Source organism: Pipra filicauda, unplaced genomic scaffold (genome assembly GCF_003945595.2).
Source record: "Pipra filicauda isolate LSUMZ 115617 unplaced genomic scaffold, ASM394559v2 scaffold572_size285001_pilon, whole genome shotgun sequence".
Taxonomy (NCBI): Eukaryota; Metazoa; Chordata; class Aves; order Passeriformes; family Pipridae; genus Pipra; species Pipra filicauda.
This window is the reverse complement of record NW_024104723.1, coordinates 75,853-220,031: the sequence shown is the minus strand read 5'-3', so window position 1 is coordinate 220,031 and position 144,179 is coordinate 75,853. Positions and strand designations below refer to the sequence as shown.

Sequence of the window (144,179 nt, the reverse complement as noted above, 5' to 3'; positions counted from 1 at the left end):
AGGAGGGACAGGCACTGATCTCTTCTCTGTGGTGACCAGTGACAGAACCCAAGGGAATGGCCTGAAGTTGTGTCAGGGGAAATTTAGGGTGGATATTAGAAAAAGGTTCTTCCCCCAGAATTTGGTTGGGCACTGGAACAGGCTTCCCAGGGAAGTGGTCACAGCACCAACCCTGACATAGTTCAAGAAGCATTTGGACACTGCTCTCAGGCCCATGGTGTGACTCCTGGGAATGGTCCTGTGCAGGGCTAAGAATTGGACTCAATGATCCTTTTGGGTCCCTTCGAACTCAGCATATTCTGTGGTTCTGTGAAATATATCTGAAACAATCCCCCAGAAGAATAGAAATGTACGAGGAGGAATAAAGTGTTATTGGCTCAAGAAGTCTTATCTGTGAGAAATGTGAAACTTGCTCTTAAAAAAAATACTATAAAATTTGCGATGCCTTTCTTTTGAGGAAACTAATGCTCAGAAAACTATTTCATGCTTTTAAGCGAAATTCACATGTTAGGCAATTCTTTTCAGCTTAGTGGACCAATAATCTTGATTTTAATTGGACTTCTTTATACTAGCTTCAAATAGTAAAAGACTCATCAGTTTTCCACTGTAAACTATTGATATTGGCTACATTAATATCACATGTACTATAGCTCTGTGTTGCCTTTGTGTAACATGTCAAATGTGCTTCCCAGCAGCACTGGATTTAGCAGAGAAGCAGAATAGGCAAGGGATGAAGTGGGCAGATACTGAAGTCTACCACTCTGTCGGTATTCAAAAGTCCCATCCACTTGCATAGGTGATGCTGTTGAGCTGCAATCCATTTTTAGAAACACATAGTTACTAGAATACAGCTTCTGGGTATTCAGCAGCAGAAATGTGGGAAATGCAGCAGGTATCAACATCACCTACAAGACTACCACCCTCAGTGGACCACAGCAAAGGAGTATGAAGAGCCCAGCAACCCCACTGAAGAAAGCCAGAGTAGCTTTCTTTTTGATATATTGCAGATCCCTCTGATTTCAGAAGAAATACTCCTAGTTGCTGGAGGGAAGTAGTCAGCCCTTCTTTCCTCATCTATGGCTCTGGAGGAAACAGCATGTGCATCTCCAGAACTCTCAAAAACTGGCAGAGGAACAGCTAGGAGAACAGCCTATGGCATGCTGAGCTGCAGCAGCTTCCTCTCATGCTCTCCATGATACTCTCTTACCAGTGTTTGGGGTTGCCACCTATATGGACCACAAACTAAGTAATAGAAATGTCACCTTTCTCATAGTCTCAGTGCATCCTGCTTGTGCTACTACAAAGACAGGAAGGAATACCATGGGCTCATTAATTCTTTTTACAGCTCTCAAACAAAAGAACAGTCACTAAGCAGAATGAACCAGCAACATACCTTCTTGATGCACAGAGCATATTGCTGATCCAGTGCTGTTGTTTCCTAGGAGCTGAGCAACCCTGTTGGTCTACCAGGATTTTCTAAGTGTCATTTTTTAATAGCTCCTGAATAACTCCTATCACAAACATTCACTCAACCAAGCTATTAGGATTTGAAACCAGAAAATTTGTATTTTATCTCTGTAATACTGGAGTTTATGTTGAGAGAAGGTTTTAAACAAGCATTTCTAATTTCACTGCAGCTAGAAATGTCTGCCATTGTGTTACGGCCAGTAATATGCTTTGACTAGTGTGCTTCGCTTGGAGCAACCTTAAGTTCACAATTAAAATAAAAAGCAGGGAAACAATAAATATTTGAAAGACTTTCCGGATTCCACATCAGCATTTCCATGTTTTCTCCAGTCACTGCTAAACAACCACTCCTCAGTTCTAAATGAAAGCTTGTGTCTTTTCATTGACACTGATCCCTCCTTTTTGGATTAAATGTGTTTCATCTATAACTCTGTCAATTTAGACATGACAGACAGACAGATTTAAGCAACCTAACTTCCAAACACCTCAAACCACTGTCTCCTGTATCCTACTGACCAGACAAGAAGAGTAAAACCGCAATCTCTGTGCAGAGGGACAGTATAGATATTTGGACTTTGTGAATTTGGAAAACCGTAAATAGGTAAGTTAATGACACACTTCTGCTGATTCTTCAGGGAGGATTTCTTCATTATTTAATATTATTGTTATCTCAATTATTCAAATGTTATTACTGCTAGCAATGGCTATGTATTGGGTTTCACTGAGTTGGAGTTCATTTCCCCATTAATAGCCCTCACAGTGCTGTGCTTTGCATTGGTAGCTAGAAGGATGTTGATAACACACCAGTGGTTTTGCTACAGCTGAGCACAGTATCAACACTGTAACATTCCTTCCTCAACTGAGGGCAAGATCCTGGGAGGGGACCCAAGTAGGCCAAAGCTGACCTACCACTCTCTGGGCTCAGCCTTCCCGCCAGTTCCTAACCCAGCACAGAGTGCCCCTGTCCAAGCTGTGGGCTGCCAGCTTTTTCAGGAGTATACTGTGGCAGACGGTGTCAAAGGCTTTGCTGAGGTCCAGGCAGACCACATCCACAGCCTTACCCTCATCCACAAGGCAGGTCACTTGATCACAAAAAGAGATCAGGTTGGTCAGACAGGACCTGCCCCTCCTAAACCTGTGCTATCTGGGTCTGATCCCTTGTCCATCCTGTAGCTGTTGTGTGATTGCACTGAGGATGATCTCCCCATAACCTTGCCAAGCACTGAGGTCAGACCTGTAGTTTCCTGGGTCCTCCTTCCAGCCCTTTTTGTGGATTGCATGACATTTGTCAGCTTCCAATCATCTGGGACCTCCCCAGTGAGCCAGGACTGCTGGTAAATGATGGAGAGCGGCTTGGTGAACTCTTCTACCAACTCCCTCATCACCCTAGGATGGATCCCATCTGGTCCCATAGACTTGTGGGGATCCAAGTGGCTCAGCAGGTCGCAAACTGTTTCCTCCTGGATTACAGGGGGGCTATTCGGCTTCTTATCTCTGTCTACGAGCTTCAGAAGCCACCCAGTCTAAGATGCTCAGCTAGGATTTTCCAAAGCCAGTGAAGTATATCTAAAATATATATATTGTGTGTGTGTGTGTGTATATATATATATAAAATCATATATACATATATATATATCTAAAATACATATTTTGTAATAATCATTTGCTCTGTGATGGTGTCTCTTTTTCTCCCCTTGTATGAAAGAAACTAAATTACTATCTAGTCTAGTTCCCCTGTGTGATCCTAATTTAGCTTTGACAGCTAGAGTTAGACAAGACAGATTCCATACTAAATTGCCTTTTAGTCTTACATTCAGTGACCTGTTATATAAGCTCTTACTAATTTTCTTCTAAAACTGTATATTCTAAGCCATGGGTTGCTGGGATAATTCATACCTCGGAATTGATCTTTCAGAGCTCTACCACTTTAGTGAAGCAATGCAGATGAAGAATAGTGTGTAAAGTCCAGAGGCAGATTCTGTGATTCTAAGACAGATACAGCAAAAATATGCATTAACCAACTTTGCATAGGAAGGCCAAGTGAAAATACAGAGCAAACACCTGTTCAGAAAACTTACTCCAAAGGTGGGACCACCATCAGCCTAGTTTCTCCATTCTTCTTCATTTAGCTCCTCTCACCAATAATGTGAATTCAGACTACAATTATGTAATAAAAGGTTTCATAGTATATTTATTTCCAGAGTCCCTTTACTACAAGATTTATTTTCTTTTGTCTAGTGCTTCCAGTTTCATCATTGAGTAGAACACAGAGTATTCGTAGCTGTACAGATAGCAAGTATCCCTGCTAGATCCTTCCTGTATTAACCCTTCAACATAAAAGGGATGAAGAGCTTAGCAAACCAGTCCAGCCCTAGTCTTCACTCCAGACAGCTAAGGGGAGAGGATCAACAGCAAGTCAAGCAACACACACAGGTGACCTGTGGACACAGCACATGTAACAGAAAGGTTGCAATACACTGCGTTCCTAAAAGCTATGACAATGATGTGGCACAAGAGGAAAGTGAGAAGAAGTGAGGTCATCACTGCTCCCTGTAACAGTACAAAGGCCTTCCATGTCAGGACAGTCTGGGTCATGTTGGGGGGGTCACCATCTCAGTGTAACCATGGTTCAGGACTGCTCTGTCTGGGGGACACTCCCAAGAAAAGCCATGCTAAGCCTACAGTCAGGCATCACCTTCAGCCTCCTATTCTGCCTCGTGAAAAGACCACTCACTGCACCAAATTTATTGTCCCTCCTGCCTGGAAATTGCCACCGCTCCCACATTCCCAGAGCACTTCATGTGAAGCACTTCTTATTCCAGGTATTTCTTAATCCATTTCTTTGGTCCGGGAGAGCTCTTTCAGACCAAGTCAAATCTCCCTTTAGAAATGCTGAAGCTCAGCGAAGCAGATCAGGGAACACCCATGAAAACTCCACTGCTGATAGGAATGAGAAGATCAGACATCTGCATCACCAAATGACACAGCTCTTCACTGATGGAATAGCCCGTCAGAAGCCCTGAGTGGTAAAAGGTAACATCCGGTAAGGTCTTCTGTTACTGAGAGCACTATTTCATGTTTGTTTTTCTGGAAATACTTGTTGAAAGAAAATGCATTGGAAAGCAGCTAATGCCTTCTGGTCTATTTAATCCTGCTCAGTGCTCTGTACCCTTTCTACCAAGCTAAGTGTTTGTGTACCTATGTGATTAAGATTTATGTATAATTGTGAAGATTAAGATCTATATGCATAATTGCAAACTGACTTCCATTTTAAGGTAGACAGAAATAAATAAAATATTTGGCTATATATTTTAATGTTATTATAATGGCATGTATAAAATAAACTGGAATGGTTGTATTGAATAACAGGAAGAAATAGACAAAAAATCAGACTCACATGGTTAATTAAAGAATATCACCAATAAAACAAGAAGGCAGAAAAACAGATTTGTATAAAATTTGTTTAAATGCCAGCCAGCAACACTGTGTAATAGACAAATTTAGCATTTTGCCAATGAGAATATTTTCAAAATTAGCTGTTGATTTATTCCTTGCTTGAGAGGTTGGAAGAAGTCTTTTTTTCTCTGAGGAATTTCTAACCTCCTCCATGCCCAGAGGTTGGGCAGAAGGCAGTTGAACTGGAGGTGATCTTTTGCCTTTCCCTCACAACAATCTCTCAGTGCCTCCATTGCTCTGTTCCTGCCCCAGCACCTTCAGCTACACGCACAGGAGTGGTGATGAGCAGCAGAGGAGGACCTCACCTGAAGGTCTCATCTAAATTTCATTCCATTGCCAGCCAGTGACAGAAGAGCCATTTGTCCTTGCAGTCCACACTCAGCAAACAAACACACAGCTACCACATGTGGCACATGAGTCAGCTGAACATGGATTTTAATTTCATTACACTAGATGGAAAACCGTGTTCTTTCTATGAGCCCTTCTCAGCAGCAGAGGCAGCCACCCCACATGCAATCACTACTAGATAATTTTTTTTATCGGTAAAGCCCTCAGAGGTAAACAACTTTTCTATTAGTGCAGTGCAATGAAAATAAAATCTGTGGCAGATGGTTACCAATGTGTCCTATTTAGACACTTCAGATAAACAGGGAATGGCAGAGAGACACAACAAACGTAAAACAGAAATTGGTGGAAATTAACAGTGTTATCCATTTGCCACTCTCTTAGAGACTTCTTTAACCATGGGAAAGTTGAGGTAGTTGGAGATTTATCCCTTTCCTCCACTCTAAAAATTTTGTTTAAATGTATTTTACATACAAAATAAAATCCTCGACTGAAGTAAAAAATGTGAATATAGAAGTCTAGAAACATTAAATAAAAATATAACATAAAATGCCTCCTGCACAGAAAATGAAATAGTAGAGAAAAGTTTATTATTATTGTTAGAGTTTATTGTGGAGTTGTGGAGTCATTGTAAATTATTTGTATTGTCATCTTAAACACTAAGGATGTGTTTTAGAGTTGTATTGTCCAATTATTTGGGCATATACTTTAAGCAAGAGGCCTGAAATTAGAGTAGAATGGAAAAATAACTATTTTTACAAGCATCTCACCCAAAGACAGGTTCCATTGAAGAGCAGCATCTTTTATTGATTTATTTTAGATTTAATTGAAAACAAAATCCACTTACCTCTGTTATAAGCAGATTATGAAAGATAAGAATATATGATTTAATATTCGTATGTGTGCCTCTGCACATTTAAATATTGATTTTATTTCAGAGTTTTACTATCAGCTCTCTCAGCTGTTCCAGCAAGTAACGGTCATCCAAGCCAAAAGCTGCCTGTGATAGAAATTGTGAGGAGTTCCAGTCTAACAGCATACTGTGTAACAACATATTTTCTTTTATGAGTTTTAAAATTAATTTTTTTTCAACTGCACAGTAAGTTGCCTTGTTCTTCTACTATAGAGATGAATAGAAGTGCTATTTTTGTATCATGTTATATAATTTTGTCAAATCTCTTCATTAAACTAGATCAGTCCTACTCTTTTCAGAATCTACTACCTTCATTTTCAGCTTTAATTGCATCTGTCAAATAAGTTTCTAGATATTGATCAAAGATTTCTTAGAGCAGCTTTTCTTCCTGTAACTCCAACTTCCAGCACTAAGGAAAGAAAAAGTGCATGAGAAAACTAGGAGTAGTGCTCCTTCATTTCCCTCTTCATCCCCCCTTCTAGCTTTGTGGGGAGGAAATCCCATCAAAATATCCTAGTTATTCCACTGACATATTTTTATGAGAACAGATCGAGACTTGGAGGGACCCTTCTTGCACCATGACTGTCTGATATCTGTGCAGTGCCATCCATAGAGGTGGCACCCTGTGGGGCTGCTATCAGCCTTAGGCTATAGCAGGGAACATCATAACCCACTTCTAGCTTCAGACCCCTGCCCACTGTGGAAAAGGATGGGGCAAGATGAGGATTTATGTCAAAAAGATTTATGGCAGAAATTTGTGGCAAATGGTATGATCATATGTTAATGATAAAAAAATTAATTATAATGATAAAACAATAAAGGAATGAGAATGCAAAGCCAATAATTAGGTGTACAAAAAAAAAGACAAGACCCATACTGTGAAAAGTAAGAAAAAAAATGTTCAGAGAACTGCTTATTTCTCACGAAGCACTGTGCATTCTTACCATCATTCTTTCATTAAAATTTTTTTGGGTAATATAAACTCCCAGACCAACTGCAAAGTACATTCTATTCCTTGCAGCTACCATTTGTTTTGAGGACTCAACTTGGAGAACATCAGAGCAGGGTCAATGCCACTGAAACACGGTCTCTCCTGGTTGAGTTTCTACTCTAGTCAAATAAAGATCACTAGTGCCTGCAAGTCTACGCTACACCATAAGGTACAAGTTCAATTCCCCAAACCAGAATGATGCACTAGATGGAGAAAAACTGATGAGACCAAAAATGTATATTTCAGGAAGCCTTTTCATTAAATTGTTTTTTGGGTGTGGTTTTTGGGTGTGGTTTTGCCTCCCAGCGAGACCCCAAATCCTGTAAAAGCTGGAAAGACGATGACTCTGTCCTTTTTTCTTCCACTGATGTGTTCCTTATGTCAGGGCATTTTCTTTTTTTATCTTCTTTTTTTACCATTACTAAAACAAATAAATCAAATTAAGCAAAACTTCAGGATAAAATTGTTAGGCACCTTATTAGGAAAAGTCAACAAACTACTCCTCTTTTTCCTTTAAAGAAAACAGGACTGTTTATGCTACAGTTCTATCAGTGAATCATTACTACTTCACATTTGATTATGTTACCTTCAAAATCAGTGCAACTGGTCTTCGTACCAAACACTTGATTACTAGCAGGGCTTTGTTATGAAACTTTATGTGCCTTTTCCCCTTCCCAATTATTAGTCTGAGTGTAGCCCCTTTTATTCTTTGTGATGATATGGAGTGCTACAAGCTAAGACGAGCTAAGGAAATAGTTTATTTTACTTTTTTAATTCACTAGCAACTCCTAAATGTAGTATTACCTGGCCAGATTGCAAACTGAATCTTTTGAAAATGTTGCAAAATCAAAGAGTTGAATTATTTCAAGCTGAACAGAGTTTATTTTTTTAATTACAGGAATATCATAAATCAACGTGCTTTCAGTGCTGTCTTTTTAATACAGTATAGCAATTTTGTGAAATCAAAGGAGAGAAGATAATTTCAGTTTGGAAAGTGAAGAATTTTACTTGAAAAATGTTGAAATTAATCATTGTGATAAATGGTTTTGATTATTGTTTCAAATCTGGAAAGTAACAAAAGCTCACAAAATATCTGTTTAATTTCACTTTTTTCCCCAAGCCATTTCTCTACAATTTTCACTCAAAACATGTCCTATAATTCTGTTTCTATATTCTTATTCATACAAATGCTTATTCTTCCAGACCTACTCTTTGCTGATCTCTTTTAGCTCCTGGCTGTTGAGGAAAGCAGAGAGTAGATATGAATCCCAAATAAAAAGCATGAGCTCAATAACATTATCAAAAAAGCTAATTAAGACAGTTTTCTAACCTTCACCCAGTACTGTTATTTGTAAGACAGTGATAAAGGAAATCAAAATTAAGCTGATGCAAGTTCCAAATATGGTTTCATCGGCTACTGCAAGTGAGGTGGCCATGGTTTGAAAAGCTTATGGTCTGTGACAGAATCTTTTGGGTTTTTTTTCTGTTCTAGGATAAACATTTTTACCCAATGTCTCATTTATCAAACTACTGAAAAATTATATTATGCTTTTTTTTTCTCAAGTTATAAATGTATTGAAATTCTGCCAGAAAGAACTTTAAACCCCATACAGCTGAAGTATAACTCAAATCCTTTACCTGTCTCAAATAATTTTCACTCTGTTGAACTATCAAATCTATTTATCTTTTGCATTCCTAGGTGATCTTGCACCTATATTGTCAGGTCTCATAACAGGGGGTCAAAGCAGACACTAAGTTCTACTTAAAACTTCGTCTTTCTGCCACACAGCTTGTACTGCTGTCGTACCCACAAACATCTACAGGTGCAGCCCATGTACTTCCTATACTGAGAAATTGAAACTCTGCAAACTGCCAAAGGGGTCTGGTCAATGCCCAGAAACAGTGTTTCCAAGGAGATTGGGAACAACACTGTAGCCTCCACAGAGAGGGCTTTGAAGGTGATTTCAAAGATCACAGCAAAGCACAGTGAAGGACACCAGAAACACGTCTGTAAAAGAAAAATGCCTGCATTAGAACATTTTATTTTCTAATTCCGCACCTCGTTACAACAGCGATATCCTATTAAAATCAATGGAGTTTAACAAAAGATTTAGACTACAGCATTTTGAGTAAAATAGTGCATGCTTCAGTAATATGTGAGAGGGATTGAAAGCATCAGTACATTTCTGAACATATAAATGTGCTCTCTACTTTTAACTGACTACATTTTGCATTTAAATTATTTTATCTACTTCGGTACTTTGGATCTGATTCCTCTTTTATCTATTTTTATTCAATGAGACCACTTGAATAAAAATACAGATTAGGTGATACTGAAAAGTATTGTCAATTTCTATTCATTTTGCAGAATTTTGATTTCAGAGTATACCTTAGGTTGCTTCTCAAGGTGTTTTCAAAGTGAAATGAATGAGAAAAAATCTTGCTGAGACTTTCATAAGAGCAGACCCTTGTTCTTTTTTACTCTCCACAGTAACAACTTTTTTTGTGATCACAAATTCTTACCATTTTTCTTGGTTTATTGTCTGTAGCCCTATTATCTTTATAGAATCTACAGACTTCATTAACTCAGCATATAAGACTTATCTCTTCTTATTTTTTTAAGCTGCCTCTGTGTAGATATTACTGTTCCGGGGGAAGTTTGAATTGCGTGTGTCAAATTTAGTGCATCCGTAACTCATTCAGCTTTGTATTTTAACAAATACAGAAGTAAAATCCATCTTTCAAGACTGGGAGGAGACGACATGGGGTGGTAGGGATCCTCCTCATACAATTTTTCCCCTACTCTCTTTTCTATTTTTCCCTGTATTGTCCATTTACTTTCTTCTACTATCATCAGTCAGCTCATGGTGGTTGAAGGCAAAGGTTCACCTGGTGCACTGAGGTAGCAAAGAAAATACCTCAAGTTCTTAGCTAGTGCAGTTCCTGCTCCATCAGGACTGAAAAGGGCATGACTTTGGGGCTTTACAGTGCTCCGTGCCCTCCGTTAACCTCATTGCATCCTCTGGGCAAGTGCATTTCAGCCATGGTGCAGGTGCTGATGCTGCCTCCAGGGAGGAGATCACCCATGAGCTCTAGCAAGACAGCTGAGTGCCTGGAGCAGGAGGCAGCTCTCCCTGTGCTCTCAGTTTTACTAAGGGAAAATGCCCTCAGTTGGCAACCTGCAGTGGAGTGCCATCCCAAAGCTCAGGTACTCCCTGACAAACCAGAGTGCCCAGAGACACCAGGGACTAGACATGCCACATCCATCTTCCCTCATGGAGAACACTGTTTCATTTACGTACACATAGTTTGACATAAACACTTCTTTTAGTCTTGATAAAACATTCCAAAAGCCTCTAAGTGGATTTACCAGATCATTTGCTTCAGTACATTCCACACATCACACAAGAGGCTGTTTTTAAGGGTCAGCCTCGTAGTTCATTTTGTAGCACTTAGACTAGGAGGAAAACACGCAGGCATGTTGCACTCTTTTGATTTAAAGTCCCCAGGGAATTTTTCCTATGTCTTTAGTGAGAAAAGGTTGACAGAATGGGAGAGTTTATTCAGCCTGGAGAAGAAAAGGCTGAGGAGGGAATGGCAGCAGTCTTGCAAAGTGAATAAACTCTGCCCAATGATCAATGTGTCAAGTCACATTAATGGAATTCTAGGGCCAGCAGTTGATGAAGTTTCACTTAGATATCAAGAAAGTCTTATAGTAGTAAGGATCGTTAATGACTGGAAAAGTTGTCAGTAATGATTTAGGCACATTTAACTTCACCCAGGGACAAAGAGACAGACTATGCAACCTCTGAAGATCCTGTTTTACTCTTAATTCATTTGAACTAGGCATTATGGCTTTTAATGTACAGGGCCTCAGACTGGATGTGTGTTCTGTCCATTCTGGTCTTTGGCTCTATTTCATTGTGGAAATGGTCTGTAATTCAGCATAAAGCCTTTTTCAGAAACTCATGCCTCCGTATGAACTACAGCAGCACTAACACTGCTAAGCCACAGCTTGTCCTGGCTCTTGTCAAAATACAGAAACAGTGGCAAAAGCACAGAAGAGCTGAGGCTTGAGATGGCTTAGTGCAACCTCCCTGCTCAAGCAGAGTCAGCTAGAGCCAGCTGCCCAGGATCATGTTCAGATGACTTTGAAATATCATAGAATTGCAGAATCAATTAGGTTGGAAAAGACCTCTGAGATCATCAAGTCCAACCTATGACCAAAGACAACCATGCCAAGTAGACCATGGCACTAAGTGAAAACCTCCAGGAACGGTGACTCTACCACCTCCCTGGGCAGCCCATTCCAACATCTAATCACCCTTTCTGTAAAGAAATTCTTTCTAATGTCCAACCTAAACCTCCCTTGGCACAGCTTTAGACTGTGTCCTCTTGTCCTGTCACTAGCTGCCAAGGAGAAGAAGCCAACCCCCACCTGGCTACAACCTCCTTTCAGGTAGTTGTAGAGAGTGATAAAGTCACCCCTGAGCCTCCTCTTCTTGAGGCTAGACAAAGAATGGACACTCCACAACCTTTCTGGGAAACCTGTGCCAGAATTCAATCACCCTCCACGTAGAAAGGTGTTTTCCTGTGTTGAGAGGGAATCTCCTCTGTTTCTGTTTGTGCCCACTGCCTCCAGTCCTGCCACTGGGAACTCCTGAGATTAGTCAGGTTCCCTCTTCTTTACCCTCCACCATCAGATATTTATATACATCGATAAGATTCCCCCCGAGCCATCTTATGTTTAGGCTTAACAATCTCAGCTCTCTCAGGCTCTCCTCCAGTATGAGATGCTCCCATCCCTTCATGCTCCTTTTCTGGACTTTGCTGGAAGATGTCCTTTTTCTCTTTTACTTGAGAGCCCAACACTGGACCCAGTACTTCAGATATGTCTCACCAGGGACAATGAGACAAATAATCAAAAGTAACATAAAGTAGATCTGAAGTTCAAGGAGAGAGTAATTTGTATGAGGCTGCCACAAATGTCTTGCTCATTGCATGAGATCAATCAGCAAGATTTAGCCGTGATGATATCATGTTTCTAAAGATACTTTTTGCCAGCTGCATATGTTATCATTCATTAGCCTGAAGGAGAGTGAGATAAACTTAACTACTATTTCAGAAAACATTCTTTTTTTCTGAGAATGAAATTATTTTCTTTGGTTTTGTTTTTTAATTAAACGGGCTTCCTATTTTTTTCATAAGCTTCCCACAGGCATTAATAAAATCAAAAACAAAACGACTCAACAGACAAACATTGCTTGAAAGGAATTCTTACTCCTCATCCAATATTTGAATGAACCATACAATCAACCACTGAACTGCAGTATCTTACCCAGAGATATTTTTTATTGTATATAATGTCTCACTACAAGAATAACTCCTCTACCCCATCCCATTAACACATTAGAGGTCCACAGAGATTTTTTTAGGCATTTGTAAACCACTTACAATCGAAATGACACTATGAATTCCTAAATGACAAGAGCTGATTGCAAAAGAATAAAGAACAATTCCTAATGAACAGGAAGAAGATCCCAAAAGCATATAGAGGCTTACAGCAAGTCCTTTAGACAATCCCTTTTTTAATTAGACAGGAATGTTTCATTTTCTCACAATGATAAAACATTCTTCATGCTGTCAACCCAACATATGAGCTATAAAAATAATATATATTCTATCATCCTATCTGGCTATGCCCCAAAACACAAGGGTTTTAAGATGAAAGGTACTTGTAACTAAGCCACATATTTGGTTTGTAACTTAGCCACATCCCTCAAAACCCAAAATATGCTTATGAAAGGAATTAAAATACTATAAAGAATTTTATAATTTCATTTATGCCCTCTTAAATAAAAAAAATAAATTCTAAATTATTGCTAATTTGAACCACTCCTTAACAGAAAGCTTTAGTATTTTGAGAATAGAACATTCACTTATAACACGAGTAAAACATCTGCAGTAGGAGACCAATCAAGAAAGCAGAGAGTGGATTAATCTGCTCCCTGAAGAATAATAGTGTATTTTAAATGATTTGTCAGAGCCCTCTTTCTCCATCCTTCCGTTGTATGTCACCCTCCTTGTGTGCCCTGTGTCCTATCTAAAGCAGCTGGACAAAGCACACTCTTCACTCCTGGAGAAATGCTGGCAGATGGGATTGAGAAAGGGCCCAGGAGGCAACCCATGAAGGTGCTTAGGACATGGAAGTGTGTTACCCTTGAGCTAAAGCCCTTTGGGCAGGCTTTCCTCAAGCAGCAGGTTGGCCATACCTCTCCACACAGTGCCTTGAGAGATCCCACAGCTGCATCTCCAAGGGACCTCTTTCAGAAAACTGAACTCCAGCTGATCGTTCCTGGGAGCTGCAGTGTCTCTCAAGCCCCTGTATATGTTTACACCTGTCTGCTGTGTATGGTTTTCTCTCCCCAGGTACTGCTACAGCTACATAATGCAGCACAGAGGTTGTGCTTGGTAATTTAGCACAAACGAATGTGAGATTTGCATGATGACACCAACAAGACAGGCGGGATTCATCTTGCCAAAACGTAGACATATATAATATACAACCCATGAAGTCACCTAGACTTCTTTTGTAATTAAAAGAGATGGATGAATACTTCTCAGATATGAGCTACATAAGATATTTTAGTCATCTACCATAAGACTAAGTTAATAATTTTTCTAGAGTTGCCTTTTTTTCCTTTACATGCTATAGAAGGAGTTCAGGTGAATAAGTCAGATTCTAAAAAATTATCTGAGATAAACCCTATTCCTATCTTGCTGGTGAGTTAACAAATCTTTGTATACAAGAAACATGGTGACTACTCATATACAAATTGATATCTTTTGTACCACTTCTAATAAGGAAAAGATTTGCTTAAAAGAACAGGAAATAATGTTCATTCTTTAGTATTATCCCTAATCACAATCACTAACCTGGCAGCCGTACATTTGTCTGAAATGTTAATTCTTATGCAAATGTCTAATTTGTTTCTGAAAAGGCGTAATTAACTCTAAGGGAAAACATATAGCTTATGCCCCATTTGTATCCACTGACAGTCCTCCAAAAGAGAGGAGAGTGTAAGCACAGTGCATTAAGTGAATAACAGAGGTCCCTCTGAACCTCTTACTCTGGGATGGAAGCTACCTTTTACTCTGGGATGGAAGGGCCACTGGTATGATGCAGGCCATTTTAAAGCAAATGCCAGTAGAGTCAGCCCATATTTCGGTATGTTTCCTTATATGTCACAGGCAAAGTATTTTAGGACGGTTTCTGGCAATTTTAGTATTTTATTATTAGAACCCATTTTGCCCTCTTTGGATTGTGGATTCAGCTGCTCTAACTATCATCCATCAAGTGATACAGTTTTCAGCAAAAGCCATAAAACTTCTTATGACAACATTGTATTTCAGTGTCCAACATTTCAGACTCTTCTAGGACAGAAGTATATGAATGGTTGGTCCCAAAGATATCTTCTCTCTTCATGTGATGCAGCTTTTGGTTTCAGTCCTGAAAGGGCTGCCAAAAATTTAACATCATTTTACAACTCTCTGTCTAAACCTCTCAGATCGAGACTATGGCATGTGAGGTGACAGGGAATGGGAATGGGAATGGGAAAAGCAAATGAGGAAGGGAACAAAACCGAAAAGATTTCTGGAGTTATTTTTAAACTTTGCATGTTTCTGAACACCTTGAAAGGTCTGGTTGTTACTCTGGATGGCAAGAAAATAGACTACAAGGAAGAGCTCTTCATCAGGATGATCAAAGGCATAGAAGTTCTCTGCTGAGACACATCCACAAATACAGAGCAGAGCAGCATGCCCACTCACCACATTCAACTCTAGAGGGAGGAAGAAACATTGTTCAAAAGGAGCCTTTTCTTGTTTACTAAAGAATTCACCCTGTCCATACCTGACACTCAATAGCAAGTGTAACCCAGCTACTTCACTCCTCCAGAGCCATAACACAAGCTATGGAAATAAGGCTTGAAGTGAGCCTATGGCTAACATATGGCAAATGTCTTCATAGGGAGTGAAATCAAAAGCCTCTTGTGCACTCTCAGGGCATCTACTACTTTTCGATCTGTCTCATAATATAGAAAATACACACAGGTGAAATTCAGATGCTGCTGAGATACCACCCCCACCAAACTCCAGAGAGCATGCAAGTCCTTAGGGGATGGAAGTCACTGGTGATGCTACCGTTCAAGGTATCCTCTTCCCCACATCCTTATTTTCTTGTGGTTGTGTTCGCTCTACACATTTTATTGGTAATAGCAAAACCAGAAAGCACAAGAATTCTGGAAAACACGTTCACTTTTGTATATAGTGTTTTCAAAAATGTCAAAGGTAATCTGTTAATGTGGACTTTGGGGCCCTCTAGTGGCTTCTGAGAGACGTTAGGGAAGAGTAATGGTATCTTTCCAAAACTCAGCCCTACCACCTTCAAACCAAAATACAAATTGTTGAGTTCCTCCACCACTTCCAGTAGAATTAAAAGTCTTCATGAACTCTGCTTTTCCATTCAACTTTGCTTCAGTGAACTAGGACTAAATAGAGTGTTGCCTTTTGCCATCATTTTTGTAGAGCCAAAGGTTGATTATGGTCACAACAGATATCCTAAACTGCTCTCATCAAGGGGAAAGGCATTCTCAGTTTGTCATGGATATGGCAAATCTATAAGTTTTATGATTTCTCAATTCCTGTGCAACAAGAGTGGGACACAAAATTGGCTTTCATCTTATTCTGCTTGTATGCAGTGAGTGACCTTTTTTACAGGGTACACAATAGTATGAGGGACATTACTGGAAAACTCTCCAGTCTAGTAAGGCCCTCTGACTTCTATCTGCTATTGGTTGCTCAAACTGGCAGTGACCAAATAACAAAGAGAAGTCTGAGGGCAATCAATAGAGACTTCAGGGCCCTGGGACAATGGGTTGAGGGATCAGGAGCACAGGTAGTGATTTCCTTCATTCTTCCAGTAACAAGGAAAAATGTTGATAGGAATAGGCAGATCCATCAGGTCAATGAGTGGGACTGAGATTGGTGTACTCAGAAAAATTTGGGGGTTTTTGCCCATGGGATGATCTAGTTGACACCTGGTCTACTGACACCTTTCAGGATACACCTGTCTCACGAGGGAAAAAGAGCTCTAGCACAGGAGCTGGCGGGCTTGTTGACGGAGCTCTAAACTAGCTTGGAAGAGGGAAAGGGACAAAAACAAGCTCACCAGTGATGAGCGATGGGATGGTGTGCCAAAACTTGAGAAAACCATCACTCATCCCTCAATCTGCCTCACAAAGTGTTGGCTACAATGCACCACACCTGAAATGTTTCTACACCAATGCACGCAGCATGAAGAACTAACAAAAGAAGCTCGAAGCTTTAGCCCAGTCCCAGAGATTTGACATCATTGGCATAACTGAAACCTTGTGGGATGAGTCTTGAGAGCAGACTTCAGGCTGCTCAGGGAATTAGTAAGTCAGGTCCCCTGGGAAAATGTTTTTGCAGGTGCTGGGGTCCACCAGTGCTGACCACTTTTCAAACATCACCTCCTAAGGGCACGGGAGCAGGCAATTCCCAAATGTCAGAAGTCGAGCAGGTGAGGCAGAAGGTCAGTTTGGCTAAGCACGGATTTTCTCTAGGAAATAAGGCAAAAAAGGAAGATGTATGCCCAGTGGAAGTAAGGTCAAGTGGCATGGCAAGAATTCAGAGATGCTGCTTGCCACTGTAGGAAGAAAATTTGTGTGGCCAAAGCTCAACTGGAGTTGAAGCTGGCCAGAAATATGGGGTATGATAAAAGGAGATTTTTCAAACACATTAATGGCAATAGGCAGAATAGAAATATTGGCCTGTTATAGGATGAGGATGGTCACCTCACAAACAGGGACAGAGACAAGGCAGAGGTGTTTAACGCTTTCTTTGCCTCTGTCTTCAACACAGATGATGGACTACGGGGGTCACGGTACCCTGAGTTGGAGTACCATGACTGCGAGAATGATCCGCTCCCAGTCGACCCTGAAATTGTGCGGGATCTGCTCCAGCTGGATCCCTACAAATATATGGGGTTTGATGGGATTCATCCCAGAATCCTCGAAGAGCTGGCTGATGTCATTGCAAAACCTCTCTTGATGATTTTTGAGTACTCTCGGGAATCTAAAGAGGTTCCAGTTGACAGGAAGCTGGCAAATGTTGTTCCAATTTACAAGAAGGACAAGTAAGAGGACCTCAGAAACTACTTACCTGTCAGTTTCACTTCAGTGCCTGTAAAGTTATGGAGAAGATTATTCTGGGAGATTTTGAAAAACACCTGAAAGACAATGCAGTCATTAGTGAGCCAGCATGGTTTCATAAGAGGAAAGTCCTGCTTATCAAACCTGATTTCCTTTCATGACAAGATAACCCACCTAGCTGATCAAGGGAAGCCAGCTGATGTAATCTTTTTTGATTTCAGTAAAGCTTTCCATACTGTCTCTCCCAGGATCCTTCTGGACAAAATGTCCAGCACACAGCTGGATAAACACATCACATGGTGGGTGAGCAATTGGCTCATGGGTCAAGCATAGAGGGTGATAGAGAATGGGGTGACATCAGACTACTGCCCTGTCACTAGTGGGGTTCTTCAGAGCTCCATCTTCAGCCCTATGCTTTTCAACATCTTCATAAATGACTTGGATACAGGACTGGAAGGGATACTAATCAAGTCTGCAGATGACACAAAACTGGGAGGAGCTGCTGACTCCCTCAAAGGCAGGGAGGTCCTGCAGAGAGACCTCAACAAATTGGAGGACTGGACAATCATCAACCGTATGAAGTTCAACAAGGGGAAGTGCCAGATTCTGCCCATTCTTCCCCCTGAGGGTGGTTGGGCACTGGAACAGGCTGCCCAGAGAAGTGGTCACAGCACTGAGCCTGACAGAGTTCAAGAAGAGTTTGGACAGTACTCTCAGGTACATGGTGTGAGTCTTGGGGATGGTCCTGTGCAGGGCCAGGAGTTATACTCGATGATCCTTATGGGTCACTTCCAACTGTGATTCTGTGATCTTATTCTATAACTCCAGAACCTGGGAAACAGGTCAGTGGGCACTTTGAAACTCTTACTGCCATGCATTAAGTTATCTCAGCATGTGAATTAAGCCATAAGGCTGTTCTACAGCCAGAGAATTAGCACTCTTTATTGCCTCAGCACTGGAGTGATGCTGCAGCATCTGTGTCCCCTTAAATATCACATGAAGTGAGGTCTGTCTCAGGCTTTGAAAAAAAAGCAGCAGTCAAAACACAACACCATATTCAGCAGTAAAGTGAGAGGTCGCTCCAGTGTTTTCTCTTAAAAGTGCTATGTTGTTTCGTGAGAAGCGAGTGGCTATATAGAAGACAGAGACTTCCTTTTAACAAAGAGTCACATGGAAAAGATGAGGGATAATGGATACAAGTTCATCCTGGGAAGATTCCAATTAGACAAAAGAGAAAAATTTTTCACAGCGAGAAAAATCAACCATTACAATAATGTCCCCAGGAAAATGGTGGATTTCCCAGTGTTGGACTCTTTTAAGAAGCAGCTGGACAGAATGCTGGGACACCTTGTCTAGAACATGGTTTTGCCAAGAAAGTTTGGGCCAAATGATCCCCGAGATCCCCTTCCAACCTGGATTCTCTGATTCTCTGATTCTAAGAAATTTGGACAGCCGACTCTTCATCCAAAGATTTTGGAAGCCAGATTAAAGATTTCTAAAATCTCTTCAAGCACCTGAAACTGTTGTAAAACAGTAAGAAGAAGAATTAAAAGTACTCAATGAGCTTGAAATAATTCCCATAGAGGTAATTTCAGTATTGTTAACCCAGAATATTTGAAATTTGGGGTAAATGTCTTCCACTGTATAATCATAAGATTTTTATTAAAATCTTGACAGTGTAGGAAAGGTAGTATGGATTTCCTTTTGCCTAACTTCTGGTCTTCAACCTTCTGTATGGCATTTTATGTATAAAATTTTCTTTAGATCCCAGACAGAAACCTATTTTTATGTAAAATTGGAGATTTCCACAAATCTCTTAGAGCCCCAGAAAAAAAGCGACTTCTAGGCAGGACTAACAATAAAATCACAATTGGCAGCAGAGCAAGTTACTGCTGCTGTTTTGCTTATAAACATCTACTGCAGATATTCTCAGATCTGATTTTAGTCAAGGCAAATTTCATGCCACATTGTTGCCCAGTTTCAGAAGATATTTTAGAGCATACGCAAGCTGAGAGATAAAAGAAATGTCATGTTTGTGCTGCAGCTTAGTTTATGGGTTGTACCTGGGCTGCTTTCAGCAAGCATAATAGGTGCTTGAGGAGCCCCCAAAAGCCCTCTTGCTGTCAGTGGAAAGGGGAAGAGTTAAGTATGAACATAGAAATATCTTCAGCACTCCAGTGCTGTGGCTGTCAGTTATCATTATAGACTCCTGAGACCCAAAATTTGGCAGACATGCCCCTGTTTAAAGCTGATTTCATGACTTGGTGATGCTGCAGAGAGGTTGTTGACTTTAGCAAGCTGCAGATGACAGCAGATGGTATGGCTATACAATACAACAGCATGTCAAGCAAAGGTACCTCAACCCTAGAAGCAGTCTAGCTGCCTGAACAGAGTGTTTTATTATGTTAAGTCATCAAGAGGAGGCCAATGCTGCAGTGGGACCTCAATGCTGCCTCAGATTAACACAAGCTGTTCTCTGCAGAGAACAGCATCATGCTGGTCCTCATATCTTAAGTGTGAATCAGCAGCTCAGATTTCCCACAGGAATAAAACAGCTGTTTCTTTAAATGTATCTATCTCCTATTCAAATCCTAGTTCATTTTTTGTCTTGTTTGTTAGGGGTTTTTTACTTCTTTTTGTTGATTTCATACCAATTATCACCTGTTTCCAGGTGCCCCAGATTCCTTTCTTGAATGAGAGATGCCTGGAAGAAAAAAAGAGCAGTGGTCAGACCACTGGAAATGCCTGAAATATTTGCTGGAGATCCCAGGGCTGTGCTTCCCTGGTGCCTTCAGTACCAATAGTGGTAGCTATTTTCCACCTCATACCACAGTCCTTTCATGAGAAAAACTGAACAAACCAGGAGATGTAACCTTACAGACCTTATATTTCGTCTGCAATCTGAATGCACTTTTCCTCCCACATGCTGTCATACTGAAATAACAGTTCATCTGTAAGTCCATTTTCCCTTGTATTCTGGTAGAACATTGCTTCTAAATGACCAAAATGGAATAAAATGTAGCATGAGGAGCTCAAAAGGATCAAATAAGTGGAGAACAGATCAAATTTGCAACATTTTCCATTTATCTGACACTCACAGGGGAAGAAATGAATCTGTGGGTGTCAGGAAATGTTGCACTAATTGATATTTCAACCTGACTGTGACATTTTCATTAGAAGTCACCCATTAAATCACAATTTAACTACATGTGCCTGCTCAGTACATGTAGTAATGTATTGTAACTGTCAGTGTTTCAAATACTTAATCCAGAGTATGCTATGAGTAAAATTGCTTCATCTGTTTATAATCTTATTCTGTATTGTTTCATAATTTTTTTCTAAGGCACTAATTTCCTTAGTGTCACATAAAAAAAGCTGCAGTAATTACTTTAATTGAGGACCTTCAAATGTCACAGTTTTGTTTTGCACTTCTGAAAGCTGATTGTGGCATTTCAAACTAAAACTATTCAAAAGCTAAATCAAAGCAAAGGGAAAGCTTAGTAAGGAGGAGAAATTATTATTAGGTATTTGGTATATTATTTAATAATGTCCCGTCTGTATTTGAATTTCTGGGAGAACCCATTGAAGTAAATGAAAATTCTCCCTTTGACTTTCCTTCTCTTCTTCAAGAATCCTTGTCCAAGCTGTCTAGTGATATCCCTTGGCAGTGAGAACACATCTGACAAATGGTCTGGTGTTTCTAAAGATTCTTTTGTTTCTAAAAGTCAAATAATTTGTATTCTGATAAGCTTCCTTAGATGAGATTTCCCAGTATCCAATCTTCAGCACATCTGCAATGCTCTGCTGCAAACCTTAGCCCAAAGTGCAGTCACAATGGAAATACAAGAATGTTATGGGAATGTAATAGAAAATAACTCTAAAATATATTTATGTGCCACTATGCATTCATTGGTCTAGCATATTTACAACACTGGGCAAGCATCTGTCAACCTCACCTCAGTAGGAAGTTACTGATTATACATGAAGTGTGAAAAAGAACTATAAAAAGAATCAAAGATGAAAAAGACCTCTGCAGGGGGGTAAAATGAAACAACTGTGAGAGCTTTCTTTAGAAAGAATTTAACAGAGGCATTAAAAATAAGCAGGAAAAAAAGTGAACCAAACTTTCCTGTTTGCACTTAATTAAAATATAAAGCCTCGGGGAAAGCATTCTACCACTAAATAACACATAAATAAATAAATAAATAAATAAATAAATAAATTTTTCTTTGTCTATTTTAAATTCTAGCATTCCACTGGAGTTTGTCAAAGGACCATAGTTAACTTAGCAATTTGGGGTGGGGTAGCACAGAAAGGATTTGTTAAAAGTTCTGATGGAGAACTTTCTAAGATATTTCTGAAAGACTGTTAATAAACATTGTTAATAAAGTGACAGGAGGGTTTATATCTAGGACATAAAGCAATTGCTAATTCATGTGGAAAGAACAACTATCTTAATGGGAAATTTTTCCTTTATTAACCCATGTCATGCTCCTTCCTATAAAGGATGTGTTAGGAGCTGGCCCCAGGGCCAGAATTCTGGTGGAGATGACTGCACTGGGATCTTATCACAGGTAGCCTTGATTCTTACACCATCAGGGACTGAGGTCCCCATACAGCTGCAAGATAATCTTGAGTGTGTGTATCTTCACATCACTTCTCTAAAATAAAGACATAGGAAGCTGAAGAACAAAGGCTGAGTGACTTGCCCAAAACCACCAAAATACCTTCTGCAGAGTGCTGAAAGGTGATCTTACAGCTCAGGTCCTCAAAGCCCAGCTATTGGATTCATTTGTCCATTCCACTGAACAGAGACAGTACCTGCAGCTAATTGGAATGTCAGTGTGCTTCACAGGAGCCCTCACACTCCCCTCTTCATCCAGATTGAGGACATCTGTATCACTTTTTTGTTCATGCATCTGTGTTTCCTTTCTCTGCCATCCGGTAAGCCCAGCAAACACACCTACACCTAGGATTTGGGAAGCCCAGTCACATCCCTTGAGAAAGAAGTCTCTATCTCTTGCAATATAGAGTTACTTACACACTTACAATACAGCTGACACTGGATTTACACTGGTAATTTGGAATGCTAGGGACGAGGACCTTCTAGCTTCCTTAAAGCAGTCCTGGAGCAGGAATCTCTCCTAGGTTTCTCAAGTGCTACATATATATCTCTGTCGTTGGAATAACTGTTTCTCACTGTTTCTTAAAAGGGTGGTTGTTCTCAACATGGAGATAGTTTCACCAAAATAAGCAAGGGGCAATAGAATCATTTAAGAACTCTGAAAAACTCTGTGTTTCTCCTGTGGCTAAATTTTCTTTACTCAGTAAAATACTTGTTTTCTTTCCCTCCATGTCTAATTAAATAATTTGGTTTACTGTTCCCTTATTCTGCACTGCTTCCACAAAAACACAACTGAGAGCCCACCTGGGATGTTATTTTTCAGCCTCTGGTCATCTGTCAATCACTCTAAGACTTCAGCTTGTCCTTCAAATCCTCATAAATAAGGCATCAGCATGGTAAAGGGAAAAGAAAATAACTTGTTCCATGTTTAAAAAGTATTTTCTAACATACCTTGCCATGTGGTGTTTCAGCTCAAGTTTCTCTGTCCTTTAATTTCTCCATCTTTGGTGTTTTCCTGAAAGCTCTCTAGGAACTATATGAGTCACAATTCAAGAATAGAAACTTTTAAAAATTTAAGAGAGATGGGAAATGTCTTATTAAAGACATATATTTTAAACTGTTTCTCCAGAGTTAAGAAAAGAATTCAAAATAAAGACACATGCACACACAAGCACAATTTAAAATTTTTGAATAACAAGCCTAATGTTTTGTGCCAGAAATGTAGACTGGAGCAGTGGGGTTACAAACTTGAATAAGTGACTAAAAATATACATACAGATGGGAGGGTCTTAGAATCCACATTGCTTATTTCAGAACAGATGGAGATATGCTGTATTACATTAACAGATAAAACCTCCATTCTGAATCGATGGTCTGAACACTTTCAGACTCTTTTCAGTACCAACCGTGTAGTCCAAGACTCAGCAATTCAGTCCATCACACAGCAACCAGTGAAATACGAATTGGATACCACCCCCACTTTAGGAGAAACCCTCAAGGCCATACAGCAGGTGAAAATTGGCAAGGCAGCTGGGGTTGATGGAATTCCACCTGAAGTCTGGAAACATGGGGGCCATGCACTCCATGCTAAATTTCACTAGTTTGTGGTGCGCTGTTGGGAACTCGGCGAGCTACCATCAGACCTTCGTGATGCAGTCATCATCACCTTGTATAAGAAGAAAGGAATTAAATCAGACTGCTCAAATTACCGTGGTATCACTCTGCTCTCCATTGCTGGCAAAATCCTGGCAAGAATACTCTTGAACAGACTAATACCTGCTATAGCAGAAGGAATTCTACCCGAAAGTCAATGTGGTTTCAGAGCCAACAGGAGTACCACAGACATGGTATTTGTTCTCAGACAACTGCAAGAGAAGTGTAGGGAACAGAACAAAGGTCTCTATGTAACCTTTGTTGACCTCACCAAGGCTTTTGATTACAACTAGTATTTTGGGAAAACACTAACCTGTGCAATTCCCAAACTTCAGTACAACAAAGCAGACAGTATTTTTTGTGTCAGTAATCAGATTGTTTTAGAGACAATATGTTTAAAAAAAATGCAGCTAAATCACATAAACAGTTCTGTTGCTTTCTCAGAGATGCTTAAATTTTGGCAAAACAAGGACCTTAATTTCCAGTTTACTCCTTGTAATTAATAAAACAGTCTAATCTACTTTTGCCTTTTAAAGCCTATTTTAAACCACTGTTCCCTGACTCAGGGCTTTCCTATTAGTACTGCAGGGTGATTTTAGGGCACTCAACCTAATATGATTACACTAAGACGGAAAAAATACCCACAAACAATTATTTGGCCGAATGTCAGGAAAAACTTCCTGGTAATAATGAGCTCTTTGTTGCTTATCAAATAATTCCTCATTGGAAGAAATGGGAGCATCATCTCTTGGGACTAGTTTGTTGTGAGACTAAGAAATAAATTATATAATAGGTTACTGCTCCGTCTAATTTCAGTTATAGAGCAGCAATTTGAAACTGATCTTTGGCGCAGAGTGCTGTAGAAGTATTTGGACTCTAAAGATTTTACAATGATCTCTGAAAGAAACTAAGCTACAGCAGAATGAAGAACACAGATTTGTTTTGACTTGAATCAATGTAGGAAAATGTTATAGGAGGTTGTAGTGGGGTGGGTGTTGGTCTCTCCTCCCAGGTAACAAGTTATAGGATGAAAAGAAATAGCCTCAAGTTGCACCAGCGGAGGTTTAGACAGGGTATTAGGAAAAATTTCTTCTCTGAAAAGATTGTCAAGCATTGGAACCGGCTACCCAGGGAAGTGATAGGGTCACCATCCTGGAGGTGTCTATGAGAGATGTAGATGCGGTGCTTAGGGACATGGCTTAGTGGTAAACACAGTGGTGCTAGGTTAATTAAAATTCTTTCGTATCCTAAACAATTCTATGATTCTATTGTCAGGACAGGAGAAATGGCTTTGACAGCAATCTTCATAAACAAGACAGAAGAGACATCGTAGTAGATTTATTCACCGGGGTTTACCATTAATTAGACCCCTTTTGAAAGCCAGTAAATGTTGCTCTGTAGAGGATCTACTCTTAAAGCTTTCTACTTTACAATTAGTTTTTAGTTAAAATAAATGTGCCTTGGTTATTAAACATGTTGTTATTAATATTATTTTTTAAAAATAATTTAAAAAAAGAAAACAAACTAAAAATTGTGCTTGAAAATAATGAATATACTTGCTTGGTAACTTTTTCAATATGATTGATTTTGAGGTGTCCATATTAATAGGTCAGCTTAGTCACATACCGGCAAACATCAATTATGTGCAACTAAACATACTATAATGTGGTCAGCCAAAGTTGTATCTACTTTGCCTGTATTACTATAAAAACAAAATTAAATTGTCAGAAATATTTCTGAAAGATTCTTGTCCCTCAGAATGGTTCAGATTTCTCAGAAATTAGCTCAGCTGTTAAAACTTGGTTCTAATAGGACCAAGGTCATGGGTTCAATCCCCTTTATGGGCCATTCACTTAGCAGTTGGACTTGATGATCCTTCCAACTCAGAATATTCTGTGATTCTGTGAAATGATCCTCCTTCTGCTGTTGACAGTGCACACTTGCTGTTCCACCCTGTCATACTAACATTTAATTGCCCCTTCCAAAAGCACACTAAAACTAGTGAGGCAATCAGTTTCACATAAAAATCTGCAAAATAAATGAGCTGCCCATATTAACCAAGTTTTCTAGAGAACTGAAATTTTCCCTATCACATTCCAGTGCCTCTTTTCCAAACTGTCTCTTCCAGCTTCTCTCTTTCCCATCCTGCTCCTTGGCAAGTAGATGATAGAAGTAGTTATGTACAACAGTATTTAGAATCCCTTTCCATTCACAGGATCAGTTCTACTATTTAGGAAGGCAGTCTTCTGCTCCAGTCACTGCTGCAATCAGAATGAGAAGATTAAGTTCTGCAGCTGATGGAAATGACTGATTGCTCTTTTGGATGCAAAGAGATAAAACAAGTGTTTCTCCTCAGTTTGCCTTTCCCTATGGAGTTTCACATCTGAGAATTTTCTGAAAGTCAAATTTTCCCAAATTGAGGTTCTTTTCTTTTTTCTTGTCATCTGTTCCTTCTTTATTTAAATCAGAAATGACCTGCTTATCAAAATTGCTTGAAGTCCTTAGTGGCCTATGTGGCTGAACATGCTGCCAGAGTAGCTATTGAAACTCTGAGAAGGCTAAATTAACTGACAACAAAGACTTCATACAGTGACTGGCTGACTGCACTGGGACTCTGCTCTCCATGCAATCACAGTTTGTCTCTTTCCAACAACCAATAAATAGTACCCAAGTGATTATTAATGTAGCAATAGTCTGTGCATCTATCAGGTATCAAGGAATGAAGGATGTGGGAGTTATTATAGAGAAGAAAAATATTCTTAGTTATACTCTTACGGTAGAGTGAAACACAATCTAGACACGATATATGAGTGTCACCCATGCCATGAAATGTTTTTTTACCACTTTGTCAACTCCTGTAGCTGCTGGTTATGCCCCAACCCAGTATTTCTCTCTAGATATTTTAACTTTTCTCAGACTGATCAGTTGAAGCCCTTGGTTGGGATGAGATTCCCACCCCACAGCAACCCAGTGGGAGTTGATGAGCTGTCCCTGAGCAGTGTATTTTCCCTTTGCAATGTTGCCTGCAGCAGTCTGTGGATCACTGCTCTAAAGGACAACTGTCACGACCCTGGCAGCTCATCTGTGCTGCCCAAAGAGCTTTGTGAAATCATGAGAACAGACTGAACAAACAACCTTTGGGAGCTCTTGAGTTCACACTGATCCTCTCTTGATGTGTGTGCTCACTGAAGACCCGTTGTCATACAGACAATGCTCTCCGAAGTGCCATTCAAGTTTCACTTTTTAAAATTCCCTGATACTTGTATAAAAATAGAGTTTTGTTCTCATAGCCTCTAAAAAGACCAGGGTAACAGTGAAAACAATGAGGCCTAAGGCAGTGAGCAGCAACTGCATCTATACAGCAATTCTCCTGTGGAGTCCAAAAACTGTCCAGACCCTGAGCCAACCTCTGCTTCTGGAGGACAAAGTGCAAAGTCCGGGAACTAAGGATCATTAGTAATGGACTGTCTTTGGCTGTTAGATTGTTAAAGCCAATTAGCAGAAAAAATTATCTTGTGTTTGTGTTCTGGAGGCATCTTTCCACTGAAATGATGAAATAGGATGTAAAATTAGCTTTGTGGTATACCACTAGATGGCAAACTGGCAGTGTGATACATACCAGACTGTCTATCACTGACATCTCTGATTAGGCATATTGTGAAAAATGCAGGCTACCTGTATACAAATAAACAGAGGCCTGATGATATAGAACAAAGAATATTTCAACCTCCATGCTATTTGTGGTGTTCTAAGCCTGGACAACACGGATCTTGTTGGAAACATGAGAGATTTCTAGGACAAAGAGTTCAGAAGGCCTTTGCTTTCCCTTTTCATATCCCAAAGCTAGATCTGAGCACAGCTGAGTGTCAGACAACACTGTAGTGACTTCATCTGGAAATAAGTCTGGAACAAGACTATCACAAGGCCCTTGAAGAGGGGCTGTACCACCAGACTGAGACCTGTGGACATGGTTCAGGAGTGCCATCAGGCTCTTTCCAGTGTATACATTTTGTAGAGGCATCAGAATAAGCACATAGATATTCTAGGAGCCAGCACAACACTCACTCAGAATAAAATTTCATTATTTAGATAACATTATACATGTACAAACATTTATTTCAAATCTAAAAAAAGCAGGAGCAGTTGCAAGGGAAAAACTATTATTTAACATTTCATTTCCTTCCCACCACACACCAGTGAGCACTTGTAATCAAAGCTGCTGGAGAGTCGTATAAATTGGCCTTTTTATCCCTGCAAAGGATTTTTTGCAATAAATCCAGTAAGATGCTTTCTCTGTACTTCTTGCCACAGGGCTGAAGGGGCCGCTGTCCCACTTGCCTTTGGGATCAGGGGCAGCTATGGGGACAACCATAGCAGGTTTGCCAGGCTTCTGTCATTGAAATTGATACTGCTACTCTGGATGCTTTTCTGCAGAGGTCTGTAGGGGCAGAGTAGTTAGAAAAAGTACATTAAAGAGAGTTGAAAGACACCAAAAATTCTCCCAAGAGCTCCCATTCATTTCTCCCATTGCTAAAATGAAGTCACCTAAGGGTGTAGTTGCTAACAGCTGGTTTTCCAGGTCAGAAAATCTCTTAAGTTACAGAACAAGCACTGGAAATGCAAAACATTCTGTAACCCTACTAAAATGTATGGAAAATTGGTGAGAGAGAATGTGTTCACTCAAGCCAAAGTGCAACCACATGATGATTCAAGGATCAAACACAAGTGTATGCTGAGAGAGAAGCAAGTCACTTGACTTGCTTGTATGTATTTAGTCCCTTGAATTTGGTTTACATAAGAAGATAATGATGGAATCAGGTATTTCCTTGGACACACATCAGGATCTACAGACTATGGACAGACAAGTTTTGCTTGTCTGTACACCAGAGAGTCAAAACTCAGAAAGTACTCCTCTTGTCACAGCTCCCAGCCTGATTTTTCCATAACCAGCAGACCTAAACACTTCCTGAGCTCCCTCATGGCCATAACTAGGAACAAATCCCTTTTAGGTTCCTGCCAGTTTACAGACACAGCAGTTAATCCTCAATTTTTATTCTAGTTACAAACTCCTGTAGGAACCCCAGTACCCACATATCTCAACATCTGTCCAGGTTTTTGTACAGTGCTGCTTTTAGGGACTGATTTACATTATTTCAGCTGTCATCAAACAGACATCAAATCAAGACCTCTTTTTGCACAACAAGGTTCAAGCAGTCTTCTGTTTGTCTTGGGCAGCATTCAGAAATTGCCCTATGGCTCTTTTTATAGCAGCAAAATTATGACATCATATTATTATCATTATTGATAAAATTATTATTAGTTTTTGAAGTGCTTCTTTCTATTTTCTTTTTATTCCCATCTGGAGAATCAAAAGAAAAACAATAGATATGTACACAGTTTTGGTTTTTGATCTATTGCAGTGTTTGAACTGAAAGAAAACTACTCAGAAGTCACAACACTTGCTTGTAATGCACTTTTTATGTTTAGCCTGTGCATTTAAGTCTTACTTCATTGAAACTAGGTCTTACACTATAGAATAAATGGTTTTTTTATGAACTAGGTCCTCTATTGTGTTTAATAAGTACCTAAAGAGTTCAATTAGGCAAGTACCAGAGGCTGTTGTAGGCACTTCCACTGCCTATTTTACGTAAGTTTGAGCTCTGGAAGGTGGAGGTTGCGAGGACTGGGGAGCACATGGGATATGGCACATGGGGCAATAGCCATAGGTTAGAGAAACAACGCCACAGTCCACCTCTGCCTCCAGCCAGCAGAAGCAGTGGCTGCAGTAATCTTTGCACTCTCCATTTCGCACCTGATCTCTGCCCTTTCTTTTTCTCCTGTCCCTTTCTTTTCAATAGCAGAAGCACCTTAGCCCTTTCCAGGCTCCTGTTCCTCACCTCTGGGAGAGTAAAATCATCATTTAACACACTTTTCAGAGAACACTTGAGCTGACTCAAATTGTCACATACACACAAATAGCAGACTGCATTAACTGAGCTCCAGCGGCAGTTCTGAAAGCAATGTGATTATAACAGCTTTAAAGGACAGGACAGTCTGTAATTAGCAGAGGGTTTTTCCTGGTAATTACATTAACCTTTAGTTGAACGTTACTCCACCCATCACGGTGCTATTTTGGTCCCCTACCAAAGTATGCCTCTGTAGGATTGTGAACCTGTCTTGATCAACGGAAAATTCCACATCCTTGAATAAATCCTACAAGAGCCTTGCTTTGGTCAAGTGCCACCCTGTGCTGTGACTGTAAGGTTTCACAAACAATGGGCTCGCTGGCTGGAGGGAATCCAGCCTGATAGTAGCATTTGCAGTCATTCTTTCCTTGTGCAGTGAATGAAGAATGAAGAATGAAAAATGCAGCTATTCACAGAAGCAGCTTTGTCTGATAGTAATGACCTGAGTATTAATCTAACCATTTGTCACACGATATGCTCTCTAAATTGTTATTTTCCATAGGGTTTGTTTGCCTCCATGTTTTCCAAGTACAGAACTGTGCATAGTGTTCAATAGAACTCTAGACATGTTCGGAGAAAAGAGGGACCATGACTATAGCAGAAAACAACTAAGCTGAATAAATATGCAAACGTTCCTCATAAAAATCCAATTAAGATATTAACTGCACAAATACACAAAAGTTCATGAGAGGTGGTCTGGCACTACAGATTTTTCCTTTGCTCATTTAATCTGATTAAGTTCATTCCACATTACTGTAGTCTGCGGGGCAATAAAAATACCACTGTAACTTAGCTTTGTTCAAGCACTAGTTAAAATTTTGTAAGTGCAGTTCTGAAAACAGAATAAGATCTCAGAACAAGCTGAGCAATCAAAGCATGAGAAAAGTTGTTTTTATTAAAAACAAAATTAGAAGAGATAAACCAAACCTTTGTACAGTTTTTCCTGGGTTTCTTTCAGGATTATCAAAATTATAATCCTGATGCAGATCTCTGAGTAAGTGCAAGGAATATCAGCTGAAATAGCCCTGTAAAAGCAGCCGTTGATGACTCAGACCACCACATTTTGGGGACATTCTCTGATTTATCTTGGCCTCAGTTCCCTACCAGCTAAGTGGGCATACATCTTCCTTTCCCCCAGCCTACTTTTGTGTTCAAACCAAATTGTTCCTGGGGCAATAGGTTAGTGTGGCCTCTGGGCTGGGTTCTCGGAACTTCCATGTGCCACCATAACCCTGTGATAGCTGTGTCAAAGTAAAAAGGGGGCTTCTCCATAATGTTCACACCAGCATCATTCAGTCACTGTTTTTCCTTTGTTTTACAAATGCTCGGTTTTAAATCTCTACACTAGGTGTTTAACAGGTGACCTGTTCCAGGCACCCAGAGCTGACTACAGAGGTTCAAATGCTGACGAGGGATGGGAAGATGGGCAACTGCACACCAAATTGGAGGTACCTCTGAAAATTAGGATGAAAGCGCTGTGCAAAGTGATGCATCTCGTCACTTACCTGCTTTATTTCTCAGCACAACCAAAGGACTTTTTCCACACAGTCACTTAGTTCATGAATAAAAACACCACTTTCTATGAATGGATTCCTTCTCTATTAACTTTTATTTCTCTACTGGTTCACTCTTTGGCATTCCATCTACTTTTTCTTCAACTAAATGGATACTTTAATTGTATTCCCCTCTTTCAGGAATATTCTTTATCTATTTTTCACCCTGTAACTTGAAGGCATCCTGGATATCTTCAAAATTGATGATAAATAATTCCTATTTTCTCCATTCCGTGCTTAGCATCTTTGAAAGTGACTGAAATATGGTAATTGAGGGAGTAGTATCTCTATCTCCCATAGCATACTAGGCTGAAGTTAAAAGAGAACACGATAATTTATGAATGCAAATTACATCACCTAATATCAGACCTTGAATTTAGGTGTCTAAATTCATGTTTTCTGGGGAGAACTGTGCACTTTTGGAGGATGAGTCAGCTCTGCAGTATTCAACGTCTACATTAAGATTAGATTAACTGCATCCTAGAAGTACTTATTCAGGTTTTAACGACTATAAAAGGAGTCTGGATGAGTATGTCACAGCCATCTTCATTCTGGGCATTCAGAGCTGACTAACATGAATGCCATGCTGAACATCCTAACTTCCAGGAATTTCAGGAACCCACCTATTCCTGGAATGTAGGAAGACTTAGAATCCAATACAAAAATCTCAGGTTATTCAGCAGCTTTTCCAAATATTTTTCTTATTAACAAGTCACAAACTCATAGTTTTCTACTTCAAATTTCTCGTGAGCTCAACACTTGAAAGCTGCAGTATGCCAGTACTCCTTCCTCCTGTGTAGTCAGACACTTTGAGATGGGAAGGACCTCATACTTATTTACTTTCTGAGACAAAAAATGCTGTTCTGTGCTATTATGATTACAGGGTACAGGACTGGAAAGCTGTGGGGGTTTCCCATGCCTGGGTCATGGGATGACAGCTTCCATTTGGAACACTTCTTATATCCTACCTTTTGCAAACTGACTGTTTTCTCCACCAGACTGGTTATGTACAAGGGTATTCACTGACGTTAATTTTAGCTCCAGAGGCAACTGAAGGACGGACACCGAGTCAGAACGTCTAAATTCCTGGGGCCCTCAAACTGGGCTTTCCCAGACTCTGGATGGAGGGTAAGGAGATTAGCTTCATGAGACTGAAGATGTTTTCTCACCTCTATGGAAGAAGGTCTTTGAATTAGGACTAGTCTATGTTCAATTTGTCAGCTCTGTGTCTTCCAAAGCAGGCCCCTGTAACCCTTATCTGTTGTTGTCTAGAACAAAAGAGCAAGAGTGAGCTGTCATCAACAGCTGTGAATAGAACCAGAAAGAGCAGTAATTTATCACCTAAATCTTCCATCACTGGATAAATGGTCTCCACTATGGTGAACCATATGGGATCTCTTCTCACATTTGCAGAAAACTGAAGCATTTTGGAAGGGTTTTGGTGAACATTGTGTATTTCTCACCACTGTACTGGATTAGATCATTTTTCAAACTTAAAAGACTTCAAATCAGCTGAAGATTAGATAAGATAGCTAGACAAAGTGCCTTAATTTCCCACAAATGCTTTCTCAGACAAACTTAAATCCAAAGCACTTAGATTAAAACCTGGAACTTTCCAAAGCAAATGCAAATTAGTCTGTGGTGCAGACAGGTCTTTTTCATCTCCTTATCCAGCTCCAAGGTCTCAGCCCTCAATTCAGTCTTGCAGTTCACTGCAGTTTCAGTGCCAAAGCTACCCGTCTGCCTTGGAGCACAGGGAAGCCAAAACCACAACTGTCTCTGTCTTCTCACATCAATGTAGATGTAGGGCAGGGCATCCAAAGAGAATTTCGTATGGAAAACATATCAAAAACTATCTGTAAAAAGCAAAATTTGAGTAATATTTCCCCCTCCCAGGATATTTCTTATTCAGTATTATTATTGGCAATGTTTACTAAAAAATAAAGATTAAATTTTGGTGTGATTAGTTAAATATTTATTGTTAGTGTCTTGCTCCATACCACAGATTTCTAGCAAAGGCAAAACTTACCACTGAAAATGCTAGTGAAACAAGATATACATATTCTTTAATTTCTTTTTTTTACAATTTTAAGAAAGAAAGAAAGAAAACTATTTTTTTAACAGAATGAATTCATAATTATGGTGATTTCCATTAAAGGAACAATGGCAACCCAGAAATCATAGCTAAAACCAAGTAGAGATCTACTTTGAAGGTCCTTAGATACCACTGACTAAGCAATTAGTTAAAGCATTAATTCTCCTCTTTCATATTGAAACTTATTTACTGCACAGCCCTTGCTAGGAAACACCAAAGTTTTGTCCACTTTTGCTCTGAATCACAAAGTTATGTGAGTGACCATAGTTGTCACACCATATGTTGCATATTGCAGACCTCCTGATGGACAACAGAAGTAGGAAGGAATGGTTGGGACCTCGAAGGCAGCAGGGCAAGAAATGTGACCATAGAAAGCAAGGCTGCAGAGCTTCTGTGTAGACTCGCAGTATTGGAAACACCACCAGCACAGCTGCCAAGTTGTAGGTGTCCACACAAGCATGTGTTAAATAGATCCTTGTCTCTCCATTCTATCACAAACAATTTTTTTTTTCCTCTTTATCTATATTTTTATCTCCACCCTAGGATTCATTCAGCTTTACAAAGAAAATCCTTGGTTAGGATTCAAATTCAAGCTTCTCTTTTTTTTTCCTTTTTTTTTTTTCTTGAGACAAAGCCTTCTTATAATTGTGCAGGCATTACACAAGAATCCTTTTTCTAAATTTTCACTGAAGTCAAATCTCTTTGTATTATATAATTAGGCAGCATCGGCACTTCAGGCAGCGTCTGAGAGTATAGCTTTCTAGCATCCAAAAATGAGAACAGGATGCTACCATTCCTTTTGGAGAAACAGACCACAATTATACCCTAGGTCTTGAATGCCTATGCCAGCTGAATTAGATAAATAGCTTTAGGTAAATAAACAATGTTGGCACATATCTACTGAGTAAATTGTACATTCTGAGAATAAAGAAGGTAAGCAGAGATTAACCATTTCTAGTTGGGCTAATACAAAGTTTGCATGCTTTGATTGCCCACCTCTGAATATATGGTGGGAAACTGAGTTCAGTCCATGATGTGTCATTGCATTCCTGGTTTGGAGTTGGTACAGAATGGACTAGTAAGCATCCACACTGAATTTACTCATCTTACTATATTTTCTCTTTCAAGGTGGAACTTCTCAGAAACCTATGGGTAGCAAGGAATACAAAAAGGCTGAAAATGCATCATTATAACAATTATGTATCCCAGTAATAGGCCCTTTCCCTGACCATGCAGTCACCTACTGCATGTTATTACTGCAGCAACAGCAAAGGAAATTATCAGAAGAGCCCAAAAACTACCTCTGTGTCCCCATGCTCAGCATGCAACATTGGCCTAAAAATCAATGTATCAGTGAATTACATCTCTCAGGAAATAAAGCTTTTGAAGCATCACGCTTTTTTTTTTTTTTTTTCAGACAGAAAACCATATATGGCTGTCTTGCTATCACATGAAAGACAGCAGTCTACTGCTTTTCTTTTGTTTTGTTTTTTTAATCAACGGGTTTTCTAATGACTTTGCACAAGTACAAACTAGGTTATTCACATACTTCTGAGAATATTCTTGTTGTTTTCCAAGTCACTTGATAATTAAATGCTGTAGGAATGTTTCAGAAGTATTGAAGTTCAAAAGCCACAGAAAGATTAGAAAAAGCAACAGTTCCTTAAACCAACTTTTCATTTAATGTAAATTCCTTTACAATAATTTTAGCAATTTAAAAGACATTCAAAATTGTTATTTTGAAAATATAACAATTCCTTTATTGTCAAGCTCCTCTTGATTCATTCTCCTCTTCATTCAGCTCCTCGAACTAGGTGATAGGATGTCTCTTGGTGTAGTTGTTAAATTAAGGTCACAGGGAAGAGCTGTATATTCAGAAAATAGCCACTTATCTCTGATAAAAGACATGCTTCCCAGAAAACTATCCAGTCATGGAGGTAGCAATACATGAGGAATCCTCCACTTCCTATGGGAGATATTTCCCAACAGTCATCAACAATATAAATGTCTCTGCCATTAAAGGTTCTTACTGGGTACAGAAAGCAACTTCTTCCCTTACGAGATCACAGCTTGGAGCAAGTTGCCTAGGGCAGTTGTGCTTTCTATCCATGCAGGGTTTTAAGACCTGACTAGGTAAAGCCCTCAGCAACCCAGTCTGAGCTCAGACGTCATGCTGGTTTGAATAGGAGGTTGGTGTAATGACCTTCTGAGGACCCTTCCAGTTTGAATTATCCTATGATCTTTTGACACTATAATCCCAACATTAATTTGCCTGTCCCCAGTTTCCAGGCACTGGTCTTAATTAGACCTTTGTCGGCTACCAGGCTTACCTCTGCTGAATTATATCTCATTGAAGTGTTCACCCTCTAGCCACCAAGGATTTTTTCACTCCTGGCTCTGCAGCAGATCTCCAGGCTCCCAAGCTGCCTATTGGTGAACCTTGGAAAAGCTTTCACCTGCATCTCAGATCAGACCAGAGCCACAGACCTTCTTGGCTCCCTGACAGGGAGACTAACAGATACTTTTTACTAAAAAAGCACACCATGTTATCCAGGCTACCCCTATGCTCAACTGCAAGAAGCTAATTGCAAAAAATATTTGATGATATTGTTTATTTATTAAAGAATACCAGATATCAAAGCTAATTCAGACACAGAATTAAGAATAAGGGACTCTTCAAGGCGTGATAGGCAATCATGCTAATACATGATGTGCTTTCATATTACAGTAGAAATGATGAATAAGTTTTGAAATTGAGATGGTAGCGTTGTGTATCACATGGAACAAAATAATATATATTTCAGGTCCTTTTGTTAAGAATTGCAACAGAATTCAAAATAAGGGACTTTTTTCAATTAAGAAGCTAGAAAATATCATAATAGAAGAACTGGAAAAAATATGAGAAAAGTTAATATGTTCTCTTTTATCTGTAACAAACATTCTTTAGTGTTTTAGAGACAGCAATTAGCCTAAGTACATTAAATCTAGTGTTTAATAGGATTTTTTAGAAGTTAGGAAGTCGGGAAAGATATAAATAAGTCTAGACAAAATATCCCTGTTTAATGTGGTAATTCATGCCACCTATGAAGGATGTGACTTGCAGTGACCAAGCTCTGTAGCGATTTCAGCATGATACAGAGCATCATTTGAATGAAAGAACTCAGTTGTTTGAACCTTGGGGTGTATAATAGTCCCTTTCATAGTGCTAGTATGTTTAATGCATTGAAATTACTTTGAAGAGAGAAATTGTCCCCATTCTCATTTTTTTCTGTAGATTCTTTTTAGACCTGGAGATTCTTCTAAGGTATTCAGGGAACTCCACTCAGGAAATGGTAGAAAAATCTGATTACACTTAAATGTATTAAAATACATATAGCAGTCAATGCATTGCACTATTTTGATAAGTAGTACATTAATATCTTCATTTTCTGGTAACAGTATGGTAGAGCATTCCATGCAGCTATTACAAGGCACAGATTTTCATTTTTACATTTCAGTCTTATATTTCAGTCATGGAGAAGCAAGAAGTAGAGCAACACCTAGGATGCGGAGAGCAGTGCCATAGAAAGATAAAACTGATATATATGTTTGCCAGAAGATAAGGATCAAAGTCTGTTCAGGAAAAATCCTGAAAATTAAGTAAATACGAATGAGAATTTTTTCATTTATTCCTTCCCACTCCATTTCAGTGTTGTGATCCATCATTTTAAAAGAAGCACAATCATTATTTTGGAAATTTTATGACCCCTCCATGGGATTTTAGGCTCAAGATCACAGTCCCGGATAACAACACAGTGTTTACCCGATTAGATCTTTCAAAAAGCTGTGAGTGTCTCCTAGGTCAGAATGACAATTCTTCTACCTGTTCTTCAATTGTAGCTTTACCATATGACCTAAAAAAAAAATGATCAGAGGGAGAGAGTTGGAACGTGGCTATCATATGGGGACAAGGTTCTGCTCTTAGGCTTCCATCATCTCTTTAAAAGCTTTGCAGGATACAGTAGGCAAATGGGATTTCCTATAGAAAATGCTGGTTCAAACCAGACAGAAAACACACCCTTTTTTTCTTTCAGCCAGTGAGTTACCATGGACATCCCTGAAGAGCTTTGTGCTTCTTACAGCACTACAATACCACTCTACTGACACCACAATGCAAATAGAAAAATGATAACAGAAGAAAGAGTAGATATTGTGGTCATGCCATGCAGACACCAAACCACATCCACCCCATCCCCCAACATTCCCAAACAACCCCAACATCAATATTTCACCCCTAAATGGTAAACTTAAAAGGTCATTGTCAAAAACAGGAAAATAATCTTCACTATGTAGTCAATCAGAGCATATTTCAACCACATGCTGATTCCTAATAAGTTGAACTTAAAAATAAAATATTATATATATATATTATTAAAATACATAATAAAATGTAAATCGTGAAAAGGTCATTATGACAGCAACAAGAATGGTATGTCTCATTTCTCTTCCTTTTGTATTTCTGATTGGCAACTTAAGCATTTCCTCATTTTCTAGAACTAAAAGCTACAACATCTTGAATTTTTTTCTGCTGACTTTCTCCTGGGACATGAATAATGCTTTTTCATTGCTTGACTTGCTTATCAAAGAGTTTTCACTGTGGTTGTTTAAAATCTTACTTCTTCGATCTCATCAGTATTCTCTACCTGTACTCAGCACTGGTGAGGCGGCATCTCAAATACTGTGTTCAGTCTTGGGCCTCTCCCTACAAGAAGGACATTGAAGTGCTGGATTGTGTCCACAGAAGGAAAACAGAACTTGTGAAGGATCTGAAGCACGAGGCTGAGGGAACTGGGGTAAACACTCTGGAAAAAAGAAGTCTCGGGGAAACATTACCAGTCTTTGTAACTACCTGACAGGAGGCTGTAGCAGGGTGGGGATCCGTCGCTTCTGCCAAGTAATAAGCAATAGACAAGAGGAAATGGACTCAAGTTGCATCAGGGGAGATTTAGATTGGATATTAGGAAAAATTTCTTCACCAAAACAGTTGTCAAGCATTGAAACAGGCTGCCTAGGGAAGTAGTATTTAAAAGATGCTTAGATGTGGCACTTTGGGATGTGGTTTAGTGGTGGACATGGCAGTTCTGGGTTAACGGCTGGGCATACTCATTACCTAGAATGACCCTTTACATTTCAAATACAAGAAAGCAACTGTCTCTGTGTCTTTAGCGGGTGCATTGTAACCCTCTTCTTGGACTGGAAAAGATGGGAAGTTTAGGTGTTAGTACTATATTTTTACACATGCTTCAATAATAAGTTCATTTTGGTCATGTAGGCTATAGCCATACTTGGAGTTAAGGTTGAGCTTACAGTGACCCCAAGCCTTCCACGTTTTAATCCCAGGACTTGTGCCCAAACACACATGTATCTTAACACTAAAACTTCCACTGAGCTCTCAAGAAAAAAGTGCCCTTCTGCAACTCAGCATTTTTTAAGGGATATCTTGAATTTACTTACTGAGTGTTCAATCTTAACAGAGAAATTAACCCAAAGTCTTTCATATTGTCAGTTTTAATTTTTCCACACCATTATTAGAAAGAAAATTCGTCATCATTCAGTTTTACTGGTAAAAAAATTTTAAATATTTGTCCAAATTTGTGCAAAATTTCATTCCTTTTACTAACATATTTTGGAAGTGTTTTCTATTTCCAGTTATAAAGCTTCTTCATTCCTTCCAGGCCTAATCAATTTCTCAAGATGTTTAGAATATTTGTTCAGTTAGGGAAATTTTGAAAGTGTTCAGCTTGCATCTATGGTTCTAAAAGTTCTCTACAATTTTAGTTCTACATTATTTTTTTTTCTCTGAACTTATCAAGAGAAAATCGAAGTCAAGATAGTCTTAACAGCTGGTACCAAATGGACTGTTAGAAGTGATAGCTGCTTGACCTCAGAATTTTGCACTTCTGCAGAAGTCTTGTGCAGTGACCTGGGCTGGTGAGTAATTCTGTTGTCTAATTTCACAAAAAGAAAGAGCTGGAGAGTCATGGTATCACAACATCACAAAAGTCTGTACTGTTACTCTGAAGCAAAATTTTCATCTGCATGATTCAATGTAAATAATCCTTTAGCAAAATATTCTGGCTAAATTTGTTTGGTGCATATCCATGCCAGCTGAAAGAAAGAAAACACTTCAACCAGTGTGTGAAATGATAACTTAGAACAAATATCTACATGCTCTGAATAATTGTAAATAAAATCTCTTATGCAACAGGTAAATCCTTAAACTTTTATTGTGTGTGTAGGACTAAAAGAAGGTCAGCCAATTAACTGCATATTGTTCAAAAGCTGTTTCCGTTGACCTAAAATCTTTCCTGTTATCATGCTAAAAGAAACTAGTATTTGTAATGAATGAGGAAACTAAAAATATTGGATTATCAGAACTAAAACTACAAAATACTAAGCATTTTTAAGAAAGATTTACAAATATTATCGATAGTGTTTAGTTCTGAAGAGATCAAACTCTGATGGCACCCCCAAAGGAAAAGGAGCCTGATTGTCTTGTTATTGTTGAGAAGACTAAAGGTGGAAAGAAACAAGGTCACAAGCCATGTCCACCAAAGAGGACAAAGAAAATCCATAGCACCAGTGTGATGACAAAGAGAGAAAGAAACCATAGACTGTGTCGAAATCACTGAAAAATCACTGTGAAAATTGCCTTTGGATCGTGTTATGTAACTTCTGTTCACCTCCTCACTGCCTATCAATACAAAAGTGTTCTGCTTCACATTCTTCATGTATCATCTTGATAAATAAATTCTTTTTTAAAGTAACCATTAAATAGCAATCCATCATGTTTGTATAACATTTCTTGAATTAATCTCTTGCTAATTTCTCCTTACAATTGCCATGACTTAGAAAAAGTTTGATTACTTGCTTCTAATAAATATTTTCTTCACAATTAGAAATTTGTCTCAGTGCAAAACTGAAGTGTGAAATGTAATATGACAATATGTCTCACCCTACCTTAAGTAACCATGAGAGACAGATAATTTGGTTTCTTAATTTAAAATGCTTCATAAATGTAGATATCCTTCGTCTGGAAACCATCATAACTGTGCAGATTAGGTTGGCAATGCTGCGTTATCAGGCAGATCTATCTTTCAGCTAAGGCGAAACCAAACTGCAGACTTAGGCTTAATTAAGAACTAGCTAAAAATTCGCTTGTATTTTTGAAAGTTTTGAAATTAGGCAAATTAAAAACTCAGCACTTGGTCAAATATTTCTATTCTATTTAAGACTTACTTATGAAAAACAGAAAGTAAAAAACTTTATTAAAAGTTTATAGAAAGGGGTTTTTTTCTGAAATTCAACTTGTTCCTTTCAGATACCAATTCTCTAATTTTAGGGATCTTTTGAAGCACTCCAATAAGAAAGAAATTAACCCAGTTAATTTCTTAGTTTTAAAAGTAGTAAGGTTAAAAACAAAGAAACAAATTCAGATTAATTTTCTGCTATCAGAAATTTTGATATTCCCTAACTCCAGAGGAGAAATTATTTCTCAGAAAAATATGTATTTTAAAGGGATAGAGTGAACAGAATAGAAACACAAATTAAAAACCATTCTGCAGTCCTAAATAATTCTTGCAGAGAATGAAGTAATTAATTTCTTCGTCATACTGGCTTGTTGGAACACAAAGTCAGTAGGTCTTCTTCAGAGAGTAACTTGCCCTTTACATAGCAAAACTTGATGGTTAAACTGTATGTTAAAAAACATCTCCCCAAGGAAAACAATCAGGTTTGTCAGCATTCCAGTGGGAATTTTAAACGGACAGGTTCATGAACTGATGGAACAGCAGAAAAAAAAGTCAAAAACATAGATACACCAAAGAAGACCTATCATAAGTAAACATAAACCAACCTATTGTTTCTCTGCCCAGTTTGGAACAGTCATAAAGCAATTTCAGAGAAAACCTGTGATGATAGCCACTCTTTTATTATGGAATGTTGTGTAGAAAATCATCAGTGCGCCATATCTCATTTGGATAAACCCAGCGATTTTGACCTCTCCTCACAGCCTGACTTGCTTTACCTTCTCCCCAGCTGTTCCACAAGAACACTAATCTTACCTACATTCTAATATTACGTCATATTTAATTCAGGAATAGAAAATGCATTCAACATTATAGTGCACTTTATAACTGTTTCTAGGTGGAAGTGTTTCAAAGTTTGAGTTAATATAAAATTAATATAAAGTTAATATCTAGCTTCAGGAAAAAGAAAGTGTCCATACTGTTTAAAAATTATTTTCTGAAGAAGTGATTGAGGTGCAAACAGACCTTTAGTAAGCTTTGCTTCAACATTTGATGGTCTTGAAAATCTTGAATTAGCCATTTTGCATGCAGAATTTGAACAACCATTCCTCATTCACTCTTTCTTTGGTTGGGTTTCTTAACCTTTGTAGTCTCCTCCTTGTCTAACAAGGGCGTTGGAATAGGAGCAGCTATACTCCTTCACTCCTGCCATGCATGAAGTCAGATAAGAAAATTTTTAAACCTAAGAGCCCTAGAAACAGTGTCCTTCTCTGTAATATTCTCTTATATATTTCTTAATTTGCAAAATTTGTTGCCTACTGTCAGTAGACACCAAACCACAATTTGAAACTCAAGCTTGTGTACCCTTGGTTTTCCTCTGCTTCTTTGTCACTTTTGCCTCTGAGTAGATTTCTAGGAAGAACAAGACGTGACTGACAATTTAATAGCTGTCTTTCACTACAAAATTTCCAGGGGAAACCAAGAGAAATTATAGTTACTGGTACACACTAATAAGGACCAGAACATAAATCAGCTGTTTTATGTCTTCAGCTAGGGAAACTGAGAAAATACAGGTTTTATTCTAACATGATTGGCAACAAGAGATCAACTTTTCTATAACACTGTCTAGAAATAGGGTCGGACTTTCTCCAGCCAAATCCTTAAACTGAAGTGCAAGAACTCATATAGATAGTGGGACAATTTCTCTCCTAAGGCAAATGGCACACATTAACCTCAATGAGATTTTGCACAGCTGGGCCAACAGAGAGGAAGGTGCAAGTTGTCTTACTAAATTTTTAATAACTGTGGCACAGATGATGCACACACTCTTTAGAAGCCTGTGGCCTCCACAGTTTTTTTATAATTTAATCTTCCTCATTTCAAGTCGTGCCCAACCCCTGATTTGGTAAACATTCATAAAAATTAATGTGGAGGGCTAAAGTGTAGCCTCCAGGATTTTCAGGACTCCTTGATAGCAAAAAACATGTTTACCCTGCTTAAGGAAGTATCTGCCTTTTTTACTTTAATCTTTCTTCTCCTTTACAGGAGATGAAGCAAAATTTTCCTTCATTCTGATTTCTTTGTTGTATAGTTTGTAATTAAACAAACAAATTGCAACAGCCATGGTATTTAAGGAATCTCCTCAGGACTTTGAAATTTCTGCAATGTATTGATTTTTATGAATGACTATCCTCAAATCATCTCCCTCCAGATTCTTAACTACTCAGAAAATGAGAAAGACTGAACAAGGTGATTTAAGGAAATGTTTAAGGTCCACTGCACTTCATAACAATCTTGGAAAAGCAGTCCAGTGACACAGCTCTGTAAATCTTTATTGTGATTAAATTTCATTTTTCCCTCTCCACCATATTTTGTGTTTATTATAATTATTATTGAATATCTTTACCAAAAATGTAAGTATTATTGCTTCAAATTTTTACACTGTGTTGCACATGCCTTCAGTCATGCTGAAGGTATTCTCAATACCTTCCTGAGCAACCATAAGCAGAATTGTACCATGTTGGTTTATGATGTGATCAACAATGCATGGCTATTTCAGGTGATACAGAGGAACAAAAGACTTAAAGAAAATAAGAAAGTTCTGCTCCCCCCCCACTTTCTTTAACTTTTTGCTCTGGGAGATAGTGAAACTCATCAAATATAAAGTCTCTAAAAGCTTCTTAACATGTTCTACATTTTTTCTCTGTGATTATTTTCTTAAAGTAAGAGGAGAACACAGTGAAACTGTTGCCGCTGTCCAAAATCATTAGTGTGGTAATTTGCCTTGGCCCAGCTACAAAAAACATTTATAGGCAGAACAGAAGTGAAAAAGTGGAGGAGGCCATGTTGCATCAGCACCAGTAGCCCAGGCACACTGGGAGGAGGGACTGGGTGTGGGAGGTGAGGAAGAGCCCCTGCCATGAATCCACACAGTGCCAGGAGGCTGTGGACAGTGGTGAAGAGGTGGCCCTGCTATGCTATGTGGGAATGCAGTGTCAGAGGGCAGCAGAAGAAGCTGCACGTTCCACAAAAGAACAAATCATTTATTTATGTAAAGCTCAAACAGAAACTGAAAACGCAGTTTGAGGATACTCCAAGATGAAAGTGCCGCCTTTACCATTTGGAAGAGGAATAAATCCCAACCATAAAACCCTCAGACTCTGAGCAAGCAATGTCTGAATTTCAGAAATTTCTTATTTGACGTCCAAGAGAAAAAAAATAGGCATAAGGCAAAAAAAAAAAAGGGGCAGGGGGAAATCTCAATCTCAAAATCACAATCCACAAGAGCAGATGTTCTTCAATAAACTCTGCAAGTCAAGACAAAGAGATATCGGAAGATGATGCAAGAATTGGAATGAATTATCAGGTTTGTAAAAGTTTACAGATACCATTTCAACCTGCATAACATGAAAAAGAAGATGGAAACAATAAGAATGTTGAAGTCTTCCTAAGATTGGAGCTCAACAAACAAGAGCTGAAAGCAGAAATAGCAGAGGAATGTTTCAATGCTGTGAAATCAAATGAACCATGTTTTTATATAACATGCCAAGGCAGCATAGCACAAGGTCTAGTCATTTTAACAGTGAAAGAACATGAAACATTCAAATCTTAAGAAGTATGGTTCAGTGGAATGCCACAGAAAGCAACAGCACCCTGTAATTGGCTTAGAGTGGATATGAAGGTCTCGTTTCCTCTGAAGGCAAAAGGAGGGGACTATCCAAACTAAGAGATTTTAATGTCTTGTACATGGTAGCAAGGCTTTCACTAGATCTGGAAAAGACTGTCTATGTCTCCAAGAAATTGTGCGTCACCCTGAGGCTACAAAACAAGCTGCAGAGATTCTTCCTTTCGGATATCACAGAGTGGAGAAAAAGATGAGGAAGATTTATACCATCTTAGGGGAATTGACATCCAAAGACAACTCCTTCTCTGACCAAATAAAGAACATAAGGATCCTGCTTCATAGCTAAGGAAATTGCCTCAGGTGGTCCAAAAATATGAATGCTCCCCATCTTCCATGGACATCCAGCCTATTAAATAGCATGGCAAAGTAAGCTCCATCATCATTTTAAGAGAAGGCATCTACAGCTTCATGGAACATTGAGTCCATTCTTAGCAATTTCTTTTGATACATTTTGAGTATCTCAACAGGACTGAGCATGTCAAAAACAGGCAGACGGGTGCCTACTTTCTGGCTTCTGACCGAGCTTAGATGCCAGATTGCTCAGACCATTCAGGAAGATGATTCAGAAATGAACAAATGTATTATTCTGCTCTGTCCAGGAAATGTGAGATGCTCTTGGAAATTACTCACCCCAAGAAGTCAGGCAGCAGCTGAGTAGCAGCATCACACATTTTGGACAAAATCACCTAAATTCTGCATAGTCAATCACTGGATTTAGGCCTGACCAAATACACAAAAAGAAAACATCTTCAGCTTTCAAATTAGATGGAAATGCCAGTACAGATTACCAATGTCTACAGTTTTAACACACCTGATGCATCAGCATGGGTCTAATGGGTGAGTTGAGAAGTTATAGATCATACTTGGTTTTATTCAGCACTTAGTTTGGGAGGTACTGTCTGCATCTCAAAAACCAGCTGCAGTCTGTGGAAAATCTTGAGGCCTTCATCTATTTTCCTGATGTTAAGGCCTGTGAGAAACCAAGATATGGAAGACGGTGAGGAAAATTTTAACTTTCCCAACTTCAATTTGATATAAGAACAAAACTGGAAAGTGCATCCAGACCAAAGGGCTTTACAAAGATGTCCCATACCAAGCTGTTTCAACATAACCACTGTTTGCGTCTCAGACCATGTTGGTTCAGCTCTAGGTGTTTCACCCAAACCATAAGATTTCTCTGTCTTTATATTTTAAACAACTCACTCGATGTGCTAAAGTTTACATAGATGACATTTTGACATGATTTTTTATTTATATAGTAAAAAGCATGACAGATGGCTCAGAACAACTTGGGGAAAAGCCGAGCCTAATGGATTAATGCTAAATAAACAGGGCAAGAATGTAAGTTTAGACAGATGAAATAGGGGAAGAAAAGGTCATACAGGAAGATATGCAAAGAGAGGTTACTTGTCTCAGGAGTCCTGGAACAAAAAATGTTTCCTTGGAATGGTAAAGTACCCCAGGAAAATACATCTAATTAGGCTGCCTCAGTCAACAACTTGTAAGCACTTCAGAACAAAAAAGAACAGAGGATGGAAGTGATGGTCAAATGCCTGAGACACAGTACAGACAGTAGCAAGAGCTGAGCATCAATGTACTCACACAGAAATGAAGGGCCTGCTTGTGTATTTATTATGGGAAGCATAGTCACAAGGCAGGCTCAGGATGACAATAACAAGCCATAGTGCTCTTAGACTGGAGCTGGCTCATGTCCTGCTGGTCCAGAACTTGAGCACACTGTGTTGGCAGCATCCTGCAGTGCAGCACTTGGATATTGCAGGCAATGCCAGTGTTTCTTTTCAAGCAGAACACGCCTAAAGTGTAGAACAGTATGACATCAGTAAAATATTATCCTCATTTTAAACATGGACTTAAACAGTAGATGTCACTGTGCTATAGGAAAACATGCATTAGCAGTGATTATCTAATGTACTAATATTAGGACAGCAGTTTACACAGTCTGTCCATCTGAATTTCCCAACTGGATTTTCAAGGCTAGGTTGCAGAAGAGGTCTCTCTGTTCCTGCTGTGGAAACCAGGCCACTGCCCAGCTGAGACTGCAAAAGCAGGGAAGACAGCAGGAGAGTGAACCAGACGGATGCTGACTTCAGACATGCTGTGGAGGCTGGAAGACCAGTCTCCCCTTTGGTAGCTGGTTAGGGATGTTGCTGTGTAATATCTAAAGCTCTCAACTAAACCAGATTACTGATGGGTACTTAATGAGCTGATACATGATAAAGACTGTACTATTCTCTGTGCTTCAAAGAATTCAGTGTCCAAGCAGCCTGATTTCTCCTGACTCTGACACCAAAAAGACCAGGAAATAAAAGAAGCATTTGAGATCTGGAGCACAGGCAGATTCAGGGTAAGCCTCCTTTGCAGTCTGACTGATATATGACTGCAGCACAAACAGACCTTTTCATCCATTTTGGTGCCAGTAGCAATGACATTCCTAGCTAGTCTTCTGGTGTGGAAATCCCACAAGGTATCCATTCTGACCTGGAGTTTATAATCCAACATTGCAATTGCTTGCAGGAGCAGCAAAATAAAAGGTGTCAGAGGTCTGCTTACAGGCCCTGCAATCACAAGCTTTCCATGGAGACAGTCCTGCTGACTCATTAGTTGAGAGCTTTAGATAGCAAACAGCAGCATACCTAAACACTTGCATACTGTGTCTTATTTAGGATATTTGACATAGGCAGGTCTGAGCAACAGAAAGGCAGCATATTCAGCAGCATGCTTTCTACCAGCCGTGACTGCCTATCTGTACCAAGAACTACTAATTTTAACCCCACTCTGTCTTCCCAAAGCTTCCCGTAACAGGTAATTTTCTTGACTGAAATGCATTTCCCTGGTAATATTAGAATCATAGAATCAGCTGGGTTGGAAAAGACCTTCGAGATCATTGAGTCCAACCCTTGATCCATGACCGCCATGGTTACTAGACCATGGCACTAAGTGCCACATCCAGTCTCATCTTAAAAACCTTCAGAGACGGAGAATCCACCACTTCCCTGGGCAGACCATTCTGATGCCTGATTACCCTCTCTGTAAAGAACTTCTTCCTAATATCCAACCTAAACTTCCCCTGGCAGAGCTTAAGACCATGGCCTCTTGTTTTACTGATAGTTGCCTGGGAGAAGAGACTGACCCCCACCTGGCTACAACCTCCTTTCAGGGAGTTGTAGGCAGTGATGAGGTCTCCCCTGAGCCTCCCCTTCTTCAGGCAGAACAACCCCAGCTCCCTCAGCCTCTCCTCATAGGACTTGTGTTCAAGTCCCTTCACCAGCCTTGTTGCTCTTCTCTGGACCTGCTCCAGCACCTCAATATCCTTCCTGAGCTGAGGGGCCCAGAACTGGACACAGTACTGCAGATGTGGCCTCACCAGCGCTGAGTACAGGGGAAGAATCACTTCCCTGGACCTGTTGGCCACACTGTTCCTGATCCAGGCCAGGATGCCATTGGCCTTCTTGGCATATGGGCACAGCACCGCTGTTGGGTGACTTATCCAACTAACCAATGGAAATTGTCCTGGTAGAAACCTCATGCAACAAGGCAGCCAACTAATGATGCAACAAGAAATATGGTGCACTGTGAACTGCAGTAACAAGGCAACATCCAGATTTGCACTGTCACGGAGAGGTAGCATTTCTTCAATCCAGAAACACTGTGATACCCATGTGAAATAGCTCTAGTGTCACTAGCTGCTGTGGGACAGTTTGTGGTGTCTTGAAACCCGTATTCACCACTGACACATGCTGTTGCTATATTGCTGACTTCAATGAAATACTTGGAAAAAGAGAGGATGCTGGACTTGATTTCCACTGGAAACTGGCTTATCTGTCTGTTGAACTCTTTTTTAAGAGCATAGTGATGAGACGTGGACTGTGAGTCCAATTCTTCCCTCGTGGATGCTAATTTAGAAATATATATCTTCATTTTCTTTTGTACCAGTGTGACAAGACAATGAGCCTTAGGGACTAGAAACTCACTTGCTGTAAATCAGCACTGCTGATACATCAATTTTGACCCACATTGGCTTTACCTACCTAACTTCTGGTCATGATGCCAGCCCAAGAGCAGAAATTCATCCTAACACCACAACATAGGCTGACTAAAGATAGTCTGCCAACCTGCCACTGCTACTCAGTCTGGTTCAAACTAACATTATACCCATATATTCCAGGATACCGTAGTCATTCCTGTGGTTGCTGTTTAGATGTAATGGCACTGCAATCTAAAGGCATCATTACAATAAGCTTGGTGTCAACCTCTTTTTATACTGATTGGAGTTGGAGTTAAATATGGAGATATGTAGACATTTGTAGCACAGACTTTGTCCATGATGTGGGGAAAAGGGGTAAAAATAGGACATTTTATGGAAATAGAGCATTCGAAATATTTTTCACACAATTCTAAATCCTTTTATAACAACGCTGTGGTAATCTTGGATCATTCATTAACCAGAGTCTTCTGTCCTGCTATTGACCTGCTGGATTGTAATTGCAGCAGTGCATGTGTGGTCTCCAGAGGGTCCCTCTGTGGGGAAAAAAAATCAGAGAAGTGACTCCCATCCATCTGGATTGTAATTGTAAGCAGAAGGCTGTGCGAAGTCACACAGGCTGAATTTGTTTCGACTGACTCATGGCTGCCTCTGGGAACTCTGAGCAAATGCAGCTGCTGAGCAGTCTTTTAAGCTGCTTGGTTGCAGGTTGATCATAATTAGTATCACAGAGCCAAGAGATGTAGTGCTTTTATGAGGAGTTAATATACAATATGTTTTGTAGCCCAAGGGGGAAGATTTATGCCCAGTGATTTTCTCTGCACATCTGCTCACTTACCTCCTTTTTTGCATACTTATTTCTATTACTAAGTACTATTTCTCCTGAAAACAAAGAAATGAGGGAATATGAGCAATGCCACAGAACGAAATCACTCTTTGATGCTATGTCATTCCAGGTAGGAGGAGAATCAAAACTGTAATTTCCCTCTTTGTTTGTTTACTTGCTTAGTTGAACCTGTAAGAATCAAAGGCGGAATGATTGCTCATCCCAGATTCAGTAGTGCTTTGAAATCAGATAGCACTACACTGACAACTTTTTAGATGAGTTAGTGCTATTTTGAAGCCTCGCATGATGTCAGGCAGGCACTACTCTATCCTTCTGGAATAGAACACAGAACTAAGGGGTCATACCTCTCATGCAATTTCTGCAACTTTGCCATTGGTAAGACATATGCTGTGAAAACACCAAAGTAAACCAAAGTAGAAAGGCATGTCAAGAGGGAGAACCCCTGACAATGTCACTTTTGTTTTCTATATTATTACAGATGTCATTCACTTTCTTTAATTTTTACTAATTCTGTATGAAACATTATGGATATAGAAGATCACCTTCTCCGGTGCAGCTTGAGGCTATGTCTTCTTGTCCTGTCACTAGTTGCCTGGGAGAAGAGAAGGATCCCCGCCTTGCTACAACCTCCTTTCAGGTAGTTGTAGAGAGTGATAGGATCTCCCTTGAGCCTCATTTTCTCCGGGCTAAACAATACCAACTCCCTCAGCCACTGCTCATATGATTATCTCTAGACTCGTCACCAGCTTTGTTGGTCTTCTCTGGGCTTGCTGCAGCACCTCATTGATTTTCTTGTAGTGAAGGACCCAGAACTAGACACAGCACTTGAGGTGCAGCTTCACCATGCTGAGTACAGAGGGTTCATCACTTCTGCAGTCCTGATGGCCACACTACTTCTAATACAAGCCAGGATGCCACTGGCTTTCTTGGCCACCTGGGCACACTACTGGCTTGTGTTCAGTCAGCTATTGATCAGGACTGGCCCCAATAAAGAGTCTTGGGGAACCCAACTAGTGACCAGCTGCCCACTGGATTTAACTCCATTCACCATCACTCTCTGAGCCCAGGCATCCAGCCAATTTTTGACCCAGCAAAGAGTGCACCTGTCCAAGCCATGGGCTTCCAGCTTCTGCATAAGAATGCTATGGGAGACAGTATTGAAGACTTTACTGAAGTCCAGGTAGACAATATCCACAGCCTTTCCTTCATCCACTAGGCAGGTCACCTGGTCATAAAAGGAGATAAGATTGGACATGCATGACCTGCCTTTCCTAAACCCATGCTAGCTGGGCCTGATCCTGTTAGGTTGTCCTGTAAGTGCTGCATGATGGCAGTCAAAATAATCTGCTCCATGCCCTTCCTCAGCACAGAGGTAAGGCTGAAAGGCCTGTAGTTCCCCCCAGCCTTCACAACTTATTATCAGCTGGATATTCAGCAGATAACCACTGAATAACTCAATTAATCAGATATAGTGTCTGTCTTCACTATATTAAAGAAGCATGACAATGGAGACAGTGGACAGAGTAATTCCCTCCATTGCCTAAGCCAGTGTAAATGCACAATGGGCTGAGGTGAGCACATCTCATCTCTGAAGATTCCTCTACTTGTGCAAGGTCATCTTTTCCTCAAAGGGCAAGTGCTCCAGCTCTTAACCATCCCAGGATTGGATGGACTCTTCCACTTAAGTCCACAGCTACACTCCTCATTTAACTCACTCCAGTTTATTGAGGTCCTCCTTATGCTAGGTTAGAGCATGGTAGAACTGGATCTGACATTCTGAATGTCATCTGATAGGTCCCAACTCTCAGTCTGTGCCCCCATTTATGCAGCCCAGGAGGCCACTGGCCATCCCTGATGCCAGGGCTTAGCTGCCCACTGGGACTCCAGTGAGCTGCTCCCCAGTCAAGACAGCTGCAAGGGGGCTTCCTTCACAGGGCCAGGACTAGGTATTCCTCCTTTGGTATAGTGTCCATTGCAACTATCTGTCAGGTAAATGGTTGAACCACAGAACCATGAGTGACAGGCCCAGATTTGAGCAGCCTGTTCTTTTGGAATATATTTCTCCCCATGTGTGGGATCATTTTACATTGATATCCTTTTTCCTTTACATTATGAATTACAATATAAATCTGTTAAAATAATTCCAGATTTATTGGAAATAACTAGCAGAAATCTATTTCTATGTCTATAAATACTGATTAATTTCTCTTTACATGCATATACCATCATAACATCCTTCAATTGCTTTGAAGCAGCACATAAGCAGTACCGTTGTTGTGTGTCACCTTCACCTTTGTCATACCTAACAAATTTATCAGTGGCAGAAGAGCCCCCTGGCCTCCCAAATGTGGAACAGAAAAAGCTATTCTCTAGGACTGTCATTGCAGTCTTCTTTTCCGTGTAAGAGCATAGTACAGGTTTAGAGAAATTGAAGTATACTTTCCACTGTCTTCTATTAACCTGTGCAAGATATTCTCAAATCCCAGCTATGCTTTTCCAGAGGAAGGTGATGTGGTCTGTGTAGTTCTTCATAGCATAATAAGGTCTCAGACACCACTTTTTGCAGTGCAGTGATCCCTTTTTCCTGGACAAAAGAGAAAAAAAGCCAGTGACCAAACTTTTGAATGGTGTTAATCAAACTTAGTTCCCACAGACATCTCACAAAAATCCCTTTGAAAGCACGACAAAGGTTTCTGTTCAACAAATCCTGTTTGGTAACCCCTGGAAGAATATATGAACATGTGTGGCAATTATGTCTTATATGACAAGATCTCCACTTGGAAAGAGTGAAGTTATTATGTGAGAGGAAGGTCAAATATTTAAAATGCTACACACTCAGAATGAGGTTCCATCTAGTCTGGTATCAGAAATGTCAGCTTAAGAGCTAATTAATAGCAAAGTTATTACACATTGCTTCACAAGAACACCTCTCATTCTAGTAGTTGTGAGTTTAGGAACATGCTTAGGTGGAGTTTATATTTGGATCAGGGTACTTAACAGGCCCTGATGAGCCTCTTAGTCATGAATTTGTCATTATTAAGTCATTTTATTTGTGGTTTCTGTAACTTTCTATTGGAATGAATTTCACAATTTAACTGAGCTTTATGTATGTAAAAAATATTCACTCATAACATTAATACAGAACCTCAGTGTCCACAGTAAAATGAAAATAAAGCTTCTCCTTAAAAGAGAAGCATAATCTTATGCTGCAATAAGATTGCTAATATTTTCGTCCTTTTTATGATGCAAATAACTGTCTGTGGTTTATAGTGTCAAAAAATGAAAAAGAATGCAGTGAGCATTTCTATTGGATAGCTCTCTTTTATCTTTGATAAAGCATATTTTCACGTTTGTATCTTTCTAGTTGGAAAATACCTACTATAAGAGGTGTCCAGATAGATGAGGAGCTTGTAGTGAACTCACCAACAGCTGTGGGCATCCGAGGGCTGAACAGGGGAGAAACCTGCTCCAAAGGCAGTAAAGACCCTGTAGTGTCATTACCCCCTGCAGACCCAGCACCACGCTGAAGCTGCTGAATTACTCCTATAAATGCAGCAACACACAAAAGCACCTGACTTGTTTCCATATCTGGCTTAGATCTGGAAACAATTGGTTGCTTTATGTGCCACCCACTCAAATAAACATCATGTAGAAGTTCAGCTAGACCCCATCTTCCCAGCCCATGGACTTATCAGTGAACTCTCATCAGTTCCTCATCTTTATGCTCCAAACAGCTGATGTGCATCACAGGAATGTTCAGGACAGGGATGCCCCAGCCCCAGATGATTCAGCTTTGGGTGGGAATATCCATGTGATTCCATCCAGGTGGCTACCAGAACCCATGGCTGCCTGTGGCAGTGAACCCTTACAGCCCATGGTATGCAGTACTGCAGTCCAGTTCTGCCTGAGCTACTGCTGCTTGTTGCTGGGCAGTGTCCACCCAGTCCCATCTGCATGGGATCCTTGAAAACACTCAAGCATTGCTCTATGCACACACAGGCTGGATTTAAACATTTTCATTAAGCAGGAGATTCCCATTCCCCATACAGCAAGCGCTGGCCGTATATGCTTCCATCAGAAAAGTCATGCTCAAACATTTTAAAAAGAGTTGGAGACCGAAATTTTAATCTTAGTGCTTCAGCCTTCTTCCACTGACTTCTGAAATGGGTTTTGGCTTGTTCTGTGGACCTCAACTGAATCATAAGTGTAGCAGTGAATCTGATGAGAAACTTGTCTAAACATGTCTTAAAATGGCTCTTTGTGGTCCCTTTGCAAACACGTGTTTCTTCTTCCCAACACCCCCCCACAGCAACTGTTATCTCCCATGCAGGAATGTCCTGGGAAGGTGTCCTGAGGTGTCCCATTGGTCCTTTGTTTAATCCCTTCCTATTGGCTCTTGACCCTTTACCTGATGGTTTTTTCTGTGTGACCCTGAACTTGTGATTGGTTCCCCTTTGACCCTCCTAAAAGCCTTATAAACCCCTTCCCAACAATAAACTCTCTCTTGCCTCCTCTCCACGCCGGTGTGCTGTCTCTGTGCCTGCCATGGAGCCACGTGGGTGCTGGGGGGAGGGGAGGGCACCTCTCCCCTCCAGGCTCGGGGCCTGAAAAACCCTGTCGCTGGAGTCCCCTTTCCCCGTCCCTCAAGACGTCGGAAATGGTTCCTCAGACGGAGAAGGAACTAGAGCTGGGCTCCCCCACGTCGTGGGTGGGGAAAGGGATCCAGAATCAAGGTAAATTTGAAGAAAATACATTTCAGAAATGGGAAGGTTGTAAATTGGCCATTTCTGTCAATTTTGCATTGTGTTCTCAAGATTGTATGGTTTAACATATTTCTAAATTGTGACAGTGCATTGAAAGACCTATAATTTCCTTGTAGTAAGCAAAATACCAATGTATAAGACAAATTGATGGAACAGAACAGCCAATTTTTAGTTCAGGCACTGACTCAGATACAGTCTTTGAAGATTTCTCCATCTCACTCAGTCCAGATTGCAGACAGAACTTCTCCTACTGTGCTGAGCCCTATGCTTTTCTGCTTTTGCAATTTGCAAGGTATTGTTATTTCAAGTGTTTTTTGTTAAATACTGAGAATAATGAGACATAATTTCCTTCCCACTGGAATGTGATGCATAGTGGTTAAATCTGCTAGACAGGATAAGTACCTACTGTAAGAAACCCAGATAAGGCCAGTGACTGAAGCAGGGGTGAGCATGCAAAATACATACACAAAAAATTCATTAACAGTTTTGCTGATTAAATTATTCTACTAATTAGAATGAGAAGCTAGCTAAGAAGAACTGATCAGAAGCCCCAGTGGTTGGTTATCATTGTTATTTTCTAGAGTTCTTCTGTTAAACATTCACATGAAAAGAAAGTGATCATCAGTTCAACAACAGTTCTTGTATGAGACCACAAACTCACTTAAAGAAAACAAGTTGATTTTTCATAGAGATGGACGAAAAAAGCCAAGTGCACCAAGGGTCTGGGCATGTTCCAGTATTCATCAGTCTATGCACTTCTCATTGTCCTGATATTGACAGACTCCACAGGTAGCACAGGGCTGTGCCATGTGTGCAAAAGTGTTTAATTACATGGCACAGGTCTGGAAGGCAGCTCAGCACTTCATCTGGGGACTTAGAAGAGCCAGGAATAGGAGTTTTGGTACTCAAACCAGCTTGCTGTTAGGATCATAGGGTCTGGGCACATCCTGAAGTCTTGTGGTGTTTAACTGACAAAAGCTTCATAGCTTGTCCTTGACTTACATGGATACTACCACTCTTTCCAGAGACAAGGGATGGACTTTGGTCGTGAGGAAGCTGGTGGCTGAGATAAGATCAGAATAGGAATTCTCTGAGGAAGTGGTGCCTCTTTTCAGAAACTCTGAGCACAGTTCTGAGCTTGATATATCAAGCGATACTTTTTCCCTCATCACTTCGGTTTACTTCAGACTATTATTAAAACTGCAATGCCAGAAGGAAAATTTTAAGAATAATCTTCAGGATTTTCATCTTCTTTATGTCTTTAGAGAGGAAGAAAGATAATCATAATACCAGACACAGATGTATTATTCAGCAAAGTGGCTGCTACATCACAGAGACCCATGTCAGGGTTTGTGAACCACAAAGGAAATAAGGGAATATAGATTGACTTAAGCCATGTTTCCCCAGCATTCTTGGTCACCATTCCAGGCCATTACCATTCCACAGGACATAGCAATGATAGTTGTCTTACAAGTCTACCCATCTGTACATAATAGACGCTTATAGTTTTAAGGATTGCAGGACTGATCCAATGGAAGCCACAAGCCTATTTGATTTGTCTCATAAGAAGTGCCAGAGAGCAGGCAGGAACTGAGGACACCTTAGTAGAAAACAAGAAATCCAACTTATCTCTTCTGACCAAGTATAACTTATCTCTAGATGAGACAGTTTCCTCATGAGATCATTGGTAGCTTGTGCTAACTCTGGTAACAATAGCCTTTTTACAAAAGAGAAAGAAGGGCAGATACACCACTAGCTGCCTGGTGAAGTAATAATTTAATTTTTTTTTTTTGGTGGTGACATCAAATCTCAACGCTAGTTTTATCAATAAAATTCTTGTCTATCTTCAGTGCAGTGATTTATTGCAGACTTTTACAGCATAAGTCCCTTAGTCTTGGCTTATGTGTAGCATGTTTTTAAGAGTTTTTATATAAGTGTATCTGGATTTTTTCATTCATACGGTATTAAAAGCACTCGAGAATGTTTTCTATGTTCAACTTGTAATGGTCATGTCCCAGTCTAAAGAATTAAGTCTACTGATAGTTTTCAAATAGCTGATTGCCATGGTCACATGCTAGATCTTGAAAAGTCCACAAAAATCATATTACTTTCACACAAATGATCAGAAGGTTCTTTCCATCCCTATTCACGGTAACAGTATTTTTGGTGCAAACAAGTTCTCGGACAACACATAAGTACAAACTGTGCTTGTGTCTTTGCTCTGGACTCACGTCACTAGGACACTAGTAGCACAACAGTTTACAAACATTATACCTGCCAGTGTGACCAAAGCAATTCTGTTACAAGCTGTGCTGAGAATAGCAGCATCTTAGCAGTAGATAACCAGTTTATTTTTGGTTTCGTGATAATGATGAAAATTATAACTCATTTGGTGTTCCAGGCTGAGGAGACAAAGTGGTTACATGTTTTATTATCCAAATCAAAACTAAGAGATTTCCATTTAGCATGATTTACTTTTGAGATTTCAATGTGAAAAAGAATCAGCTTTCATTTCCAATATGTTTGGATGAATTTTGTTGCTCATTTTCTGTGTGCCATGTAGATTTGAATCTGTCACATCATAAATATACATGCTTAGTATCCTTTTATCATTTTTATAAGACTAATTATATCTTTAGGCTGTAACATAGTCAACCGTATCTTCATTGGTCTTTTTGCTTATATTTGTAATAATTTGTAATTGAATTGGCATAATAGAAACTAAGTGTTGTAAAAAACTTGGCAAAGTGCCCATTTTAGTATATTAATTCTGCCAAGTGAGTTGATAATAAGATTGAATGGGATTTGAAAGATTAGAGAGACTTGGCTTAGAAGGACATGAAGGTTAGTTTCATACAGCTTTTCAGCTGCTTAAAGGGAGACAGTATTTGAATTTTTGTCTGTACTTTTGTGATGAACTCTTTCTATCTTCTTCTGGGGGAAATATGGTGCCAAAATTAAAAAATTAAATAAAATAGCAAAGATTTTTTTTTCTATTAGATTTGGATGCTGAAATTGATCCACATAGTCGCAAAGCTTATTAACACATAATAAAAGGCTTATATGTCAGGGACTGCTGGATAACTGATCAGGTGACCTACATGCTGTGACAGCATACTCAGACTGCTCAATTTGATATGTTTTTTATTTTATGCTGCAGACTGCAGGCAGAGGAACATGGCAAAATTAAATCAAAGGGGTCAGTGGAAGATGACTTGTGGCTTCTTTCACTGATTTTGCAGAAATTGTTTCTCCCTGTTTCAAATGAGAGACAGACTGCACAAATGGTTGAAAATAGAAGTAATTGGCTACAGGAAGAAGTAGCTAGGAAAAGAAGGCAAACACAACCCTGATGAAATCAGCAGCCTTCTCAGACCATCAGGTTTGTCTGTTTGATGGATGATCAAGCCCTGTTTGCAGCTTCTAATGCCTGTTTCATATTTATCATTCATAAATCAAAGTCTTGGCAAATTCAAATGTATCTTCAATTCTGTTAAGACAGATGAAGAAAATAATTTTTTGTGTTTGTTTCTTTTCAACTACACTATTATAGGGCATTGAAGGAACCCTATTAAAAATGTCTTGCTATTATTGCATCATTGCAACTTTATATGCCTGCTGCTTTTCCCTGCTCTTGTGGCACCCAGGTTAAACATTCTATACTAAGCCCAAAGCAAAGAATTAGAGCTATCAGTCCAGTATATTCAGAAATACATCTGAGATGGTACAGACCTTTTCACTCAAAGACTCGGAGACAGAAATTTTGGAAACCCATTTAGGTTGCCCAGAAAAGTTTTAGATACTCCATCCCTGGAGGTATTCAACATCAGGTTGGATGGAGCTCAGAGAAACCTGGTATAGTGGTAGGTGTCCCTGCCCATGGCAGGGGGATTGGAACTAGATGATTTTTAAGGTCCCTTCCAGCAAGAACCATTCTATGATTATATGATATTTCCTGAGGTGAAGATTTTGTTTGTCTCTTCTAAAAACCTGAGCCAGTTTTAAAAAGCCTGGAAGTTCATGCTTGTTTGTGGGCCCTCTGAGGGTAGGTGGCTGGAAGAAGACCTCCAACAGGTGTTGGATGTTATTCCCTGAAAGTTTCATGCTCTCCACAGCGTGAAAGAAGACTGATAATTCCCCTTAACAATCAAAATCCTGTCAGGATGTCAAGAATCCACTGCGTCTTGATACCAGGATTAAGTTACTGTAATTGCTTCATAAGACTTTGTTATCTTGCAGGAAAAGGACTAGATTCTCTGCCTTTCACTTTCTCCTGGCCTTCTTTGGCTCTAATTAAAACAATACTTTAGGTAGGTATCACACAGAAGAAGTATCTCCTCCTGATGTGGCTGGCAATTTGGAAAATCTGGATGTCAAGGGTAGAGAAGAAAAGACAGGATTTCTGGACGCTCCTGGATAGTTGGTCTCTACCCCCTTTCATGTAGTGCATAATTCTCCTTCCCAATTCCCCTGCCAGAAAGATGATCCAGGTGTGCACGAGAATGAGAAGCAACCTGAACTGTGGCAATCAATAGCCTGATGTACAGAGGTGGGGAAAGGAGCCCAGGCAGCAGACGCATTTTCCCTCCAGCAGCCTTGGAGAGTCCAGGCCCTTTCTGCCAACCCCATGTCCTGGCACAACCCAGTTCAGAGCTTGCAGACTTCACACAGCCTGGTTTCCACCAAGGAAAGCAAGGCAAGTTTAGCACATTAGCTCTCATTTCTCTATTGGGCCGACTGGACCCAAAGTCAAGCAGACTGGAGGAAACAAATATCTGTACACCCTGGTGCGAGCTGGACTGGGGGACATGAATCAGGCATCCCCTTCTCACACCTTTGGCAAAGGTACTGTAAACTCTCAGGAGAGAAAACACAGGCAACAGTGCACTAACATTGTAAAACTCCTTTGCCACACCTGCCAGAGCTATCAATATTATTTTATGATTAGTTTTCTTCTCTCCAGAAAACATATTCGTAAGCAAGGGTTGTGGATATGTTCTAGCTCTATCCTTGGTCCCAGGTGTCAAATCTGCACAGCCCTCCTTGAGATTTCCTTAGATGAGGCATGTCTTCTTCCAGAGAGATGGTCTAAGTCTGTTCGTATAGCAGGGATGAAATTGTTCTTGTCTTGATATCAGAAACCTGTGGTTAAACCTACTGTGAGGTCTTCAAACATGGAAAACACCAAACTGACCAAGAGCCAGGTGAATTGAAGTGAATAATACTCTATCAGTAGTAATATTGTCAGGTAGCTGTGGACCATATCTTTGTGGTTAAAAATGGACAACAGGTCTGTTCCACCATGATTGTTTTCCTAGTTCATACATAACAATCTACATATTCTTTTTATGTTCAGTGGAAGGTTGCTGGATTTTGAGCCAGTCACAACAATGCCAGCCCAATAAGGCTGTTTGAGAAAATGAACTTGGACTTTTTTGCCATCTGAAAAAAAAAAAAATATTGCATTGCTTTTAATCTTTTTTTTATTTTTCTCCAGAATTTACTAATGGGTGGATCTTCATCTCCACTGTTCATATATAATTTTGGCAGAAATGTGTCTCTAATTTTATACTGATGTTGCACACAATATTCTGCACCCGGGACATAGCAACCCTGGTTGTGTGTATAGGCTGCAAAATGAGAGGCTGGAGAGTAGTACCATGGAAAGGGCCCCAGGGAGTCCTGGTCAATGGAAAGCTGGATAAGAGTCAGCAGTTGGCCAGGAGGGCCAACCACGTCCTGGGAGGCATCAGGTCAAAGGAGGTGATTGTCCCACTCTGCTCTGCACTGGTGTCGCCTCACCTTTAGTACCGTGTGCAGTTTTGGGCACCACTTCATAAAAAAGACTTTAAACTATTAGAGAACATCCAAAGGAGGCAATGAGGATGGTGAAGTGTCTTGAGACGGAAATCTTATGAGGAGCAGCTGAGGTTTGTTCAGCCTGGAGGAGACTGAAGGGAGATGTCATTGCAGTCTTCAACATCCTCATGAGGGGAAGCAGAAGGGCAGGTGCTGATCTATTCATTCTTATGACCAGGACTCAAGGAAATGGCATGAAGGTGAGTCAGGAGATGTTTAGGTTGGATATCAGTAAAAGGTTCTTCACCCAGAGGATGATCAAGCACTGGAACAGGCTCCCTGGGGAACCAGTCACAGCACAAAGCCTGTCTGAGTTCGAGATGCATTTGAATGACACTCTCAGACACATGGTGTAATTCTTGGGGTGTCCTGTGCAGGGTCAGGAGTTGGACTCAATGATCCTGATGGGTCCCTTCCTACTCAGCAAATTCTGTGACTCTAAACTCCTGGATGGGACACATCACTCAGCTACTATGGGGAAAGGACAGGACAAGGAATAAGGACAGTGCAAAAGATCTCTCTTTTTTCTCAGGGCTTCTAGTGCAGAGAAGGTACTAGGGGGTTGTATTTCAGCACCTTGCTCTGTCATGTACTGAATTTACAAAAGAAAGGCCACAAAAAGGTGATCTACAAATATAGCTTCATGGTCCACATTTAGGTCATAGAGTCATTTTGCGATCATAATAAATCTTAAAATAGATTAATATATCAGCTGTTCAAGATAGAGCAGAGTTGTAGAAAAAGTAAAAAATATTTTATTCATAAGTCTAGCAAGACTGGGCATTCATGTTTGACTGTGCTGACCCACTTTTCATGAATACCTGATCTCACACAGCTGCACTGCTTGTCTCAAAACAGGTTGTACAACAGGTGAACCTGCCCTTCTGACCACTTCAGAATAATGAGCTAAAGCATGACTTTTAGATCTGGTGTTTTTAGCTTCTTTGTGTTTAATTTGAATTCATTCTAGTGATAGAATGATTTTTCCTTTATTTTTAGCACCTACTTTTGGTCAGACTTGCTGGCTTAGTACTTGTCAAATGTAGAAAAACCTTCAACATGAAGCATTATAATAATGTTGCTTTCTTTCTTGCAGCCTGGAATTGTACCTAGAGTAGTATCACTGCAAAAAAGATACAAAATGCATATGCTTGTTCACTGTATTCTAAAACCACATCCCGTCTGTGATATACTCTTTCTGGGGTAGGATTCAATATCCCGAAGTGGAAATTTCCAGTCAATTGAGTCTTTTTAATATTAATTTATAGATACTCAAATTACCGTCACTTATTTGAAATCTCTTAAAAATGGACTTTGATATTCTACAGATCTTCTTATAAAAAATGAAAATGAATTTGGCACTCCTCTCAATTTTTCTTTTCCTTCTCCGAAGTAATAGTCTTTTTTGTATGTTTATTCCCCATGAAAAACAGCTCTCTCCCTTTCTTTTGTTATAAAGAGCAGCATGCTACATGTTACATGCACTAATGAATTGGTATTTGTAAAGCAGAATGTATACCGTATCTAAGACGACTACTGTGAAAATGCCTGAGTTGCTGCACTCTCTAAATAGAGCACGATTATGGCATACGGTTGGAGTGCTTTTATGTGTACTGCCACTGCTGGAAATTTAACTGTGTATGTGGCCTGAATATTTAGAGCTCAGTGGAAAATTCCATAAATGCAGTGTAGCTTCAGAGCACCTAACAGCTGTTACAAACATCATACCCATTATACACCATTGCCAAATGATACACATGAAGCCTCTCGCCCATTCTGGGTGTATTCTATCACTTGTATCACTGCAGTATTTTAAAAGACCCTTTGAAAAACGCAATGACTAGGTACTAAGTAGCATGCATAATAATTCAGTGGAAGTCTTTCCTGTCTGTATACTCCTACTCCTTCCTGGCTGGGCACAGTTAATGTTCAAACCTGAAAAGGTAGGAAGAAACTATATCATAGGTAGACCACATTTGATGTATGCTTTGTTTGCTTAGTTTGATATACATGCTAAAAGCCACTACTTAGCTGAGCAAACACAAAAGGAGAGAGAGCAGCTCTTCACACTGTTAGAATGTTTCTTATTATAGTGGGATGGAGCAGAGGTGTAATATATCCATGGAGGATCCCTTTTACTCTTGCTTACTGCAAGAATACACTGACACCCCAGAGAATCGTAGTAGGAACTGCAGAAACAACAAATGAGAGTTTATGAGAGCAAAAGAGAGAATTTGCAAAGCATTATGTTTAAAATAGCACAGTAGTTGAACTAAGATTACACAGGGTGCAGGCTGACTTCCTAACTAATGATTCTTCCTGCCTCCTATTTATATTTCAGTTCCTCCTGCTTTTATGCTGTTACAACATGTTAAAAGACTCTTTCCTGTAGAAAGGAGAAAAGTGGTAAATGTGGTGCACACAACAGCCATTGACAACTTGCTGCTTTAGCACTGCACTGGCTGCGTGAAGGGACAGGGTGAGTGAGGAATTGTTAGTTGGCATCCAACTGAGACTTTATGACTGCCAGGCTCAACCTCAGTAACACAGAGGTATCAAAGTTTGCATAGGAGTAATGGCAGTTTTTCTACCTGAAAGAAAGCCCTTTGCGGCAAAGTAATATCTACACAGGGAGGAGCCAGGAAGGCTACAAGTTTCAACCCTTTCTCTACCACTGAGCAGGACCAACACTGTCCATGTCAGTTCTGACAGATCTTGGCTTCATAGTCTTCCATAGGTGACACCATGTCTCAAGGCCATCTGTTCCAGCACTTCTCTGTCCTTGCCTTTATAAAGTGAGGGGTTTGTTCCTATTGTCTAACATGAATGTTTCTTGCTGCAATAGATACCCTAAAGGAGCAGACACAGAACAGATTGTTCCCTTCCTCACTGCAATAATGCCTCTGCACATTGCTCCTCACATCGACATCTCGTTAGTATTAGTAAGAATCATCTTCTCGATCTATGAAATGGCAGGAAGAGGAGATTGCATATGAGGCTCTGTCGGTAAAAATGGGAGACAGAGATAGAGAGAAGAACTAACCAGCTGTCTGAATTAGGGTAATGGCAATCTGCCCTAGACAAATCACACAGCAGCCGACATATTGGGATATGTAGAAGTAGAGCTAAAAATAACCCTTGCTCCATTGGGGATCTTGCAGCATTTCTGCAAGGAAGCAGTCCTTGAGCACTCCTCAGCATTGAGAATATAATTATAGGAGACCCTTCTGAGGCTCAGCCTTTTGGATGAATGAGCTCAGTTGGTTAGAGCATGGTGCTAATAACAGCAAGGTTGCGAGTTCGGGCCATTCACATAAGAGTTGGACTCAATGATCCTTTTGGGTTCCTTCCAGCTCAGAATATTCTGTGACTCTATGATCGATGCAGGTCAAACTAGTTAAAAGTACTGCAAGTCAACAATTTTAGAAATATCATTTTCAATCAAATCCTGTCAAACTCCTGGGATTTTAAGGCAAAATAATATTTAAAAGAGGTGATGAAAATTATTTTATTTATTTGTACACCATTTAGTACTGTGGTCACCTCACCCTTCAATATGATTGCATAGTCACACCATTCCCTATCCCTGGTTTCTTTTGAACAATGCAGAAGCATCAGAACAGGTTAATGTCATTGACTACCTCGGTTCCTGTAATACTTTGTGTCTTTTCCAGGTCTTCACCAAATTCTCTAACTGACCACAAATATTGTCTCATTTTGAAGATCAGAGTCACAGCAAAGGTAGAATTCAGAGAGCACTGTGCTCCACAGTCATGTCAAAATTACATAGTCACATCCAAGCTCCTTGCGGAGAACCAAATCCAACCAAAGATGAATTTTACCTCAAAAAATTTAATTGAAAATTAAAATTTTCTGAGTGTTAAATGAGAAAAATCTTTGATGATATGGCAGGGGATGCTTAACTAAAAGCATTTGGGGGAAAAAAAAGTCAATTTTTTTAATACAACAAAGACTCTCTAACACTGGACACTCAAAATATTCTTGGCCATCTAGGTATGATTTGTAATGCCCTCATGCTCTCAGTAGATTTTTCAGTTCTGTGAGGTGAGTTACACGATGCCATTAAAACTAAAGCAACTCACACAACTTGCTGAAGCTGCAATACAAATGCAGTGGAAATGCCTTCATGAAGAAACTTTCTTACAGACACTCTCCCTTTGGGAGACAACAGTACGTTGTACTGACAGACAGAAGCAACCACCTCCTATACAAAGGAAGTGTTGCTGGTGGAGCAGGGACTGAGAGCAAGGCAAGGATCTGTTTCTTTCCCTTACTCACACCACCGCTGAGATGACTTGGGCAAGGAGCCTGAGTGCACCATGGTCATATGCACCCAGAGAAACCTTCAGTCACATAAGCAAATTCCCCACATCACAGTGGATACGAGCCTCTCAAGGGGGCTCATGGGCAGCTGAAAGTATGTCCAACCCTCCCATGGTCTCAGGGTTGCAGAGAGCCTGGGCCAGAACCCATCATGTGCCTGGGAAGGAGGCACTGTGCCAGCCCCAGCTTTGGGTTAATGAAAACATCGGTGACTTCTGAGAGACTGTTTGTACTCACTAGGATTGTAATTTAAAGACTCAGATCTCATCCAGTCCAAAACAATTAGCATCACCTCTCACCTATTTATTTCTAATTTACAGTAGTAAAGAACCTCTCATAGGACCTAAGTGACTTTTCTAAATTTCTCTATTACTATTTCTGCATAATAATGCAAATTTTGAGACTGACTGTACTTGTTAATTTCATTCATATACAAAAACAAAGAAACAAACAAGCAAACAAACAAGATATTTTCAGTGCCAGGCATGTTATTGTCTTTTTATCACTTTTTATCACAGTTAATGGTTACACTCTTTTGAGAGTAAAAATCCTGGTCTTATAGTGCAAAGCATCTTAGAATGGCTTTCCTGGGATTAATATTTTGGCTTTATCTTGAATTTATGACCTAAAGTTCTTTTATGTTGTATCCTCCTTATATCCTTTCTCCTGAGGGAACCCTACTGACTTCAGCCAGAGTCACAGGAAGTTATTAAAGAATCATAGAATCATAGAATGGCTTGGGTTGGAAGGGACCTTTAAAGATCATCTAGTCTAATCCCCCTGCCATAGGCAGGTACATATTCCACTATACTGGGTTGCTCAAAGCCACATTCAACCTTACCTTGGGCACTTCCAGGGATGACACATTTACAGCATCTCGGGGCAACAGGTTCCAGCACCTCATCACTCTTATAGTAAAGAATTCCTTCCTTATATCTAATATAAATCTATTCTCTTTTAGTTTAAAACTGTTAGTAGGACCAACACCAGAGAATCCAGAAACCTGACCCTCAGCAATGGCATCATTAGTTAGCATTATCCTTCAGAAAAGCTGAAGCATTCTTTTGCCAGTTCTCGAAGTTTAATTGCAAATCTCTGAAAAACCTGGATCCTGGATTTGTGGGAAAGGAAAGGAAGTATTTTACACAAAAAAAAAATGTTTGGAAAAGGGAAACTATAATGGACTGAAATACCACAACACAGATAAAAATTGTTTAAACGTTATTTTAAAACCTTTCAGGTATTAAAACTAACCTGAAAATTTTGCATCTCTCTGACTCATGGTACTTAACACAGAGAACAAATCCTAAAACTGTAAATATTTGTGTACTTAATTCCAATGCCTTGTAAAGGGAATGCAGTTAACAGATGCCATGGCTGTATTTGGAGCAGTACATGTGGTCACTTTGTTTAAGTCAAGGATTTGCTTTCATTTGAGAGCAGAAACATAAAGTTTTATGTGTTGCATTGAGGTGATAAATCTGAGATTTCCACAGAACCTCCCATCCTTATCTTCTCCCTGATGTCTTTTATAAGGAGAAAATCTCATTACCTAAAACTGTTTTATTCCACACGTACGCTCTGGGTAATGTCGGAAGGGAGGATGACTGGCAAGAGCAGGAGGAGTTAAGGCTCCCTGGCAATACAAAGCACATAAAGTCCTGTTGATCCAGCCCAGCCCAGCTGGGCATGACTACATGGCTATGAAAGCCGTATGATAACCTATATGAAAGCAGCCGGTGTCACCCACTAGTTATTTCTTTCTTGCAGGTCTCAGTGACACTGAGTGGTGACACCTGCCCAGGTATCTTGGAGTGATACCCATGCTTGTGGCCAGGCTGGTAGCTGAAACTCCTTGGACTAGTGCTGCTGGGTCTGACTCAGAGCAGGCAAGCAGAATGAGGATACAGGGTTCTTGCACTGTTGTCATAACCCTTTCGCCCTGCAGTAGCAGCCAACTATGCTGGCTGTGGATTAGGACCCCAGCTCCTGTAAAAAGAGTAACAGAAAAGTGCTAGCAGAAATGGTAACAGAAAAGTGACCCCTGCACTAAGGACGTTCTATGCTAAATATCCGCACTGTACGTAGACACCTTCGTTCCTTAGGCCACCTTTCTCAAGCTCTTTCTCCACTTAAAAGCATCTTTAGTAATTTAAAAGGATAAAAATTTAGTTTCATCTTAGTTGTCAGGTCCTTATTTCACATCTCAAAATCCCATAGGAATAGTTATTGACCTATGGAGGTTCTACTGTACCTTGTGATTTCTATCAATGTTACCTTGTAAGAAATAAAACATGAAATTGAGTCAGCAAAAAGCACACAGGCAGCAATTCCCCACCTTGTGTTGCATGTATACAGCAAGAATAAACAGCAGATGTCAGCACTAATTCAGAATTTGAAATGTTAAATGGAATTTGATCAGACCCCACTTTACTGTCCTCGAAATGCATATGATCAGACTGTGAAGCAATTCATCAAAACCTCTGCTTGGAAACACAAATATGTTTAATGAACCTTAGTAAATTTCCAAGTGTACTTTTACATGAGTACACCTAGCTAGCAAGGGATCACGTCTATACACATAGGTTTTTGCTTCAACTATGTGTTAAAACATCACTATCTTCATGCGCTTCCATAAAAACAAAGATTATTTTTAATAAGTGGCTTCAGAGGACATAGTAGTTTGAAAAAGGGCAAGCACAAATGTTCAAGAGACACCTAAGGAGCACCAAGGATGCCTAAAGCTGAAGGACAGAGGAGAATCAGAAGCCTCTTGGTGCAGTTGGCAGGCAGGAGCTGCAACTCAGCCTTGCTTCGGGGTAGAACAGGATGGGACAAGTGAGTGAAATGGATGTAAGAACACAACACAATTTTCCTGGAAATAAAGCATAATTTAGCAGTGCAAGTACGCACGAACCATGTGCACCTGCATGCTGAACTACATGAAGATGTAGGAATAGGAGACCAGAATCCTCCCTGTTTGCTCACCACCCCTTTGAGGTCAATGGATGCTGGACTCCTTCTGGAGGACTTGCAACATACACTAACACACTGCCTCCCAATCCCTGGAAACTCTTTCACATCTTGGAAAGGAAGACCAAAAAGAAAATTGAAAATGTGTTACAGACTGCAAGGATATTTCCTGCTAGCAGGAAGCACAGTGAAACTCCTCAGGGTTTTGACCACTGTCATGGCTTCTAGAGATACAAGAACACATACAATACCTAAGACAGAGCCCAAGATTGCTCTTTCCAGTATTTGTGGTGGGATCCCTCAAATGCTGCTGCAGTCTCATCATCATCATGGCTGGGCTTCGCGAACGAAGATTTGGAAAGGCACTACCCACGCTTGTTGCAAGCGCGTTGGTGGCTAAAAAGGCCAATATGAGATAGACATGTCCGGTTGCAAAAGGCACAGCAGAAAGACTCCAGTAAACCACCCTTGATAAGACTGCTCCAAGAGAAATCTTCCAAAAATATGAAAAAAATACTACTCTAAAAACAGTAGCAATTTTCATACAATACTTATGAATGGGTTTATTTTACTGGGGGGTTTTTTTCTACCTTTCTGAGGCATTTTCCATTAAAAAAAAAATGGCAGGCTAAATGGTTTTATTATCTATAACTATAGCTTGGTCTCCAATGATTACATGTTCCTTAACTGACATTGAATGGAAGAAGACAAGAAATATACCCAGGATCAATTATAAAAGTAAAAATAGCTTGGCTATTTAAAATTGTACTACTTCTGGTTACAAAAGCAAATTGACAGCTGTTTACATTGTCAACTCAAAAACTCAGCTAGTTCCTCCAAAGCTGAGAGCTAAGTCTCAGTCTGAACAAACTGGCAAGATACCCAGCGCTACCCCTTTTTTTTTTAGCAACCACCACCATCATATTACATTCAACTGCCTTCCATATAATTCCTTGCTCCCTGAACTCCTTTGTTCTATGTTCTATTTGAAGGGGGGGGGGGAGGGAGAAAAAAAATTAGGCTATTTTTATTTACTAGTAAGACAATTACTTTGATTCATCTTCTCTGAGCAGAAGAACATAACAGGTCATCAATCTTAACTTCTCTGTCAGCATAGAGATGTCAAAGCAGAATTAAGTGGTGGAAAAATTGTTGAGGGAGAAAGTGGAAAAAACAAGACAAACAAAATCAAAGACAGTGAATCCCCTTTCTCAAAAGAGTGGGAGATTACTGCTGAGTCACCATGCTCCCACTAGCTGATGCTCTGTCAGGTTAGAAACTTCATTTTTCACACAGAATCAGAGAAACTATGTTGCTTGGGAAGGGTGCAGGCTTTTCATAAATTCATGGGAAAAATAAAAAATTAAATTAATTATCTTTTAATTCCAGGTGAATTAAAAATGCTTTGATCTCCACTTTTTATAATAACAAAGAAAATCACCCTTGAAATTGGTTGCATCATCTTTTCTTTGCAGGATACTCCAGCGCAGGATTAGAGTCCCCTACTGCCTTCACTTCTAAACTACTCTGTCCAAGATGTCTTCTCTCATCCTGAATGGTAACTATCTCTTTTCCAAAGACTGAATTTTCTACTAATGTCAGTGCTCTCTTTATGCTCAACAGATGCTCTTAAGCACTACCGTGAGGGACAATTTGAGATCTATCACACTCTGAAGATGCTTCAATTCCAGTGGCTCCACAAGTAAAGTGAAATTCCAAGATCTATCTACCATAAATGTCCCACGTCTAGACTTCTGATATAAAAAGTATTAAAAAACCCACTTAAGTTGTTCTGTTTTACTGCTCCAGCAATGACAGAATGAGAACTGGATTAAGTATATTGGCTGTATAACTGGTGGAATTTCTCTACTCTTTGAAATCCCTGTCAGCCAGAAGAAATATTCAATAGCTCATGGGTGACCTTTCACTTCCCTCACTGGCAGGTAAGGTTAGCTACAAACCAAACACAACAAAACAACCTAACCACGCTTACACAAAGGTGAGCTTTATGTCAGATTGAAACTTTTGTAAATAGTAATATGCAAGTGATAAAGAGGATTTTAGCCACTGAAGAATGTCTAGGAATCTGGGAGGCACTGATGACAACAAAAAAAAAGTACAGTATGTAGAAGGTTCTGTCTCACTGCCTGCCTTAACATGCAAAGCCATTTCTTTTCCCCATTCATCTCATTCATGCACTGGGGGAACAAATAAACTGCATTATCTGTCAGTTGGGGGGTGCGGTGTGGGTGGGGCAACATTAAAAATGGAGCAGAGTTGTTTATTATCAAAGTAGTGATGGTTTTGTGTACCAAGTAATTTTGGTCCCTCTAGTCATTTCACATGAGGTCAAGCAGCACCTGTAAGACAGTCCCTGCAGAGCATTTCCTCCTGATGTCCCTTCCTCTGAGACCTCCCAGACTGGAGAGGATAGATGTTCCTGGGCCAGTAGTGCCCATAGGGATCTTCAGATGAAGGGACCCCAAAGTCCATCAGATGTTGCTGAAAGTTCTCAGAGAATGAATATAAATTAAAATAGATATGCCAATGTGAACACCATCCTGGTGGAATGTAACAAGGGAATCACCTGATTTAATGAATGCAAACTTTTTCAGTTCACTGCTTGAGTCCTGAAATTGTTTTGGGCTACTAAAAAGTAATTATTGATATACAGAAGTGCTCTGTGTATTAAAGGGAACTTTCAAAAAAACAGAGATTTTATGAAGGTAGAGATGTAATTTAAATGCAAAGAAGTGAGACTGATTAAAAGTTTTCAAACATTTCTGTAAGCAAGGCCATTCATAAAGTGCTTAATAAATTGGAAGTAGAATCATAGAACCGTAGAATCATAGAATCAGCTGGGTTGGAAGGGACCTTCGAGATCATCAAGTCCAACCCTTGATCCAACACCGCCATGGTTGCTAGACCGTGAGGCTGTCAGGCTGGTGCACATGCTCAGTGTCCCCACACCCCTGGGTGTGTGCTGTGGCTGTCCCTCACAAAGGTGGAGATGGATTCATAGGTTTCAACTCCCTGGCACTTTCCTGCCTTGGGACATGAAGGACAACCACTCTACTATAAGTAGTAACACATTGACCTTCTGTTTTCCTATTCTTTCACACATGATGACCACAGAATTTATCCATAGCCTCAGAAATGCTGTAAGATAACTCAGTTATTGTATTACTTCTGATATTGCTTCTGATTCTTCTATCACATTCTGCTGAAATAGGCAAAACTACGCCCCAGTTACTGATGCAGCTGAAATCTAGTACATGTCAATAGTATAAGTAGTACTTTAGTGCTTAGTTATAGAGGAAATAAAACATTATGAAAAAAAATATTGTTTTTAAGTACCAAGATAGAGGAAACAAGACTGTTTAACATATCTGCTTCCCCAGAAAAAAACATCAACATGTATATTTTAAGTACAGGGGACACTGTTACCATCTACGTTCATGCTTTGCGTGATTGATGCTCTTAATATTTTTATGCTTCTAATTTTTACATCCCTTTTTGTTCATTGTGGGACATTCAGAACAAGGGTTGTATGTTTTTAAAAATGCTTTGAAAAGTAAGAATACAGGCCTAGAAATTCTTGGAAAGAATGCAGCCATGCCATATGGAAAGGAATACCATTGATGTATTCGAGGAAGTGCTCCTGCTGTGCTGGCATTCTGCAGTTTGTTTCTGTCCAAACCAAACTGCTTATGCTGATTCATGAGTAAAGGATCTGCTCTTTGCCAGATCACACTCGCCTGTGCCAATCTACTTTAGCCAGACACTAGCAGTTCCTCTACATGGGACACGCATAGCCTCTTCAACACAGCCACATATTAAAGCCAGTGGCAAAGGAATACAGGGAATGATTTTGCTTTAAAAAAGATTGCTTGAATGTATGGAAACATTTGTTAGAGTTGTAACCTATTCCAAAGATTTTCAGCCACAAACTCTGCAGATTGCATGAAAAATTTGTACCAAAACCTATCTTTGATTAAACAATGTATACATGTCTATTTCTGCATCAAACATGCAGAGTGTGTTTTGGTCAGATGCAAAGTTGTCATTGTGCTAAATGAAGACTATTTCTAATGTGAAACTCCTGACTTCTTTTCCATTGTTTTGCAAAATCCTCCATCTTCAGTTTGTTCACCAGCAGCACTTGCCAACTGTTTACAAGAGCTTCTTTTCTACTTAAGAGTTTCCACCTCTTCCTCCACCAGTGAGTAAAGGAGGTGATTACTGTGTGGCCATCCTAACACAGATGAGATATTCCTATTTTGTATCCTTCTATTGTAGCTGAGCCCTAAAAGGGAGAAACTGAATCTCTATCTAGAAACTCTGTTTTTAACTTTAAAATTTACATTAGGGTCCAAGTTTCCTGCTAGGTGTCCTGCTGGCTGCATATGACATTTCCTTTATCTAAAACAATAGTTTATATTCTAATTGTCTTAGCAATCCAATGATTTTAGTATTTTTAAAAAATTGCTTGTAAACATGTTTAAAAAGGAAAGGGAACCTATTATTTCTTATAATATCACTGGTGTTACATAAGAGTTATGAAATACCTTGGTCTTTAAAGGATGCATCTTGCAGGAATTACAAATGAGAGTAGGGTCACCAGCTGGAATGACGGGAAACCTACAGAGAGATACAACAAGGCATCCCAGCAAGGGAAAGGCCTATGCTGGGCAGCGTGGACAGGGAGCTGTTCTCTGCAGCGAGTGCTTTCCCACTGCAGTAGCCACTCCTGAGTGTGAATCTGTCCTCTTTCTGGCCTTTGAGTTGTTTAAACTAACACCTTTTACCTCACCATTGGAGTGGGATAACAATTTTGGAGAAAAAATAATTTAAACTAAGAAGTTTAAATGTGGAAGGTTTTTGGTAGAAACATCCAGGTTGACTTACACTATTTACACCAAATTGACTTCGCATTTTTAACATGGCTTACCCAAGAGTCTTTCATTAAAACAACCGATTTCACTACATGTCTGTTTTGCACCTCTGGAATTATACGGTTCCTGCATAAGCAAGCTGGATGAGACTGCATATGAGAAGGCACAGAAGTACATGTTCAGTGTCTTCCTAGATCGAGGAAACAAGCCACTGAGGAATAAACCAGGCACATCTGAAATTAATTTTCTATCTGACCTCCCAAGACTACAGAGCTCTTCTTGTTCTAGTGTTTGTTTGGAAAATTATGTTAAATTATCCTCTTAAATGTGTGCATAAGATAGATGCATGTTTCAGTATCTTGGTGATACAGGACTGCTTGACGTAGGGGCAAGGTGATATTTAGCCAAGCATTAGAGACATGTGAGGAGCTGATGCCTGTCTCTAAACCTGTGATTTACAGTAGCAAATAAGGGACCAAAAAGGACATATAATTATGTAGTTTAGTACTTAGTGTGACAGAAACAGACTTTGAATTCCTCTTCTAACTCCCAGCACCATTTCTGCCTTCTGCATTAAACTGTGATCAGTTAAAATAGAAAACCAAGTCTTGGGAAGGGGAGCTTCAGTCAAGGTAGGTTCTCTGTCCCCCTCAGCAGGGAAGCTCTCCTGTGCATATTTGCTCTCCTCTCTGCTTTCTGGGAAGCCTATGAGTCTAACCAGCAGTGCAGCTCCACTCGAGGAGACAAGTGAGAGACTAAGAAGAGGAGAAGCTGTCAATGCTCAGCCCATGGTATCTGAAAGCTAAATTGGATGACAGAGAGCCCCTACACTTGATTTCTTCTGCAAATTTATGGATAGCAGAGCTTTTCCAAAAACTGTCATTAACTTTAAACATTTCTAAGTAGACTTCAAGGCAAAAGACATCTTTCGGGACAATTCAGGGTTGACTTCTTCCCCCTCAGGATCTATAAACAGAGGTTACAGTATTTCAAAACTGACTGTAAGTGGCAACACAGTACTGTACTATTTGTTCCAGTTATTACTTAACACACAGACAGACTCAAGATAATATTCTCAGCAGTATTTACAAGGTCTTCTGGAGTCAGGCCTCTGTTTGTTCCTCAAATGTTTTGAACAAAATGAAAGCCATGTGGGTGGATTTAATGGTCAAGCTTGACAGTCTATTGGCTTGGGCCACACAGCTCTTGCTGGACCCATGGCGTGAGCAGAGCAAGGGAACATCAGCCTGAAAAAGACCATTTAGACATACATTTATTGCTCTGACAGTGAAGAAGTGATTGACTTCATAACAAACATTTATAGAAATTTGAAAAATATATCCTTATATAAACAATGGAGTGCTAAACATACTTACTAAAATATTATCTTCTCCATCCATAGGTCCACTGCAAATGCTGCAAGTTTAAAAATATATTTGAGCTACAGAAGCTAGTAGATTTAACTAGCTAAAGAAATAAGGAGCATAATGAAACATACCTTCACCAAAAAGCAAGTCACTTTTTGAGGAATACAAATGGAAAATTTGGAATAGTTGTTTTAATTTAAAAACAGATGGAGCATGAAGATTTAAAAACACATTTTACACTTTCTACTTCATGAGTCTTGAAGTCCTTCAGGTGCTGCCAAATTGAATGAATATATGGCAGTCAAAGTAATAACAGGCATTTTCCCTTGTTCTCTTCTTTTATACACATATACACACATACATACAGAGAGAGAGAAAGAGAGATTCATGATAATGGAATTTGAATGAAATAATTACTAGGCATTTACTTTTCTATTTTACTCTTTAAGGTACCCAATTCTTCTAAGAAGCAAGTCAGCCCTGTTTTGTTCCTTGACGTATCAAGAAATTGTGATTAATCTTGAGTTGAATAGAAATTAAGGATGAATTATGGTGTTTAACTGATGACTAAAATCATACTTGTCTCTTAAACAGCAGCTGGTTACAAAGCAGGATCTAGAGATGATGGTGAGTAATTTCAAGTACTTAAAATGCAAGTGACATGCATAATCCTTCAGTGGTGACATGTATCTCCATTTGCTAAAGCTTCTTCTTCCTCTTCCTTTGGACACCCTGATACCCACCTACCTTACATCAAGACCCAGGAGTCTAAAGGATAAAAGAAAACTAATGTTCAACCATGTACATGCTAGTTACCATATGAGGAAATTTTAAAGGATGACACATTTTACATTTCTTCAGCAGAAAAGGTATGGTACCTGGCACTTTCAAACCTAAAAGTATGAGTCTACTATGAAGGTACTGAAATATATAGCTTTCTCTTTTATACAATTTTGAAATAAATGTGTTTATAACATACACCATCATTTTGCAGCAGTTAAGTCACAGCCAGTCATTCCCTGAGGAACTGGGTTATCAGGTCTCCATCTTTCATGAGGCCTTCACCTTTATATTTTTCTGGCACTTTACAATATTGCATCTTGAAATGCTGTCTATTTGCTGTGAAATTGATAGTTTGCATTTTCTCACCCAGTTTTCTTTCCTTCTGCAACAAGATCAGGTGGCTAAATTTAAGGTCCTCTAAAGGTCCCTTTCAACTCAAACTATTCCATGATTCTATGACTCTGCAATTCTACAAGTCTATGATTCTATGATTTATTCAAAACAACAGCTATATGCAGAAATTTTTGACAAATTTTTATGTTAAGGAGTAAAAAATTAATTTTATTTTTAATTAAACAAAAGAAATTCTTTTATGTGGAAACACTTCATAAGTTTCAATGCTTTAATCAGCATTAGAAATCTGCTTATACCAAGTTGAAATCTCTTTGAAGTTATTGCAATTTATATATTTTTCTGAATTTTAAATGCCAACAAAATGTAATTTTTCAAATATTCACTGATAAAATGGGATCTTAAAAACAGTGGTGACAAAAAATTTTTAAACAAGAAGCATAGTATATTATAGAAAACTCATAAACTAATTTCACCAAATACATTGCAAACAAAGAAGAATTTGAATAGCTCCACAAAGAAGTAAATCTACATTGGGTAAAATTCTGCACATATAGAGTCAAGTTTTAGGTAATTTCTTTTTCTTATGGAACTTATAATATTATGCCTTAGTTTAATGGGAAATTGTAATTTCCTTGAAATATAATCAGTGTCTTTGACATCAGCTTATAATTTTCTTTAGTTATAGCATGTATTCTTAATGTTGTTTTACTATAAAGTTTATATTATTTCTACTGTACCATGCCCTTATCCAAAAAAGTGCTAATCGTGTATATGTTTACATGCTTTCCCAGGTATTTTTGAACCACAATCTAAAACCTGACATATAAGTCCACATATAAATTGAATGTTACATTTTTATTTTCAAACTCAAAACCTGAATCAGCATTTTCGGCTCCAAAATCCTGAAGGTTGCTTTTACTGCAATAATTAGTACTAATTATAATTTAACTATGTTTCAACTATTCTATTTTCTTCCCACTCATTATATCAATATTTCCACAGTGACAAGTAAAATATATCATCTCACATTTCACAATAAATAAAACCTGAATAAACATGGGCATGGGAACTGTTGTTGATTAATTTAACATACATAGCTCTGGATTTTAAAATTCACCATCAGTCATTAATTGCAAAAAAACTTTTATGATCCCTTTGGTCAACAACTATGAGTTAATGACAGCCACAAGGTAGGGCAGGTATTCAAGTTGATGAGGTCACGTTCTTTACTGCTGAATCTGTTTGCATTTTGTTCTTTAGCAAGGCAAGGCAGATTGATTGCAATGAACTCAGAGAATTCGTAAGTAAGAATAGTGTTAAATTATCACTAAATAGATTACTTTTTTCCCTACCTGGTAGATGGAGACTCCAGTGTTTTAGTGTTTTCCACATATTGATCTGGTGCAGTGTGTGGCCATTCAGACTAGACGTTTGAATTGTGTTTTGGTCAATTTTGAAGCTAATTGTTCAAAATAAAAAGATGCAATATTTTTCTTCTGCAATTTTCTAAATAAATATTGCACTTTTCAGGGTACTTCTAGTCTCAAAATGTTTATCAAACTGGACCTCAGTCTATGATTAGTTTCTGCCCATTTCATATGGCATATTCTAATCATGCTGGATCAAAAACTGATTTGTCTGTGGGCTCAGAGAAGGGTTATAACCTCCTTAAGAGCTATAGGCTACTTCAGAGAAGTGAAAACAGCTAAAATACCACTCGGCAACCTTTTCTTCTTCTGCACTTTATCCTTTGTGTCAGATTTCCAGAGCTGTCTATGACAAGGAAGAACACAGACATTGCAGGCTGTTGAAAATTGTTTTGGAAAGAAAAAAGAAAAGAAAAGCCTACCAAACCAGTAATGAATTTAGGTTCTCTATTTTCTTATGTTCCTTATAGATTGCAGTTCAGGCAGAACTAGTCAGTTCCAGCTCCCATTAACATCAAACTGTCCAAAACTTCTCACTGCTGACATGTGACGTGCCTTATAACCTTGTCCAGTTTTATTTGGACTGGATTTTTCCGTGATAGATTACAAGCTAAGGCACTTCTATGCCTATACATAACTTCCATGCTTCAACTGCTAATTAATGATCAATATTAAGAAAAAATATGACCTGGTAAATCCCTTCAAGTTTTTAAATAAAATCTAGAACTTTAGCAGTGGGCTTCTTGAGCTGGAGGAACTACTTTCCAGAGCTGCCCAAAGAAAAACTTCTGGAAAAACTCTTAGTGGGAACAGAAACAAAGAAGAGAGGAAGATCATTAAATATTAATCATATTTAAAAAAGAGGCATGACTTGAGAATTCACTGGCAGTCTTGATTCTTTCATTTCTATATCCTCCAAGTTCTTGATCTTGCAGCCTTAAAATTCTGTTAAGGGAACTTTATACCTGTGTGTGTAGGTTGCCGTGTGTATTTCAGTTTTAATTATAAATTAATCTTTAAAGAGAGATCAAGAATATGAGGCTGCATGAATTCAAGAAGTATCAGCCATAGGTGGATTATATAAAAGTCATATGAACAAAACAAGCGAGATAGTTCTGCTCATTTAAATATCTTAGTTTCAAAGAGGCTTAATTGTGAAACAGGTTGTGTAAAATAAGATGTCCTCTTCATCTCACAACTTTTTCACTAGAAGTTAACATTAAACATATACCAAATAATATAACTCTTGTAAAATATGGTACATAGAGTCCTTTCCTAGGAAATAAAACAACTTATGCTTAGTCCAGCCATTAATTAGCCCAATTAAATGCAGAACCAGACAAATAATTTCAATTTTAATAATGAAATCCTGATTAGACTCCATTTTACTTCATGAAGAAAAGGTTTTAACTTGAAATGTTTAGAACTGCATTATTCCTAAATATATCCCAACTCAAATTTAATTCTTGCTTGGACTTTGAAATACTCTGTTTAAATTAGAGCTAGCTTAATAACAGCTAAAATATGAGCTATAGTGATACTAGTATTGACATTTGAAATTTTAAAATAACATTTATGGACATATATATAGAATAACATTTATGTGCAAATATATATATATATTTGAAGAAGGATAGTGCTCTGACAATGTTCTGAACTTTCTGTGTTTCATTCTGATTCTTTCTCTACTCACCTTCAGTCCCTGCCAGTGCCAGTATGCTGGTGATACAGTGAATCTCTGTTTAATCTGAAACAACAATATTACAGGCTTGATTTTATTTTGTGATTTATTTCTAAGTTTCTGCCTGTTTTCGTTACCTAATTTAAATACATATGTATATGTATTTACATGTGTATACATGTATGTAATAAGGCATTGTAGATGGTGAGATAAGTAGCTGAGGTAAATGAGAAAAGCAGACAGATTCTGTTCATATCTTTGGTTCTAAATTCTTGCCAGAACATCTGCAATTTATTTTCAAAATCTGCATAATTTTTACAGTGTTGGGATGGGGGCTTGGTGTTTGAGCTTGGAGTTCTGGACATTTTAAAATATTGGTCACTAGAATTTTTTTTAGGTGACATTGCCTAATTTTCCTCTGATTTGTTTCCCATGCTCATACAGAAAGTAAGAACTGCTTCATTCTCTTCAGACTGATATTTTTTGGATGGTCACTATAATTGTCCTCCCTTGATTTTTAACACCAATAACCTTGTAACATCACTAACCTTGTCCACCTTCCAACTGAGGCAAATGTTAGTAATTATGGTAGAGATTTTAGCATAGGTGCAGTAGACCTGACTTCCTACACCAGGGTCCCCTCAGCAGCATCTTACTCACTGGCTAGAACATCTCCCATGAACACACCAGTGTATTGCAAGGACCAAAAAATCTGCCTTCAAATGGTAAGAAAACACCACAGGCTGCAGCTCAGACCACTTTAGGTGCTTGAGCCAGTCTTCTGGTAGTGCGTGGAGGGAAGTTTGCCACCTATAGACCTTTGGCAAGGGCTGCCTGAGACCTTCAGGGGCCTGAGTGTTGACACAGTGGTGGGATTTTTGCTATCCAATGTCTGTCCTTTAATAATGTTTTATATTACTTCTCAATGAATCTGGGGTTCAGAACAGGTCACATTTTGTTTAACGAGCACTGAAACCAGAATAAATTAACAAAGATATTTCTTACTCTATTCTAGACTAAGATCTCCCACTCTTAAATTACGGTCATCAGTCTTTTGATATGATATTGTTCAAGGCAATTTAGTACGCATAGTTCCTTCAGAAAGCAATATTTCTCAACGCTTAACAAAACATTCCTGCAACAAGAAGTCATTTTGCATTTCACCCTTCCAGCCTCAGCAATCAACTGTGCTTGTTGCATGTGGGTTTTATTTTATTTGGCTCAGTTTTTCTCTTAGTTTAGAGATCAAAAAAGTAAAACTGTACTGTAAAAATAAGGCCTCTATGGGTTGAAAGGAAAAAAAGAAAGGGGATAGAATGGGGAACATTTCATTCTGTATGGGTTGTATCTAACATCTGAATTAACGGTATGCTTCAGATACTTTGCATTAAAACTTAATATAAAGAATGCTGAATGAGTAGCAAAATCAAGGGCATTGTTGGATAAATGCTATCACCGTGCTCAAGTTCTGATTTATTTTGACATAAAATTGCTTACCTGCAATTAAAGGTTTATTATTCAACCCTAAGACATAAGTAAATACTGGTAATAAAGATTTAAATTATCATAATAATTTGTATAAATTTTATCCGTTTTTTTCTCTTAGTTTTATGCTTTTAACAGCCATTATATACTCATATTAATATTGATAATTACCACAGGCACACATGAAATACTCTGTTTTAGTCTCATCCCAGTGTCAGCCTGTACAGGTTGACTGTCTTACACAATTGGATCAACCATTTTCTTATCGCACGTTTTTTCTTTTTGTTCTAGACACCTGTCTCTCTTACTTTTCCTCTTAAGTCATGCTACACTCTCACTTGTCATGTAGCTAACACATATTCTTACAGGATAAAACACTAGTGGGCTGAAAGGAAGGGCTGAGGAAGCAAATAAGAGGGAGCTAAGAGACTCCTGGAGAAAAAGGCACTCTGATTTCCCAAGAGCAAGGATAGCAATGTACTGCTGGAATACATTGGCTTAGAACATTTTGACAGTGCCTTATCTAATTTTGCTGTTACACATCAGTAACCTCAAAAGTTTTTCATCTTTCTAAAAATTTCCATTTTGGCTCTGGCTGAAGGTGAAATGCCCTGGAAGGTCTAAGCTAAAGAAAGTGATAGCTTTTTGTGGACTACGTGTAATGAAGCCAGGTTTTCCCAAAAACAAATTAAAGTGCCAAAAGATTTAGGGTCTTGTTATTTCTGTGATTTTATATTTTAAAGAGAGAAACAATCACAAAAGTAAACCTGGAAATACTATTTAATCAAATGAGTAAAGTATAATAGCTATTTATCCAATTAAGAAATCAAGAGGCTGAGAATGCCAAAGGTTGCATAACCTTAATTCAGTGAATATTTTTCTAGCCATAGCTATTGGTTATTTGGTGAAAATAAGTGATGCTATTCCCTACCCCATGTTTACTGAGCTACCTGCGCAGCTCAAGCAGAAGCCATATGGAATTGCTATTCCCCTCCCAGTGTGCTGCCTGGAGCAATAGCCCAGCTCTCTCCATGGGACAGGTTAACATTTTATGTACTAACATGCCAGTCTCTTACTGAAACAACATAATATAGGACTTTATGGATTTTAATATATCTATATGTATAAAATTTAGAGTTGAATATATACTATAAGATTTTACCTGGTCTTTGCTGACTATTAATCATCACAATGTGATTGCTAGTAAGGATTGTCACAACATTCATTCTTGTAGGTGCAATCCTTGCTAAAAATGTTCTTCAGTGGGGACACATCAGCATTTGTTTGATGCAGTTTTCTACATGCAATATATATTCATACAAATGAAAAACACTTATCTCCACTCAATTATATATCCATAAAATATAGAGCAGTAATTGAGTGTATATTGCCTGTCTTCCCAAGGTGTATTTCTCCTTTGTGATGGACTTAGTGTTTCAATTGCCAGCTCAAGAGTTAAGAAGACAAGAAGTTCCATAATCAGTTTGTCTATGTGCCCTTTAATCCACTGTTCTGCATATTCTCATGTATGTGCCCTTTAATCCACTGTTCTGCATATTCTCATGTATGTAATCACATATATTGTTTATTAAATGAGCACACACACATTTGTCCTCGGAAAAAGTGTACATTTGCAAGTAATAAATGAAAAATATTCTTTTACCGAGTCCAATTAATTTCTGAATGCAAATTGTCTGCATATTTGGGTGGGGCTTTTTTAAAGTTGGCCTGGTTAATTATGGTAATCCAGTAGTATTACTCTGTCTTCACTCTGATACTAAAAGCATACTTCTCTTTAAAGAAAATTCTTTTTGTTTTTCTCCTTGGGAATGTATGTGATTTGTACTGGATCATAAATGAATATGTGTGACTCGGTTAATTTTTATTATCAGTAGCCTTGGGGAGAGAAAAGGTATTTAATTAAATGATTTAACATTATTTAAGCAAGAATTAAGTAACCAGGTTCATATTATTCTTAAGAGCACTTCATTAACCTAAGTGAGATTACTTATCTGAATGAAATAAACAGGATTAAGCTTTCTGATTGCTAACTAGTTTGTGTGATGTCAAAATGGATGTCCATGTAGTCTGAATATTAAAAATTGAGCCAAGGATAGAATTTGGATTAGGAGGATAATTCTTCTAATTTAAATGACTGACAACTCATATAATGTGAAAGTTACTTCTGATAATGTAATCTATCAGTTCATTCAATTTAAAAAAACATTTGTCTGTTAACTAATATGTGAATTTTAGCACTTTGCCCCAAGGAATGTCCTTTGATTACATTTGGATAACACTTAACATGTAGGGTTGCAACCTCAAGGCACTCAGTGAAAGTAGTTTTTACATTAATCATAGAAAGAGACAATTTTCCTGGGTCAGGGTTGCAGAAGAATTCATTAAACTCTGAAAATTCAAAACTAAACTGAGACTTTGTCCTTTATTCATCAGATAACACAAGTTCTTGCAGCAGGTCTTACATAATTGGCAGCAGATGCTGTAGTACATAAACAAATTGTATTGAGTTAAGAGAAAAAAAGAGTCAATGTCTTAACTATGAATGTCTTTACTTTCATGAATTTGGGTTTACTCCTGAAAAGAGTTACCTTTTTTTGGTGGTGGCTAGTAGGAAAACAGAGTTTTACAGAGGGTCAGTGTTACAGATACCTTTTCTGCCACATGCAGATGTTTAACCCTTGGGCAGAAGCAAGTAAATATTCAGATCACTGTGATTATTAAAATTAAGTCTCAACTACCTATTTGCAGAAGTAGCCTACAAAATTACATTTAAAAAAAAAACTTAAGTGCATTATACCAGCCAAACCAAGCACAAAGCAATTTTTTCTAGAAGAAATTATGCATAAATCTCTGGATTGTGTGGAAGCTATGTTAATCTGCCTTTGTAATTATCTTCCTTTACTCTTAGTGTACATGTATATTCAGTGAGCCAAATTACATATAAAATCAAAAATAATGTTCCACTAAATATCTCTTTCATCAAAACCAAAGAAACAGTTCAGAGAATCACATTTCACACAGGATGTATCGGGAGAAGGAACTGTAAATGCTGGTGAACATTTCCTGTGGCTCAATGTTTCTTCTCCTGTTAAATCTTTACTGGTTTAAATTACAAATAATTTTTCAGTTTTACTCTTCTGTGCTCATCAGGTTCTCCAGAAGGATTGCTTCAGCACTGCATGATGAGTCAGTGCTCTCCGTGAGGCTGGTGTCATGTGGGCTTGTGGGGGACAGCCACTGGGACTGGCAGATAGTACTGGGCATCTGACAATCCAGACATCAGCAGGTCACCATGAACTTTACATGGTCATTTCCCTAAGAACCAACTGAAACTTAGCCAATTATTTCCCAGAGTTTGAACCTGGGATTTTGTGGTCCACCGCCTGAAAGAGTTCCAGGGGCAGCCATCTTTGTTGTCCATCATTACCTTTTCTCTATCCTCTTTAATAAATAAGAAATAAAACAGTTAATTACAAGATTAGGCAGCTGAACTCTGTTCTGCTGAGAGTGCTAAGACCCACTGCAGACGTGGAAGGGGGTTTCATATGTGCCTTTGGAAACAATCCTGTCTTTGCCTGGCCTCACCTGTTGCCATTTTCCTAAGAGAGTATTTCTGACCCATCATGTGCCCCAGTACTCCTGCTCGGCAGCAGGAATAATCATAGCTCTAAAAAACCACTGGAGCAGTCTCTGTTGGAATCTTTCTTGATTGCTGTGAGGCCCTGCACCCTCTCTGCTCTGCCCATGTTTCTCTGTCCTGTGTAAACTCCTATCCTTGCAAGGAGTGAGCCCTTATCCCATGTCAGGAGTGGGCTTGATCTCTATGTTTGAGTGCATGTAGGTGCCTGAGCTCCACAGAGACACACAGTTCCCAAAGGAAGTTGGACATCTCAAACTAAAGTCTTCATGCTCTATTCAAAAGGATTTTACATCCATCAGACTCTCACTGCAAGCATATATTTGCCAACTATTATATGGAATATTGACTTCCAAAAAATTATGGAAGATTTTATAGCTAAGTGAAAAGAACTGGCTAAATGTTCATCTTTGACAAGCATTGGAAAAAAATAGTTAGGAAACTGACTTCCTAGATTTCATCTGATACCCCAAAAATATAGACACAGAAGGGTGAGCATATATCTGTGACAGCCCAACTGTTTGCAGAGCTGTATTGGGACCTGACTCCAAAGAGATAAACATGGGACCTCCACAGAAGTCCACGCTGCTCAATGCACTGAGCAGTCCCAGTATCAACACAAGCATAGGGGCACAAACAATCAGAAGAGGGAAGAAACACCTGAGTCCAGCACTGCTGACAGGGAAAAAGGCTGTACAACCACAGCTGCAAGCACCTCAGGTTGACTGATCTACGGGCTGAACTGGAAAGATCAAAGGAAAAAAGGTTGTGCAGGAACATCGAGCAATGAGATGTCCCACCCCAACACTACTATGAGCATTCGTTTCAAAGGACAGCTGTTTTCTATAAAGCTGACTTGGAAATTGGTATCTTCCTAATTCTGAGAGAATTCTTTCACTTCATCTTTTTACTGGCAAAAGTACTGTTATTGCTTTACATTCCTGCCAGCCCTGCAGAGCCAGCTCAGCGCTAAGGAGGAGAACCGGAGTCTATTTTGGCATAAAGCAGAAAAGACACAGCTTGATCTCAGATCCCAGGGTGGATTTTCAGTGCTGGCAGTCAAGAAAGTCAAGGTTTTATTTGTAAATTAAAAGAGAGGTCATCAGGAAAGTCATTGGAGAAAAAAAAGAAAAAAGAGAGTATGGAACCCTACCATGTCATTTATAGTCTCTTTATACATGAGAGCATAGTTTATGGAATGTAATGTGAGTTATAAATAATATTATTGTTTATTTCAGCCAAAAAGCTGTAGTTCATTCAATTAATAGAGCAGATGTGTTTGTGTTGTGTTGCTCATTACTTTATTGTAAAATATACCTGTAACGATAATCTATGGAAAAATTACTGCAATGGTGGGGAAAAGAATAGTAAAAGAACTTACACAGAGTATTTCCAGTAAGCAAAATACCTCAAGATTATTTAATCTTTTTGTTCTCTTAAATCAAATAACTGGGAAAAAAAAATCCAACCACAAAGTAAAAACAATACCAAAAACCCCAAACAACAAATAAATTTTAAAAATAAATGAGGGAAGAATTGGCAGATTTGACTTGGAATTCAATGTTAAAAAAGGACATGGGTAGTGCTGGAATTTGCTTAGGGCTTTGATATGTTGGCATCCCACATCAGGCAGGTGAAAATAAGTTTTAGCCATGTATGATATTGAAGTTGTATTTCTTGATATTGTGGATTTTTGTCCCATACTAAGACCTTAAACCATCTTGTCTGGGAGCTGCTCTATGCTGATGACACCACCCTTGTCACCCACACAGAAGCAGCTCTGCAGCGTTTAACATCCTGCTTTGCAGAAGCTGCTGAGCTCTTTGGGCTGGAAGTCAGCTTGAAGAAGACAGAAGTTCTCTATCAACCGGCACCTCAGGAAGTCTTCCATCATCCCCGTATCACCACTGGTTAATCAGAGCTCAAATCAGTCCAGCAGTTTAATTACCTAGGTAGCCTCATCTCCTCTGATGGTAAGATTGACGGGGAGATAGACAACAGGTTAGCAAAGGCATATAGTGCTTTCAGAAAGCTTCATAAAAGAGTTTGGCGAAATAAACACCTGAAGAAAAGTACAAAGATCAGTGTTTACAGAGCCACAGTGCTGTCTACTCTCTTATATGGATCTGAATCATGGGTCATCTACCGCCGCCACCTGTGACTCCTAGAACGCTTCCATCAACACTGTCTCCGCAGAGTCCTAAACATCCACTGGTCAGATTATGTGACCAATACATCTGTTCTAGAACAAGCAGCAGTCACAAGCATTGAGGCCATGTTGCTGAGAACACAACTGCGTTGGGCAGGGCGCGTATCAAGGATGAAGGACCACCGCCTCCCTAAGATCTTGCTTTATGGTGAACTTGCCACCGGCTGCCGCAAGAGAGGAGCCCCAAAGAAAAGATACAAGGACTCCCTGAAACAACATCTCAGCCTTGGCCATACTGATCAACATAACTGGTCTACTCTGACCTCCAACTGGGAGGTCTGGAGACACACCATCTATAATGCAGCTGATGCTTTTGAGAAAACACGCAGGATCACTCTCGAGGAGAAAAGACAACACAGAAAGATTCATGCCTTGCAGAATTTATCACCTAAGGAGTCTTTCTGTTGTGCCTTTTGCAACTGAAAGTGCCTGTCTCGTATTGGCCTTTTTAGCCACCAGCGTGCTTGTAACAAACGTGAGTAGAGCCTTTCCCAAATCTTCATTTGCGAAGCACAACCATGATGATGATGATGATGATGGATTTTTGTTCTCAAAATTCAGCCAGGTAGGTCTGTAATGTCACAGAAGTCTGTACATTTTCAGGGTTGAAAGAACATCACTTTTTGTGTATCAAAAAAGAAATTGCATTATTTAAGCAAAAAAGTCAATGTACATCTGAAGACAGAAATTTCAGCAATTTGATGACGGTACCATTTTAATCCTCATCTGTCTGTTGGGAATACATCTTATTCCTGTTAAATCGTTCCACCTCACCTCTGACAAACCAGAAGCCATAGAGAATAATTTGTCTGAGCCTGTTCCAAACAAATCTTTTCATGTCTTCTCCACTTTTGAAAATCCTGAGTTCTTTAAAGCACATGCATATGTTTTGAAGATATTACAAAAAATAAGTTATACTACTTACTAGAACTCATTTTAATAATCATCAGCATAGAAAATAGATTTTTTGCATTTTAATAACTGTATTAATTCTTCGGATTTTTTTTTATTTAGATATATGCTATTAGTTGTTGTAAGCACAGTAGTTGCTTGATTTCACATTCTTCATCTGGCAAAAACACAGGCATTTTTATAATTCTCAGTTATATTTTAGCATATTAATTTGTTTTCATATAGGTCAGGATTTTTCACTCTTCGTACCTAAGATGTATAATATTTCTAACACATAATTCAGAATACTGAATTGAAGGATATCAATATAAAATACATCTGCACAACAACTTTTGGATCTTGTTTCTCCTTCTCTGCTGTGTTTCAGCATTTCAGAGGCATTTCATACATTGGAGATACCTAAATATTTTACAGTAGCATCTTCTTTTCTCTCCTTACCAGTCCCAAGAACATGGATTTCCTTCCTTAATTGTTTTGTTCAGTTGGTTGCATTCTCCATACCGTTTATTCTACTGAAGCTTGGAGGGCTTGAAATATGATTAAAATGCAAATTCAAATGGTAGGTGAACCCCAAGGGTTTCCCTTTGATTAAAAATAATGCTTTTCATTATTTTCCAAAAAATATATCAATATTAAATTATTTTAACACAGCTGTGAGCATAGGTCTTTTGGGTTATCCAAGATTCAGTGTCTATTCTCTCATAAAAATGGATAGGAGTGAGAGGATAACAAAGTCTTCTTGAGGGAAACACCTCTCAGCTGGCCTGACATTAATGTTGTGGGGGAGGTGATGCTGAGGTGTGAAAGAATGACCAAGTGTTGCTCATGTTTCCTGCAAAATCCAGAGCTTTCTGCTGTGAAGTGTAGAAAGTAATTACTATGGATGATTAAACTGGACAACACTTCACAGGTTTTGCAGGCAGCCAATTATAGGATGAACACACAATGACATTAAGTTTTATCGTTTTTGTGATATTCTATATAAGAAATCTGAAGGTCTAAAGCCTCACTGTTTCCACAGACATTGAGGCATCCAGATGCATTGAGGCTCATTGTAGTATACCAGCTCTATACAATCACAAATGTATATCAGTTTGCATCCATGTGAGTCTCTATATTGCACACCCAGTGCAATCTCTTCCTTTCTTCAGAAAATAGTGGAAAACTTAAAACATACTGATGAATCGGGTAGTTGCTCAGTCCAAGCAGGCTAAAGTAGACTGGGAAGAAAGAGCAAGAAAAGTCAACCCTATTGCATACTAGCAATTTAGTAGAGCTAGCAGCCTCTGTGTTTTCATCTTCCACGTAGTCCCAATGGACTAAATATGGGACTACGTTCCCTCCTTCCCACAAGAGGAGGGAAGCTTGTGGCCCGGAGTTGTGCGCAGTTCCTGAGTTGTTCACATGATGCTTCTACGCACATAACAAGTAGATAAAAGACTTTTGACATGTGTCTCCCAAGGAAGCTGGTGAACAGTGATGAAAGAATGTATGGAGACAACTTTATGTGGCAAAACAGAATACTTGTTCTCTATCAGTCTTCTCAGGTAATGTGAGAAAATGGGTCTTCCCCCTCTACAAATGACATATGGGAAGAGACAATATGGTTGCTTAATATCAAGAAAAAAACAAAGCAATGTGACCACTTAGTTCTCCTTCCAGGAGTAAATTCTGCCTTTAATTTTTGGGTAAAGTGTAAGAAATATATAGCAGGAAAAACTTCACTGCAGGAGGTATAGCAACCCACTGGATATTGTCAGGAACTCACTTTAGGCACTGCATAAAGTGATTTGAAGTTGAAAGTGAAAACAGTTACTTAAAAAAAAAATCAGTAACTTCGTAAATACACTGATGTTTTCTTCATTCAAAAGAAGAAAACCTTATCTGAATAAAGATAAATTGAAGGGACACATTTACTTGATAAAATTCAAGATGCAGAGGGATAATGAAGAAGAAACTGTAAAATGTCTAAAAGTGGGACAAAAGAACTGTTTAGAAGAAAACCTACTTTCAACTTTAACTGTATTCACATAACTCTACTGAATATCTTACGGTGAAATGTAGTAATTTTTGCCAGATCGCAGACCATTAGGCCCAAAAAGGACAGGTGAGTTTCCTGGATTAATAGGGAATGTAAGGATTCAGAGTGTCATTTAGGGGGAGTTCAATAGTGGGCTTGTCACTATTTTTGCTATAGTGAATTGGGGAGTTAATCAAACTTACATTTTGAAGCAATAATCATAACACAATGAAAATACCTTCCAGTAATACATTAATGTACATAACATCAAGTTATGCTGTTTTTTGTCATGCTGTATGCCAAAGGATTTTTGAAACACAATTTGGAATCGATAGATGTTTACCTAATATTCATGTGTATTTCTTCAGAAACATTTGCCGTATCTTAGAAGCAGCATATCTCAATGTGGTGCAGGGGTTGCTATGGTGAGTTCACACCTCTTATTTAATCCTGTACCTGAGTAAATACACATTGTAACAATCTCCATTAAAGGTGCTATTAGTAAAGTTAGGTCAGCATTTCTATGAAAAATACTTGTTTTGCTGTTATGATTTGGTCAAAAAATCAAAGAAAACTATTCCTAAACCCAAGCCAGAGAAGCCTTTGTACTCTTCTAGTGTATTTTTATTGCAACATCAATAACTTTCTGAAGTCTTCTGTCATAAAAATCAAACTAAAAAAATCAGTACATTTGTTTCTATTCTTTAGTAGTTAATGACTTTGATTACTTATGAGACTTTTAATTTAGAAAAATCTTTAGGAAAATTTGAGTGTTAGTTTTCATTTCACTGTTCCGGTCGGTGCCAGTGGGCATTCAGTCATGCCTTAATTGCATTACTTGTTTTACAGCCTTTCTGTACAGCCCTTCTGTACTGCCGGAGTCACATAAAGCCAATTCTGTATAAAGGAGAACCAGGTCCTTAGTACTGGTATTTAATGATTCAATTTAACTAAATGGCATCAGAAAGGTAACTTGAAGACTCCAGTCCATTTTTTTTGAGGAATTATTTGAGTCACTCTCCAGGATAACACACAGGAAAGGAGTGCTGAGTTGAAAGTAATCGAATACTTTTATCTTTTTGACATCTATTTAGTTTTCTAATAATTTACTTTGGAAAAGATTGAGCAACTTTCTGAGTATGTTTTTCTGTATAAGCTCTCCTGTGTATATCAGGATAATTCTTGCATTGTGCATTTGTAAAAATTTGTAGACTTACCTGATGAAATATTTTGCTTTCATCAGCTTTTTTTAACAAATTTTGTGGGAAACATCTATATTTGACAAAATCCTTTACAACAGATAATAATATTTTTGAAGCAAAACTGCTGCAAAAGTATTTCTAAATAGAGATATGTTTACTCAAACTGTAAGTTTTAAGGAGCTGGGTGGAAAAGTCAGAATATACCACAAAAAAATAATTAAGTTTATCCAACTTCCCCACAAGGTCTGATTATTACACTAGGACTTACTGGGGCTTGCATGTGTGCTAATATGTTGACCTTGTGAAGACCATAATTTTAAGTGGAACACTTTCTTCTGTGCTTCATGTCATCCGGTAATAGTGGATGGTCATTACTGGATTGTCTGAACAATGTGGCTGAACACACATATCTTCTCATAACTTTGATGGTTGGATGGAGAAATTCAAACAGATTATAAATGTACATCAGTAGCTGGTAATGAGAAGGGAAGGCTATTTTTTGAGAATTTACTCCAGTAGTCAGAAAGAGAGAAATGTGATATGTTTCAGATATTGCCCCGACATAAAACATTGAAGCTGGGTTTTTTACAAAAAGGTCTTTAAACCAAGGCCCTTCATGTTGAATGGAATCATAGAGATCCTTGAAACAATTTTGATGGTGTTTTGGGGATGTCTCCAAGTTTTAAGTGCTACAGTATTTGGATGTTACTGCCCAAAGTGTTGCTCAGTTCCTGCATAGTATAGACCTCAAACTCTACAAAATCGAGCATTACAGCACTAGAAGATGTGAAATGCCCTTTCAGTCTTCTGATTTATGGCCTCCATTCCAAACACAAGCAATATTTGACATTGCAGTATTAGGGTCAAAAGCTGCAATACTAAAAATTTTAGAAAATACCATCCAGTAACATAAAAAAAGGAATAGTAGAACATATTGAATTTTACTTGTCTTCTGGCCCTTTCCTGTGAGTAGAACATGCCTAAAGTACTAGCCTACCCACTTTTCAAAAGAATTACCGGTATGAAGACTAGTAGTTGATCTTTTTTCTTCTATTAGGATCCTATATTCATATTTTCCATACCAGTTATCTTCAATTGTACTAATCAATGTGCACAGAAATCCTGCTAAGACAGCAAGTCAGCATACTCTTTCTTTCTCCTTCTACTTCCTTCACTTGTGCATAAAAGAACTGGAGCAAGGACAACTGGAAGGAATGGACTAAGTTCGACATTTAAGGATCTTCACTGGAAAATTTTTCAGACCCTAAGGTTGAATACCCATGTAATATCAGCAGGGCAAAGCATGGCGTCTCATGCATGATAAGACACAAACGAGTTTTTCAAATAAATGGAACACAGAAAACAGTATCTGAGCTGTCTTGAAAAAAAAAGACAACAGAAAATAACGTGACACACCAGAGCAACATGCTAAGAGCAACCTCTCACCATCCCTTAGAAGTCAATGTGTACATGTTGAAACAGTTGACACATCTCTAGTTTCCTTACTGGCATTACCACCAGAGTGCATGCAAATTATTCCCTTGAGATGGCAAATGTATAGAATAAAATACCTAGAAGAGATTGAAAAAGCCTTGGTCCATGCCTAAAAATTTGTACCAGCATGATGCTATTTATCATATGTATCACTTTTCTGAGGCAAGATAGCTTGTTTTGAAGTTATTTATATATATTTCTCGCTTTTGTTTTATGGTCATTACTGAATTATGGTCATGCTGAATAAATCCAGCATTTCTTAGTGAAACTCATTGGTGGCTAAGACTTCATGATGTTACCTTCTCTATTCTTATAATAGAAAATTTATCAGGAAAAGCTAGAAATGTGATCTTGTGTGTTACATCTTTACCAAAAGTCTTATGGACCACCAGTGAACCACAGATTCTAGATCTTGAAAGGCGTGCAAAAGACACCCTTGGTGCATAATTTTACACTATTTTAATCTGCTCCTAAAAACTACTAGCATCAGAAAGCAAAAATGCAGAACCATAGTATGATAATTTTCATCATTATCCAAGTGTGTAAAGTTCAGAAAAGGGAAAAATTCACCATCTTGTCAATATTTTGAATTTCACTTTCAAATCATGGAAAGCACAACCTTGTGTAAAATATCACAGACTATCATGCTAAAGAGTTCAGACTTTGAAGGAAGTAATAAAAAATTTAAGAATTACGTTATTAAGAAACACATAAAGAATGTTTAAAAATATTGCTTTAAGGTCAGATGTCCAAGTAAAAGATGAAAGCTCGTGCAGCATATTAGCCAATCAAAAAATTCTATGAAAACTAACTGATATTCATAAAATCATCTTGAGATAAGGTGGAAATTGTTATCATACTTTCCTTCTCATCAGAACTGAATATTACGGCTTGAAAAACCTGTCATATATCACTACCACTGATGAGTTTTGCAAGTAGTAGTAGTAGTCAAGATTACCATCTGGTCTTGGTGATTCATTTGATGATTCGGATTTCATAACCAGCATGGACAATTTCTCTATGCACAACTAAACCACCATTTTGCTTCAAGGCAAATTTTTTTTTCAAAATAAATAGAAAACTGCAAAACATCGCAAAAATAAAAAAAGCATAACATCATCTTGTTTTTCTAGCCATCTAGAAATTACCTTAATTTACAAAGCACCTGTGATTCTTAGTAAGCTCATTTTCTCCTTTTTCCTTCTAATTTATCTGGCAATTAGATCTGGAAATTTATAAGTAATTTTTCAGACATTAGTGTTAAAATCATTGCAGAGGATGAGACAAGACAGGATAAGTTAACAAGAATCAGAAAATTCCACTATGAAGCCAAAAGCTGAAATATAGGGAGTAAACTTTTGCTCCTCAAGTTCATCACAGGTCTTGTTAGGAGGCACGGTTTTACTCTTCTACTTTTAGATCAGACTAGTGGTAAATGTTCTGAATATTGAAAATGAAAGAAGCAAACTTACTGGATGCTGAATGAATATGATTTTTTAGTATTTTTCCTTTTTACGCTGAAAAAATTAGGGGATGACAAGGCTACTCAGACAGATCTTTCTTTGCCAGTAATAAGACCTTAGTCTGAATAAGTATCTCAGGATTCAGCCCACGTTTCAACTTTATGGTTTATTGCCTACAAACTCCAAAGCAAGTGAAAACATGGTCATTCCTGATTCCTTTGGTTTTGGAGCTATAATGGTTGCAGAAACAGCTCCAAGAGAGAAGGAGCACTATAGAAATTTCTTCTGCTAATTAAAGTTAGATGTTGACAGGCTGAAGTGATTCCCATCCAGATACTGGCAGAAGAAAAGCTAAAACAGAGTCCAGAAATAAAGTGTAAAGTGTGATTGGCTCAGGAGATATAAACTGTCCCCTCTAGGTCAAAGCCTCAAACTTAGCCCAGAATGGAGCCAACTGAAAAATCTCTGTTATCACTCTTGGTGTTCAGAATGTTGCATGAAATTTAGTGGTAGCTAGTCCAGCTGCACACATCATAAACCCCTTGTCATCATTCTCAGTTGTTTACAGTTTAGCATAAATCAGAACCAGGTCTGAAACACATCGTACAGATTGAATTGGAGTCATAGTATTAATACAAGTAATACTTGTTTCCTCTTGCCAAAGTGGTGAAGGTAGAGTAGTAGATCTTTAACATCAAGCCAAATATGGACAAGAAGGAGCTCTACACACAAACACTTCTAGAAATAGAAGTATATTCATTTTCAAATAGAAATATCACTGAGCAATACACATAGATATTGCATCTGTACAGGAAATGGATGTTTTCCACTTTCAGAATTAAATAGGACTATAGAAAGTAAATTTCTCACTTACCACATAGCACTACTTGCAATAACAAAACAAGGTTTATCTTCTGAGTCTCCTTGTTTTGCGGGAATGGAGGTAGGGGAAAATCCAGCTCTGTTCATCAACATGTTTAAATAGTCTCTTTGAGAAAAGATTCAGAAGCAAATATGTACCATTGCACTGGGCAGCTGCTCTTGTGGATTTCCAGTTAAACAAACATCTATTGCAAGGTATGTCTCGTAATGAGGTTGTTTTCTCTAGGCTTTTTCTAGGGTCATGGTCATCACCTGGGAATTGTGGTTTTCAGATTTACGAAATTACTAGTCGATATTTGTGCAAATTTACATAGTAGTATAATAAACAATAGTGGTGTATGAATGTGCAGTAGATAAAAGTAGAACACTAATTTCCTGCGAGTCAATGCTTTCCAGATTTTACTTCAAACTACACTTAACAGAGTCAAGCAGAGTAAGCAATGAAACTTATACCATGTTAAAAAACTTTTAATATTTGAGGGGGAAAAAAAGACATGTAAACTAATGGTGACAAAATAAATACATAAATCCAGCTCTGTTTTAACAATATCTGTATAGGTAATTTCTGATTACTTGGAACAGGTAAGAGCACTTATAGTACTTAGGATATGAAAAGATTCTTTATGCTATTTTTTGATAAACAGTTGCTTTTTTATCCCAGGTTTTGATACTAACTCTTACTTGTTCCTGAATAGACACAGCTGCAATTTTTTTAAATTAAGCAAATGCTAGGTGCTTGTGGCTGGCATGATGCCTTAGTGTCCAGTAAGGTTACTTCTTGGATTTTCTTATTTGGATGAAGTTTTAGCAAACATAAAATACAAAATCAAATTTTCTCCAAGAATTCTACTGAGAAAGGACTCTGATAAACTCTGTTAATTTAGGATTAAAGAGAGAATGAAAATCCAGGAATAAAGGCCCTTTGATAGCAGTGGAGGATGAGAAATGGAAAATGTTCTTGCTGCAGACTAATGAGAGTGTAATTGCTAAAGGAACCAATCTTTCATTAATTGCAAAGGCAGTAAACTCAATCGGCTACAGTGCCAAAATATTGCAGTTCAGCTGAAGAATTTTATTGAACTAATTGATTTCATTGTTTTAAGTAATGCTGTTATGAGTCATTATTAAAAAACATTATTCTCAATATAATTTTCTGAAACATAAAAACTTTTTATGAGGCAAGTGATTTTCTTTTCAAAAAAAGATGAGACAATGGTTTTGATTTAAAAGGGCATCTTTACTAGGCTATGTTTCATTAGAAATTGAGAGTACTTGATTTTGTATGTCATCATGGATAATGTGAAGCACTTTGTAAGTAAAAGGTACTTTAGCTATGCCTAGACTAGCTTAAACATTTCTCATGGCATTTTCTCAGAGTCAAAAAGTTGGTTTCATCCAATCTACCTAATCTGGATATAAAGGACCAGGGAAGTCTGCCTCCTGCCTTTGCACACCCTCCCTCCACCCCTCTTTAGCCCTGAGGGATCACTGTACAAGTGCTGTAGGTTACTTGCTACTTCCAGAACTTGTTTAAACTGTAATAAGCAGTCCTGGCTTACCTTCCAGTCCTCTGCCTGATTATTGTCATTTGCATCTCTCTCTCCCTTCTGCCAGATGTTCATGCAGTCACATGGTGAGTGGGAACAGGACAACACTCTGGGTTAAATTCTTTTTTTTCCCCTCCCATATGTATTTATGACTAGTTGCAGTCACTGGGGAAGCAAGGAGAGTGAAAACAGTGATTGGGTCAGTGTGAAGTAGGCACTGCCTCTTTTAGCATCAGCATTTGCTTATGTTGACTTAAGGGAGTTGTGGGAGTACAGAGTTAACATTGCTCCTATGGGGCTCAAACCCAGCCAGGGTCTGTGGAGCAAGAAGCAGGAATCCAGATACATCAGCCACTGGTTCCCTTCCTTCCCTAACAGTGTTTGGGCTGAATGAAAAATTCTTTTCATTGACACCAGTTGTGATGCAATGTCTCTTAAATTCAACTCTATATAAACTGCAAGTGCAGCATCCTGGCCACGACCGTGTAATCTTTCTGCGTCTGTGACAGAGACAACAAACATTGCCATCACTGCAACATCAAGCAAACTGTTTGGGGGGTTTTTGTTCCACTATGAACCTTTAGTATATTTCTAGCAATATCCCATTAGCTACTGAATCACAGACAACCTGATAGCGTAAGATTTGTAGGGAAAGGTAATTCATTAGATCCAACTGCAGAATTCAGGAGGGAACAATCACATTTCCAGATGTCAAGAGGTAAAGCTTGTTATCAAGGAGATAGTGACAGTGACTGAGTTCCCATAAGATGACTTTCTCTGAATGCTGTTTGTGTTCAGAAAGTCACTTGACTTCCTACCATCAAGCTGTGGAGTCAGTGTGGCTCAAGGGTCTCCAAAAGGCCAAATGGCCAAAATGCCTTGAAAGCCTCTTGGACAATGTTATGCTGAAACTCATTGCAGCTGCAACATGAGAATAGGTTTGTCATTACTGTTGCTGTTATTTTTAGCTATTACAGATATATACATTACATATATATCTTGTGTGGCTTTTCCTCTCAATCAAACACCATTACACTAGCAACCATACAGGCAGGCAGTACATGGCGTTTTCTAACTCACATTTTTCAGGAAGGAATAGAGCTTAAAACTCAGGAAATCTCATGAATTAGGACTGGAATTCATGAAGGCATCTTCTCCATGGAAGGTCTCTCAAGATTAGGTGTGGTACTGAGAGGTGAAAGACAAACTGCTGGGTCAGATACAGGTTACCATCACATGAGGCTGCTAAACTTGCTGGATCAATGGCTTGATCAGAAAAAGCAAAGCCTTGCAGAATTTTCAGTTTGGTCAGTGCAAAAGTATGTTTTGCACATGGTAGCAGGAGGGATATAAAAACATGCCAGTGTAATAAACATGTTTCAGCTAGTATAATAAACAGAACTTGGAGTCTTCAGAGCTGAGCCAGATTTCTCTTTCAAAAGGGTAAAAATGCAAAGCCAGGCATTGTCTCATATGACAAATGATAATAATGAGTAATAACAATAACACGAACCATTGTTATAAGTCATCTGGTGATTTTAAAAATTTTTTTTAGAAACTATAAAGCATTACAGAAAGTCACTCCCATGCGGTAAGGAACACTATCAAGAAAATTACGTGAAACTGATAGAGACAAAGCTTTTCAACAGAAAAAAAAGTAGGAACAAGAATGTTTCACATAGAGTATGTCTTCAATAATTTTAACCGTTTTTGCGTTTTGTCTTTTGTTTTATGTGGCTTTTCTATATTATTCAATCATTAAATAGATGATAATTGGCAGCCAACTTTCCTTGAGGAACTCTGCTAGTTAGCCTTGAATGCCCAAGTGAAATAGGGATGAACTACATTCCCAGTTTTGCAGGCTGGGGGAGCAAAGATTCACTAAGGACATTGCAACATTTCTGAACTGTCGTGATTTGTCTACAAGGTATGTTCTGAGCAGGCATGCGCTGGCACTGCCCATGCTCGAAGTCAGTCCAGCCCACGGAACCCATAGGAGTGCAACAGAAGAGAATTGAAGCTTTGTTAGGCTGTCACATTTCATATCAGTAGTTGTATGCTTGGTGTATTTTGAATAGATGAGGCAGATTGTACAGTGAAGAAACTTTGACTTTATAGAGCCTGAGTTGCCCAGGTCCTGAGACGCTTAGCTCAGGTAGTAACCGTACCAGACAGGACCTTTTCTCCCCAGAGAAAGTGTCAGTGCCTAACACACTGGTGTCTGAGCACTGATTGCTACTCTAGTGCCTAAGCTCTCCATAAATGTTGCCTTAGAGGTATGTTCGATAAGGAGGAAAAGTCTGCAACAGAACCAGGAATTAATTTTTCTGCCCTGGACTAACTGCAGAGCATCTGGGTAGAGCAGGGTTAGGTGTATGGGATCTGCCCCTCACTGCCAGAAGAGTGTAATGGGCTCAGACTCTACTGAGCCAGAAACATATTAATTTCACTTTTATTTCATTGATTTTAATAATTGGGAAATTTTTGTAAGATGTCAACACCCATATGTCTCCCAAAAACATGCTTTTACTCTTGTGTGAAGATAAACCTTTTGAAGAATGGTACCTCATCATGATTCCTTCTAAAGAGATGACTCTGCTCCTAGGGTCTAAGAAACGTTGTTAAGTGGTGCAAAGTATTATATGTTGCTCAGACAGCACAAATAGCAGTATCGGTCTCCCACAGAGTCTGATAATGAAGGGGAATCTAATTATTTTCTCAGGCTGATTTTAATCACATCTAGTTTATATGAACATCTTGTTACTTTTATAAACTGAAAGGTAGCCATGGGGCCCTAAAGATTACTGTTGAAATGAAGTTATTGGTGGCTTTCCTTGCTTGTTTCATAAAAACTTGTGCCTCTCTGCCTCCAAGGAGAATCTGTTTCTCTCTTCTCATATTCCCATTAGGTTGCTGTAGACAGTAATCATATCTCTACTTATCCTTGTTTTCTGCAGACTGACCAAGCCTAGCTCCCTCAGTCTCTCCTTGTATGCCTTGCACTCCACCACCATCTTGTTGTACTCCTTTCTGGGGGAACAAAACTCAAAAGTGCCCGATGGAGGAGAGTAATCTTTTCCACACCTTTGACCCACTGATTGCATTCCAGATAATGCAATCCACATGGATTCATCAGAACTCTTCAATGCCTTCACTCTGTGAACCTGGGGTGAGGAGCAGTGTTGGCAGGCCTTCTATCCCAGAACATCATGCTGGCACATATGAAGGCATTCGAGAATTGTGCACTACTAAACAAATATATGCTCATCTGGCTTACTAAAAGTGAACAAAAATGTATGTACGTGTCCCATGTGTTCCCTATTACATTATAAACGGTGAGCTCTCCTCAGCCTGTGTGACTGGAAGTGTGTTTGTCTCACAGTAGATAACTGCAGATACATGCAGTAGTGGACATATGTCTGGTCATGCAATGGGACAGGCACTGTGACCCAGGGAAGGGGGATCCGTAAGCAGGCTAGCCCAACCTAATCCTGCTGGAAATCCTGCTATAATCCTGCTGGAAACCTTTCCTTATCTACAGCTGAAGGACCTCCATGAGAAGTGGCTGCAGAGATGCAAACCAGCTAAATTAAATGTTTCGGCGGGTTGGATCTGAGTTGATCTGCTTCCGATGGATTTCTCAGGAAGCAAGGGGTCATTGCAGCTGCCGCAAAAATTAGCCTCCTGAAATGAGGATGGGGATCAAAATATCAAACTAAGTTTAACTTCTTTTCTTCCTAGACCGACAGGTTTTCCAGATCTTAAAAGAAACAGAGGTTCTAGAGACATGCCTCATATGCAGCTCTGGATGCTCCCGTTGCCCCTGAGTTTCAGCACCACTCACTGCCCAAGTCAGGGGTGTAAAGCAGTGGTAAATTTGAGAGCCTGAGTCATATGGGCAGAACATGGTAGCAGCTGTGAGAAACCCCAGGCACTCTGTTAGTCACCTGAAAGGGCAGCTGTCTACCCTTAGCAAAAGGCACAGTGAAAAGAGGCTGGATAAATTGCAATACATAGTTCCATACAATCAGGGGTGTTAAGACTTCTCATATATATCAGTACAGAAAGGGACTAGGCTAAAGGGATATAATAGCTCAATATTCTTCAGTGAGCTATTACATTTAAAAACATATAAAATCATGGTATTATATTCCATGTTATGCAGCTGTGGCTATTCACTACCTAGTGAATTCATCATTCCTTTGCCACACAGCTTTGTTTGCTCAGCCTCATTCCACGTTGAGCATGGACAATATGTTCTTTCTAGCACATGTGGGCATTTTCAGAGCAAACAACAGATACAGGCTTGCAGTGAAAATCTCCAGATAGCCCCTGCCTTTGCTCAGACAAAGCTTGAAGCCAGGAATAATTGTCCTGATGGTGCAAGACATTCCCAAATATGTTCAGAAAATAATGGAGGGAGAAATGGTACCTGTAAGGGCCAAAACTCAGCTATCATCAGGAAGAAGATTGATGGGCTTAAGCAGCAAGCCTTGAGCAAGAGGGGCTGAGGGAAATTCCATCATCTAAGGACCAGACAAGACCCACAAGACTTTGTGATGATGTTATCAGTCTATGCAGAAGCCCCTCTGTTTTCTCTCCTCCCTTGTAATCCTTGTTTCAGGAAATGTTAACCATCCTCTCTCCAGTGTAATCCTGGTTACTGGAAATATTAATCCTCTTACCCCCACATGTAATCCTGGATACAGGAAATGTTAGCCATTTTTCCCCCATATGTAATCCTTGTTACTGGAAATGCTAATCAACTGGGTAGTCCCCTAGTTGGCATAACTCAGCCTCCTCATTAGCATGTTCTGCCCCGAGACCCTCAAATAACATTTCGCATGTTCAGTAAAGATTCCAGTTTCTACCTCCAAAATTGGGATTGTTTAGTTTTTGGACCTTTACAGGTACCACTGAAGTATTTTTTTTTTATGTGAGGGTTTAGAACAACAGAAGGCATGGGGTAAAAATCTAGAGGATGTTTTTGTCCGCTCCTGGCATTGTTCAGATGTAAAGAAGGCAAAAAAATTTTCATGGTATGTCCTTCTTCAAAATAGTAGAAGTAGTACTGTTATACCTTATACCATTCCCAAAGCCTAAACTCATACCATAAGCCTTTAATCAGCAGACTGAAGTGTATTACACAAACTGGCTGGTGACCATAAGCCCCTTCTAGGTGGCTTGAATAATTTTCAGAAATGTTCTTTTCTCTCTCTGTTGAGATTATACAGACACCAAGGCGCGTTTTCTCCATTCTTAGTCATTGCAGTGAAGTGCCTTTTTTTAGGTGTTACAAACCTCAAGTTTTCCTTTTTACTTAAAAATATTGGGCAGCAATAAATACTTACGCTCTGCAGTGCAGGAATCATTACAATAGGGAGATACTGTAACGTCACAAAGGAAATACCCTGTGCCATCCATAGTCGTACTTAATGTTATAAGCACACTAAGTCAAAAAGCACAGTAGTAAAGCAGTTAATATATTGTAAATTATAGTCATGATTCTGAAACTTGTCTTTATTATAAGGAATTCTATTTCATAAAATTAATCACACGAGTTTTATTTAATACTCTTTTAGCTCTTCCTCAGTTCACTGTAGCAAATTGCAAATGCAGCTTTTCATGCTTACCCTGTGAAGCTCATTATTGCCAGAGAGACTGGAATAAACCTGGGGATGAGAAAAAATTCTGGTTTTGGAAAGGAAACACAGGATATTGCAGCCTTTTTAAGAACATACCAGTTATTCTGCTACACAGAATTTAACACATTTACCAACTGTCATCAGTTTTGTTTTGCAAAACTTGTGAATATTAATATTGTAAAAGAACACTCTGAGCTCTTTTGTGGGTAGTTATGTATTTACAGTGTATGTGTAAAGACTGAAAGGTTTCTAAAGCCCAAACCTTCTCCACTTTCTGCAGCAAATCTCTTCAAGAAATCAATGGACTATTGAATTCCTCACTAAGTCCTTTTTTTGACTTGCTTCTGACACATGGAGTGTTGTTTGCCTAATGTCTGGTCGTGTGTCACCTAATTGCATTTCTGTCATCAGTATTTTTGAGAGCATCTTTAATATCACAGAATCACAGAATATGACAAGTTGGAAGGGACCCACGAGGATCATCAAGTCCAGATCATGGCCCTGCACAAGACCATCCCCAAGAGTCACACCATGGGCATAAGAATATTGTCCAAAAGCTTCTTGAACTATGTCAGGGTTGGTGACCACTTACCTGGGCAGCCTGTTTCAGTGCTCAAACCCCCTCTGGGTGAAGAACCTTTTCCTAATATCCACCCTAAACCTCCCCTGACACAACTTCAGGCCATTCCTTCAGGTCCTGTCATTGGTCATCACAGAGAAGAGATCAGTGTCTGCCCCTCCTCTTCCCCTCATGAGGAAGCTGTAGACTGCGGTGAGGTATCCTTGTGCTCCTGTCTGTGTCACTAAGCAGTGTCACAGACTCAACAAAACACTGGTTGGAAGAGACCGGTGGAGGGTAGCTGGTCCAGCATCCTCCACAAAGAGGGGCTGACACAAACATCAGGTCATCTCAGACATGACTTTGGCTTACAAAGTCTCAGAAACCTTCAAGGGCAGTGACTCTGTAGCCTCTGCTCCCTTAGCAACCTGTTCCTGAGTTGTACTACCATTCTCCTCATGTCCAATGTGAATCTTCCACACTCTGGTGGCTCCCACCCCATGTCTGTGCTGTCTGGCCCTACTGAGAAGAGTCTGCTCCTGTCATTTTTGTAAATACCTTTCCAGTAGCTATAGCTTGCTCTCTAACCTCACTTTAGTTTCCCCTTCTCCAGCTTAAACAAACCCTGCTTTCCCAAACTTTTCTATTTTGAAAAATTCAAGTGATTTTTTCCAGTTGAAATCATGCAGCACCTTACATTTGCAGGATCTGGGTGAGAATTCAGGCAAGTTGTTTGAGATACAAGAGTTGACATTGCCCATCTTGGTCTTAAACTGTAAAAAAATGTGAAATAAAAAATTATTTTTAATGGGTATTTCTGAGGGTAAAACACAGTAAGAGTCTGATAATACTGAAATGATCCCCGCAAAAATCTCTCTAACCCTTTTAAAGTGTGGATTTGGACCTGTGTATAGATGTACGTGTAAGGTCAGGTGCTTTGAATGCGGTTCATTTATCATCGTCAGGATTCCTTTGACTTCTAGTGTACTGGTGTAGAGCAGGCAACCAAAAAAAATTGCAAAGTACAATTTTGCTTTGCTCTACAGACTGTCTCGGTGACAATGAGTACAGAGAGAAAACTAAACTAAGAGCTCCAAAAAAATCTCCTTCAACTTCAGAAGATAGTATTTGAGCAAGAAGCAAACACAGACATAAGGCTCTTGTATCAGGAGGAAGGTAGTATGAGAGCAGCAATTACCACAAAACAGGAATATTCCCTTTTTTTTTTTAGCTTATAGGTGAGAATGGTATTTCCTGTTTGTATAAAACAGGAAAATGTTGATGGAACATTTAACATTACCTCACATTCCAAAAAACAAGGCCAAAATACAGGAAAAAAGTGCACTTAGCATTTTGGTAAAATATCGCCAGCATTTTCAGTGTGCTCTATACATAGCAATGTAAGCAGCTACAGGGACAGCAGCACAGCCCTGACTTGCCTTGCCCAAGACCAGATCCCAGAGGGTGACCAGCAGCTCAAGTGGGGGGGACAGCAGCTGTGGCAGAGGCAGGCAGCAGAACATGCTGGACTTCGCCTAACAGAGCCCCAGTGATCCCCATGTTTGGGGAACCTGAAGTACCAAGCTCTGGGCCAACACCTCCAGTTCACACAACCAGACCAGCCCTTTATTGCTCTTTGCCTCAGATGAGGGCTCTGAGCAATGGCTGGTAGGTTTTGCTCACTAAAGAACACTATAGCATTCAGAAAACAGGACCTGTTCATGTGACAAATGTAGAAGGTGGTACCTGGAATGCAAGGATCACTGAGCCCTTTCTAATGGCACTGCCACCACTGACAGTTCTAGATTTTGCAAAAACATCTGCTCTGAAAACACCCTTCCAACTTTAGAAGACTCTGGAAACACACTTATAGCTACAGAAGATTGTTTCTGCCTTCTCTGTGCAGGAACCGTGACCTAAGTCCTCAGGTGCACCACATCTGGAAATTTCTCCTGTATATGGTGGCAGGTATTACTGCAACAGGTGTTGTCTCTATAGTATGATAGGTAGCCAAAAGGCACCAGATGAGAAATGTATAATATGATATCTACCAAATATCATAGTTCTAATTGCAATTGACTTGGCTTCCCCAGAGAAAGGGTAAACAGGTTCTGAGCTGAGAAAACATTCCTTGGTGAGCTTCAGGTTGTTCCATAGGCACTGAGGGTGAGTATTGTAGCTTATAGCATGATCCCACAAATTAACACAGAAGAGCTTTATTTAGCAGCTTTAGGGGGAAAGGTGGCCAAGAGCACACTTAGCTGTTCTTTGAATGTAAGAGGAGCTACTCTGACTGCAGTGTGTCTGTGGTAGAGATATGTCACACAAAAAGCTAGTTCCAGCTACAAAGAGGCGTGGATGTGATGGATATCACAAGGTTGTGTTTTCTTTTGTTCACTGTTTCCAACATTCTAATCAAGAATTTAATTCTGTTCTTTTTAGAAAACAAAGAAATTTTTTTTTTCTGTGAACTCTGACATGATTTCAAACAATCCTAGCATATACAAAGTTTTCTTTACAAATAGTGAAATCAAACACAGGCAAGCTGAAGACAAAGACAAAAAGGACTCTGCAGTCCTAAGGTTACCATGTGTGAAGATTGGACACTGACATTTGCTCTGCTGAAAGAAGTCTTTCTTGATGAAAATTAAGAGGTGCTTTTCTAGTTAGGGATAGACAGAAAGAACTGTCAGTGTCAAGAAACTCCATGTTAATACAGCTGGCTCCTCTGCAGTAAAAATTGCCTACAACCACATGGATGGTTCCTGCCAGCCCCATCTGCCTGTACACGTTATGGTGCCTGGCATCTTTGGGGCAACAAGTGCTGGTAAAGGGGAACTACCGAGCACCATCGATCCTGATGACTCCATCTCCCCATGCAGTGAGGAAAGACCCACCTAAGTATCCTGATGTGGCTGCAGAGATAATTGTGCCACACTACTGAGGCTTGATGGGTATCAGACATAGACATTGATATCTGTGGTATTTGAAAAGGAAATTAACTATAATCTTGATTATTATTTATTTAATCAGGTTAAAAAAATGCATGAGAAGTAATTTTCACAGCTGTTGCTGATTTGTTAGTACATCTGTCCCCAACTCTCCCTGCTGTTTTCTTTATGGTTTGCAATCTTATTTTCCTTTGTTTAAAGAAATGTTTTTCTGTCCCCTGTTGTTACATGAAACATCCACATGAGCAACAGTGCAATAAGGAGGCTGTCCATACCCACAGCCCTCTCAAGTGTTCAAAGTAAACAGGCTCAAGCAGAGTGGGGCTGCCTCCCCCAGTCCCTGCCACAGCTCTGCTCCCTCACCCTAGCAATGGCATAGGACAATTTGGGGCTAAACTGCTGCTGAGAACTACTTTAATACCTTAAGGACGCCTATTCTTTGTCATATGCCTTAGAAGGAAAGCCTGTTTCCCTCATTAAACCAGGTGAAGCACTGGAAAACACAGGGAGCTTTCAGATTCAAAGTGCCTTCAACCAATCTAAGCCCAAAAATTTATTCATTTTTCCAGCTATATGCTAGGTTTAAAGCAAGATAGGGCCTCTAACTCCAAACCTTACACCTCTTAATCTTTGGACTGTACTACTTTTGGCATCATATGGCATGATGGGCCTTACAATGTCATCTTTTCATAGGAATGCAGAATTGAGGGAGTCAGAGCTTATTTTTGTTAAACAATTTGTCTGAGTCTATCTTGGAACTCAGATTTTTTTGGAAGGGGGGAACTCTGAAACTGGCACACCACAGCCAGTGCTGGCAGCAAGCAAGCAAAAGCCCTGGTCACAGTAGATCAGGGTTGGGTTCACACAGGTTGTCACTCAGCCTGAGCTAAAGCAGTCTGAGTGCTCCACAGGAAACTCTAAGAATTAAAAATCATATCCCCTCACTTGCCCTCTAGCCTTCACAGTCAGACCAGTCTGAGGGCTTTAATCACAAAGACTACATGAGAGGGAGGGCTGGAGGGTTCGTTGTGGTTTTTAATGATGGTCATTAAGCAATTGGATAAAAGGTGGTAAATTCTACAATATTACAGGCTCGTCACAGGTAATGAAATACTTCTCCACAGGCCTATATTGCCACTAAATGAATAACATTTATTACTCGACATATACCTCTCTAATTCCAATTACAGTAAATATTTCAACTTGCAAACTAAGGCACAGGTCAGCTAGCCCATTTGAAAGCGCATGCTTCTGATCAAGCCCAGACAGATGGTGCAAGATGTATCTCTGTAGTCAAAGAGATAGAGCTGTGTGGAGCCCATAGGTATTTTTCCCAGATCTTATTTTCCAAGTTTATTACTATTGTGCTACTGCAAGTTTAATGCGTGTGCATTATTCAAAAATCAAGACTGTGAAATGAAAGTGTGGTCAAGTCTGGGTGAAGCACTCTGTGGACAAGTGTTTTGTAATAGTGCTAAGCTCAGAGAGCAAATAGCTCCGGTAACCGAGATGTTTGCCCTCAATGTGCTCCAATAAACTGATTTACCTTTTTTTTTCTCCCCTCTTTTTTAAAAAGAGCTGACGCAAGTTTGTCAAAGGGAGTTGTTGGGGTGTAGCAGCTGTTGATTGGTTCATCTCATACACTCCCATTTGTCTTTAAATCACTGTTCAACTGCTCTAGGTTGCACATGAGCAAACTTTTCCTTACAGGTGCAATTCCTAAAAGATACAACCTGCCTAGCAAGCGAGGAAGAGAACCTGCTTGACTCAGAGGTAAACTTTCTTTTTTGCAATGTTTGATCAATGTACTTCAGAGATTGGCCACGTCTTCCAAAACTGGGAATTAGAAATTTAATTAACCTGTACATATAAGTGCAATGTGAAGGATGGGCCCCTTAAGATTTACTGACATGGTAATTTACACTGGCAAATATCTTTGGTATTTCTCCAGGAATGAAATTTAACCTTCTCTTTCATACAGAAAATCAAAACCTAAGAAACCAAAGAAGCAGCAAAAGTGTTCAAAATTGCCTTGTCAATTAAGAAATGAATGATTGCTTTCCTTTGCAGCCCTTGGCTAACTCCTGAGAATTTTTTTCAAGGCTTTTGATTTACTCAGCTAACGTTTCTTTAAACAAAAGAATTTGTGAAAGCTTTACATTTTAATTGCGTGTTTCACAGTGACAACACTTATCTCACTTTGAAATAGTCACATGGACAATAATATTATAAAGTCACTGTCACGAAGACAAAGAATCTGGCAAAATCTGCTAAATCGGATACCATGGAGGAGATTACAAATACTGATACTGCAAAACTCATGAAAGTGTTAGTCATATCTGTGACCCAGCATTATTTGCCCATTCTCTTAATGTCCTAACTGCAGACTGGACAGGAATCAATAACATTCTGAAATCAGATGGCAAAAATTTCATCATTTTCTGAATCATTGCTGAAAACCATTACTTAATAAATGATGCAGAACAGTACCTTATACTTGAATAGGAAAATCAGTCTTACAGAGACAAATAACTTCCCTCTGATAATAGGTGAATGTCTTTTGCAATAAGTATTTCCATTTTAATATTAAACTTTAAGAAAAATTTTTTTGTTCAGCAAAATGCCCCAGGAGGCAGCAAAACCACCACCATATTGAAGCAGAGTCTGAGGAACATTGTAAATCTAAGAGATTTTTCTTACATGTTTAGGCACCAAGTTCAGAACTCAGAAGAAGAAAGCATGAAATCCCAGGGAAGCTAAAACATATGAACTTTGGTGTTTCTCCTCCACTATTACATGCTAAGCTTCTGGCAAGGCCAGTTTGTAGACTCCTTGAGCTCTACCAACCTCTCTCTAAAAAGTTATGACTTCAAGAAAGCAGGTTCTCAACAGATTTAATTTTGCCACCTGAGGAATTTGCACTTTCACCAGACTTTTGGAAATTCACATATTAAAAAATAAAAATAGAAAAAAATAGAAAATCACTGCTTTATGCAGTAATTCCAGAGCCTCTTGAGATGACATCCATAAATCAGATGACTTATGCAAATGTTTGGCAGGACAATGTCCAGATGATTCTTATGCAGTAACATGTATTTCTGGATAATTTTTCCTCTCCTTTCCAAATTGTGTTCACTGTGTTGCACAGACTTTCATCCTCAGCTTAATCTTTGTGTAGTTTAACTCCTGACAAATTTTTGCTTACTTTTACCTCTGTTTCTCACCTCTCTGAAGACTTGTATTTTTTGGACTGCCACTTCTGGAAAAGACATTTCTCCAATAAGAGTTAGGCAGTGGTCACAGGGCAGATTTTATACTTTACCAGAACAGGAATAAGCACAGTTAGATTTGTTTGCCTGACTTTTACACCACAGATTAAAAATAAGCATCAAGAATCGGAATGACTGTGTTTCTCAGGCAGGGCAGCGTCTGCTTTTGAATATAGTTCTGTGAATGGAACTATAGTTCTTAGGGCTCCATCAGGGGTTTGGGGGAGGGACCAAAGAGGGTCTTATTGTTTTTCTAACTCATGGAGTTATTAATATCCTGAGCGGGTAGAATACCCCAGCCACTGCAATGCAAATGCCAGTAGCTCTGCCTTGATCCCTGAGTCACTCATCCCCTCACGCACATTCTCTGTGAGACAGCCACTCTCTCTGGTAGGAAATCTCCTAGTGCTTTGTGATATTGTTTTCCATTTTCAGTTGTCTTGTCTAGGTGAATGCTTTTAGTAAGAAGCAATGAATTTCACTTTAATTTCTGGCCTGGGGCCAGTATTAACCTCCAGGACTGGATTTAAAGTTTACATTTACATTTTAAAAACATACACTCCAATATCTTGCCACTACAAATATGCTTGTAGATGTTCTTAAGAACAGCATGTGATCAGTAACAGAGGATAGAGATGATCTGGTCATCAAGCAGAACTTATACACCCATAAATGCAAAACCAGGAAAAAGGCTATTAAATGATTGCAGATTTAGTGTTGCAAAGAGCCAGACATGGAAATTATTTATTGCGGTGTTTTATGATATTGTTATTGTGCAATGCTGAGCTGCATTTATCATGTAGTATTTATGAAAAATGTCATGGATCTGGACAGTGTGCCTGATTGCAAGGCAGCAGGTAGAGGGTCAGGAACCTGTAACTCTGGCCATGAGCTTGCCAGCAATGTGCTCTCTGGTCTGTGCTCACTCCCTTCACTGGTGTCCCCTCAGCTGTGAAATGGACATATAAAATACCTCAAGGAATATCTTTGAGAAGGCAAAAGTATTGCAAAACTGCAAAATTTCTTGCACAGTCTTTTCCTCTTGAGTCTGGTTGTGAGCAAATGAATCCACATGTGTATCTACAGAAAAGTCTATAACATGCAGCTGCTGAAATCCGAGAGGTGAAGTTCCCTTTGTAAATTTGTTTTGTACAGTTTTATTTGGCCCATACAGAAATAAAGAGTTGAGCATCATATGATTTTTAAAAGACAGGAATTTTTCTAACAGGGTCAAGTAAGAATTAAACGCATGTATACTGAAAACCAGAAACTGATCTATCAGAACTGCACCTCCCAGTCGTCAAAAAGTGATCATACAGAAATGCTCCCATCTGTCAGATCCCGGTGAAAGGGGCAAGTCTACAATACATTTAAACCTGTGACAACAATAATCTTACGAGACTGGGAAAGCCTGCTATACTCCTTTTTTACAGCAAGCATTTCTGCATCCCCCTTCCCTAGAAGTTCAAAAGAAGCAGTTCAGGAAATTATTTTCTGCTGGCTTTGTATTTTTGCCAGGTGCTGGACACCCACTGTGCATCTGTTGGCCTGGCACTTTACCATTTTAAGGGAGGACGGCCAAGTGCTGGCATGTAAAGGAACTTCTATGCTTGCCCAGAATTTTCCCAGTCTGTAACAGTTTCTCCTCTTAATGCTATTATCAAGATCAAACCAACACCAAACAATTCACACCGGTTTATCTAATTTGAGGAAAATTCTAATGAGTTCTATTGTGTTTTGTTTGCAGAACAGAGTGTTCTGGCAGTCCCTGCATGACAGAGAGGTGCAAGCACACAGTACGGTGCTGTTTACCTTGAAGAAGCGAGTGTGTGTACTGGAAAGCACTGACCTCTCTAATGGATCGTATGGAGCTGCAAAAAGTCAATATTGAGCTTGATGACCAGAGCAACAGTGGGGAAAGCCTCGAAGACAACTACACAGAGCTGGTTGATTCAGAAAAGGCTGCAATTAGGAGGTAAGCATTTAACTGTTCTGTTAAGGCTAGAAAGAAGTAATCAAAAACCAAGCTTCACTAATGGCATCTGGGACAGTTTTCCCACAGTGATGACCCTCCCCATTCTATGGTCTGGAGGACAGTGCTCCCAGCACAGCCAAGGTAGCCTAGGTCCCTCCTTGCCACCACCTGAAGTGACCTCTGCAGGCTCCCAGCCCCTTGGCAATTTCCAACCGCTCCGGTCAGATAGTACACACGTAAATTAATACACTCTCAGAGCAGTGCAACCTGAGCAGCTCAGTTCTCCCACAGGGGCAGTCCACCCTCAGGTGATCCAGCAGAACCCACCATAGCAGTAGCACCTGCATGATCCGAGAAAGACATCTCAAAAACAGCCATTGGCTTCCAGCTCTCAGTTCACTGCACCCCCCAGCACGTCTCTCCAACAGGGCAGTTGCAAGGTGCTTCGTTACTCCTCTGTGAAGTATACGCTCAGCTTTAGCACACTGCTGTATGGAATTCTACTTTCCAACATCTACAATCAGATATAATTTGAAGATTACTGGGTTTAAAACTAAATTCCAAGGCAAAGCAAAGATCTATTAAATATGCCATTGGACATGAGAATCTTACAGGAGAACAGAGTGTTTTTCTGAAGGATTTTTAAATATTTATTGCAATGTCAAAGGAAAGTTTCCACTAATGACAAAAAGCACTACTAGAATAAAATATGTATCATAAGCTTTATCTAATATTTTCTTATTTTTCTTTGTGTTCAATCCATTTGCTAGTGAAGATGCAGAAAGTCAGAAGTTCCTTACAAATGGATATCTGGGTAAAAAGAAACTGGAAGACTATAATGAAGAATATGTAAGTTTTATTCATTTTTAGTGAATTAACGAATAATTACAAAATAAATCTTATTGACCTGAATCTTTTTTCCAAAACTTCCAGTAAACAAAGTTACTCCGGAGCTCGATCAGCATAATTTTGGCTTTCAAATAAAAGCATTTTCTAACAGTTAGTGCAACAAAGCCTTTCTGTTGTCTTACAAGTAAAACTGGGTCTTTCTTTCACAAGTAATCAGAAAAATCATTGAGATCACACTTGAACTTTGGTAGAACCCATGTAATCTCACCTATGTTCAACCAGTGTGGGTCTGCATCCATTTTTCTAAAAAGACATTTGGTTCAGAGGGACTTTGTTGCTTCAAAAGCCAGATAGATCTGGGCCTCAGTGCGTGCATGCTTGTATTGTTTGTTTCCAGCATCAGTGTAAATGAATACACATCCAGCTGCATTGCTTTAAGGAAAAGACATTCTTGTTTTGGCTTTATGATGCTGAGCATTACATGCTTAGTGCACCTCCCACTCCTTAGACAACTCCATGTGAAAGTGGAAGCACAGCACCAGTTCCTGGGGTGTGCACAAGGGTACCTGTCTGCTCAGGATTTAACTTTATTCAGCTCATGACTTTGGTGAAAAGAAAACATTATTTTATTGGTTGTGTTACAGGTTTTATTAGGACTGATCACATAAAACCAAAATAAGTTATTTGTGATTGTAAGCTAAAATTAAGAGCCATATTCCCCCTTTTTCTTTTCCAATTGGTGTCAGTTGTAACTCAGTCACACACCATCCTCCCTCTCCTAGGTTTTGTCCTCTTCCACTCTCCTGCCTCCACTCCCAGACACTCAGCCCTCATTTTTTCCTCCCTAGACACACTTTTATTTCCCCAGAGAAAGAAGCACATCCTACCCAAAGAAAAATTCAAAAATCAATTTTATTAAGTTTAAAAAAAAATCAGATTTTTTAAAATCAATAAGTGGGTAATCTATAAGATAGCGGCATATATTTCTATAGAGGCTAGCCAACACAGCTGTCACCTCAGTCACCTGTCAGGAATGTAGCTCTCCTCCCCTCTGAGACAACTGAAGAATGGGTAGAGGCAAACGCTACCAGCATAGCTGTCTTTGGGGGTAAAGACACTCCTTATGATGGCAAGCATCTGTGGACTCAGGAATCTTGAAAAACTCCACCTCTAAAGATCAAGAGAGCAGTACAGGGAAATCCGGCAATGAGGATGATTAGTCTGTTGTGCTCAGTAAAACACAAATTAATTGCCATTTTCTGGTTTTGCACCCAACAGCATGCAGGTAGAATCTCCTTTGGAATGTCCTCGTTCAACCTCAGCAATGCTATTATGGGCAGCGGCATCTTGGGGCTCTCCTATGCTATGGCCAACACAGGAATTATCTTTTTCATGTAAGTACATAGAAAGAAAAGCAAACAGAATATAAGAACAGAGCTGGCACTGAAGCTTTTATGGTTAGAGAGGTATGTTAAGCTTGTTTTGTTAGCTGAAAGGTTTCATAAAATCATCTGTAATTAAACCATTTTAGCTTCACCACAAGGAACCACTGCTGAAAAGCCTTTTTTTCCCTGTATTTTAGACCTCTTCTGTATCAGGAACACAACTGTGAATTGATATTGTGCAGTCAAAAAACAGAAGGAAAGAACAGTATACTGGTCCTAAAATAAAGATAGCAATCTTGCTGGTTCATTATGGGAGTCCAAAAAGGGAATTAAATCACCCATAAATATATTTACACCGGTCCAACTATCTAATCACTATGTAGAAATAGAAGAAGAATATTCAATATAATCTGAAATAGCAAAATGCTTTGAATGTAAATGCATTCACAGATTTATCCAGATTTAATGTTGCTCCCTCAAGTCTATTTGTACACAATGTGCACAGATGAAAGCAATGGTATGTGGCTGGCAGTATCTATACAGAATGGGTTTTGATAGACAGTGACAGATAGCCATGGGAAGTTTTTTAATTGTTGGCTAACCTCTGGCTCATCTTAATGAGACAGACTGAAAAAAAAAAATGTTGCTTTTCTTTTTTTAATAAGTGGTTTTAATTTTAACTGAAGCCTTAATTTTAACCTCCCATGAAACTGGAATATAGCATGATGGTGTTAGGCCATTGTTTGACATTAGTGAAATCTAGCAAGCCTTTAAACCAGGTTGCTTGGCTGTTTTTATATCACTTCCTGCTTGTGAAGACTGTGTAGCTACAAGAGAAACAGCATTTGAAATACCACATGTAGATTCCAGTTGCTAAGAAACATCTCCTGTTTTGCCAGTAGAATTTTTAACTGAAAATTATTTGTATATTCAAACACTGTTCTGGGTAAGTGCTTCATAACACCTGCACTCTACTGCCTTAGACATAGTATTTACAGATCAAAAATGGAAGCTGGTTCTAAAATTGACTGCATCAGGGTTAGAAAAGTGTAGGATTCTTTTTTTCTTCAGCTTTCTCTGAGCACTTGTACTAACTAGTATGCCCATGAACTACCACTGGAAAGAAAACTATGATATGTTAAGCCTCACTAGTTGGGGAAAAAACATTACCTTTGTAATATCGCTATTTTTAAGCTCTGTTCATTCACCTAGGTGGCTAAAAAAAAATCTGATATGAGCCTAATGACATTAGCTCTGTTAGCAGTGCTAGAGCAGGGAGTAATGCTAAAGCACTTACATGGAGACTTAAACAGCCAAAAAAAGGGTGTCTCCACCCAGAGCTTGCTTTCTTTTCTGTCGTATTTCCATATTTCCTGCATGAAAATGTTCTCCCTTCTGGTAGACGAAGGAGTTTTATTTAAAAGCATAAACTTTTTGTGGATATTTTTTCCCCCATGACATGTATCCACTTGCTGGAAGTTCCTCTGTTTTCACAGATCACATTAGTGTTACTGGGACAGAAAAATACCATCTACCTAAATGGAAACTGCTGGACATTAATTCTAATTTAGGTGATACTGGCAGCATTGTCTAAATTTTTTGTAATTTACTGTTCTCATGTTGCTCGAGCGCTCTCATGATAGAAGATGTCCTACAGGGTGAAGCTAAAAGGAGGGTTCCTAAAATTCAGAAGCTTTCCAGAAGTTCCCATTACATTCCTCCTGTGGAGGAGGTTTACAATGGCACAGATTTTGCACAAGAGCGTCACTTCTGTCTGGCATGATTTAGCAAGTGAAACCAGGAGGACTTTGTTTTACCCTACCTCATGTGTTAGGACATGGAAACATGAACAGCACGCTCCATGGGTTTCCCTGATCAAGAAGGTTGCCTTCTCAGCAGGATACACTGTGATCTCAGGCATGACTCCCCCTTACCATATTGCGTGAGCCCACATCATGACAGGCAACCCTGCTCACACGAAGGCTGTAACACTGTCTGTCTCTCTCAAAGAGAGAAACTTCAGAAAAAATTGTGATGGTCTGGGGGCCATCACCTTGCCCCAGGTCCTAGGTCTGCTCTTAGATTATAACTCATTTATGAACTTGGCTGTGTCTCCCATATCTGTACCAAACTGCATGTTCAGTGGGGTGGAAGGTGTGGGTTCAGCCATGGAGTAAGGCACATCTGTATTTCCTAGCTCTGTCACATTATCATCACATTCCCTTCTGCACCAGCACTTGTGTAGGCTGCTGACAAGACGATTATGGTAATAAGATGTAGTGCCCACAGTGTTGTGCCCTGAATATGTCATACAAAGCTACATTTTTCACCAGCACTTTGTAAGAGGCTGAAATCACATAGGATGCAAATGTTGTGTGGAAGGAACATGGCAGTAATCAGAACTAATGAATTCAGGCACCAGTACCTTCAAGCAGACTAGACTAGAAGACTTAGCTACAAGTGCTCCAAGAGCAGGTTTTCCAGTATCATGCCATGCTTTAACATTATGTAAAGTTTTTGATGTACTTGCACAACAGGCTACTAAACTCTGCTTCACAATGATATGGCAGAAGCCAAAAGCAGTGACCACCCAGGAGGCAGCAGTGAAGTGTTCACAATCATGGTTTGGTTTTGGTTTTGGTTTGGGGTTTGGGTGGGGTTTTTTTGGTGACAGCTCTGAGTAAGGAGAGATATGAAATTGAGAGGTCAAGGAGAGGGTAAGAGTCCAAAGACCAGATTCTCACATAGAAATTCTGTTTACTTTACTAGGATATTGTTAAGATACAAGATTCTGTCCTTGTGGAATAGCACAGAAGTGGCACTTACTGGATTTAAACAACCCTTCAGGGGCTTTTGGAGTGCATAAGGTGCAACTGTACTCACAAGTAAGCTACAGTTGACACTTATCTCTGCATTTAGCACTGGGAGACCAAAGAACAAACACGCTGAAAACTATTTATATGTTTAACCTCATGAAAATGAGCAAGTGTAAGTTCAAATCCACTGCCTCTGATGTCCTGCTTAGGATTCTAATTTCTGCTTTGCTTTACAGAGTTTTGCTGCTCAGCGTAGCAATACTGTCACTCTATTCCGTCCACCTCTTACTGAAGATATCAAAAGAAGGAGGTATGAGGAGCAGGCTGTGGCTGATAGAGAGTCCCTGCTGCACGTATTTTACCTTGGAATGCAATTCATCAAGTATGCAGTGGCTCATGGGGTTTTTTTGTTTTTAATTTTGCTTTTTTTTCAGGATCATTAATATATGAAAAACTGGGAGAAAAGGCATTTGGCTGGCCTGGGAAGTGTGGTGTTTTCATTTCGGTTACAATGCAGAACATTGGAGGTAAGGGAAAGAATTTTCTAGCTTTTAATGCTTTTCTACAAAACACAAGTGCTTTCTCCCCTCTGCCTAGCTAAATGGCATTAGAGTTGAGCCAGATACAGCATACACCGTATTACAAAAAGAAAGGACATGGGAGATTTGTGTCACTGATTCAGCTACCTGACACTTCAGTTTCTGGTGAAAGACAGTTACCTGGGATCTCTTCATGGCCAGTGAAAAGGCTTCAATCATGGCTAAAGTGGCCTGGCTGACTGTCCTCCAGGAATTGACCATTTCTCTTTTTGAGCATGGCTCAGACTGTTCTTCTTAGCATCTAGTTGAACCATCCGCTTCAACTTAGAAAAGATTAGTACAATGTAAAAGGAACAGCACATGGTTCTGTCTTCTCTATAAAACACTCTTCAGTAGTTCATTTTTCAGCTTAATTCTCTCCTTGAAATAACAGTTGGGTTGTGTTCTCCTGAAGATGCTGTGTGTTTAAAGTATGTTTTTAATGTATTCACCCACAAAGATATCTCCTGTGAAACATCTATCACGTAATCTTCGTTGTCTGAGAACAGGAGGCTGTTTACTTACCAATATAAATAGTAGGGATAGGACTGTATACTCATGCAACAAAGCTTGTTTCCTTTTACTATCCTGGAAGAAACCTTTTAGGAGATGTAGTTCACGTCTCTCTACTACAAAAGACTTTTGGATTTTGTTCATAAAAGCTGCTATTCTATGGTCTTCCTTTCCTTCCTCAAGCCTAAATATCAAATTGGTTGAATTTAGGAATGAAGCACGCTTCCCTATTAAAGAAGAATAGCTGTTTCTCTTGTCCTTGTCTAGACTGATTTATAGGTCTCCAGAGATCTCTCTGTGGCAAACATAAAATGACTGAAAAAAGCATTCCTTTTGGAAGTACATTTAAAAAAGGTGTATAGAAGTCCACTCTTCCATCAAGAATCTTGACGACTAGTTGTTTTCTTTATATATGGAGAAGATTATCAGAAGAAAGAAGTTGAAAATAGGGAGGATAAGATAGCTGAAGAGATCTGGAGGCAGTAACATCTTAAGTTACTACAGAATGGGAATGGAGAGCATCTATTGGAAAAACAACACTTACAACAAAAAAGTAGAAGGAAAAGTTAAGAGTGGTTTGAGTATGCTGATAATTCAGTAGTAACTGTATTGTATTCTAATACAATAATGTCATTCTAATGTCATTCTGATGTCATTCTAACGTCATTCATGACATGTTCATAACAATTTGAAGGTCACACCATTTATTTAGTCACACTTTCATTTGAACAAAACTCATTTCTCTACTTTTGCAAAAATCTTTTTCTTTTTTTCTTTTTTTGGAACTACAGTTTTCCCTGAAGGTGTTTAATTTTTAGCTTGTTTTTTTTTTTCAGCAATGTCAAGCTACCTCTTTATTATTAAATATGAACTTCCAGAAGTCATCCGAGCATTTATGAAACTTGAGAATTCTGAGTAGGTACCTTTTCCCAACCTGAACCTCAGATGAAAATTTTTCACTTTGATGTCAATGATGTTTGTTGCTATTTTTATTCCTCCTCTTTAGAGAATGGTACCTGAATGGGAACTACCTCGTCATACTTGTAACAGTTTTGGTTATTCTTCCCCTCTCCCTTCTAAAAACCTTAGGTAAGCTTAATGTACTGCTTAAGCTCCTTTCTGATTTCTATTAGGATTGTGAATTTATATGTAGCTGAACTGGTTTCTTTTTTGTTTTGTTTTGTTTTTCTTACTGCACAGGTTATCTTGGTTATACAAGTGGATTTTCGCTGACCTGTATGGTTTTCTTTGTCAGTGTGGTAGGTGACTGTTTGGGTATTGTCTCTAAGCAAATACAGAACCTGCAAACCCTTAAACACTGTTATATTTCTTACCATGACAATTTAATGTGGATGTTAGAATAGCATCTGCAAGTGAATCAAATCAACAAGCCTATTGCTGAATGAAGTCAGAATTAAGAAATTCAGTTTAAAAAACACTTGAGAATAAAAAATAAAACAGGACAACAGCAAAGGCAAATTAGCAACAAATATTTGCAAGAGAAGCAGAAGTGGTAACACTTGATTTCTTGCTCTCTCTATTTCCCCTCTTCTGTGTGCCTGTTTATACTTCTGTTGGAATACCCCAGGTGTGTAATCACCTACAGTGGTACTCTTCTGATGACATAGTCTACTCTTTTGTAGGTAATCTTCAAGAAATCCCAAATACCCTGTCCTCTCCCCATCATGGACCATGGGGTTGAAAACTGGACCACCACCAATAACACAGTGCTAATGCACCTGGTCATGTTACCAAATGAGTCACTTGGCTCTGGTGTGAATTTCATGATGGACAACACAGCTGGGCACTTGCCAGGCCTTGAGGAACCAAAAGATACTTCCCCCAAAAGCAGTGTAGAATATGAAGCACACGGCGACAATAGTGACAGGTGTCGGCCAAAATACTTTGTGTTCAACTCACGGGTAAGAGAGATTCTTTGTCTTTAACCATTTAACCACTTTAACTGTACTACAGCTAAATTGCTGGCTGCCAAAAGTCAGAGGTACAGCCATGACCGTTCTTACTAATGGGAGCTTTATTTTACAGACTGCCTATGCAATACCCATCCTGGCATTTGCATTCGTATGCCACCCTGAGGTGCTACCAATATACAGTGAACTAAAAGAGTAAGGTTCTTAAATTTTGTCCAATACTTCCAGTTAACCACAGCTAGAGATCATTTTCTTCATGTTACGTCTTGACTGCAGGTGTATAAACACCCACATGGTAATGATTTATTCCTTACCATAGAAAGCAGACATTGGCTTTGCTTTGACCTTATAGTCAGATATTGGTGACAGAGAACCATTGCATTGATCAATATTTACTTAGGAAAGGAGGAATCTGGACAGTTCTTTAAAGGATGTGAAATAAACTGGGGAATTTGGTTGCACTGAGAGAGATAATTCTTGTTCCTAATAATATTTTAATGAGTTCTGGGTCAATTGTTACTTACTCTTAAAGTTTCTTGGGGTGCTATTGGTTTGAGTGTCTTACATAGTCTCTTCACCCAGCCTAATTTGCTTGAGAAATATCAAAAATCAAATACACGTGCTTAAATCAGCAGAGTTGATAGGTGGGAAGCACTAATCAAAGGCATTTGTTGAACAGCAAAAAATACATTACAGGAGGGTGTGCTGCAAAACTCAAGGAGGCTATGAATCATTACCTCCTATTTCAGCAGGTTTAGCCTCAGAAGCAATAAAAATTCGCAGATAACTTGAAACATGCTTCCAGGTCCTATAAGATGAAGATTGTCTTTAACCAAAGGATTTATGAAGAAAGGATTTGACCTGCAAGGGGTTCTTGAACCTGCAGAACAGCCCTATGTAGATATAAGGGTATGTTCATATAGAGCTGGCTAAGAGCTCTTGTCTATTCTTACTATCAGTCCTGTAATTTTAGCCCCTCCATTTTTTGTATTTAAAATACACCATTTCAGATTGATAGTTAATACATAATGATATACAAAATAATGTGACACGTGTTATGTTGTGAGTGAGAAAGCAATAGAAATGGAGTTTCAACACACTTTTTATAAGTCTATGATGCTCTACACAGAGCTGTAAAGTATCAACAGCTCTGTGTAACCAATATAGCTGCTATGAACTTACTAGCCAGGGAAGATATGTTAGAAAGCTAAGATACTTCTGAGTACTTCTTGTACAAATAGAGGCTTTATAGGACTGTTACTCTCTTTCTTTTGTACTTCAGTCGCTCCCGAAAGCGGATGCAGAATATCTCAAATATCTCCATCACTGGCATGCTTATCATGTATCTTCTGGCTGCCCTCTTTGGATACCTTACTTTCTACGGTAGGTCAAAACCCTGTTCTCTGTAGAATTTTCCCTGTCATTTTAAAGCAGGTGAGCTGGTTCTATCTCAGAGGTCCAAGTATTAATGTATTTTTATGGGCCCAAATCCAAGTGTAAGCAACATTCAATTGTAATATGCAGTGTGTAATCTCCTGAATGATCTGTGGCACTTCTCCAGCTGTCAGACAACCTCACCTGTGAGAGACTCAGAGGCATCTGCTAGGGGCACCAGTTGCGTATCTCTTGGTTTTGTGAACTCAGACAAGAAGCTGCTGTAAACTTGGCTCTTGGCAAAGGCCAAGAGTGACTGTACTAAAAATACTCTAGAGCTTAACAGTTTTACATGACACTATTAAGTGCTACTCAATCTGGCTCTGACACCACTAGTTCAGCTTCATCTATGCTGAAAAACAGGTGCAAATCATTCTAGTGTAAAAAAATATGGACGAGCTAGACTAACCGATAGGCAAACAGAGAAGCCCCTCTATTAGCACACCATTTTATGCAAACGCCACTTCTTTTTAGCTTGTTAGTTCCTCCATGCAGCAAAGAAATGAATGATACAGCACAATCTTCTCCCTATCACTGGGCCAAGAGAGCTCTGTCTGAGAGCTGGGACATGTGGGTGGAGGTCAAAGGGAGCTGTCACCAGTTCAGTTGTTTCATATTTCATATCACAGAAATTATTTTTACTTCAGGTTCTACATTCACTTAATGTCTTTCTCAAAGTCATCCCAAAGATACTAGAGTATAAAGCATCACCTCAGAGTTGTATTACCCTCATCATCTGTGAATGATGGACTTGTATCAGTCACAGTGGGAAAATTCCTCTTTCGTGTCTAGCCCATAATACATATCTAATGACAGCGGCTGGGCTAAAGCTAATCTTATCTGGCTGCAGTACAAAGATCCTTTTGCTTGTTCAGATATTGCTTAAGTGATTTAGCTCCTTTCTGTTTCCTTTTTGCAGGAGAAGTTGAAGATGAGCTGCTTCATACATACACTAAAGTGTACACCTTCGACACCCTCTTGCTGTCAGTTCGTCTGGCAGTGCTGGTGGCTGTAACCCTGACTGTGCCCCTTGTCCTTTTCCCTGTAAGTAACACAGTTGCTTAAGCTGAAATCAGGGCTAGCCCATATACACTGATTGTATGTGCTCAGCACAGGCAGATCCTAACATTGAAGAAAAATAAGCCTGAGTTTTTACTTAGAAGGATCTTAGGCATGGACCTTAGGCAGTTTGGTTTGCAAAATTTGAAAGACTGAAATAAATCAGTCTTTATAAACAAATCAGGAATGACTTCTCTGTCTCTCTGGCTCTTTCTGTACTATATTTATCAGAGCAGTGCTAAGTACCAAAGACGGGGATATACTGAAACCACTTACGAGATTTCCTAATAGAGACATAGGCACCTACTATAGCATCCAAACTCAGGACAGACATGTGAATCTCAGGTCACACATTGTGCAGGACTACCAGATCCAGCTGCCAAAGCAGAGGGACAGAGGCTTCTGTTCACCTTACATGCTTCAGTCTATGGACAGGGGAGGAAGCTAAATACCAGAACACAGAGGCATACAAGACTCAGCCATATAGTCAGTTGTCTGAGCAAAGTTTGGAGCTTCTGTGTTCTCTTCACAAGGAAAAACAAAATATCCACAGTAGCAGGGACAGAAAGACATGGGTAAACAAACTGCTCTGAAGAGGGATTGAGCCTCCTCGGGGATCAATTTCCCCTGAAGAGCAGACCTCTAGGCTCCTGAATGTATAAGACTGTCTGTCATGCCTTCTCTGAGCTGCTATGCAGCAGGGGAGAAAATAGTTGATCCTGGTGATTAGGTTTTGGGAGGCTGGTGTGTCGTTTGTATGGCACGTACAAGCCCAGCATCATGCTGCCAGAGGGCTCCCAGCAATCCACGTCACACCATAGGGTTCCCATCTGATGAGAGCAGTAACCCTGGGGTCCTGTTGCTCTGTTGTCCTGGATGCAGTGCATGCTCTGTGTAGATACTCTTTCCAGGCTTGCTGACAAATGTCTTAGAGCAGCGATCACTGTTCAAAGTTGTCAATCAAAAAGAAAGGTCTGGTATAAAGGACCCAGAGTGATCGCTTCTTGTAGCTTGGAGAATGCCAGTGCTCTGCCTTAAATGTCATGTTTAAACTAGTGGCTAAATGTTTAAATTAGTCTTAACAAACTGGTTGCTCTTCATGGGAAAACAAGCTAAGGGCATTGCAAAAGCCTCTCTCTGTCGGATGTAGCATTTTTCCTTTTAACTTTCTGTAAAATCATTTTTATATCTGAATAGTGTGTGAAGTCCTAACATTTACATACCACAGCACTAATTTTTCTATTAAGAGGACTCCTGAGAAAACATCATTTTCTTGTAAGCCAGAATATCAAAGAGATTTACACAGCCTATTTGGACAGCCAGCACAGAAGATACTATTACTCCAAATAAGCAATATAACTGTAACAACTATTTTTTTAATGAATTACTGCATTTGTATTTTCTCAAAGTAGTCAGAGTTTTTTCTTTAAAAAAATTAATTTCATTGTTAAAAAAAAATTAATTAACTATAGAGCTACGTACCATTAGTCACTGTAAAACTTACAATTGATAAATCCTCTTTAAGGACTATGTCACAGAAGGTATAATGGACAAGATGCTAAAAGTGCACAGAAATGCAGGCAGCAGTTTTTTGCTGCAATAAAGCTGTTTTACACCAATTCAGAGGCTGGAAAAAATATTTGCAATCTGCTTCCCTCTTCCTAATATTGGCTCACATCAACCTGAAAAACATACAATACAAAATTCATGCTGTGTTTTCAAGTGATGGACTTCAAGTCTGATAGAACCCCATACATTTTTTCAGCTGCCAAACTCACCCAGAAACAGTTGTACAGTTGTATGTTATTTTAAAAGAATGAAACAGAAGTGGGTTTAGAGCTTTTTTACAGTGTAAAAATATTGTTGTTCAATTTCTACATTTTGAATTTTAAGTTAATCATGGTACTTGAGAGTAACACTATCTCCAGCCACCAAATGGATTTGCTTTTGACCTTTTTCCTACTTACCACCTATTATGATGAAAAAGCAAAAAAATTCTGTGTTGTGTGAGAAAGTCAGTGGAGCAAAAAGGATCCTCTGCAACAGCTTTTAGGTTTATAATTTCCAAGTGGCACTGAAAAATATGCTTTTATTTTCCGATACGTATATGTATATATTTGATGAAAGTAAAACAACAGCTTCCTCTTTCTCTCAGAAAAGTAAATGATAGAACTCCTGTGGGATTTTCAGAGGGATCTGGTACAAGAATACAGCAGCTCTTATTTCACACATGCATTTTTTGCCTACTGATCAGTATTCATAGTGGGAGGTTCTTTGGGGGTTTTTTTGCTGATATTAGCATCTTTCAGTTGAACAGATTTCATGTCCCTGATTTTACACCCTATTTACTTGATTTTCTTCTACACTGCAAATATTTGAGTTTCTGCATTAAACTGTGAACCCAGTTCTCAAAAACCTACATCAGAGTGAGACTACATTACGGGAATCAAAGACTGAAAACACATTTTTTTCAGTCAGAATTTCTCACTGCAAAAGTACTTAATATAGATCCTTTTTAAAAGTGAAAAGCAAAGAAAAATTAATCGTTTTACTTTTCCTGCTGGTTTCCATCTTGCAGATCCGTTCATCTATCAGTGCGTTGCTGTTTCCCAGAAGGCCATTCAGCTGGATAAGACATTTCCTGGTTGCAGCAGTAATTCTGGCTTTTAATAACCTGCTTGTAATTTTTGTTCCAACTATTAAAGACATCTTTGGATTTATCGGTAGGTTTCATAAACACTTTGTTAATTCTTTTTACATATTTACATTCATGGACTGAGTGACAGTCTCAGTTTGGGTCTTACAGTATACTACTATAAACACAGATTAAAGTTAAAAGGGATATAATTCCCAAACAACTGACACACAAAGCTAAAGGCTACCCAATTTTGTTGCTACCTTGCATGAGGCACAAGGAATCCAATAATCCTAGTATGAAAACTGGTAAGGAATCCCCGTTTTGACAAAAAGGTCGTTCAATGCATATGGAGGAGTGGGAAATCACCTTTGGTTTTCAAGCACCTGTAGGCTGAATAAAATGTATTGACTTCCAAACTGTGACATAAGAAAAAGGAGAAAAGTGACACATTTATTTTGACATTCACAGTTCTCTCCCTACCTCTTTCTTTTGGTCAATTTTGGCCTCTGACCAAAGAAGCGCATGAAGAGCCTCTGTGCTCTGAGCTGCTTGAAGACTCATGGATGCAGATGTCCTTGAGAAAGACACCTCCATGGGCTTTCTGCAGCTGGTTTGCTCCTCTCAGCCTGTTGTGCCTGGGCCACCATACTGGGCTCTGCTGAGCAGAGAGGAGTAGGCACTTCCTAGGCACGGTTTGAAAAAATCCTCTCAGTAACAAGTGTCTCTTCAGGCCCCGAGCACTCAAATAAGTGTTTGGACGTCTACAGCTCTCCATGAATGCTGTCTACAGAGCGAATATTTTGTGTGCAGCTGGGCTTGGAAGAGCAGCTGCCTTCCCACATGCTCTCTTTTGCAGGTGCACCACAATGCTTTTCTGACAGATGGTGCAGTACTCAGCTCTTCTCTCTCTTCCAGGAGCCTCTTCTGCTACGATGTTGATTTTCATCCTCCCTGGTGCCTTCTACCTGCGTCTTGTTGAGAAGGAACCCTTGAGGTCTCCCCAGAAGATCGGGGTAAGAGACCTGGTAGCAATTGCAAAAAGAAGTGTGGGAGGGTGTGCGCTTTCCACTGGTCACAAATACACAGACCTTTGACTTGCAATATGTGGCAGTTGCTCATTTATGCTAATATATAGGTTGGACTGTGTGATCCACCACAGATTTCAGGAGCTGAAGCCTTTTGTGCCCTACTACACCTGATACACAACACTAAGTGTTTAGGATAAAGTGTCTCTTAACAACTACAAAAATGCATTTATTTAATCCAATCTAAGGTCTAGTTAACACCTGCATTTACATAAATAGCACCAAGACTAAGTGTATAAGGAGTTGTTGGTTCATGTTAGAGGGCCAGCTGTGGATTAACAGGAAGATTTGAGGTCAAGGTTAAGAGGGAAATTGTACTGCAGAGATAAATAAGTAATAGTGATTTCCCCTCTGAGACAGATCCATACACCTACAGAAGACATATATGAAGGTCTACCATTTATGCAGAGAATGTGTCTATATGTCATGCTGGACTACCACAGCAGTACCTTTCATCCTGAACGTCAATAACTGTCTGCTCATTTAACTATCACCAAGGAAATGTTCTTTGAAAATTTAATCAGAAAGGTTATTAGTGAAATATATACGCAGGAACATAATGTAAACAGATGAGCATATATATATCTATATACATGTTCACAAAAAACATGGAAGTTAACCAATACATACTGCAAGCATAAAAGAAGAGGTTTTTTATGGTGAAATTATTTCTACCATGACTTTTGAAGCTGTTATTCCAGAGAGACTGTGAATATTTTTTCATGTCTCCTTGTTTACTCTTCATGTTGCTGTGTGTTAGGCACATCTAGAATTTCACACCCTGCACTGAGATTACATACAATATTCATCTTTGTGCTGCAAGGCAGAATAATGTAGAGTGTGGACAGATTATGGTAAACTAAAGCCCCAATAAAGCAAAGAGTGACTACAAGCACCTAAATCACTTGAATATGCACAGAAATACCTTTAGATAAGAGATATGGACTTACCTGATTGGCTAACAAGGATAAAATGGATTAACTCTGAAGCTGTTCTTAATGTCAGAGACTATGATCATTTATTGAAAATTCATCAATTTTTAAAGAAAAAAAAAGCTGTTCCTGTGTTATGTTCTGTATTATTGTTCACAGTAGCAAAATGGGTTGTCTTCAGATCTAGCCTTGTAAAGCCTGAGTCTCTTGGACTGAAATTCACACTGGACTAACTCTGATTTATGTAACCCTGTACGACATTACTTGGGTTTTAGTCACAGAGAATGACCCAAACTCAGGCCCTGGATGTTATATAAATGTGGCTCCAGTGGGACAGTCTGTGAGCTACAGCCTGCTCAGTCACTTGTTTTATTAATAAAATTTTATTTTCGAATTGCAGGCTCTGATCTTTCTCATAGTTGGCATAATCTTCATGATTGTGAGTATGACTCTTATTGTAATGGACTGGATTTACAATCCCCCAAGTTCCAGACATCACTAACCTGTGGAGACAACCAAGTGCTTTTTATAACATAAATATTTGTATTGTGTGCTCTGAAAAACATCTAAATGGGATTGTTATTCCTGGCTAGTAACTGCAGTACTTTGAAAACAGTTTCTGGTAAGGTCACAAGAACCCAATGGAGTCTATGTCATCCTTTTCAATAAGGATCATTATTTATGCATTAGAAACCTGAGCTTAGCATTTCTGGCCAGGTGAAATGAAATGTGTGGTGTGAATGCTTCCTATTTTCAGTACCAAAATAACTTTGTACATAGTCCTCAAAAATAGCTTGGTGTCACCCCTTTCAAAATCTCACATCATGATCATAACCACAGTTCCTAGAGCCTTGGAAAGATAATGGCCAGAAAACCAGATAGTGCCTTGTTCTCGATCTGAAGCTCATGGAAGTGGCTGCCCAGGTCCAAGAGAAAGGACACAGTTTCTGTAGGGGATCTGAAAGGTGACTCCTCACTGCCTGATAGACCAATCTGCCTATCAGAAACATGATGGCTTTGACAAGCCAGTGGACAAGGCTGAGCATTAGATTTGTTGTCCAAATGCATCACCGTTGACAGGTGATGTCTCGTCGTACGGAATAAAGCTCTCTGACACAGATTCTGTGTTGGAACATGTGCTTGAAGAACAGTTGAACATTTTCATTCTGTTGTTAAAGATGCCTGTGCTGGGAACATCAGACATTTCTGCTGTAGGTTTTTTTTTTCTTTACTTTTTTAATTGTTGTGTGAGCTTGCATCACTGAACAAGTTGTATCCTCTGTAGAAACATGTCTTCCACTCTCACAGGAATTTAGAGACCACAAGGTGTGGCAAAGCACTCTATGCAGTATTGTTCAGTACTTGTATATTTGATAAATGTTCAGTGCAGGAAACTGTGATTTGCTATACATAAAAATATATGTATTTATGTACATAATTTTTTGTTTTCCCCCAGTCATAAAAATATTACCCTGTGGTAAATGATTTTTGAAATTTTTTTATGCGTCACTTTGTTTTCATAGCCACACACTTAATATTGTTTTGAAGAAAACATATTGAATTGGGGGGTTTGTAAAAGGTTCATTTTTATTCACCATTGTATAAAATATACCTGTAGCAAGTCACCTAACTGTTACCTGTGTTAAAACACATTCAGGTGTGTGCTACTTATGTTACAATAAATTGCAAGATGTTTTCCTCTGGAGAATTTTTAATATGTTACTTAAAGTTCTGTATTGCCATTGTACACCAGAAATTTGGATAACTTGCTAGATTGTTGTACCTTAGCTTGCCTATGCATACACTAGCATTCAGCAACATCATATGTAATTAAGGTATGCAAAAGAAACCACATTGCTGACAATCTCAAGTGTATCATGCTATGCAGCTGTGCAAGACAGAAAAAAAAAGTTATGTTCTGTGTTATATGGATGCTTAATTAACACTCAGACCATGTTTTGGGCTATGCTGTGGAGTACTCACTACATATGCTCTCTGTACACACCAGGGAAAAGTAGTACAGGGAGTGAGGGGGAAGGCGAGACTTGGTTTTATCATGCTTACATAAGTCCAAGCTCATGCAATTGGAGTTTTCATTTTCCAGCTTCGAAATCTGTTGAGTACACACCTGTGAACTCAGAAGGCTATGAGGCACTTGGAAGTTGTCTCTGCTCTCTCCTTGGCTTCGCACAAAAATCTGTGTGTGTGTGTACATACAAATGTGTGTATACTCACAGATTAACTGAAAAAACATATCCGTGCCAAATGCTACCTTTCTGGGCAGTATTGTATGCTCACTTAAGTACTGTATCCTTAATATACTGGGAAACACTTCCTCGTGATTGCTAAGTCTGGCTTTGCATTTTTAAAGAAAAACGTGCCAGTACTATTTACCTCTGTTTTAAGCAAACTAATAAAAATAATGCTGCTTTATTACTGAAGAGGCCTTTAGCATGAACTGGAGTTAATAGTAACACAACACCACACCTCTCTTCCTGATACCATTACTGAGAGTTATATGTATGAAATTGTAACTGCATCTTTGTATCAGAGTAAAAGCACGGATCGTGACTGCAACTGCATGTAGAGACTTAGGAATTCATGTAGCCCACCGAAAACACAGATGACCTCAAGAAAAATAACAGAAGAACTATGGAACAATGGCATAACTCACTGTGTTTTTATGGTACAAAACTGTCACTGTCCAAAACAGAGGTAGAGAGGTTGTAAAATGTCAAGTTTTCAAGTTAAAATACATTGGTCACAATGATATGCAGCCACAGTGCACACTGAAAGTAAGGGCGCTATTGCTCACTAACTTATTAGCACTTCTGCAAATGGTGGATGTTGGAGTTTCTTATTCGTTTTGTATTGTTGACAATAGGCCTGGTGAGGATTTTTATTACAAAATCACCTGTGGATGTATAATAAACTAATTTTTCAAATACTGGAGGGTTTTTTATTCTGTTTTAGGCTAGGAGGAGAAGGAATTTTTTTTGAAAATCAAGAAGAGTCGAGGTGGTAGCCTTAACACTGGCATTGCTATAACTGCATTCCCTTTTAAGAGAGAAATTTATGTATCCATGTATCTGCAGATGAGCAGGATGATAGCTCCTTCATATAACAACCCTTTCACATTCCCTGTTCTGTATCTATTCATGGAGCTGCATAGACATCACCGGGTAAAGAATGGCTGCTCTTAAAAGTGGGGTTATCTATCAGAAACTGAATGTCTTTGGATTAACTGGGATACTCAGTATAGCAATTAAGTATACTCACTAAGTGTACTATAGGAGTAAATATAGTATATCACTAAGTATAGTATAGGAGCACGCACCAGATGGTACTGCTCTGTATAAATACTTCCTATGATTGCAGCTGTGGGTTTTCCTGCTGTTACATACTTGTCTGGTGTATAATCACAGCTCAGAATACACTGGTCTACACATACCTCCATCACCGATGAGCTCATGGGAGAAACATGGGACCAGCCAGCATTTGCAACCTGCCAACTAATAAGGGAGGCACTGCAGACTCAGATGCATGATCAACAACTACGACAGAAACATCTGCCCTGATTTTCTCCTTCCCTTGTAGTTAGACATCCTTAATTCCTTGCAGCAACAGCTTTGCTCTGTCTCGATGGTGCTTGAGGTATAAATTTCTAGTAGCAGGAGGCTGTTTTAACTAAACAATTACAATTGTTGCAAGTGAATGAGTGGAGTTAAAAGTAAAAGGTATGTCTTCAAGGACAAGAAAAAAGCAATGAAAATGTATTAGAAATTTTAGTGGTCAAAGAGATGTGTCATTAAATGAATGTGACAAGAATGCCAGAAGTGAATATATAGGGGTTAAAAAAAACCAAACCAGAAGTAATGAATATTTCAGCTCTGGAAAGGGGCAGAACAAGGCAGAACTAGAGGGCAAAGTCCTCTCTAGTCCATAAATAATCAAAGATTATATTCAATAACATCTGTCTAAAAGAGGGGCAGCAGGCCTAAGTAAGTCAGAACAGCTGGCTTTGGTGTTAATTTTCAGTAAACCCTGACATGCTTGGCTGGTCCTCAATGGCTGACATAACAGTAATTAAAGCTAGTCAGCAATTACTTATAAAGAGGTCTAGTTGGTGCTATAGGTGGAAAATTTCCATTTATTTGACTTCAAATTTCAATGTAAGTTTTACTGAAAATATTTTATTGCAACAAAATTCTGGCAGAGCCCAGTCAAACCTGAGAGGAAACCTGCCCGGTTTTCATTACTCTGCCTGGCAAGGTGCTGTGGGCTTGGGGGGCTTACAGTTCCCAGCCTCCACCTGGCAATGGGGAAGGGCCAGCCCACTGACACCTAGCCCAGACAGCCCCAGGGCTGGGGGTCCAGGGTGAGCTCGGGGTCATAGAGTTTCCTTCTGCAAAGCTTGGTCTCTGTTCTGCAGTGGCAAGCCTGTCAATATTTCCATGGTATATTGTGCTGTCTAGTAGAATCCTGGGGAAAAAAATTGGTTTTAGTTAATTAAATCACCACATACTGCAAACACACAAAAGCTTGTGTTGAACCTGGGTAATAAAGACAGTTTCCTTAATAGTCTGAGATATGTGAAGCTGGAAGGGATCTCAAGTAACCTCCTGTTCCATACCCTTGTTAGATAGCAGTCTTAGGCTAGTGTTCGAAAGTAACAACATCGGCTTGAACTGCTTGTTTCAGACATCTAGTGAAGTCAAAATAAAAAAAAATTATGTGCTGACTGGTCTCACAACCATTAAAGTGTGGAAAAGATGTTTCCAGCTATGCAGAATAATCACTGATACCTCAGTACCCTCTGCACAAAAAGATGCTGAGGGCATTCACTGTGCTGCAGAGCTGCTGCCTTCATCAGCAAAGCATTAACATTGAAAGGATATACATCATGTGGAGCCTACTCCCCTTGCCCACCATTTGAGCCAAGTTCTAAAGCCAGTGCATTGCATAATGATAAATAGCTTTGGAAATCAATACACTATCCTAATTTTGCTACATAAAATGAGAAGGAGGCCTTGTGCTGTTATTAACTGTGAAATAGAAGGTGTTTATCACCAAGGAAAAGCAAAACTAAAAAAAAAAAAGATGCCTGCTTGGCTACAGCTCTGCAGAACACTTTGAAGTGGATGTTTCAAGTCCCACACACTCAAATGGAAAGTATTCAGAGCATTCATTCAGCTTTACAGGTATTACACACCTCTCCTGGCTCATTCATCTTAAAGCTTCAAAAAGTTACCCTCTCCTCAGTACCAGATTGTCTACACATAAATTATTACCTAGCTGTTTATTCCCAAAAGGAGGGTCTGTACCTCCTCTCAGGTGGAAGCTTCCCAATGGCAGGAAGCAATGGATGCATGCCATCAGCATCAGCCTCCTTTTCACTCTCTGACCGAGGTGAAACTTCTACCTCTTCCACCACAGACCAGCCTACCCTTCCCACCCTTTCTTTCCAAGATGGTTGGGTTTAGCTTCTTCACTAGCAGTGCAAGCAATTGACCCAGTTTCCAGATTGCCACAATCAGACTAACCCAACAAACAGCTCCAAGTGCATGAATTAATACAAATGCTCTCACTAAGACTGACATTTCTTCTTTGAATCCCCACCTTTAACTTGGTCCATCCTGAGCAAAGTTGGAGGGCCTGGCACAAAACATTCCTGAACTTCCCCAGGAAGAAGCAGCTGCTGAGGCAGACACCTTTTTTATACCCTACCTTATTTACTGTTTCCTACAGGTTGGTGGTATCCCCTTGACTTGTAACACCTCCTCACCATTCAGAGACACTTCAGCCTAATACATCACTAGTGTACAGAAATAGATGCTTTATTTATGTCTCGAAGCCCCATTGCAGGGGTTAGGAGCCACCTGTTTCCCTCCTTCAGCTACAGAGTGATAAAACTTACATCTATCTGAAACCTCCAACTAACTGATATAAATCTTCTGATGGTGCCTGAGCTCTCTTAATACACTCCTTTGCTCTTAATAATGCTTTTGCACTCTACAGTTCTTCTTATAAACCTTCTGCAAAATGCCATTTAGCCCTTTTTTCAATCCAGCCTCAAAGAAAACAAACATTTTAATTACCCCTGCTTTTACACCATTAGTAACTGGGCAAATACAAGCTCAACAGAAAATTATTTACCCATTATTTTCTCCAGGAAATCTGATGTCAGATTAGGCTGTTGCAGGAAATGTGGTTGTTCCTAATATTGCTTATTAAGAATGCAAGACACGGAATACTGCTACTAGCCTCACCCGTAACGAGCTGGGCAAACATACGCATAATGTGTGGCTAAAATAGCTGGCAATTAAAGCAGCTGTGCTCCTAGAAGCTCTTGGGAAATCAAAGACAAGATTACTCAGAAAGCAAGTTTCCCTGAAATTGTCTCCAATGCCCAAGGCTTCATAGTACTATGTGAAATACATTGAATTGCATTCAGACTAACAGCATTCATGGTGGGGTGACTCAGGCAACCGAGTCAGGAATAACTCATTTTCTTATATACAGTCATATACACTGCCAGAGCCATGAACTGACATTTGGGTTAAATGGGAATATTTTACCTGGCTTCAGGTACAAAAGAAAGACAAGGACAAGTTCAGTATTTCTGTAAAATAAAAAAAAGGTATCACCAGTATCCTCTGGATGGGACTAAAGCCATTTCCTTCCCATAGACACTCTACCACCAGCAGCAAAAGGATCACATCCTTAACTTCAGAAGCTGGGAGTGTGCAGTTAACACTACTTCAGTCTGTACTCCAGGCACTCTGAAGTACAACCACCACAAGGGACAGGTTATTTTTGCTAAAACACTAGAGTCAACTAAGTGCCAAAGTCCTTAGCCAGCATCTTCCAGATTCAATGCCAAATCAGAGAAAAACTTCACAGCTGTGTGCACATGTGACCAAGCTTTTTACAATACCTACTAGAGTCTGATAGAATATTTTGATTGGTTACCCTGTAAACACTAGGAAGAAAACTGCTAGAATGAGAATAAGAAAAGTCTCCTACAGTCACACTGGAGACCTTTTTTTTTTTTATTTCACTTTTGTTTTTTCTACTAACCATCATGCCTCACAATCATTGAATAATATGAACTAAGCAGTGTATGGGCAATAAATTTTATATAGCAATAAAATGTGAATCCAAGGGACAGAGGGCCTGCAGGGCTTGCTGAGCATTGCCTTTTGGCGCTATGGAGCCAGGCACAGCACTTTCTGTTCTTTAATTAGCAGTCAGTGAGACAGGCTACCTTTTTGCCCTGTTGGACACAAGAAAATTGAGTTGCACACAAGCATTTGAAAGCAGTAGCAGGTGTACCAGGTTTGCACGCTGAGGTTTTTGTAGTGGGGGGAGCTGCAGGGGTGGCTTCTGTGAGAAGCTGCCAGAAGTTTCCCCCATGTCTGGTATATCCAGTGCCTGCCGGCTCCAGGACGGACCCACCACCGGTCAAGGCCAAGCCAATCAGGAATGACAGTAATGCCTCTGCGGTAACATATTTAAGAAGGGGGGGGGAAGTTATTGTGCAGATGAAAATTGCAGCCAGAGAAGAGCAGAATGAGAACATGTAAACAGAAATGCAGACATCAAGGTCAAGAAAGAGGGGGAGGATGTGCTCCAGGCATTAGAGCTGAGGTTCCCCTGCAGCCCGTGGTGCAGACCATGGTGGAGCAGCTGTGCCCCTGCAGTCCATGGAGGATAACCAGGGTGCAGATATCCACCTGCAGCCTTTGGAGGAGCCCATGCTGAAGCTGATGGATGCCCAAAGGAGGCTGTGACCCCATGGGAGACCCATGACGGAGCAGGGTCCTGGCAGGGACCCGCTGATCCATGGGGAGAGGACCCCACGCTGGAAAAGGTTTTCCTGGTAGGACTTGTGGCCCTCTGGGGGGCTCACGCTGGAGCTGCCTGTTCCTGAAGGATTGCATCCTGTGGAAAACTGACCCACATTGCAGTAGTTTGTGAAGAACTGTTTTCTGTGGCATGGACTCACACTGCAGAAGTTCATGGAGGACTGTCTCCCATGGGAGGGACTCCATGGGGAGCAGGGGAAGGACTCCCCTTCCTGAGCAGCACCAGAAACAATAACTGAACGCAACCCCCATTCCCCATTCCCCTGTGACACTGGAGAGGAGGAGGTAAAGCTTGGAAGGAGGGAGTGGTGGGGGGAAGGTGTTTCTAAGTTTTATTTTATTTCTCATTCTCCTACTCTGATTCTGTTAGTAATAGATTTAATTAGTAACCCCACTTTGAGTCTGTTTTGCCCATGACGGTGATCGGTAAGTGATCTGTCTGAGTCCTTATCTCAGCTCACGAACCCTTCGTTATATTTTCTCTCCTCTGTCAAATTGCAGAGGGGCGTGAGACAGCAACTTTAGTGGGCACCTGGCACCCAGCCGGGGTCAATCCGCTACAGTAGGTCACTTCAAATGTCCAAGCCCATCCTGCCTGTCACAGAAGGCTATGCCACACACTCCAGCCTCAGCAGCAGCTCTCAGGAACAGTTTTATCTTCCTGGGAGCTCCAACTAAAACTTGCTTGTTTTAGTCCAGATTCCCCTCCCAAAAGCTAAAAATAGTTTTCCTGCAAACCTGCCTGGGGAGAAAAACTGCAAGGGCCAGTGAAATGGAGACAACTTCAGAGTTCTTAAACATTATTATTTAGAGTGGAAAGGAGAGATAGACCCTTTTAGCCTCTAAGATACAATGTTCAGCACATGTGAAGAAGACCTGTGATGTTTCTACGTGCTGTGACTTCATCTGAGCACTAGAAACTACTTCTTTGATTCTTATATTCTGTATAACTTCATCCCTCGATATTTGCTAATGTCCACATTGGAGGTCTATGACAGGTACCACAGCTATCTAAACACTGTATTTCAGCATGTATTGTAAAAATCACCAGGGATTAAAAAAACACTAGTTATATCTACCCCCTTAAGGAATAGTGAAGAAAAACTTTTTTTTTTATTTGCTCTGGTATATTTACCAGAACATTCAATGTTGTTACATAGCCATGTTGAAAGTGGTTAACAGAAGACAAGGGACAAACATTCACTGGAATGATGAGTTCCACTATCAGACCCTCACTTCAGACTGGAGATATGAAAACCTCTCTCCTTCAGTTGGAGTGCAGAAGGTGAGGAAGTAGGAAAATACTAACTTTTCTACAACATCTGCTTAAGTATCACCCATGTGTTTTGCTCTCCTCATTTCTGAACACAGAAGAACTTTGCTCATGATGATTCTCGTGCAAGGAGATGACCTGAAAAGCATCAATGTATAAATGAATTCATCAAAATGATTGCTGCTGCTCTGCGGAGACATACGATCTGTGACAGATAATACACAAACACACATCGCTATAGCAACGCTTACATATGTTTGCTGAAAGGTCCAATCCCCGAGGGACTCGTTCAAGCCTTCATGGAAAGTTTCAGATCCCCAGTGAAAGACACCATCCCATGAGATGGAGCTGGCCAACACACCATCTATTGGATGAATTACTGGTCACTTGGGGCTAAAACAAGTGATGAGAAATAGTTTGTGAGAAACCCAACATCCAACCAAAACCCTCCAGAACTAAGTAAATAACAAAAGTATTCATAAAAATACAGTGTCTTCCTGTGAGAATGCACAGCAATCAGTAAATATGAAGGTAACTGTTTGTCCTGAAGAGTTAAATCATCTCTTCTAAGGTATGCAGTTTTGATACAACATATATCTAGTACTGGCTGGCATGAAGTTACTCCAATAAAAGCAAGTAGAAAGATTCACATGTACCCAAAGACAAGCGGCAATCAAAACACAACAAGAAACATATTCAACATGTTCCTGAAATAATTTCCCTTCTTCTGTTTTAAGGATCTTCATATATTACATATACAATTACATATGTATTACATACATATATTATGCAAGCACTAATACAGCTTGTGGTTTATTCCATCACAGCTGTCATCTCTGTATAAAATATCAATTACAGCATAATCTACTAGGCTTTTTTCTGGTGTGTCACTCTTTTCTGATTTTCACTGAAACTAGGAACACAAAATGTCATGTGCCAAGCACCTTACACGCTGAAAAAATGTACAATATTTCGAATATCTGGGTTAAAATCACTTATATTTACATTTATTCTGCACACGGAGAGTTGAGTTGAATGTGAAATGATACATTTGGATTCAGTTTCCACTGATATACTGATAATATTAACATGTCCTTTGAAAGCATTGTTTGGTTGCATCCAAAATTCAAATAGATTTTAACCTCAATGAAGTAAATTCCAATCAGAAACCAAATACGTAAAGTTGAAGTAGCAGTACTAGTAATAGCTGAAATTTTGTCCTTCTGTCATATCTGTCCATAGTTACATCCTTATGTAGGATTGGCAGAAGGAAGGCAGGGGTGCAACCTGACAGCAAAAAAATCAAGAATCCAGTCCTGAGATTTATGCAATATAAGGAGTTGTATTTTGCGTTTTCCAGTGTCTGTCATCGCACTGATGAGCCTCAGCCTAGAACAATGTCACTTTTAAAACAGCCAGACTATGTGGGTGGCTATTTTAAACACTGTTGGACAAAGCTGCATATCACAGAGGTCACGGGGTTGGAGGAAGTTGTAGCCATGTGTCCAGTATATTGTTGACACAAAGCAAGATGTCTTTGTTTATTAGACACTGATTAGATCTTCTTTTTGTGTTAAATGCCCTTTCCTGATTGGCACTGCTCACTGGCAAGAACTGTGAGAGTTCCACATGAACTGCTAGCCCCAGCAGCAGCCCTTAGTCAAAGGAATCAGAAACAGCCAGACACTTGCCCTGACCAGTGCCTGTGAATAATCCTGCTGACACTTCTGCCTGGAAGAAACATCCAGCCACATATCTCTGACAAGAGTTTTCAGCATTAGCAAAAACTTATAAACTGCTAATAGTCAGACATTAAATCTTGCCATAAGAGGTGAGAGAACTGAACCTAGCAACACGGCTGCTTGCTGGCCACCAGCATCACCTGCCCCAGTGCTGTACCCAGAAGTGTCCAGACATCCTTTCCAGAGCTCGACCAAGTGACTTCAACCCAGCAGGCAGACTCTTCTCTGAAATTCTGGATGAGCAGAATGTCCCTTCCAGTGGCTCTGCCATGGGGGCTGCATTTCCAGCAAAGGACAGTAATATCACAGAGGGTGAGTGATATTTCAAATGCTGAAGTCCTTTCTCCAGTGAACACATGCCCATCCATCATCATATGAAGGGTCACTGAAGGCAGCCACCTGATACCCTTTAACTTTCAGGTTATGAGTAAAGGTTATGCTAAAACAAATTGACTGGTACCTGTTCTCTGAGTTAATCTGTCTATTCTAACCAACAAAATTGCTTCTACTTGTATTTGAGGTTTGCATGAGGAAAGAAAATTTCTCTTTGACATTTCTGGCAATGTCAAACAGTTCTGCAAGCAGTAACCCACAATGTGCACAAGAAAAATCTGAATTTTGGAATAATCTCCATATTGCTGTTTCCTGATTGTTTATACCTATGCAAAGAGTGTGACAAGTTCTTGAGTTTCTGCAGAGCGCGACGTACTAATCCTTACAACTACCACTAACAAGTTGAGGAGAAACTTCTGCCACACCCACTCCCGTTTCTTAAAACATCACCCTTAAACTGATTGAATAAGAGTCGAGTATGGTGACAGATTATACACAATCACTGCTGTTCTGTGCCACCTTGCAGAGGGTAGTTGGGTGCTCTCTGTCCAACCCTTTGACTCATGTTCTGAGGAAGCCTCTATGAGCTGTTGCATCCAGAATAATTTCACGTAATTCTTGAGGTATCAGGCAGAAACAAAGATGACTTTAAAATGACAAATTTCGTATGACAGATTCTAGATGGGGAAAAAAAGTGTTTTCCCCATTTACAACTGAGGAAATGCTAGGCCAGTCCCTAGGCTAATATACCTTTGAACTTGGAGGGAGCAGGTTCATCTGTCTTGGATCCGTAGGGAGAAGAAAACTTTTGTCTGATTGATTTAAAGAAAAAGGAAAAAAAGTAGAACAACTTTAGATGGTATCTATAGGTAGAAAAAAAACATAGTTGTGATGGTCTATAACTACAAAATTTCATTCATTAGAGGTTTAATTACTTCTGCCATCAGTACTAAGAAAGATAGCAGAGCATGAAACAACCATATTAAGTGCACTAAAATCCTGTCTCTGCCTTCACTGGGAAAATTGCAGCATTGAATTTTCCAGAAAAAAAAAAAACATTGCAAATGTCACTGAATTGCTAAGGAACTCAGGTTAAGCTCATCACAGTACCCATAATGCTGGGAGAAGTTATTCAGAACCAAAGCAGGATCATCCCATTTGTTCTACAAGAGAGAGGATTCAGTCTCAGAGGCACCTCTGAGAATTTCCGTGGGCTGCATCCCAGGGCAAGTTTGGAGAGGATACTAGGAGGCATGCAGATGGGGCAGCAGAATAAGGGATCCCTGAGGAATTCAGCCCCTGTGCTGCTGGGGCTCACATTGATACCAGCACCTGAAAAGGCAAAGCCACATAAGGTGCAGTCATGCAGTGGCTCTGCAACCAGGCTAACCCTCAGCAGCACAGTCTGTTCAGTCAGTTCTTGCTTACCAGCCAGCAAATTACTTCCTCCGCAGATAACACCTCACAGGACAGAAATAACAAAGCTGTCTCTACTTGGACAGTGTGTCTGTCACAATACCATATAGATCGTGTCCTAATTGACAAATTTGCTTTCAACCCAAACTGTGATGACGATGTTCGCGCTGCCTCCAGCTCTCCAAATCGTCCCTGTGTACCTTCATCTGCAGGAGAATTAATTGGCACAGGGGAAAATCACACCAAGGAGTGTGTGAACAATTAAAGACCACCGTCTGAGTCTATACCCTGGTCCTAATATTTTTAGTATGGCTGAGGTACCCAAATCAGTTTTATTTGGGTCAGGCACAGCTCTGTTCCCACTGAGCCAGCTGGAAGCACCACATCCACAGCCCCAGGGCACAGCACCAGGAGCTGGTACCCCTGAGCAGGTTCTGCACCCCTGTGCCTGGCTCCCTCCTGCTTCCTGCTTTGGGATCTCAGGACCAATGACTCCAATCCCACCTGAGATAGTTTCCAGGACCCACAGGACAGCACACAATAACTGGGAAGCCCTCAGTGAATGAGTTCACCTAGCAACATCATATAGAAATCCAAGCTGGCTTTATGTAGAGGTGCCTTAGGAAGCCATAGTACCTGTATTAGTCAGGTCTTCCAGCCCCACTTTTCCTTGGATAATCAAAGCTGACAGGACACAAAAGCAGTGAGGAAACAAGCAAAAGCTTAGGCTACAAACTATCATCCAGGAAAGACCTTATAATAGCACAAACAAAACTTTAATTTGCACTTTTAACTTCCATTGCACGACTTTTGTTTGGGACAGTTTCTGTGTCCTTCACATGCATATTAAGTGATGTAGAGACTGATCCTGCAGCTTTTATGTATTCTTTTATTTTGAGTACCTGCTCCTGGAGGACTAAGGTCTAAGTAATCATTTCCATCTCCTTCTTTGTATGTTATTGATCTCTCTGTACCTTTGTCTTATTTCCCCGGCAAAGCCTTTCAAAGCCAAAGGAAATGAAACAATACTTCCCTCTACTGGAAGATCCAGAAATTCTGGAAATCAATGCCAAGTATTAAATTTTTCTGAGTAACTTTTGCTAGGTTGAGAGACAGGCCACAGCAGCAGGGGGCAAAGAAAACAAAGGGGAGTTAGAATTTTTTTGTTTGGTTCTTAGCCCTAGATTAAAGCTTTGGGGAGTTCTATATAACTCACTCTTTTTCCTCCAAATTTTAGTCAATATAGTGTGTTTTTTACTTTATTTTTATTTTATTTTATTTATTATTTTTATTTTATTACATTATGACTTTAATAATCTATTATTTTAATTATTGATGCTCCTCTGAAAACTCTCGTGCCAGTCAGGCAATATGTTGAGATTTTTAAGTCTCACTGTGTGTGTAATTTTCTGGATCTGTTGCATGGTTATTAGCTAGATTTTCTCAGGCTGCAATTACATGGCCTATTCTAGGACTGCAACGACAGTTTTGAAAAAAAAAATCAATGACCACCAATGAACATCTTTGAAACTCCCACTGGGGGTATGATTCAATGGCTAGCCAGGAGAAGGCTCCAGGGTACATGGAAAATTTCACTTGTGGCTTATAGATCTTGTTGAGAAGGCTGTTCCACAGGGCTGGAAAGGGTGATTCCCAACGGAGTCATAGGAGCCCAGAGATTTCCAGCTCTTTTTATAAATCAGGATCATGTAAAGAAAGGTCAAGCACCAGCTGTCCCATTCCTGATTTCCAGGCATCATCTACTGGCAGCTATCCATAAGCTTTTCTATAGATAGAGAGATTTCTAGTGGTTGTGAAGGCCACAGGGAAATTTGATAATAGGGGAGATTTATACCAACTAATTCCCAGATACCTCTGTTCTCAGTTTTGCCTCTGCCAGGTTGCCTCCCAGGGTTCTGCACAATGCTTACATTACCTTCCATACCTTCTGATTATTCATAACTTACTTCTGTAATCAAATTAGGCCCACAAAAGTAAGTTTGTTCAACAGGCTTAATGTCTAAAAATTTGTTTTCATATGAAATCCAAAGTGTCCTGAATTGCTCTTTAACTGACAAAGTATCATTATCTAACACCTCTTTAAGCAATGAGGTAACAAATGAGATATTTCAGACACTAATAAATGTTACCATTTCTGGACTGAAACACAGAACTACACAATAGCAAAACTACAGGCAGGAAAACAGACACAAAACAATATTTTCAGCTGAAAACAGAAAAAATTATAGGTAAGATCTCCATGTTCATGTCCTGAGACCATCTTTGGTATGCATGCAGCTCTTACTGAAGCAAAGCTTTTACCAATTCAGTAGTAGTTGTTCAAGGATGCCACCTCTAATCCAGGGTTTGCATTTTGCCAGGGCTCTGGAATAAACCCCTGTTGCTTTGGAAAAATCACAGTTGCATCCCTTAGGAGCTACAAGAGGTCAGACTGCCCTCTCCTGCCTCCTAAGATCCACTTGAATGACAGGATTAGCAAGCTAGCTAAAAGCCAAAACGTAATAACACGATTCATGGGTTTGACATGCTCTGCTGAGGACTCTTCCCCCCAATTTTTGTTCAGTGAGTCAGTTCCTCTGTTTCACAAGGAATTTCAGATACTGTTTCTTTCCTGTGTCCAGGAACACATTTGCTCAAAGTCTGAAAAGGAAAGGAAATGTGCTATTGCTAAAAATGACCATATCGTCACTTCAGGCAGGTCATGAGCTCTTTACGCCAGCAGCTAAGCGGTCATGCTCAGCTAGCTCCATTCAATGAAATCAGGTTGCATGTATGAGTAACTACTTATTCAGCCTCATATTGAATTCAAAACCTGGTCACTTAAAGTCAGAATCAGAAATCAGAAGACCATAGCAGATCACAAGGCCTTAAGTCACATTGTAGGAAAGGACTTTCCGTTCTTAATTATTCAGAGCAAGACCTCAAGACTTGGCATCTTGAATTAAGCAGGAAAAAAAGGGCCTTTTTTTTGTAGGAAAACAGCACAGCGATCTCCTAGAAACAACATAGATGAAAAGAATAGAGCTGGAGAGATTTCCTTGTAGGGCAAATCTCTCAACCATTCACTGATTTATTATTAACATTTGTACTGCCGCTGTGCTAAAAGGTCCTGGCTAACTTGGGCCCCACTAGGCTAAGTACAACACTGATGACTTTATTTGCAACTTGAGGCTCCAATTCAGCCTGCAGCCCAAAGACCAAGATCACTTATACTTATCACAGCTGAAAGGTGACCTGCTTGTCCTTTAAGACAAAAAACTGTGGCAGAGAAAGAGAGGTTCCAAGGTGAGGGATTGCCCCTACAGGTAGTGTGGTCACTACTGTCTCAACATCTTTCATTCTGAAATTGGGACCAAATTTGAGAAAAATAAGTGAAAGCCTAAGCCTCTGCAGACTTTCACATCTGATTCTTCAGAACTTTATGCCTTGTTGCTGAACATAGAGGTCTATCATTCTGCATTATAAATAGGCATTTGCAAAATTGGGAGAAATCTCAACCAGGCTTATGAGATACACCTGAATGTGGCAGCAACTGCTTTTAAAAAGCCTGATAATAGCCCACTGCATTTGTGGCATTGGTCCCACACTGGCTTTGCTTAGTGTAATAAAGTTGTACATTCAATCAGTGCAACATATTGGATTCATTCTTATAGGTTTTTTCCAATCTTAATGATTCTGTTGTGCCCTTTTTTTGTTGTTTTGTTGGAGTTTTTTGGTGACTGTTGCCCTCATCTGGAACTTGTTCAATCACGTTCCTCAGATGCTTGGACTGACACATCCCCATTGTGACTGGAAAAAATTTGTGCATCCTCTTCATGGTGCCACCTATGACTTATGACCATGTTTTATCCCTCAAAAGGCACATCTGAGGCAAGAAAACCCCTTCAGCCTCACAGAAAGCCATCTGAGTGCACACTGTTCCCCACCGCATTTGTATTTGGCTGGGTAGATGGGATTTATTCTTTCAGACTGTAGAGCAGTGGAAACCATGGCTTACAGCAGCTGGGAACTACTAAAATAAGCCTTCTCCTGTTTGTGTACTTGAAAACAAAGACGTAGAGCCCCAGGACTTGGAGGAGATGCTGCAGCACCCGGGGGTTAGCACTGTATGTTGTGGGTGTCAAGCTTCAGCCTTACGGGTTCCTGCATAGTAGCTTGAAACAGTCATGGAGAGACTAGTCCTGGATGGCTTAACCTTTTAGTTCTGCCTGAGGGTAACTATAGCTGATGAGTTTGCAGGATTTTTCAGATATATACAAATTACTGTATATAATAATGAAGTCACACATACTTATTGGTATGCTTAAAAAAAGATTCGAAGAAAGCAAAGATTAAGCGCAAGGTTTGCTCATAAAATACTTGAAATAATTAAGATCCATTGTCCTCTAATAAGGACAAGTTCTGGTTTCTGGCTCCCAGACCATGAAATGTTGGCCACTCCAGAACAGGCTATTGCTAAACAGTCTTCAAACAGCATGTAATTGTCAAAACAATCTCTTTAGATTTTACATGTCCTGACTGTGAATTGTCAGACTTCACTGCACAGAGGAACCTAAGAAGAGCTTTTGAAGACAATATCCTATTAGTTATTCCACTTGGCCTCTGTTTGCCTACCTTGGGAGGAACCCCTTGCCAAAGAGCCTCCATTTCCTGATGCAAAAATATGGCACAACACTATGAAATCCCCTTTTTTATTTCCTTGTCATGGGCACTAGAAGCCACATGCCACATGCTGCCAGGGACCACAGGATGTGCCCTGCTCATCCCCACCCAACGTCTGAAACCCAGAACCCCTGGGTTTCTGCATTTGCTATTCCAGGTCTTGCTCATATGCTCCAGAATCACATATGAAGCCTTTAAAAGAGCAGAATAAGCTTTATACAATAAGTCCACAAAATAGGAGAATGGATAAGAAGTCTATCTCAATGCTTGCTAGTGATGCTCAGTAAGGGGAGTGGAAGGGCAATGCCTTCCCATGCTTTCTGCTCTTTCTCTGCCTATGGCTGACTGTTGTTTGGTTTGTGCTCCATTAAAGCCCTAAATCCCTATTGTTTTGCTTTGTTTCTGCATAAATACTTGCATATTGTTTGTAATTCTACATCTGATTTTGCCTCACTAGACAAGGAATTTTTTACTTAATCTTAGAGTTCTTTTTCAACCTTAACAAGCCCGTGACTCTATAAATCAATCAGCTGAAGTTTAGTAATGACATTTCCCCTATGGATTTAACTTGGAGTTCTCCTGCTTTCCACAGTAATGCCCATCCATCTTAGACTGGTTAGATCTTGCATTTCTCCACTACGTCATGATAAAGTTCATCAGTCCCTGCTAAAACGAACTAATTTATCAAAATGTTTGCTGTTCTAGTCCATGTGCTGAGCCCCTCGTGGGTAAAATTGTGTCAGAACCAGAAGTCTAGAAAAGAAAACAACACATGGAATATTTCAGCTGCTCCACATTCTTTACAAACTGGTTAAAGGAAAAAAAACAGGTGTTGTTTTGGCACATGGGAAGTATTTCTTCCTAGGACAAGGGAAAGTTTTCAGACATGGTCAAGAGATCTTAGATTTGTGGATTTTAAACCTGGATAATCCAGCTACATAAGTGTCGATGAACTAGGAACACAGCTATTCTTCAGTGGTCTGCCTCAGTAAGAAATTAATTGACATGCTTCTTCCTCCACTTCAAAGTTTTTTCTAGAATTTTTATGTAATCTCTAAACTTTTACTCATTTTCTCCTTATGTTCTCTTTCCCTTCTTATTCCTCCCAACTGATACATTTTAAGGCTAAGGACTGCTCACCCTATGCCAGCACAAACCAGAAGGTTCCCTGAACTCTTGTGAAAGGAAAAAAATCAAGCCCTGAGGTAAAGATTTCTAGGGCTGAAGTATCTACCTCTGCCATAATTAAGCAATTCCAATGATGCCTGCCCCATGGTAAATAAGTAAATGGTACCTTGACATAAGTGTCCCACAATCCAACAACTGTATCAGGAGGCAAGCCCAGCCACCTTGTTGGCTCCGTATCCAGCTCTCTCGTCAGTGCAATCACCCCTAAAAATCCAGTCCTTTCCAATGTACTTCTTTGGCTGTACCTCTACATTTGAAACTGAACACAACCTACCAAACACCATTGACTGAAACATTATGTTATCATATTACTTTCAATAGCACTCTACTCCAACCCAAAATAGCATTTGCCTTTGATCCTCTGTACCAGATGTTTTCACTGAGATATCCACAATGACATCTGATTTCCTGAGTGACTACAAATCATTTCTAACTAAAATTACTCTTCCCACATGCATATACAGTATTTAATATGATGTTATATCATTGTGTTGGGTAGCTTAGTTTGGTCCCTCTGACTAGTGAGTCACACAGTATTCTTATTAAACTAGATAAATCATTATCCGCAAGATTTATGCCTGATCTTCTTCACTTCCTCTTTCACCAGCTTACAAAGACAAATATTTTTAAACCATCAGTCAAGACAGACACATGTCTTATCAACTCAGATCCTTCTGTTTTCTAACCAGTTATGCAGTCAGGCCTGACTTTTATCCACTTGCTTACTGAATAGCTAATTGTGGGAACTTTTGTCAAAACCCCTACTCAGAAGGCGGCATACGCACTATCAGTACATCACCTTGTGTCTCTAAGAAGAAAGGTGACACCACACTGGCAAAACAGTGTAGAAACTTTCCATTTCTTCCTGCGTATCAAATTATTTATTGTTCATCTCCTCTAGGGAAAAATAAAAATAATAAAAATAAAAATAAAAAAGGTGGTTGAAAGGGTAAAACAATAAAGGATTATGTAAGTTGTCTTACATAATAATTTTTTAGAATATAAATGTAAACCTTTTAGGTAGTCTGAAGCAAAAGATCAAATGAAAACCATGGTCCATCAGTACTATTAATGGGAGGCTGTCTCAACTCAATGAAGATCTCTCACATAGGATCCACTGGAAAGCTCCTTGACAGCTTTTGAACTCAGGTCCACCAACAAAACAATTTGGGCACATAAAAGTAGGATCTAGACCTCCAGTCACATAACACATTTCTTCACATCCCTGTTGAGCTTCCACCTACCCTGCCATGCACAAAGTGAGTGGGAGTGAGAGCTGACCAGAGAACTGTTGCTCTGCAGGCTGGTCCCCTGTGAGGCCATGGAAGCAGAATTGCTGGTACGGGAACAAGGGTTGGGTCAGGTGGTAACAAGCAGCAGATGGTGGAGAAGCTTGAGGGCATAAAGACATGCTGGAAGTCACAGCCTGCAGTTCCACAAATCATATTATCTGTTATCTATTTTCAATAGTCAGAGTGGACTCATAGGAAAAAGTTCTTCTTATTAGCTGGGTTCCCATGGAAATGAAGATTATGCAATTTCTGTTTCTCTGTCAGCCCTTCCTGCAGTTTTCTGGACCAATTTTTGGTCTGTTTTGGTGCAATGTGACAGGACGTTGCAGTC

The 144,179-nt window shown here is 39.4% G+C and overlaps 1 protein-coding gene across 1 annotated transcript; it reads left to right on the top strand.

The window, feature by feature from the left end:
• The first annotated feature begins 68,584 nt into the window (after nucleotides 1-68,584).
• Nucleotides 68,585-127,000, top strand: SLC38A4 (solute carrier family 38 member 4). Its single transcript, XM_027730732.2, has 17 exons — nucleotides 68,585-68,613; nucleotides 105,300-105,362; nucleotides 108,606-108,833; nucleotides 109,604-109,682; nucleotides 110,961-111,076; nucleotides 114,120-114,193; nucleotides 114,318-114,410; nucleotides 115,811-115,889; nucleotides 115,981-116,063; nucleotides 116,175-116,233; nucleotides 116,618-116,896; nucleotides 117,021-117,100; nucleotides 118,188-118,288; nucleotides 119,259-119,383; nucleotides 121,977-122,121; nucleotides 122,952-123,049; nucleotides 124,454-127,000. Exons 3-17 carry the CDS (start codon nucleotides 108,715-108,717, stop codon nucleotides 124,553-124,555), a joined length of 1,632 nt encoding a protein of 543 aa, XP_027586533.1. The 5' UTR covers nucleotides 68,585-68,613; nucleotides 105,300-105,362; nucleotides 108,606-108,714; the 3' UTR covers nucleotides 124,556-127,000.
• Nucleotides 127,001-144,179: the final 17,179 nt, after the last annotated feature.

What these genes read in the sequence shown, in the direction of transcription:
- SLC38A4 (XM_027730732.2), top strand. Translation starts at nt 108,715, where the DNA reads ATGGATCGTATGGAGCTGCAAAAAGTCAATATTGAGCTTGATGACCAG. An exon ending in AAGACTATAATGAAGAATAT is followed by an intron (nt 109,683 to 110,960) that starts GTAAGTTTTATT and finishes TGCACCCAACAG; the next exon opens with CATGCAGGTAGAATCTCCTT. An exon ending in GGTCTCCCCAGAAGATCGGG is followed by an intron (nt 123,050 to 124,453) that starts GTAAGAGACCTG and finishes TTCGAATTGCAG; the next exon opens with GCTCTGATCTTTCTCATAGT.